The sequence below is a fragment of the Sphaerodactylus townsendi genome, linkage group LG04 (genome assembly GCF_021028975.2).
Source record: "Sphaerodactylus townsendi isolate TG3544 linkage group LG04, MPM_Stown_v2.3, whole genome shotgun sequence".
In the NCBI taxonomy this organism is placed as follows: Eukaryota; Metazoa; Chordata; class Lepidosauria; order Squamata; family Sphaerodactylidae; genus Sphaerodactylus; species Sphaerodactylus townsendi.
Genome location: NC_059428.1, coordinates 120,701,474 through 120,808,895, shown reverse-complemented (window position 1 = coordinate 120,808,895; position 107,422 = coordinate 120,701,474). Strand labels below are relative to the sequence as shown.

The following is a 107,422-nucleotide window of genomic DNA, read 5'->3' as shown; positions in this document are numbered from 1 at the left end:
GGGATAAAGTAATGTGTAAGCAACTTGCTGGCCACATATAATGTCCACATTTCCACTCGCATGTTATTAGTTACATATCGTCCTCTACATTAATAGTTAGGCTTGCCAGCAGGGTTAGAGAAAACCATGTTCTGTCCCTTTAACAGAGGCTCAATATGTGGAAAAGAACGGTTTAAGTTTTTCATGGCATGGAGGTAAATAATGTCACTTAGTAGATAACATTGATGATGATGATGATGATGGTGATGATGGTGGTGATGATGAAGAAGAAGAAGAAATAACATCCCACTAAGCCTGTATTAAAGGGACAGGACATTTTTTCTCTCTCTCCACACAGCTGACAGTTGTATTTATAATCCATGAAGCACTGCTATTTTAAAAGCATCTTCCAAGTTTTACTTCTGATCAGCTGTATTCCCCATCCCAAGAAAAGAGACTTGATGAAAAATGGTCAGTGGGGAAATGGTCAAATATCCCATATCTCGTTTCTCCTCTCACGGTATTCCCTTCTCAAAGCTATTTTTTTTCTTTCTGAAAGGAAGGAGGGGTCCAGTTGTCTGTTTGCAAGGATATTAGGAATACGTTTTAGAAGTTAAGCATCCATGAAGGATGATAAGGAGGGTCCTAGTGGGGAATAAATCCCCCACACACACACCCACACACACAATTCAATGGCATCAGACTACTGAACTTCACTGTTAGGTTTTTCAAGCTTATCATTAATAAGTCTGTACACTTGCGGTAGCTACAGTAGTCAAAGGCAAAACCACAAAAGTTATGATTTATGTTCATAAAAAATGAGAGGGGGAAAACCTCCTACATACCGAGGATAGATTCGAGCCGATAACCTGGACGTGAGGTTCTCCATGTTTCTGGAATGCACAGAGGACCGTAGCAACACATGCAAAGTCTTAACTGTTCAAACCATTGTTTGTAGAATGCCACGACAGTACATGGAACCCGACATCGGGTGTGGAACTTGACATCAGGGTGGGCTGCGGAGATCCCGGAGCAGCTGAGATGTGAGGACACAATCCATCTGGAAAATGGGCACAAGAAGAATTTGCCCAGCTAGCATGGGATACAGGCAAAATGGACTGCAGGTACTTGCTTCCAATAAAATACCCTGAGGACAACCATTATCATCTTTGAGTTAAAATCACACTAAGTCCAGAGAACAGAACATAGCCTATAAAACGGTGAACTCGTCTCCCTCAAATTTAGTGCACAGGAGTTGCCAATTTAGCGGACATGTGAAAATGCATTTCATGCCGGTTTTCACATCCTGTGACTCAGATGGCAGTCACAAATTCAAGACCGGGGGGGGGGGGGGGGGGGGGGGGGCAGAAAAAAATGTCAGTGCTTTGGGGAAAAGAATTGAAAGCCCCAACAAAATCCATAAGGTTTGGCATTCATGTTAAAAAGTGGTCTTAATTTTTTTTCTGCAAAATCTCTGCCAAAGAAAGTTGGACAAAAATGCAATTCCAGTGGTTCCTATCACCCTCTACATTGGCACACTTTTATTATGAGGTTGAAGGAGAAGGTTGAATATGTGGAGCTGCTAATGCAAATTTTATGCATTTATGGTGGGAATGCAGCAGAGTAGTAGAATACCAGAATGTGATTGCTACAGTTATCTCTCCAGGTATAGGGAAAGAGCTACCATTATCCCCTAAGATTTTCTTGTTGAATTGTATGGATTTCCTTCCAAAAGAAGTCCATGAATTTGTGTTTAATGCAGAAACAGCAGCAAGGTTAATGCTTGCTAAAAATTGGAAGAAAAATATAATCCTAAAGATGGAGGAGTGATTGGAGAAGCTGACGAGAGATGCATATGACTGTGTAAGCTAACCTGTTTGAAAAATGGGGTATTTTTCTGTCTGAAATGAGCAGTTAGTTTGAGCTTGTATATTTTGGTGTCTGCGTATTTCATCATTTGAGTTTTCAACCCTTGTTTCTATTTGATGTTTTTAAATAAAATCTAACAACAAATTCACAACCAAACCAAACCAAAATCTAACAAACAAATTCACGACCAAACCAAAACACAACAACAAAACAAATTCACGACAAAACAAGTTCTTTATTTTCACTCTGAAACTCAGAATCTTGATAATTGATAAAAATGTGTGGCCCTGCTAGAACTCCTGTTATTGAACTAGAAGTCTTGGTAGCAACATTCATGTTTAGGCATAAAAGAACGTTTTCAAATACGGATTACATGTCTGAGTTTTTAACTTCTTTTGAAGTGTTCAGCTTTGCGTTTTGACAAAATTTCTTCTTGCCTCAGATCTTTCTTATTTGACCCGTAACTGTCAATATGAGCCTTTATGCTGTGTGAACTTACTGGTCTTTACTATTCCCATTACATTTATCTTAATATGCCACTTCTTGCTACCATAGTCTCTCTTTGTGGCATAATGTGGGCTGACCAGCAATTTGTGTAACCAGAGGGTCACTATGAGATGGTGGATGGCAGGTCAAGAACCTTCCTTCAAGGCATAGTTTCATTAGTGCTCTCAGTGCAGCCCCACAAGTGGGGACTACACCTGAACAGGCCTGCTGAAATGGCAGATTTTTATCGCCCATAGCAACAATAGGGGGTTCTTGCCTCCCTGTCATCCTCACTGATGATTCCTTCCCGCTCAAACCATCATGTAACTCCATCCCTCCAGTTCTTTTCTTGCCATCAAAGTGTGCAGTTCGTGAAAGCCCTTGTCATTGGAACTGGTTTTGCCTTGTGCTGAGATAGCTTTGCTTCCTAGCCTTCACAGCACCTCTGCTCCAGACTGTGAGTTTATTCCTTTCCTGATTTGAGTATGGCTTTTGCTACTTAACCACACTTTATCCAGTCCCCAGGAGGCCTAAGCAGCCACATCACCCTGGTTGTTGTTGTGGGGTTGTTCCCTTGCCTGCTAGCCATATAAGATGGCTGCTAAAGCCCCATTCATAGAAGTTTGTTTCATGTGGCACAAAGATGTTATAGCGCAGACATAGAAGTGGATGTTGAGGGTGGTGATGGCGAAGGAAGAGAAGGCTCCTGATCAAGATCAGAGAGCAAAAGCACCGATTCCTCAGCTACAAGAAATTGAGTCTTTGGGCAGTCAGAGGAGGTGTCAGTTGCACCTGTCCAATCCAGTGATGAAGCACGATGCTTTGTGGTTTTTTGCCTTCGTAGATGAGCACCAAGCATGGCTAATCTGTTTGGGAGAGACCCGTAATGTACAAAAGTGTGACTTCTGCCAGAAATTCACCCCGGAGGCTTGGTCTGAATGGGCATTCCAGTTCACCGCTGCCCTCTGGCAAAAGACGCTTTCGGCAACCCTAGAAGTGCCTGTGGTCAACCCAACCCAGAGAGTGACAATGGCGGCAGTCTCCACTTGCCATTGGGCATCCTTCATCCTATTGCCTTTGGATCCGTTTGGTTCTGACTCTATTCTGTTACTTCCATCTCATCAGTTCCATCTACCAATACAAGGATAGTCCAACCTGAGAAGCCCCTCTCCGAGGCGCAGGCTACGAAGGCAAAAAACCACAAAGCATCGTGCTTCATCATTGGATTGGACAGGTACAACTGACATCTCCTCTGACTGCCCAAAGACTCAATTTCTTGTATCTGAGGAATCGGTGCTTTTGCTCTCAGATCTTGATCAGGAGCCTTCTCTTCCTCCACCATCACCACCCTCATCACTACTTAGAATCCCCAGTGGTGGAGCTGCACTGAGACTGTTGATGAAAACCTGGCTGTTTACTATAACTGGTGTTCACTGAGATCTTCAGTGTAGGCACACATCTGTCCTCCCTACTCCATTGGATGCCTCTTTGGTGGTTTACTGAATTTCTTTCTGTCCTCTTAAGCACTTAGTGGCAAGTAGGAACTGGAGAGATGGAGGGGACACCCCACCCTAGTCACATGATGATTTGAGCAGAAAGGAACTGTCAGTGATGACGTAGGGAAGCAGACACCCCCTGTTCTTGCTATGAACTACGAAAATCTGCCATTTCAGCAGGCCTGCACAGGCGCAGTTCCCACTTCTATGTCTGCGCTGAAGACCTTGATTCCACACCAGTCAGGGTAAGCAGCCAGGTTTTTTGGCCAACCCCATATCCAGAAAACTTTACCTCCAACCCCCACCCACCCCCCACTACCACCATCACAAACATACCTTCCGGCTGGATAGCTCCTGAAGATACTGGATTTGGTGTTGGAGCCCTCCCTTGTTTTATCTCTACTGTAGGGAGGGCAGGGGAGGGACGGAAATCAGGCATAAAATGTCTCTGCAATTAGGCCAAAGCTATTTATATATACATGTATGTATGTATATGCATAGATAGTTTGACAGACAGACAGACACACAGAGGTGCTTACACAGACACATATATACTTGCCATGTATGTTTGGCAGCCAATATGCCAATGGCAATATAACGTATGTATGTATGTATGTATCTTATGCTTAATAATGGCAATGTATGTGTATACACACACACACACACACAGTGAATTTATTGCTACTTTCTGTAGTTTCTTTAAACAGATCCCTTAGTGAATTGCAATCTCAAGATCATGTTTGTTGAAGGAACAGCCTTCTCAGTCAGGGATGCGTTTTCACTATAACGATTTTGATCTTATTCACTGTGAACAAAATAAATAGTACAGTGGATATTAACCGAGGCACCATACAATTTGATTTTTTGTAAATGATGTGCTCATTGCTTCAGGCCATCTGTGTGATCATTTCTCTTTCAGAGAAGTATTGAGTCTCCTTTCTTAGTTGGTCTTATGCAATCCCACCAGAGGGAGCTCAAACATTGTTTGTTGTTCTAAGCTTCCATATTCTTATTGGTTGTTGCCCTCCATGCTTATTTTAAAGAATGAAATGTCTTTTCCTATAGTAATGGGGGAGAGGACTTCAGAACTGAACTGAATAGTAATGCTGGAACCTTTCAGGCTTGGGGGGGCGGATCTCAATTTTCTTACATGAAGAAGCATGTGTGGATAGTGATTTGAGAAACTTAAGAGAGCATTTGAAACAAAAACACGACACATGATTATGAATAGCAACTTCTTTCCAGAAGAATGCGTTGTATTCATCTTAAATCATACCGGGGGGGGGGGGGTGCGTCTGAACCTGTCTAGCATGTGTATATTGAACATGAGCTGGCCAGCTACTTTTCTGAGATAAACCATAGAGTTTTGGGAGAGTCCTAGAATGCCACCCTACTGTAATGATGTCACTTCCAGTTTTTGCTGCAAGTGAGGCATGCTGCCAGAACCCCCTTTTTTCTTCTACCTGCCTTGGAATCACTGGGGGAAAACAAGGGAAAGAAGTGGAGAAAATGTATAGCAGTTAGAGTACTGAACTAGGGTCCAGGAGATGGGTGGCTCTCCTTTGGAGAGAAGGTGGGGTATACATAGGTTAGAAAAATGGATTGAAGAAGCTCTGCGTAGGATTGTTGTTGCTTAGAAAAAATGCTGAAGCATCTAAGCTGGACAAACAAAAGCGTTTGAATGATAATACAGATTCAGTTTACATTGAACAGTGCACCTTTCTTTTGCCATTCATCACTTCAAGGACCAACCGTCACTGGAAACTCTGTTGCCCTGTAAATCTGAAATCAGAACCACTTGGTTAGGGTGGCCTAAATATGCAGTCCAGATAAAAATAGAATTTCGCGCCTGACTGGGGGGTTTCTCCGAGGAGATGATACAGTCTATAAATATACAAAGATACACGCAGATTAAGCGAATCTTGCAAAAGAGGTGCACAGCCAAAAGAACAATACTGTGGCTACAAAAACAGCATGATTGATTTTAAAATATCCCAGTTGAATTGCAACTTTCATATGAAATTGATTCAGTATGATGCATTATCCAAACCAGTAACTACCTCTCTAGGAGCCTGACAGATAAATCCAAAATAATTGCAAGTTTACAAAAATGCTTTGTTACACCATCTGTGTTGCTTTACTGAATTTTGGAACACCATTACTGTTTAAACAGAAGGAGGGAAATCCTGCTACCTTCCAGCACACAACAGATTCCTTGGCTGGTTTACTAACAGCCCCATCCAAAAGGCAGGGCTCCTCGATGTGCTGCAGCCACACTGACCTGCTGACCCCAAGGTGGCTTCCGGGCGGGCTTGGGGAGTCTAAAAACACAAGAAAGTCTCCCTGCTGCTGGAAAGCTCCCAATGGGCTTAATGGACTTATGTCACCAAAAGGTAGCATAAATCCTAAGCCCCAGCCACCAGAGCAACAGGGGCAACAGCCAGGAGGAAGTATTGGCTCCTCCCCCGGACACGCCCCCAGGCCATCCCTACTATGCTGGTGGGGGTACAGGGATGCTGGCATGGCATTCAGCACTGTGTTCAGTCCTACCTCCATGGAGGGTCACTACAGCTGCATAAGAACATAAGAGGGTCACGACAGCTGCATAAGAACATAAGAAACTGCCTGCTGGATCAGACCAGAGTCCATCTAGTCCAGCACTCTGCTACTTGCAGTGGCCCACCAAATGTCTTTGGGAGCTCACATGCAGGATGTGGAAGCAGTGGCCTCCTCCTGCTGCTGCTGCTCCCGAGCACCTGGTCTGCTAAGGCATTTGCAATTTCAGATCAAGGAGGATCAAGATTGGTAGCCATGGATCAACTTCTCTTCCATATCCCTTTTAAAGCTATCCAGGTTAGTGGCCATCACCACCTCCTGTGGCAGCATACTCCAAACACCAATCACACGTTGCGTGATGAAATGTGTCCTTTTATTAGCCCTTATTCTTCCTTCCAGCATTTTTAGTGCATGTCCCCTGGTTCTAGTATTGTGAGAAAGAGAGAAAAATTTCTCTCTGTCGACATTTTCTACCCCATGCATAATTTTATAGATTTCAATCATATCCCCCCTCAGACGTCTCCTCTCCAAACTAGAGTCCCAAATACTGTAGCCTCTTGTCATAAGGAAGGTGCTCCAATCCCTCAATCATCCTCGTTGCCCTTCTCTGCACTTTTTCTATCTCTTCGATATCCTTTTTGAGATGTGGTGACCAGAACTGAACACAGTACTCCAAGTGCGGTCGCACCACTGCTTTATATAAGGGCATGACAATCTTTGCAGTTTTATTATCAATTCTTTCCCTAATTATCTGCATGCCCGCAGATCTGCCCTTCCACCAGGGCAAGTGCCCTGGGAAGGGCAAATCCACTGACACAGCTCCCTTTGTACGGAGCTGCAAGGGGAGCAGTTGTTACTGCACTGTTGCCTTCAGCAAGCATGTGTACACTTATTAATTCAAATATGTTTCTCTGCTTTTCTTCCTGATGGAGACCCAAAGTGGTTTACGATATCACTCTCCCCTGCTCCATTAGGGAATCAAGACAAATTTGGTTTCACGGGCATGTGTGAATGGGTGTGTAAACATACATGCACATGCATCACACATTCTCACACATTCTGTGTGCTGTTGCAGGAAACTCTCATTTGAATGCATGAACACGTGGAGTTGCTTTATACTGAATCGGACCCTTGGTCCACCAAGGTCAGTACTGGCTACTCAGACTGCAGCTCTTCAGAGTCTGAGGTCTCTTCCGCACATGCAGAATAATGCATTTTCGATCAACTTTCACAAGTGTTTGCAAGTGGATTTTGCTATTCCGCACAGCTGCAAAGTGCGTTGAAAGTGGATTGAAAATGGATTATTCTGCATGTGTGGAAGGGGCCACAAGCACTGTTCCTTCACAACACTGCCTAATGATCCTTTGAAGCAGAGACACCACAAATTGAACCCGATATCTTCCGCACACCAAGCAGATTCTCTACCAATTAAGCCACAACCTCACATCATCAACACAACTTCTAAACACCATTTAACAACGGTGTTTCTGTCTGGCACAGGGGTCGGCAGCCTTTACCACCTGAAGAGCCATTTGGACCCATTTTCCATGGCCCCGAAAATCTACCGAGCTGGAGCCTCCGGTTCGGCCCCTCCACTCACCTTTCCTTCCAGCACTGCTCTGGAGGGCTGGAGGGACATGCCCACGCTACCCTCCGACCTCCAGGGTACGTGGAGCCACAGTATAAGGCTGAAAGAGCCGCATGCGGCTCTGGAGCCGCAGGTTGCGGACCCCTGGTCTAGCAGTTCTAACATGCAGATTTGCCGAACCTGCCTAGTTTAATGCCACTGTGACTGATTAACACACTTGCTTTTTGTATCTGTGCACTGATTAAATTACATTTGTGTGTCACATTGTATGATGTTACAACACCCTACATCTTTCTACTAACTACAGGCGTCACAGATTTGATTCCGCTCTCAGAAGTGTGCACTTTTTGACAAACCTCATCTTTCCACACACTATATTTTGCTTTTAAGGGATATAGCCCCCTGAGGCAGACAGATGCCTTCATTGGGGGAGGTTTTCTTTTGAAGCCCTCCCCTCCCCCCCTTGCATTTCTAACTCACAGCAAGGTGCAAAGTTGTATGTGAACACTTGAGAAAGGACTGATTACCATTATTCATTTCCTGCTTTTGTCCAAAGACACGTACAAAGTGTCTCCAAATTTGTTGTCAAATGTTAGAAGAAAATCATTAAAGGATCAAAAGACGAAGCCAGACTGAAAGTCTAATTCATTATCGGAGCTATGTGTTTCTTTTGCTAATGAAGCATATGGAAAAGGGTGCTGCAGATAAAATGAGGTCAGCATACAGTCTCCTATTTTATGCAGGCTGACTGGCAGCTGGCTTATAAAGGTTGACCAGTAAGTAGTCCTACTGGCAGATTGACCCATGATGTGAGGGATCCCTGATTGGGTACCTAAACTCATAATTTAGCCAAAATCGGTAAGGGGGAGTCTGATTGGAATCAGGCCCATAGCCCATAGAAGAGGCAAGTATGGTAAAATATCCTCCCTTCCTTTTTAGCACCTTTATCAAAAGTACCCCACCCTCTGCTATATTTTGTTCCACTGAACAACAAAAACAACAACAAAAATGATCCAAATTATGTCTTATCTTTTCCCCTACATGACTAAAAGAAGCTAGGGAAATGTGCAGTGTTATGTAGTGGTTAAAAGCAGATGGACTCTGATCTGAGAACTGGGATTGATTCCCTATTCCTACATATGAGCTGCAGACTCTTATCTGGTGAACTAGATTTCTTTCCTCATTCCTACATTCCTGCTAGGTAGAAGCGTACCGGGGTGGGGATGGCGCCTGGGGACAATGCCTGCTCCAGGCGCCCCCACCCCCCGCTGCACTCAGGGGTGGGACTCAGGGGTGGGGTTTGTGGGCAGAGGTGGCTCGGATAGGCACCATAAGGGTGCCACAGCACCTCCCTGAGCTGCCCCCCAGCTTCCCCTCTGTGGCCTGCCTGCAGGCCACCTCCTGAGGGCAGAAGCCGGCCTGCAGAGCTGCAGAGAGGCGGGAGGCAAGGAGCCACGGTAGGCGGCCCAGAAGACGGCTTGCCGCCGTGTTGTCCATCCAAGCTACCCCCGAGCCCCACCCCTGAGGGCCTGGGGAGGGAATGAGGTGGCTCAGATGGACTCCACATCAGCAGGCCGGCTCCTGGCAGCAGGCCAGCTCTGTCTTTAGGAGCCTCCCCTGCACTGACCCAGTTTTTCCGAGCCAGGTCAGTTTGGGGGAAGAAGGGGTGGGGGGTAATTTTGCACCTCCCGCCATTGCACCAGGGGTCATTTGACACACATACACCCCCGTCCCTCTGGGCGGTATGCCTCTGCTGCTGGGTGACCTTGGGCTAGTCACAGTTCTCTCCAAACTCTCTCAATCCCACCTACCTCACAAGGTGTCTGTTGTGGGGAGAGGAAGGGAAAGGAGTTTGTAAGCCACCTTGAATCTCCTCACAGGAGAGAAAGCAGGATATAAATCAAAAGTTGTCATCATCTTCTTATATGGGGGAAGAATTACCATGTCCATTTTTAGCACTTTCTTCCTTGGTCTGTGGCTAAATTATACATTGGGAGATCTACATGTAGTTTGGCCATAAGGAACTCCTCAAACCAGAAGTTTGTATAGGATAGATTAGAAAAGAAATATCCTCTCCTCCCCCATATGAATCCTCTAAACCTATAGCCAGAGATTTTATGATGTGACTAGTACTGTTTCTCTCTGTTGGCTTACAGAACATCTAGGGCACAACTTCCAGTTCTTTCTTCCTGGTTAGAGTTGAGGGTTGCCAGTCTCCAGGTGAAGCCTGGAGACCTTCTGGAGATACTGCTGATCTCCAGATACAGAGATGATTTCCCCTGGAGAACATGGCTACTTTAGAGGGTGAACTCGTATACCCAGTGAGGTCCTTTCCCTCACCAAATCCCACCATTCCCTGGCTCCACCACCAAATCTCCAGGAGTTTCTCAACCCTAGCATTCACCCCTGCCAGCGTACTTTCACCCTTGATCCTACCGATTTTCTAGCCCACGGCAGTATTGTTTTCAAGCCACTTCCCCCTTCCTCAACCAATACAGTGCGTTTGTATGAAGGACACTTCCCTGGCAGTGTGCGCAATTCTTTCGAAACAAACCAAGCCTGCTCCTAGAAGTATGAGAGACCGAAGTGTGTGCACTGCAAACAGATGTGACACACAAAGAATAGGAAACATTTGGCGAGGTCCCAGGATGAAACAATGTGTTTCTAAAAAAATGCTACTAAGGTTTGCATCCGAAGAGTATGCAAGCAGCCATGAATTTTTGCAGACAGCAGTAGCTAGCTAGAAACCTGCTTTTTCTGTTTACTTGAAGACTGTCCGTGTAGACATCAAGGACAGATCTGACTGGTAATCAGATGCCCGCCCAGCTGTCCACTGTCAACAAAAGCACTCTGCTAGATTGGTGGGTATTCGATTTGCCCTTTCAAGTAATCCTAGTGCCTGGATCCTTAGAAGCAGATATTCTCCCCATAAGCAATATCCTGGCTCAAGAGTGATATCAGGCTGTTGGGATGTCGCTCAAGGTTTTAAAATTTCTGTCCCTTGAACAAACAAAAAATCCAGTTTACAGAAGCATTATAAGAAAATAGCAGGGGCAATAACTGCACTGTGGGCATGTCCATTTAATTCTTAGAAGCAAAGCATGTATTGGTACACAATGTAATAAAACCTGTGGTAGACATGCTATTAGCAAGAAAATGTCCGTTTCTTAGTAGTAATTTGAGAAATATGTCTCACAGCATTCAGTGGGATGTCCTGCACATACATGTATAGGGTTGTTAGACAATTGACATTGTAATCACCATGTTATTTAATCCATTAATCTAATCTGATGTTAATATAGAAGATTAATTAATTAGTTAGGGCAGAGTTGTGCTGCACCTGTAGACCAGGCCGAGTAGCGTACATGCCAGCTAAGGATAAGTACATATATTACAAACAATAAGGGGCAGGGAGTTAATGAAAAACACTGTCCAGTAGATTGGCACCTTTTCAAAGTATACAATACAAGAGCCTTTAATGGTATAGTTGCAATACATCCTCCCCAAAGAAAACGGTAACAAAAAGAATCTCTTAACAACAGAGTGACACTGCAAAATTAGAAAGAACAGAGCTATCCTTTAAAATGTATGATTTCTAGTAAAAACTAGGCCACCAATTCACAAACTACAAGACCAGAATTATTTAGCAATAACAAGTATAAGATCTTTTGGGTATCTGATATCCTATCACAGTTCAAAAGAAGAGCATTTGCATATTTCCCCCTAATTCCCTCGTATTCAGTGCAATAGAAGAAGGAATGGGCTAAATACCTTTTCAAAGTGTTTTTATTGCTACTCTAAGCAATTGATTTACTAATAATTGTAGTGCCACTAATTTCACTTGAGCTTCTAGTACCTAATTAGCTACTGTGGGGCTTTGGATCAACCTCTGCAAAAAATTGCAAACAGCTCCATTATGTTGAGGTGGGGGAAGGAGCGACATTAGAATGAGGAACTCCGAAGCTTCCCTGCTTACACCTGAGGAACACCACATGGCCGTCTGGATTCAGAATGTAATATCTCATGTTGCTCATGTATTATATTTGTAGTGAGCTATCAGGTTGGAGGCCCCAGCCTATTAGATTACAGGCCGCCTCCTCATATCCTTGCAACGCGTTCCTGTAACGTCTTTTTGAATACAGTTTTGCTAACCAGGTGTTTCTAAACTTGCCTGTCAAGGAAATTAACCATTTCTGGAACGCACTGATGTGTATTTGCCGACATAAAAACATTCTGAACCATGTTTTTGCCCGAAAGTAGTAGGAGAAGAATTTTAACCAAACCAAGAAGCACTTTTTGAAGTGAGCTCCATTCACCCAAACGTTGGGCAAAAACATTGTTGTCCCTGACACATCATCTCATCTGCTTTTCTAACCTAGGAAATCAGTGACGTTTAGCTGGGGAAAGAAAATGCACCTTGCAATGTGGTCTTGACATAGCACAGTGTGCCTAAACATTATAGACAAGAGAGGGGGAGGACACCCTGTTCATTGGTCCTTTGGAAAAAGCAAGTCGGCCAGTATTTTTAATTTATTTATGGTCAACAGCCAGAGCAATGTTCAAACAAGAAAAAAAATAAAACAGCCACTCTTATAAATCACAAATATTCCGAATCATGTTGCCCGCTGTTAGTTCCACACATTAGTTCCCCAGTATTAGATAGTGCCTTAAAAAGAACTATATAAAAAAGAACCTCTTAAGGTCTAGCTGTCTCCCAGTTTTTCCTGAGTTTTCTTAGTAGAGTACAAAATTGAGCTACAGTGCTGGTAATTTGGTGGTCTCTGCCCAATAACAAATAGTCTAATTTACTTTTGTTGTCCCTTCCAAACAAGCTGGCCAGCCCTGGGGCTATCATTTCATTACGTATCTTATCGTAGATAGGACATTTAAAGAACATGTGCACAAGTAAGTCAACTTCCTTCAGGAAGCAGGAGTGTAGCTTCATGTCACATGGGATTTTCTTATACCTACCCTCCAAAACATGAGAGGACAGGGAATTGCATCTGGCCAGTGTGAACATTTTCCACAAGTCGCCGACTTCAAGTAAATATAGGTAGGCTGCCAGGATCACCTTACATCTTGAGTTTTCCAGAGATAAAAAGCCCATAGGTGAAACAGGATGCAGACACATGGGGCAAAGATTAGAATAAGAACTTGGAATCCAAAATGCAGTTCCTGCTGGGGCAGGTGTGGTGAAGTGATTAAGAGCAGAAGTGAAATGCCCACTCCCCTTATCCTTTGTAAATAAATATAATCAGTGCAAAATAATGTTCATTTAGTCCTTTTTTCCTCTGTCTATATTTTGCTGCCACTGGGAATACAATCCCAATCCCCCAGGAGTGGTGTAGTGGTTAAGAGCAGGTGTACTCTAATCTGGAGGAACCGGGTTTGATTCCCCGCTTGAGCTGTGGAGGATTATCTGGGGAATTCAGAGTAGCCTGTACACTCCAACACACACCAGCTGGATAACCTTGGGCTAGTCACAGTTCTTCTGAGCTCTCTCAGCCCCACCTTCCTCACTGGGTGTTTGTTGTGAGGGGGGAAGGAGTTTGTAAGCCCCTTTGAGTCTCCTTACAGGAGAGAAAGAGGGATATAAATCCAACTCTTCTTCTTCTTTATACTTTCTCCTGAAGAAGTGTGTCGGAGCTCTGAAGCAGTAATTCCTGAGGGAATTACTAGTGCGGGCTTTTAACAAATTAAATTTATGTGCGTTTTTAAAAAATTGATAAATAAAACAAACTGAGACAACAACTTCTGCTGAGGTGACTTTCACTTTGCATCATCTCTCCTTTAAATTTCTGAGACCCTGTTAGGATTTGACTCCATTTCTAGCCTTTCAGTGTTTCTATACAATATTTATTTTTTCCACGCTATGCAGACAACAAAAAAGCCAATATGGTTATTTTCAAAATGTTTGCACAATGACTTAAATGTGTTGTGTGGGAAAAGCCAGAGTTTAGCAGGTGTTGTGATTTCACAGTTGTCATGGTTGGACTTGTGCTTTTCAAGTGGACAGATGAAGCACTGTTGTGTTTTTGAAAAGGTGTGATCCTCAGATCCTAATTGAACATTTTCAGAGTGCATTGACAGTGCAATGGACTGCTTTCCATCCAGTGAAATCACTCAAGCATCAGTAAAACCACAAATATTATTTCATGTATTGGATTTATAACCCTCTCTCCATACCATAGCAGGCTCACAGTGGCTGACAACATAAGCACATAAATACAAAGCAGCTTAAAACATGATAAATGCAGTAAAACAGTAGTAAATGCAGTAAAGCAGTCCACAGTAAAATCCACATTAAAACCAGCCTGGTGCATAAACAACAACCATGGTGGAACTATTGAAATAATAGGAGGGAAAGGAAAAGGGAACAGAAAAGTAGAGTGTTATATACCTTGTATATAACCTTGTGTATCTTGTATATAACATTTGTATATATTCCTTTTATCTAACACTGCTGGAAAGATCCTATATAGTTTTTAAATGAGTTGTTATCTACTGGTATATCATGATCATATCCTGGAGTGGTTGTGGAGTTAGGTCGATTCTGCACAGCATAATAATAGCGGGTTACATTTGGTATTTTTGAATCCGGGTCTATTTTATCCCAGTTTTTCCCTTCACGTGGGTGCCCGTTTCCATTAAGGAATCAAGTTAAGACCAGGAGGAAATATTCTGACTTCTTTTGCACAGGCCTGGTGGTTTTTTTTACTCTGCAAGCATAGCCATGCATGCTCGAACATCTCCATGTCCTGTGTTCTGATTGGCTGAGTCTTTCTGCGTTATTTGGAAACTATGGTATGGGTCGTTTCGCCACTCACCATTTGTTGCACGCTACTCGCGGCAAGTAATCCGGGGGCCTGCTGCATTCCCCACTACCTCAGTGGCAACAACTCAGCGACCCTGATTCTGCTGCTCTCCTCCCCCCTCAGCGTGCGTCATTTCTGCTACTGGATGGTCAAGCACCTTTTTGAAAACCCTGTGCCGAGCGCAGGGGAGTGGGGAAGCCCGGGGGTGACTCTGGGTTTTAGTTCCCCGCCGTTACTGGTCACGTAGAGCCACGGTTCCAATTAGGCAACAGCGGGGTGTGCGCGATGCGCATGCAGCCTGTTTTTGTATTTTTTTTTGTTTTAATGCTAGAAATTCACATCTGCACGTCGTTTTGAGCGCACATGGACATAGACACATATTGTGTGTGCTCAAATAGACGTGGATTCCTCAGCAAAGCGTGGAGATGTTGTTTAGTCCTTTTCAAAATTAAAAAAAATTCCCACCCCAGCACAACGCAGCAGCCAATCAGGTCACCACTTGAGAGGATCGTGGGGAGTCCTGCCTGACTGCTGCGTGGCTGCCACATTCATGGACCAAGGGGCAGAGCTGCAGTGGGGACCATGAGCCTGCGCTCAAAAGGTCCCACAGCAAACCAAACTGGTAGGTATCAACCTGCATTTCTGAAGTGGGGAAACAACCATGGTTGAGTGAATGACAAATGAAAGACTAATGCTGAGTATACCAAATCATAATGCTGGTTGGGAGATCTAGAAGACTGTGAGAGTGTTGTGCAACCCAGGAAGGATCAGACATACTACCTGCAGATTTTTTTAATACCTAACACTTCTGTGGGGCACATATCAGCATCTATTGACTTCAGTACTTCTTCTCGTCTTCATCTGATACACTAGCCGTTCTTTTTTTAGAAACAGAGTTCAGGCCATGCTTACCCAAAAATACAGGACTGTCACAACAAAACTGCTCCAGTGAGTAATTTCCCTTCTCTGAACCTCTAATAATGAAAACGTATCCTCACATTGGGCAATTCTGTACCTTTCTGGCTACAATGGTCAATGACGAGGAACGACTGTGGTCATTGATGAGGAACAAAAGGAGGAAAACACATAATGTGGTTACGTTCATACCCACATGTAACTGGAGGGAGAGAGAAGGAATCTGGAACAAGCCTGAGTTTTTTGGCAGAAACCAGAAAAAAAAATCCCCTTTTCATTCACGCTTTTGTAGTCTCTGTGATTGACCGTGTGCAAAAAGAATGACCTCGCCTCTCGGTTTTGTTATTGAAGTAAATAAGGACCTATTAAAAACCATGGTAAAGTGGAACAATAGCCACCTACATATTAATACACCCACAGAAGAGAACAGAAGCCAGCAAGAAAATTGGGTAGAACAGGGGCAAAATATATCTAGTCATTGTCTTTTCTGGATTCCAACACCACAGCAAGGGAATGAGGTGAACTTCTCTTACAGCCATGGTTCTCCACGTTTTGTATTTTACATCCTAGTACATCAAAGAACCTAGGGCCCACCATGATAGAAATAAAAAGCCCACTTTCCCCCAAGAAGGACATTTGTGGAACATTCTGTTATTATCAGTACTGGTCACAGATTGATAATCCATAGCAGGTAGAATCACCAAGAGATTGCACATCACCCTTGCAGATACACCTGGGGACTGAAGAAGAGTGAATTTGTAGTAACTGTTATAACCCTGCATCCTGTCCAAACTACTTCTGTGTGCCCTCAGTTGAAAACCATTGCCTTAGACTTAGAGAGAATCTCCACCATTTAGCCAGTCAGTGTAATTCTGACAATATGGAGACAAATGTTCAAAGATCTTAATGTATAAATAGGTTCATATTGGAATAAGTAGCCTTGTAGATATTCTGGACCCAGATTGTTATTTAAACCAATTCTTGCATTTATTGGTTCTTCTGTTTATTGAAAAATTCATGAATGTGCACATTCTTGTGGTGGCTCACAACAAATGGAGAGAGGAAAACAGTATTAACAATAAAACTGACTAGCGCTGGAATCCTAAGCAGAGTTTAGGCCTTCTAAGGGCACTGGAGTCACAGGAATTAGAAGGGCATACCCTTGTTTCGGATTGCACTGTTAATAGCGACACAACCCTCAAAAACAGCAGCTGCATCAAATAATAACAGCTGATAATTTTGTATGCTAACCAAATTTGGGAAAATGAAGTTGTGACCTAGTGCTTCAAGGTCAACAGAGTAGGTTGCCATCCAAATGGCATCTGGAAGGAAGTTACATGGATGAGGTACCAGAACAGAGAATTCCCAGTCTCTGGTCGCATCCGCCTCATCTCCAAAAATGGCAGCACACATGGCAGGGTTTCTGAAAAGAATTTCAACAACTCAGCTGGCTTGACAATGAGTAGGCACTCTTTCAGACTCCCCTAGTCCCAGATAATTTAGGGCAGTGATTCCCAAATGTTTTTCACTCACATATCCCTGGGCGAACCCAGGGATAAAATCATTCTCTAAAACCGTACAGCTGGATAAATGAACATTTGAAACTTACCATGTCTTAATTTGTTGACATCACAGATAGCATTACAAATGATTACAACTAAGTGTACATTGCACACATTACACATTTCCAAGTGACCAGCATGCAGGTTAAAAATTCCAGCACAAGTACAATAAGAGATTTCGTTTTCTGTTCAGGGAGAATTGGAGGTTCCACCCTATAGAATATATTGTGTGTATTTTTAGTTCTTTAAAAACATTTCACCATACATTTTCCTTAGCCTAATGAAAAGGAATGACTCTGTTTTCCTACCCCCACCTCCATAAAAAAACCCCTTCCTTCCAGACTGCATCAGTAATTTGCAGAAAACTGACTGTTCATATCTCCAATGTTATGACTCAGTGTAGCTCAGGCCAGCCGTTGATCATGATGGTAAACAATTCAAGGAAACAGCAGTGCCCACATTATAAATAAGAATTAAATGAATGTGCCTGATGGCCTTGAACAAAGCAAATGTGTGGGATGGTACAGTAGGCAGTGAGAGAACTTTTGTGCTCAAAGGTGACCTAACTTCATTTTCCACTGCCTCCTACCTTATGTAGTCATTTGCATAGAATGGCAACGGGCCTATAAGATACGTGTATGAGAAACGGGCCTATAAGATGCGTGTATGAGAAATGACCTCTGTTGATATGGTATTTTAGGCAGTTGTGAACAACAAACCCTGAAGTGTGATGCAAACGAGAACTAAGTCCAGAAAGCCCTTAAAAGTAGTGGTGTAGTATGGTGTAGTGGTGAAGAGCAGGTGGATTCTAATCTGGAGAACCAGGTTTGATTCCCCATTCCTCCATAGTAGTGACAGACTCTAATCTGTGAACTGGATTTGTTTTCCCACTCCTCCACATGAGGCCTGTTGGATGACCTTGGACTAGCCACAGTTCTCTCAGAACTCTCTCATCTCCACCTGCCTCACAAGGGATCTGTTGTGAGGAGAGGAAGGGAAGGAATTTGTAAGCCTTTTTGAGATTCCTTACTGGAGAGAAAGGTGGGGGTATAAATCCAAACTCTTCTTTTAAACAACCCCCCTTCCCCCCAAAAAAAATCCCACTAACTTTCTGCCAGATCCCTAAAATCAAGGCTTCTAAGAAGGGGTAGAGCAGAGACTAGGGATACAACTATCTGAGGGTTTGAGTTATTATGGGGGGACAGACATAGTTCTGGTGTGGGATAGTGGCATTACATCTGCTGTAATCAAGGGGTTTTGAATGCAAGGTGGTACTAGAGTTGCCAACCTCCAGGAATGAGCTGGTGATCGCCTGAGATTGCAATTCATCTCCAGACAACAGAAATCCATTTGGTCTGGAGAAAATGGCTGCTTTGGAGGGTGGACCCTGTGGCATTACACCCTGCTGAGATCCCTCCCTTCTCTAAATCCTGTCTTCCCCAGGCTTCACTCCCAAAATCTCCAGAAATTTCCCAAACAGGAGTTGCCAATCCTAAGGGGTCCCCAAAGACACTCTGAAAAAGGACATTCTGTTGAACAGTTTGGATCCTACCAGCTTTTATTTATTTGTTTGCTTGTGGCGTTCAATTTGTAGGCCGCCCTTCCCGTTACAGCTCGTATATAGCTTCAATTGACAATAAAATCAATACTATCTGTACATTCCAATCTGTACAATACTATCTGTACATTCCAATATTTTGGCACCGGTCACTCCACTAAGGGACAGAGGGTTCCACCAGGCTGGGACCACAACTGAAAAACATCTGGGCCTGTCTGAGGACAGCTGGATAGTTTTCGGGCCAGGAACCACCAGTAAGATGTTATTTGCTGAGAATATATTGAAAGAGGAAGGAAGTTCCCTTTTCTGTACAAGTGCCAGTTCTGGATTGGGAAATTCCTGGAGGTTTGGGGTGCAGCCTGGGAGGTGTGGGGTTTATTCTTCAGAAGGTTATAAGGCCATTCAGGAACACACAATCAAAGCACTCATCCAGCCTCTGTTTAAAAACCTCCAAAGAGGGAGACTCCACCACTCTCCGAGGCAGTGAATTCCACTGTCAAACAGCCCTGACAGCCAGAAAGTTCTTCCGAATGTTTAGGTGGAATCTCTTTTCCTGCGCATTAATTTAACAGTGTTAAAGGAGTGTTGCTTCTGTTCCCCAGGATCACTAGAGGCAGCTTGCTTTCATCCCCAGTGTTCGCCCTCAAGAGTTCGCCATCTTTATTATAAATTCAAATGTGGAGGAGATATTGTCAATTACACCTATTGAAGGATTGGGGTCTGCAACCTGCGGCTCTCCAGATGTTCATGAACTACAATTCCCCTCAGCCCCTGCCAGCATGGCCAATTGGCCATGCTGGCAGGGGCTGATGGGATTTGTAGTTTATGAACATCTGGAGAGCCGCAGGTTGCAGACCCCTGATTTATGGAAATGAAATAGAGAATCTTTTGAGTGAGTTTCTTGGGAAATGTATTATTTTGTAAGAAAGATTCTTTGTTATAGTTTTGTTACTTTAGGACAGGGGTAGGGAACCTGCGGCTCTCCAGATGTTCAGGAACTACAATTCCCATCAGCCTCTGTAAGCATGGCAATTGGCCATGCTGGTAGGGGCTGATGGGAATTGTAGTTCCTGAACATCTGGAGAGCCGCAGGTTCCCTACCCCTGCTTTAGGAAGACTTGTGCTTTTCCGCAAGGTTTATTAGCCATATGGTACAGAGTGGTCTAACCCAGGTAGTCTTGTGTACCAACCCCCATTTTCATTATGGTGGGCCCATCAAATGCTATTCTGTTAGATAATGGGGCCCAATTTATGTCAGTGGAATGTCACACATTCCTTGACAGTGACTGGACTGCAGACCAAAGAATGCTGTTGGTAACTTTGCCACAAGAGTCCAAATGTCCCTGTGTGTTGGGCTGTCTTGGGTAATTTAGCACTGGCTGTCTGCTTCACAGTAAGCGTGCATGCCCTTCAGGTTGGATTCTCTGAAATGCACATGTTTTCCTCTCTTCTGAACTCACTGTGCCTCAGATCAGAGAATGTCCACAGTTTCCAAAACCTATGAAGGTGTGACTTTTCCTCTTGTTTCACAGGGAAGGTGAGAGGAGAGAGCATGCCTTTGGTTTGCACTGAAGTTTTTTGCTTCTCCCTGCCTCCTGCCACCCAGCCAATAGCAGTTTCTTTAACTGGGGCAGCAGTTGCTAGAATAGTAGACAAGTGAAATCTATATGAAATTTACATGGTCCAGCAAAACAACACTAGACCCAAGATGGCACGCAAGCATGTGAACAAACACACACACGGCAGCAGAGAGCAACCTCCTCTGGTGGGAGCTGCATGGAGAGAACAACTGGGTAAAATGGCAGCTTAGCTTGGCTTCATAGCTGGAAAACCTCATTAAAAAAAGTGGGGGAAATCCACTCTGAAGCTGAGGGCTGCGGGAGTGACCTTGTCAATGTCAGAAAGTATGGATCTGGCTCAGCATGAATTCCTTGACTTAACCTCCAGGGCCACTGTTGCATCAGACTGAGAGACAGATGGCCATTTGCTAGAACAGGTGGGCCAGATAAGGGGACATGTGCTTCCTCTGCACTTGCCAGAGATGGGCTTCTGGGCCACTGCTGTCCAGAAATCCAGTCAAGAGCAGGTTGTCATAATGAGTGGCACAGCCCGAATGAGCCTGTGTTTAATGAGGCATCTGGTATCCCTCTATCAACTCCAGTGCCATGGGGAAAATCAGGAGAGAAATGCTTTAAGTAAAAATACAACAATAAAGGGTTGATTGGGTCAGGCACCTTGCACTAGAGCTCATTTCTGATATCTTCCTCACCAGGAGAGTAAGTCTAGGTATGTCTCCTTGGAAGTAAGTCCCATTTTATTCAATAGGGCTTACTCATAGGAAAGCATTCTTAGGATGGCAGATTTTGCAAGTTGAAGAGAAGACTGTAGGGTATCGGTCCTTTTATCTTACTACACTGGGAAATGCTGTGCAGCCTCTTGCCAAGAGTAGTTTAGCTGTTCTGTTCAGTTTGGTTTTTGCTGGCAGCTCCTTCTGTTCAATATCTCCTCTTGACATTCCTTCATGATCAAAATAAAGTTCTGTTGTTTATTTACTGTCTATGTGGCCTCCTTTTCATGATACGTGTGGCGGAACAGACTGGCTATGCCCAGCAGGCCCTATTCCAACCCAAGCCTCCACCAGGGGTTGCCACTTTTTCCTGGAAAGGCCTTGCTTTCTCTCTCTCTTGGTAAACCGCTGCCACCACCTGACCATTTGAACAACTGCCTGCTGGGGAGGGTCAGGGCTCCCCAGGCTCCTTTTCCAGCCGGTTTCCCCTCTCCTGGGTTCCACAGGGCAGACTGGAGGCCCTGGAGGAACAGCCACTTGCCAACTGCCAGCCTTTCCTCCTAGTTCCCTCCTATTCCGATAGCGCATCCACAACGGCGGAGGCCTAGGTGCTACAGAGAACTGTTCCCCACATCTAAGGGTCAAAGTATTTATTTAAAATAGAATAGTTTTATCAATTCCCAGGCCCCACCCCCCTCTCAGGGGCAGTCTGGGTTATCTTTTCCTCCTAGGTCAGGTAGCTCTTCCTGATGTCTCTGTGGCATTTTTAAGTCCTCCTAATCTATGATACCTGCTTGGAGAAAGGAAGAAGGGGGCGGGGAGGAGCCATTTCTTCACAATCTGTAACATGGACAATTATCTATTCAGCAAAATAAAATATTAAATGTTATGCTTCTAATGTCTTCTCTTTTTAAAAAACATCAACAGCAGCTGAGATGCTGCTGCAAACCATTTATTTGATCATATCAGCCTTGTCACAGGAGGAGAGAATTACTTCTTTTTCATGACTGCAGTTTTTAACTCATAGAAGGAAGTTATGTTACATAAGTCTTCTATACATGATTACCTCAGAAAAGCAGATCTTTGAACTTGCTTTCACCCTTGGTGTGCGTCCTTCCACAATTGGTGATGCAAAGCTGGAGGTGAACAAAAAGGGGGTAGCATTCCTCATTTATGTCTGGCTCTCCGGCCATATTCCTGTTTTCTGCTTGGAAATAAGAAAGTTGCTAGCGATATCAGCCGACCTCCTCCTTGTAAGCTGCAATTGCATTACTAGTCCAGCCTTATAACAGGCCGATCTACCTGAGCTCGCAGATTTTGGATATTGGCTGCACATGGGCTGTTATTTGATTAAAATTTCATTGATGGGATGATGCCTGGTTCTTTGTATTATTCTTTTTAAAGGATGATTTGTGAAAACACTTCAAAAGGAAAGGTGGAGACTAGGAAATTCCCTCTCTCATTCTATTCGTCATCTTAAGACATTCCTAGCTGGAAGGTCTAATAGGATCCAGTGGTGGGATTCAACAGGTTCGCACCACTTTGGCAGAACCATTTGTTAAAATGGTGCTTGTAAACAACCAGTTGTTAAATTATTTGAATTCTACCACTATCTAATCCCCTAAAGTGCATGGGAGTCAGCTGCCAGGAAGAAAACAGGTGTTTATTGTTGAAAAAAACAATTAGGAGGGTAGGTGTTTAGTAGTGCACATAGTTAGGTGTGCTTTCTTTGTGGATATATTCCAAACCGGAAGACAGCATGTTCCAGGACTGAGGCTGCCATTCAAAGAATGTTTTCCTACGAGTAAGCCTCAATCTCTGAATAGACCAACTTAGGTTTGTTTCCAAAAAATGCAACAATGTGTGTGTATTGTGAAGTACAAGAAGTGTGTTGATAATTTCACTGTTTGTGCATATGTGTGTGTGGTGGATAACGCTTTTGTTACACTTTGGGCTTTTTGCTTTGCAGTGGGTTTTTATTGCAGTTTACTGTTTGCAGGGAAGTGTCCTGCTGGGAAGTATCCCCCCCCCCATGCAGGCCAACCCTTTTGCCCCCCCCCTTCTTTGTTCAATCCCTGCCAGAGGAACTGCTGGTGGGTGGAGAAAGCTGATTGAAAAAACTGGGAGAAAGCAAAACACATACTGATTCTTTTCATATTTCCTGTGAAGTGTGTGTGTGTGTGGGGGGGAGAGGTGTAGCTATAAGGGGACAGGTGGGGTGCACGGTGCACTGGTTGGAGTGGAAAATCGCCCCCGCCCCCTTCCCCCCTCACTGCCTCGCCTCGCTAGACCTGGTCCTGCCCCACCTGTCTGGCCCGTTTTTAGCCCAAAGAAAGCTGTTTTCAGCCTGTAGAAAAAGATGGGTGGGGGGACGTGGGTGGGGCAGGGTGGCAGCCGGGTGCCATTTTCTCCCCATATGCCCTGGGGTGTGTATGTGGGGTGGGGGAATCACATTTTACAGGTTTTTAAAACCTGACAAGAGTCTGATCTGAGGCCTGGTGAGTTCTGAAGAGGCTAAAATGTGCGTGATAGAGAGAATAACTTGCAAAGCGAGTGAATGCTCCCTGCGAAGCAGACCTCAAGTGCATAAAAGACCCCTGAATCATGAAAGAGCATGCTATGTGAAACAAATCTTTAAAGGCCAGATATCTCTTTGTCCCTTTTGCTGTTGAAGAATACAATTCAAGAATCTATTACTCGGATTCATTTAAAATAAAACAAGCATGAGATAGTTTGCTTCACAAAGGAAATGCATTCTGCATTGATTCCTGAGGTTCTTTTTTAAAAGCAGAAATTGAAGGCACTCCCAAGGGAAACGCACTCAGCAGATATCCCAAGGTTCTTTTCATGAAATCCCTCTCCACTCTCTTAAATGGGAAGGCAGTCTCCGAACATAACTTCCTTGTACTGGGTCAAATCATTAGTCCGTCTAGCTCAGTGATGTCTGCTCTGATTGGCAGTAGCTGTTTTTTTTCTCATTTCCTGAGCCCTGCCTGGCCCACAGAACAGAATGACCTGGTAGAAAACCAGCGTACAGGAACGAGCTGGGCTTTTGGAGAAGGAATAAATCTTTTTTCAAAGATCTTCAATATTAAAAATTCTCTAAAACTGGAAAATTAGCATAGCATACAAAGGTCTAGGCTAGATTTGTTCCTCCTAATGTTCGAATGTTTTAATTCACAGGGAGGTGAGGCAAGCAATAAAAATGTGAGCCCCCCCTCGCCTGCAGTACATCTAACCAGAAAACCCACAACAACCATTCAAGGATTCGTTTTTAGCTACATTTAAAGGTGAATTGCAAACACACACACACACACACCCCAAACAAACAAAAAGCAGTTAAGGAACATGTATCATTGTTTACTTTATGCTGTGTAACTCCAGAATGGTTATCAGGTTTTTAAAGCATACAAGGGTGCATATAGGCCCACGTGGTTGCCTGTCATGTCCAAAGCTCCAGTCATGTAGGCAAATTAATGGGTGCACCTATATGATAGATCATTCCTGGCTAGCATGGAAGCCCAGAACTGCACCAGTGACTGCCTGAGCCATCCCTTTCAACCATGTGCATGCGTTGGAGATCAAGTGAGGTGCTACCCATACTGCTGAAAGAAGTGTGACTTGGATGCATATGGCCTAGGTGAAATTTCCGGAGCAGCTACCAAGAATGTTCTGATCTCTATTCCAGACAGGGAGCTGTGCTTATCAGCTGCAGCAAAAATTTAAATAGGAGCCTTGAGGTCCCTGACCCAGGCCACTTTGTCAGATATAATAGCTTGTTAATGTCACTTCTTCCACTTCCCCCCCTCCTTTCCCCCTTACTTGGACTCTAAAATATAAATTTAGCTGTTTTGGATACATGCTCTGTGCATCTGACTAAATGAACTTTGACTCACAAAAGTGTGCTGGAATAAACGTTGGCAGGCTTTAAGGTGCTACTGGACTGCTGTCCAAGAGACACTGGAAGTCTCTCACTAGGCAGAACTTGGCCATTTATGAATGCACTACTTAGGGAGCCTGAAAAGGATTTAGTAGTGGGTTCAAAGGGTCCCAAAATACAGGATGTACTGGGTGAAATATGATTACATAAAATTAAAATCCATTTACTGGTTATGCAAAGTGGTTAAATACCACCTCACAAAAGGGGTTGTTTTTACTCCCAGCAACCAAGGTGAGGGCTATTTCATTCCATATTCTACAATTTTCACATCTTACGGTATATAAAAGTCTTGTCCATTCACACATCAGACTATCAATCCCTGGTGACTAGTACTATATCATAAAATTTGTAATCTTGAATAATTACTATGTGCTTACCCTACAAGTGTTCCTAATAAATCCAAGATTCAAACTCTAATAGCCAACGGCATTTAAATGCAACCAATATATAACTTAAAAGTATACACACACACACGTATACGTATACATATACATCTTTTCTGCCTGCCTAGATGAAACCTAATTTCAGGGTATAGGACAGAACAATGGTGAGGAAATATTCCAAAAGAACCATGTCACATTTTTGCAAAGCACACCCACTGAGCAGTGAGAAATCCCAAATGTCTTTTTGCAAGCCCTGGCAAGGAGGTCGTGAGGAAAGCTAAAATAACAAATAAAACTAAGAAAAATAAAATAATGAATAAACTTGTGATTGTTTTGAACCTTTCCTGTCTCCATAGAAGACACTTGCTGTGAAAGGACAGAAAAGGGGTATATTTCAAATGAACCCTTATGATGAACAAGCAGTGGGAAATCCAGATTTCTTTTTTACAAGACCTGGTGGTATAATCTGTGAATAATCTGTGATTATTTTCAACCTTTCCTGCCTGCATAGATGAAACCTAATTTCAGCGCATAGGACAGAACAATGATGAGGAAATATTCCAAAAGAACCCTTACAATGGACGGGGGGAGGGGGGAATCTCACATTTTTGCAAAGCAGTGAGAAACCCCATTTCTTTTTGCAAGCCTTAGTGGGGAGGTCGTGAGGAAAACCGATAAGCTGAAATAATAAATCAATCTGCTTGCTTTAAACCTTTCCTGCCTGCATAGATGAAATAAAACTAAAGCAATGACTCAATCTGTGCTTGTTTTCTGTCTGCATAGAAACCTCCTTTGAACAGAGGACAGAAAAAACCCGTATATTTCGGTATATCCCCACTGGCACCCCCACTTCAGGGGCGGCTCTGAGGCGAAAGGGGGTCCCCAGACTCGCTGACCCCTTCGAAGCCGGCCCGCCCGGCGAGCTCCTTGCGCGGCCTGCGGGGCTGAGGCGAAGGCGGAGGCGAGCGGGGCGGGCCTGGAAGGAGAGGAGGAGCCGCCGCGGCCGCCCAGAGAAGAGGAGGAGGAGGCAGCCGAAGGAGCGAAGGGCGGTTGCGGGAAGGGCGCCGCGAAACCACCGCGCTGAGGGAGGCCGCACAGGGCCCCGGGCCGGAGTCGGCCGCCAAAATGGAGCCCGCCAGTCGGTACCAAGTGGTGAGTGGACGGCCAGGCCTGGGAGACGACCGGGGTCGGGGGAGAAGCAGTCCGGGTCTCGCCCGGAAGGGAGACGCGCCGGTGTTGGGTCGGGGTCGTGTGGATGAGGGGTCATCCGGGTGCTGAAGGGGACCGGGAGGCGCCTCAGAGGAGCAGCGGGGCTCCGGGGTGGGCGACCCCGTTTGTGTGCTGGACTTAGTGGGGGGGCTCGCCGACGCCTCACTTGGCTGGTGGCCTGGAGCCTCGTCGCTGTCACTCGCCATTTGCCCCTTTAGAAATGAATAGGGCAGGGCTTCGGCGGGACGTTGACTGGGGAGGAAACCCGGAGGGATGAACACGGCGGAAACAGCGGGGACCACTGTAGGTAGATATGTGTGTGTATAGGTTGATAGATACAAACACACACACATCTATATGTATCTGTATGTAACCCCCCTCCCCTGTGTATATGTGTGTGTAAAGGAGCCCCTCTCTGAGTTCAGAAGGCTTACCCAAAAGTGTATGTGTGTAGGATTGTTGAATAATTGACTTGGTTGATTTTTAAGTAATGGATTAGTCATGCAAGATTTGTGTGTGTGTGTGTATGTATACACACACAGTACACACACTCTCTCTCTCTCTCTCTCTCTCTCTCTCTTCTCAGAAAGGAGCCTCTCTTTGAATTCAGGCAGGCCTAAGTGTATGCTGAATAATTGCTGAATAATTGTCTTGGTTGATTTTTAAGTAATGAATTAGACCTGCGAAGTGTGTGTGGATGTGTGTGTACACACACTCCATCTGTCCATCTGTCCATCTATCTTCCTTCCTTCCTTCCTTCCTTCCTTTCCTCCCTCCCTCCCTCCCTTCTCTATTTTCAGAAGGGAACCTCTCTCTGAATTCAGGTAGGCTTACTTCAACGTGTATGTGTGTAGGATTGCTGAATAATTGACTTGGTTAATTTCTAAGTAAAGGATCAACTATGCAAGACTTGTTTTAAATTGCATTAATACCCTGCCCTCCCCCAAGTTACTGAAGGAAGATAAAAAGAACTTAAAGGAGATTTTATTCCAGCATGGTTATGGGGGCTTGCTGGGGGTGAACTTTGGATGATTGGGGAAAGCAATACCAAACCAACCATGTAAACATAGGCAGCCTAGTAAATGTCCTGATGTGACTGTCATTGCATGTGTTCAGTAATGACCAGGTGCTTGTTTAGGGGACTATCTTGACCTTTTTACATGGGTCAGTCAGTGAGTCCTCACCAGGCAAAATTTTTAGGCAGGAAGCATTTATAAAACAACAACAAAGCTATAAACAGAAGGGGTGAAATTCAAGAAGTATAGCGTGAAATGTAATAATGTAAAATTCAAATCAGGCAAAATACAGAGGCCATTAATTTGTTTTGCTAAAGTAGTTAACACATACAACAGGTGGCAAGTCCCAGGTTTTGTTAAGATATAAAAGCTGTTTTGAATAAGAAATCTTGTTCAGTCTTTATTTTGCAAGGGGGAGTTTTATGCTGCAATGGGCTAGCACAACTGCCTTTCTAGAGGAAGACAGCATGGTTTAATAAATAAAAAGTTGGCTCACCTTTGGAACAGGTTGTATCTAATATTTTCATGATCATTTACTGCTATAGTAACATGCCAGAATCAAAATAGAATAATTCAGACTGTCCTCAGCTCAGAAACCTACAGATTAAAATATACTGTCCCCAAAATAAAACTTGTACCCACCAATTAGTTAACTAAAGCTTATTGATTATGATGATAAAAGTCTATAATCCTGCAGATAGCCCTCAGTTTATAGGAGCATCTCTCTCTCTTTTTTAATGGCTTGTCCTCTATGAGCATCAAAGGCCCATATTGTGTTCGCTGTATAAAAACAAAATCGGCAAGGCTATATTCTTTTCCACCAAAAGATAAAAGTATAATGGTATATTAATCCGCCATATTCTGGACGTTCTTTGTAGTAAAATGCTTTGAGGGGACCTACCTAGTTCTGCAGTCTCTCTCCCTCCCTCCCCCCTCCCTCCCCCCCACCCCTGGTTCTGTAGTTCAAAACAGATTCTCATGCCAATCTGGGATGAAGACCTAACAGAAACTGCATCTCTCATCCCAACCCTAGCTGGGTTGTTAACCAACCAAGCAGGTACTAACAGGCCCTCCCCTCCCAAGTTTCAGCAAGCATCCTTGACTGCCCAGGGAAACATTTATTCTTTCCTGGCTGAGAATTTGGCCCTCAGATCCAGAAGGTGGCCATAACAACATGGAGGTGACTTCCACGAACTAAGGTGGAGAAGGAGAAACCACAGAGCAACATTCCTCTATACTCTTCCCACCAGCACATAGCAACCCACAGGCTTCCTCAGCCAGAGCACTGGCTATGCCTTGGTCTGGCAAGTGGAGCAGGGAGCCTTGGGGAGGGGGGAGGAGCATCCTCTGGAGAGCCGAGGGCTTGCACAGAACCTTCCTGCAGGGAAGCCCGGTCTTGCACTAGAGACCTGTGCATAGGCAGAGCCTTCCCCTAGAGAACTACGCGCCTAGTGGGCCCAGTGACAACTGCCCTGGTGGTTTCTTGCTATTCTGAAAGCGAGCACCAGCGTGTCATCTCTTTGGCCAGATGCAGTGTGCTTCCTTCCACTTTGAGGGATGGAAGAGGCTCCAAAACACCCCATAGTGAGCGTTTTTGCATCTGCGCACTGAAAACTGCAGAAACTGTACACCATGTACTTTATTATTGCCCCCTTCATAACTAGGCCAGAACAAAGTTCCTCTCAACCTTATTGAAGGGCTTAGAGTGCTGGACAGACCAGCAGAAGACAGTTTATCTATTAAACAGTGAATCCAGCTCTGCTCTAGAGTCTAGAGCAAATGATCAGGTTTTTATGCATGGTCATAAACAAACAATGTTAATTTTGCTTTGTACGTTGCCTTTTAATTTTTTGTATGTTGTTTTGGGTCTTTGTACTGTGCCATTAAAGATTATCGGTTTGTTTTTTTAATTCTGAAAGCAACCTCTCCATCGGCCTGTTTTTATTCGGTAATGCTTATGTGCTACATTTCCTAGAGTAGCACTCCATTTGCGAGCAGGAGTCTATCTTCCCTGCTCTGTATTTTCCCTTACCTTGCTTTCTTGGTGCTTCCTTGCTATGGAATCGCTCATTTCTGCCCAAAGCCTTCTACTTTGTCCCCATGTTTTTGTTTGAATGCTTCCGAGCCGTTTTCTCCTCAGCGTGGGACAACCGGCTACTGCTTGCAAAATGACATCAGAAGAGGACTTGGCTGAAATGGTCATAGTGCCTCTTCATTTCCCGCTTCCTTGAAACGGGTTGCCACAAATTGGCAGGCAAGTGGGTCCCTACAAAAACCCTGCTGTTGGGAAGATGGAGACTCCTTTCCACCCCTCCCTTCCCTTACACACTGTTTGAAAAAAGCAAATTTTGCCTATAGTTGTTTGAGGCCCTATAAATGCTCTTTTATCAGCATGTTTAATAATCCACAAAATGATGGTTTTGATGAAGATTGCGCTTAAAATGAACTTTAATGTTCATAGACATTCAGGAATAGCTTTAAAGGGGGCTTGGACAGATTTATGGAGAAGTCGATCTTTGGCTACCAATCTTGATCCTCATTGATCTGAGATTGCAAATGCCTTAGCAGACCAGGTGCTTGGGAGCAGCAGCAGCAGAAGGCCATTACTTTCACATCCTGAATGTGAGCTCCCAAGGGCAGATCTGGTGGGCCACTGCGAGTAGCAGAGTGCTGGATTAGATGGACTCTGGTCTGATCCAGCAGGCTCTTTCTTATTTTCTTATGAATATTTTCTACTGCGGAAGCATGCCACTTTCTCTTCTGCCGCAGCACTACTGACTGCTTGTTTTATCTTTTGGTGGAAAAGACTGTAATAGTGGGGATTTTTAAAATTGCGTTTGAAAACACATTTTTGCATTGGAGATTAATGGTTAGAAATCAGTGACTGCTATTTCTTTCTCAAAAGGGCCAAGGCACAATACTTTGCTCCAGCTGTCTGAGAGAACCCCTCATGCCCATGGATGGTAGCAAATACATTCTTATATTACTAATCACAAAATAATAGTGCCCCCTTTTTGTCCTGTCAGAGGGCAGTCTGAGTTAATATAACTTATTACCGTAGCTCTGTCATCTGAACCCCTGAATCAAAAGGGATAAGAGAGCCATTTCTTGCTTCTGAGTTATATTTATATATTCTGCTGTTCTATACCATCCTGTAAAATACTATGAAACAGAAAGATGCTTTTATTCAGAGAAGTATTTAGGCTCTGATATTGAAAATGATCATTTTACTGTGATTGTATTGTGATTGCTCCCCCCCCCCCAATAAACAACATTAAGAGCTTTTGGGGACTAAATCTCAAGGATATAAATTTTTAAATTGTTTTAAAAGCCTTCTGGCAACTCTATGGACATTATTGTTATTTTTTCTCTCTTCTAATATACCTTTGCTCCTTCTAGTGGATTTTTGGAGGGGCTGAGGTGTAATCTGCTTGAAAGGGACTTCTTTAACAATAGATATTAAGCAATCTCTGTACATAAACAGTTTGGAAATAAACTCCTTCCTCTTACCTCTCCCCCATATTCCATATGTAGAAGGAGAAGATATGGTTTTCACTCCTAACAAACCTGTCCTGGGAGTATTGAGCATTTCACCCTATCAAACCTGTCCCGTGAATGCAGAAAACTGTAGGTGGTGATTTCCTGTTGCAAGGAGGGGGAGACTGTAGTTACAGTTCCTTCTGCAAATTGGACGCTTTATGACGCTTGAGAAAATAAGCTTGTAGCACTTAGTTCACTTGCCTGCTTGATGACTGGCATTTTTAGAATGGAGCAATCGGACTCCAAGTGAACCCTTTCACCTGCGTTGTACTTTGTTTTTGTTGCCTGGGAAGAAAAAGATGGCCGTTTATATGTGCTTAAAGAGTTTTGGCAAGACTTTCATTTGACATAATTTTCAACACCCCCTCCCCCACTTTGACTGAAAACGTTGAAAGAACACATAGGCATTTTTCCGTTTATCGGACTTGATATGTTTAGTTTCTGTCGCCAAGTGCTTATCTTCGGAACTTCGTTCAGTGCGTGTAGTGCAAGATAAACATATTGCTGAAGGTTGTGCTGATGTCAGTTTAAAAGAGCATGACTAGTTCATATTGTATTCAAGAAATTGTGTGTTGGGAAGAGAGCTGTCTCAGGGTGCTTGTACAGTTGGAACGGCGAGCCTCTTGAGCATTTATATTTACCCCTCTTAGACCAGTTGTTTACCTTCCTCCAAAAACTCGATCATAACAGTAACTGGTTTTTATCTTCAGCTGAAACCAGCTGTACAGTGTGCCAGCTATGTCTATATCTGCATACACCCATGATTGTCACAAGGACCTGCTAATCATTTTATGCTTTTTAAACAAAGACTGCTAGTTTTTTGTGAGTGTCAAATACATGTTTTCCTGGCTAAAATGTGTCAGTCAGCTTGAAAATGTACATCCGCTTTCCTGCCCAAAGCGCAGTGAAGGAAAACTAGGTGAAAAAAGTCAGGTTGGATTTGAAGCTTGTCTGTATTGCTTGTTCTGTATTGCGAGGAGAAGAACAGTATAGCTGTTGGCATTTTGAATGAATAGTAAACAGGGCTTCACATGATCAGTGAGAGTTGGTAGAAGTACATCTTCTAACACATATCCATTAAAACCAGCTAAAACCGCCCTGTAGCATTATGAATAATCCCTGCAGTGATGCATAGCATGTAAAATTTGCCTTCCTCCTAAGTGATTCTTGGGAAAACTTCTCCAATGCATAATCTTAGTTATTCTGTATAATAAAGCTTAGCATTAGATCTGGAGGCAAGGTCTTAAACATTGCACTTGACCCCACAACAGTTGTGCCCCTAAACTGTATCTTTTATGATTTCCAAGTTTGGCATGTACTAGGAGGGAAAAACAAGTTGCATCTAAAGCCATTGCAAGGAGTGTGGCTTCCTGCCATCTAGTTTGTGTATCAAATTCAGTACATGCAGTGAAAGAGCTTAATGGCATTGATTATAGTGAAGGGGGTAGGTAGGGTTTGTATAAACAAGCTCCATGTTCAGAACTGTTTGAATGTGGGAATCAGGAACCTAAATAGCATTGCTTTTATGAATGTGGTTGACATTATCCATGAGGTGGGTGGGTGTGGCTGAAAGAAGAGGAGGTTTATGTCCCCCTTTCTCTCCTGTAAGAAGACTCAAGGTGACTTACAAACTCCTTTCCTTTCCTCTCCACAACAGACACCTTGTGAGGTTGGTGGGACTGAGAAAGTTCAGGTAGATCTATGACTAGCCCAAGGTCACCCACAGGAATGTAGGAGTGGGGAAAACAAATCCAGTTCTCCACATTAGAAGAAGAAGAAGAGTTGGATTTATATCCCACCTTTCTGTCCTGTGAGGAGACTCAAAGTGGCTTTCAAGCTCCTTTCCCTTCCTCACCCCGCAACAGACACCTTGTGAGGTAGGTGGGGCTGAGAGAGTTCCTGTGACAAGAACTGTGACTAGCACAAGGTCATCCAGCAGGAATGTAGGAGTGCGGAAGCCAATCTGGTGTACCATATAATAAACCTGTGCTACCCAGGTGGAGGAGTAGGAAATCAAACCAGTCCACTTCTCTTAACCAGTACACTGCGCTGACTCTCTGAGCAGTATCTAATTATCTTCTTTAAATTCTCTGCCGGGACATGGGGAAAATCCCATGGTTAATGTGAAGCTTATGAACTCAAGAGTCTGTCTTGGGAAGCACAAGTATATTGTCACCTTAATTCTCCACGTATTTTTCTTGGAAGTAAGCCCCATTATAATTAGTTTATTTATGTTTTAATCTTCAGGACTGAATTGGGACGCAGCTGTGCAAGCAGTGACTGGTTTGCTGTGCCCTGCTTTCCAAGGAACGCCACCCCTTACCTGTCTTGTCAGCTACCTCTTTTTAAACTTCTTTCCAGCTGCTGTGTATGCATCTAAAGGGCTAAACATATATGTCAGCAGTGGCAAACCTTTGGCACTCCAGATGTTATGGACTACAATTCCCATCAGTCCCTGCCAGCATGGCCAATTGGGAATTGTAGTCCCTAACATCTGGAGTGCCAAAGGTTCGCCACCACGATATATGTAATGCCTCAGAAGGAAGCCTTTGATGCTTCTCTTTTCAGAATTGCATGGGAGAGGCCATTGCCCAGTACTGCAGCTGTGGTATGTAGCAGGAATCTTGCGGTGGCTCCTGAGAACTGCTGCTTCTGTCCACAAGCTTGTTAAACCTAACATTAGCCATGTTTATAATTGTATAAAGCCGCAAGTTGAATTCTTAACCCAACTGTTTGTGCACCACCATGGATGAGGCAAGCAAAATGTGTTCTCATCCTACATATGGCCGAGTGCATGACTAAGTCCAAGAGTTGGAAGTCTCTGGCTCAGATCTTAATAGAGCTATGAATTTCCTCAGTGTCCTTAAACCAGAGCTTATCTCTGTACCTCAGCCCTTCAGCTGCCACAAGGTGGTAATAACATCTGCCCGAAGAGGAGTTTGAATTTATACCCTGCTTATCTCAGCTCTAAGGAGTCTTAAAGCAGCTTACGAGCTCCTTCCCTTCCCTGGTCCACAACTGACACCTTGTGAGGCAGGTGGGACTGAGAGTTCTGAGAGAACTGTGACTAGCTCAAGGTCACTCAGCAGGCTTCATATGTAGGAGTGGAGAATCAAACCCAGTTCTCCAGATTATCATGCACCGCTCTTAACGGCTACACCATGCTGGCTGCCGAGGGATCATTAAGCAGCACTGCACATACACTGTTGTACATTGTAATAATCTGATTCTAATCTGGAGAACTAGGTTTGATTCCCCAGTCCTTCACCTGAGTGGCGGAGGCTAATCTGGTAAACCAGATGTGTTTCCGCACTCCTACATTCCTGCTGGGTGATCTTGGCCTAGTCACAATTCTCTTCAAACTCTCTCAGCCCCACCTACCTCACAAGGTGTCTGTTGTGGGTAGAGGATGGGAAAGGAGCTTGTAAGCCACCTTGAGTCTCCTTACAGGAAAGAATGGTGGGGTATAAATCCAAACTCCTCTTCTCCTCCTCATGAGATTGGACGCACAAGTCTTTATATTGTTATGCAAGTCTTTTTTTTCTGTTGTTGAAATGTCTGCTTACTGCTGCCAACTCTAGGGATTACTTCTCCAGGTAACCCAGTAATTTTCCTTTTCTCTGTCACTTAAAAAAATGTTTTGTATATTGAACTAGTTTTCCAGGCATTTATTGAAGAAACGAAGTGGCTGTTACTGTACTAATTTACATTGACCTTGGAAATGAATTAGGTAATCCTTTGTTTATAAAACAAGAAAACAGTGAGGAAGACCATATCCTGTTCTTCCAGCATCAAACACATAACAAAGGAAATGAAACTGACAGGCAAAAGAAATGAAACTGACATTCCAATACTTCCAAACAGAACTTTCCCCCCTATATGTAAGTGTGTAAGTGGGAATGAAGGCAGCATGGTAGATATAGCCCAATCTTGTCAGATCTTTGAAGCTAAATAGAGTCCGTTCTTGGAAGGACTCTGCAGAGGAAGGCAGTGGCAAACCACCTCTGCTGCACCCTTTCTTTGAAAACCCCTTGCTGGTTTCTCCATCAGTCAGCTGCACACACATATGTGTAAATCTGAGAATAACGTTGACCGTATGATCCCACCTACATAGCATGCAACTGCATGGCAAAACATATCACAAGTGGGGGCTGCAGCTATTGCCTGATATATCATATAGCTAAGTCAGGGGCCTGCAACCTGTGACTCTCCAGATGTTCATGGACTACAATTCCCATCAGCCCCTGCCAGCATGGCTAATTGACCATGCTGGCAGGGGCTCATGGGAATTGTAGTCCATGAACATCTGGAGAGCCACAGGTAGCAGACCCCTGAGCTAAGTTAATAATGGCTTTTTCCTAACATGAATCAGTACTGAATAACTACCATGCATTCAGAAACATACTTCCACAGGTTTTCTAATAAACACCAGTTGTCGTGCCATGTTTGACATTTATAATTACAAGGAGAGCAATCCCAAGAAGACCTGCTCAGAAAGAAGCACCCTTTTATTTAATGGGGCTGAGGATCAGAAAAGCAGACCCATTTCCATCCTTTTAGTACCAGTCTTTTTACTGTCTTTTGAGGAATCCTGGGTTCACTGAAGATTTCACAACAAAAAGATGTGTAATAGTGTAAAGGCTTCTCTGTAAGTCTGGTGATTCTGATCTGAAGGAGGAATGCACTTGTGTATTGAAATGTAATCTCAGTTCCAAGACTGATTCAATAGCATGCGTGTGTCCTAAAGCAAGAGAAGCTGGCTGTCAAGGCATGTTTGGTTGTCTGTTTCCCCTTTCTACCAATATTCATATAGTCCTTCCATTTATAGATCAAGTGATTTTTTTTACCCAACTGGTAAGGCATGACTGTTTTGTGTTAATTCACCCTGAGCATACTGTTTGCAGGATCATACCAAAATGTACTTAGCGTAGCATTCTGTAAGAATTCCAGAAATCGACAAGCAGCAGCTGCCTGTTCAGAAATTGTCCTCTGCCGGTAAGAATCTTTTATGACCCATGGAATTCTACCACAGAAAAGTCCACGTGGAAAGGATTCCTTGCAAGTAAACAGCCTGGATACCATTGGCCTTTTGGAAAAGGATGGGATAACATTATCTGCATTCCCTCAAGCATTTCATTCTTCCTCTCACTTGTGAATCCTGGCCAGAGTTTTCACTAAGGCCCTTTCCGCACACATGCGGAGCCGAGCCTCCACCGGCAGAGGGCAGCGTGGGCAGGTCTCTGCAGCCCTCCAGAGGGACGCTGCACAAGATGGTGAGTGGAGCCAACGGGGAAAACAGCGTCTTCCCGGCAGTGCGGTTCGTACTGCGCCGGCGGGAACATGCTGTTTTTCGAAAACCTCAAGCCAGGGCGGCGCTGCTGCAAAGCAGCAATGCATCCTGTGCAAATGGTCTCCCAGGGACGGCGTTTTTGCCATCCCTGGGACGCTGTATATGGCCCATGCGGAAAGAGCCTAAAGTACCTTCTGGCTGGGATACATATAGTTTAAAACCTAGACACAGAACTAAAAAGTCAGGGTGCCGCCATCTTATTTGCTGTACTTTGATACACAAATGATGGGAAAACACATTATAAGGTGAACAAAACAGAAAACAAGTCCCATGTCATAAAGACCTCTGACAGCTTACTTGCAAAATAAGAGGCTTTCTTTATTGAGGCTTTCTTAGTTGAGTTTTTGTCATTAAAACCCTTAAAGAACACTTGTAGTACAGTCGTAGTTCTTTATTTTGTTCACCAGTTTAGTCAGTGTTATTCAAAAACAATTCACAGACAGACTGCTGGTCCTATCCTGTTTCAGTAGCCTTCATCAGGGTACAGTATGTACATTGGACCATATAAGCTTGTTGGCGATCTTTCAATCTACTACAAGAGCTCCCATTCTCTTTGAAACAGTCAAAATGGTGCTGGTTGCTCAACCAATGTTCACTCCAAATAGGAATTGCACCAAGTTGTCCCATGTGGACAAAGAACTATGACGGCACGCAAGTGTTCTTTAAGTGTCTTAATGACAAAAACTCAGGCAAAGAAAGCCTCTTATTTCAGCAATGCTTTTACCAGTCAGCTATCTGTTGCCTTTATGACATGGGACTCCTTGTGTCTTGTTTTGTCTTACTTGCTAGCCACATTACAGTTTATGAAATGTAAATGCAACCTAAGCTCTTTGTCTATCACCTTAGTTTCTTTGCTTTATCTTGCAGAAGTAAAGGAAAATACTTAACTGGTACGGTAGTCCTCGTGCTAAATTATTTCTATCCAAACAAGAAAAAAAAAACACCTGACGGTTGTGGGTTTTCTGGGCTGGGGATTTTTAATGATTTTTTAATTGATTGTTTTTAAAGGATGTTTTTATGGTGGTTTTTAATGTTTTGTGTTTTTAGGATTGTGATGTTTTAACAGGGTTTTTAACCCCATCATGTAAGCCACCCTGGGACTTCGGTGTAGGGTGGGGTAAAAATGAAACAAATAAACAAATAAATAATGTTTTGGCTGCATCTGTGGCTGGCATCTTCCATGAGCCACGAAGAGAAACGCATCTTGCTGTGACATGCCTCTGAGGATGCCAGTCATAGATGCGGGTGAAATATTAGGAGCAAAAGCTACCTGACCATGACTGCCCAGTCCGAAAAACCCACAATAGCCAGTTGATTCCGGCCGTGAAAGCCTTCGACAATCCAAGGGGGGGAAATCCTCCCATTTTATTACAGTATACTTTTCCTCCTAAGTGCAGGGATTTTTTAAAAAAATGTTGTTATCAAACCAGCCAGCTGCTGCCGTTGATTTTTCAGTTGCCTTAAAGGTTCTTCATGATGGTTGCTGGTTACCTAAACATTTAGAGTATATTTTCAATCTTTGTCAGCTCTGGCGTTTAAAATGGGATACCAGTTTGACTGAAAGGGGAGACCTTCTTTTGAAAAAAGTTTCAAAGGCAAATTTCTAACCATTTTAAAGTAGAAAAATGTGAACCCATTTATACAAGATTTTTTTTAATGCAGGAATTTGTCATGGATCAGAAGGTTTTTTTTGTAGAGTGGCAAGTATGTCAGTCTGTGGTAAGGTTTTCATTTGTCCAATAAGAAGGGGGGGGTTGCTCTGTCCTTGATATTCTTTTTTGTTAAAAAAAATCTCAGTATTAAATGCTTTGACAGAATGAAAAATATGTGAGAAGCTGTTATAGACCAGAATTAGCACCAAGCTAAATCCTTGAATCTATACTCATATTCAGCTGTGTCTGTTGGGCTTTGTAGACCAAACCTTGTTGCAGACCTATTGCAGAGTGGTACTTGATGTCCCTCCCTGTTGACAAAATGTAGCTCTGCTGGTGTGATTCTAAAAAGGGCATTGACCTTTTCTCCATCCCGCTCCAAACGTTATACTGTCATTTAGAAATTCACAGTGTTTCCCCATTCCAAGTCTCTTACGTACCACACTCTTTCTTAGTCCGGATGTTGCTGAATTCCAGGACATCTGTATTTCCTGCTTCCTTGGTAGCTATCCCCTCCCCCTTGTCTTTATTTCCAAAACCCAATCCCTGCCATATCATTATTCGCCACGAATTCTTGCTTAGGGATCACTGTTTGTTTTTTCCCCATTGGCAGGGAATATTTTTTTTTTCTAATTACTGTTTGGCTTAATTAACTTCCATAATCACCGAAGCTGAAAGTTGTGATTTGAGGCACACTTTGAGTGAGGCGGAGGCGTTAACCGCATAAATAATTACAAGGACAACATTCTGCACTCAGTTTGCGTGCTTGCCTATGAAACACTGGTTAGACTGGTTTTGGAGGTGTTTCTTGACTAAGAATTGGTGCTGAAAAGAGGAACACGGCTGTCTTTTGGGTGCGTCACTGCAAAGCAGCTACCAAAATCAGCATTACCTAGCTGAGAATCTGTGGACCTATTGTGTTGATGACCTATCCCGGCCTTTGTGGTGGTAGCATTCCCGAAAACCTTGGGCTCTGAACCAGAAACTCATGAGACATAAGAAATATTTAAAGATTTATTAAAATAAAATTGCAAAAATACAAAATTAAAATCCCAGTGACATGCATAACAAGATGCAGACAATATACCAAAGAATAAAACAAAGGCTAGCTTCTACATACCACAATGAACTCTTACAAACAGAAGGTACTTGATGTTTTAAGTACTTGTGCAGAGTCTCTGTGGCGTTGTCTGTACAGTGGAAAGAAAAGGAAAAAATGGGGAAAAAGAAGGGTATCAGGTAACATTGTAAAAACTAATTTATGGCTCTGGCACACTTAACACCAAGCTTTCTAAGATCTCATTAACTGTGAGCAAGTCCCCCCCCCCAAAATACAAAATGAAACTTTCTTCAATAATCTGGTAACTAGTTTCAGCTGGATTCCAGTGAGCAGAGATGACACAGTCAGACGCACAAAGCACTCAGTAACCTTGAATAGATAAGGATTCATATCATGAGCTGACACATGAATTTTATGAACTCTAGTAAACCGCCATGAGAGGAGACACAACATTTTCTGGTAGGGTTTTAGCTTTTAAAATGGATTCTCGCTTGACAAGCTGTCCATAGGGGTTCTCCTGTTAATATATCTGCTGTAGGTGAAAATGAGCAATCTTCAAGTCATCACCCACTGGGCCAGGCTTATGCAGGGTCAGATCTACATTTTTTTGAAGGGGGACAAAAATACAAAATGGTGCCTCCTATATATTACATCAATATATAATCATATATCATGAACAACATCTTTTTTAAATGATAGAGTAAATTATGTTGACTTCTATGAGCTGTCTATAATGTTTGAATATTCCCTCAATCCTTCTGCCCACACAGAAACCTAACCCAAGGAGAAACTTTTCAGCCTAGACTTTTCCTGGACATTAAAAAAAATTAATTTTGACATGGGATGGTCCAAAGATATCTCACGCTCCTTTGAAGTCTGATAAAGTACAGCCTGAACAAGCTTTAATCTGATAATTATGCTGCTGGAAACTAAAATGTCTGAATAGAAGCTACTGTACTTTAATTACTGGAAAAGACTAACTGGGAAAGTCAGTAATGTTAGGAAACCTTGATGACAGTAAAAAAAGACCCACCATAAAATGGATTAAATAAAGGAAGCCATGGCCCTTAGTTTGCAGTAGCTGAGCAAGGCTATTAACAAGAGGACATCTGGGAGTTCATTAATTAATAAGTCAGAAGAGACTTGATGGCACATATCAAATGTGAACAGGCCCTTCATTGTCCCCCCCGCCTTTCCCAAAGTGTAAAATCAGGCTCTTGGGGGAAGTCCAAGCCCATCAGATGTGGCATAGGTCTACTCATGGCCTTTGGCAAAGCCAAGCATAATACAGCTCTTGCTTTTAAAACTGTGGACGGGGTGTAAGAGAAGAATTCTCTCCCCCTCTGCCCAATTTGACTCCATTCTCAACGTGTGGCCCTTGAAGGGTGGGTGGGAAGACAAGGAATTGGGAAGTTCTGCAGGTGGAACAGCAGAGGGTGCCTCAGCTGTGGGAAGGAGGGAGATCAGCAAGGCCAAGGAAGGTTACTTGGAGTCTCTGTCTCCCGCTATACACAACATGAAATCTTTGAACGTCTCCTCGGAAACCTTTAGCTTGCCATAGTTTGGCCCAGTTAACAGCCACAGCATCTGCCTTTCCAAAGGCTGCAATTCCCCTCTGAGGGCACAGATCTCTCTGTCTCTTCTAGCAGCAGCCTAGTTGGGGGAATATGGTGTGCACGCTGCAGAACAAGCCACCTCTGTTGGTCAGTGGAGCCTCCCACACTTTCTAGCAAGTTTCTAATAGGGGGAATGAGGGCACGCTGCAAAATGAACTCTCTCTGCATCACCAGCTGCTGTCCCCTCTCTGCACATCGCCTGGAGCACCTACCCCTCTTGCCCCCGGCTGTATTTTTGTATTCCATTTTTCCTAGTGATAATTTCTCTGTTTTTCTCATCCTCCAATCAATACGTGCCCTACAATATAAAAACAGGTGATGCAACTATATTACTGTCCTTTGGCTGGAACTTTTGGCTGCATCTGATGCCATGAGTTTATTTCACTTAGGCAGTAGAAGTGACAGCTTCTTGTAAGAGACAAGATCTGGGATGTTTATGGTATCTGTGATTTGGAAGCATAGTGCTGAGGTTCATTTCCCTGCCCTACACTCTTCCTCCCCAATGATTGTTGAAGCAATTGTGCTCTTTTACATGTGGATTTAAAAACAAAAAATAAATTTAAAATTCTGGAAGTGCTTTTTTTTGCCGGAAGATGGGGGTAGGAATGTCCAGTATCATTTCCCTCTATGTAGCTGTGAATGGAGGGAGAGGATGAAAGAATGTTTTGATATTTCATGTTGGGTGGAGTCTTGGGATGTTATCCCAGAATTGCAGATAGATTAGGGAATGAAACTGAGACAGCATGACAAATCTGTAATGTCATCCACCATATTTTTTTGGGGGGGGGGGGGGGAAGGAGATTTCAGCATATCTGTATTACACTCTCCACAGTCCAGACAGTAAAATGATTGTATAAGGATGGTATACCGATATTTTCAATAAATACTGTTAGCACATAATCTATGTGTAAATCACTTGGAGATATATACATGATATATAAAACAGTGGATCGGAACAGTGCCTAAGAGGTATATTTGAGTAGGACAAGCATCAGAACTGCAGTTGCTATGGCCAGTAAATTCTCCGGGGAAAACTATTTCTCAGATGCTGTACCCTGCTGGATCTCATCTGCACCTATACTGACAGAGAGAGCAAACTTTCCAGCAAGCAGGTACCACAGAGCTCTGTGGCGTCCATACCTGGAAGCACCCATCACTCTGAAGCTACACTGGTGTAGGAAAGTGTGCTGCACAACAGGGAGCAGGCTGGGGGTATTCCCGGACTGGACCTAGCGTTAGTTGGCTTACACTGAAGTTTCAGCTTGGGAATGCCCTCCTCCCCGGCCGCAGACTTATGCCACTGGAAAATGTGGTGTAAGTCCTTTTATCCAGTGTTTTTTTTCAGCAGCCAGGGTTTTAAATCGGCTTTTTGGACTTCCTGCGCTGCCTAAAACTCCTTTGGAGGCAGTGTGGAAATGGTGCCATCCCTAGTTGCTGAACCCTCTGGATTGGATTGTTAGTTTTGTACCAGCAAAATCACAAATATACTCAGTATTGGGGAGAAAGTTGCAAGCTGATGCACCTAGTCTATCTTGGTGCTATCTGATTAGAGACAACTAAGTTCACAATGAAACTTTCAGTTTTTGTCTGAGGTTTAGATGCAATTTCTGCCCCACCTCCTGATTTTTTTCTCCCCTCCACAAGGAGATAAGCTACTTTTTACCTAGTCTGTGGGCAAATGTGTCACAGTGGTTTGAGGGAGAGATGAAAAGGTTAACCATGTCAAGTCAAAAGGAGAACATAAGGCGTGCAACAGTTGGGAAGCCTTGAAATCCCTGCATGCTCCCCTCATGAAGATTCAGTATCCTTCTGGATCCCAAAATGCACCTTGGGCTCAGGAGCTGTATATATCTCTACCATTCCCATCATGTCTTTAAAAGCATTCCTCTCATTCTATAAGACAAAATATTACATAAGGGTTTTTTCCCCCACTTTTGTGTGGCATCAAGTCACAACTGACTTACAGCAACCCCAGGAGTTTTTGGAGATAGTTTTCCACTGCCTGCCTCTGTAGCATGACCCTGGTATTACTTGAAGGTTGCCTACCCAGGAGAGCCAGCATGGTGTACTGGTTAAGAGTGGGTGCACTCTAATCTGAAGAACCGGGTTTGATTCCCCACTCTGCCACTTGAGCTGTGGAGATTTATCTGAGGAACACATGCCAGTTGGGTGACATTGGGCTAGTCACAATTCTTCAGAGCTCTCTCAGCCCCACCCACCCCACAGGATGTTTGTAGTGGGGGGGGGAAGGGAAAGGAGCTGTAATAGTAGTAAGCCCCTTTGAGTCTCCTTGCGGGAGAGAAAGGGGGGATATAAATCCAAATTCTTCTTCTCTACTTAATAACCAGGGCCAATCCTACTTTGCTTCTGACAAGATCAGGCTAGCCTGGGGCTCTCCATGTCAGGATTTTTTCATTATTCCCCCAAATTGCCAATTTTTCCATAAAAAATGATAAAGGGCTTGGGGTTTTTTCTCCCCTGAATTTTTCAGGGTTTTTTTTGTGGGCCTTTACTTCTCTAGGGTAGACTAAGAGTGGGACAGGCCCAAAACCACCTGATGAAATTGCATGGCAAAGCAATATTTGATCCTGGTTGTCCCAAGTCCTTGTCCAATACTATAACCGCTGTGCCATGCCAGAGTTTAGCATGCTTGAGAGAATTAAATGATCGTGGGTTTAAACCTGTGGGAACCATCTGCTTTCCCTTGGAAGACCATCAGAAGTTCAAGACTGCTTGGGAATAGCCAGTTCTAGATGAGGATCCCAAACATCCTCATCCTCTCTCCTTAGTCTATGTATGAACATTACAAACCACTGTGGGCAAGTCTTCCCTTTTTTATGGCAGTATTTTATGTGCAAATTCAGAATGAAAAAAAAACCCTGTCAAAATGACTGGAAACTGATGATGTCTAGAGGGGGCTCCCATAGAATATTGACAAGAATATGCTTTACATTTCAGATAACAGAAGCACACCTAACATGCTTACAGTTAGTACTTGCAAGTCGTTTTTAAAAATAACCCCGGCATACGTAGCTTCCTGAAGGATGGAAAGGCTGACACCTCTGTTTTCTCCATTCTTAACCGTAACCATTTTTTTCCCCTTGCATCGTGATGTTAGCAAAGATACCATTGTATTACTTGGTCGTCTGACTCTTTATGTGTAATATTTTCCTCTACCATTCTGTTCCTCTTTTTTCATGTGTGCGGATCTGCCAGCTGAGGGTAAAACTTCATGTTATCTGATGAAGTGCTGTCTGGCCCACAAAAGCTTATCCTGCAGTGAATTTACTAGTCTACAAGACTGTGACCGACCCATAACTACCCCTCTGGAATGCCTGTTGCAATACTAATTTAGTGGAAGACATCATGTTACGATATCTGAAAGTGGTCTGGTGTTCAGGCTGGTTGATCATCTGTGCTGTCATGATTAAGGAACAAGTGCTGCAGTTCTAGTGTCAGTGAAACAAATCCTTCGTTCTAACTTAGGAAGTTTGCTTTGCCCAAGGTGGCAGCGGCCAGTGGTAGTGACTTCTTGTAATAACCCGAGGAGATGTGTAACAATGATCCTGTTATTGTACCTGGAATGTTCGGTACTTCCGGTTCTATGCCTAATAAAGGTTTTTGGATTGGAATAACCCGAGGATGTCTTCAAAGGACTACACAAAGAATTTTGGCAAGAGCCAGCTGAGAATAAAGCTGGAAAGTTGGACTTGACCGTCAGAAGTGTTCATCACAGCATCCTAAAGAATGTGGGAGGAAAGTTATCTTCTTGGCATGTGCTAACAGAAAGATGCTCTAATGGGAGTGTTGGGCTTGGAGGTGAAGCACCATTGTCGAGAGATAGACGTCCTTATACGAAACAATCCAAACAGACCCATGGTTATGCTGAGCTTTTGATCAGATCATAAGACTTGAGGAAACATGCTGTTGAATTTGAGGAGAGCCTCAGTCTTATTTCCACAAAAAAGATCTGGTCTGAGGATTAACATCCTGGACCAAATTCCAAGGGGGGGGGGGGGGCTATACAGCCATTCAAAGAAGACCAGTCTTGCATTGTCTTTTTCTGGTATAAGTGTCACAGCTCAGCAAGACACGTTTCAACACAGTCCTTTATGTTCATTCAAGTTTATTAAATGGAACAACTACAAACGTGCAACTTCACACTGACTGATGTAGTTGGTTGCTCTAAACCTTACTTGCCTTATTTTGAATGAATATGTAGGCACATTTGCTGTTCTAATCTAATGTAATCTTATCTAATCTTGTGAAGAAAGCATGAACCCACATCCATGTTCTCCATCAGAACAAGCTCAATACTGGAACTAACAACTGAAAAAAGGCAGGTTCTAAACTGACAGGCTTCTATAACTAGCCAATCTTGTCTAAATACTACTCCCGTGCCTCTAAACTACATTTCCCACAATTCTTCATCTTAAAGACAAAGCCTCTTCTTCTTTACTCATTGTTGCTACCTAGATGCTGGCTCCTTTGTTACTAACTAACTTCCATGGGACAGCACAGGGGCATTTCAGTAAAACAGGCACAGTGAATAAAGAAGACATCTCTTACTGATTCACGTTCACAGACGTGCTCACGCTGAAACCGTAGAACCTCCCATGTTTTTACTTATGCTTATCTTCGTTTATGTATTAGGAGTTAGGTTTTGTTATATTTACTTCGCCAATTTAACAGGATTTTTTACAATATATTTTGAAAGCTATGTGTACTTGAAGCTTTTATTTTATACTGAAATAAAGTCTAAAGCTTTTACAGGTGTGGTTTTGCTGTTTGCAAAGGTCCAGTCAGTGGCGTAGCAAGAGAGAGCTAGAGCCCCAGGCACAACTTTCTGGGAGATGCATTTCAGGGCCTCCCCTTGCAACTGCTTCTCACCCCTGAACTCCACTTGGAGTTTGGTGCAGAGGCACACTTGAATGCCAGCCAGTGGCGCTCACTCCACTCCCAACCTTCAAGTGGAGTTTGGGAGCAGTATTTGATGGTGGTCTCAGCTCAACCGGGTCCAGTTTTAAACTATAGGCTTTGAGTCCCCACTTTAAAGCTTGACCCAAGCCTCACTGAGGCCAGGATCAGACTGAGCAGCTGTTCTAGCTTTGTACTGTTGGCTCCACTCTCTAAGCGCCACTGATTGGCCCAGCTGCTCAGCTTGATCCTGGCCTTTGTGAGGCTTGGGTTGAGCTTTAAGCTGCAGGCTCAAAGCCTGTAGTTTAAAACTGGAGCTGTATGAGCTGAGCCAGCATCAAACGGCTTTTGCTGTTCCCAAACTCCACTTGGGGTTTGAGGGCAGGGCAAGCTCCGCTAGTTGACATTTAACTGTGCCCCTGCCCCGAACTCCACAGGGAGTTTGGGGATGTGGCCCAGCTGTGGGATGGGGGGACATGCGGCAACCAGGGTGAGTTCCGGGTACCATTTTACAAAGCTACTCCCCTGGGTCCAACCATGGCTACTTTAAATGGAGACTGAATTCCAAGGCCCAGATATGGGACAGGGGAATTAAAATCACGCAGGTTGGTGAGACACAGTGAGGTTCTGACAACCATAAGCAGAGTCACACTAAAGGGGGGGGGGGCGAGAGGAACTTCCCTACCACCACCGCTCACAGATGCCACTTGTGCCCTCGTACAGTTGTGCTGTTGAAGGTCAGTTGACCCTAAGGAATAGTGTGGGGATCAAACTGCGAGTCTGCAGCAGGAATAGGGAGGAATGAGGAGGACCTTGTTAGCAGGAAGTCTGCCACAGTGGAGTTCCATCTGAGCTAAGTTTATCACCCAGTCCTTCAGATAACTAAAAAGCTGAGGCGTGCCCAGAGTCATGAGCATGAGTAAGAGCTGTTGATCCTTTAATTCATGGCTTGTTGCTGGTGCCCATGATTCTACTACCTTGTGTAATCTTTGCAAACCCATGTTGGTGTCTTTGTCTGTTGGGCTTATTTATGATGTATTTTATTCATAAACTGCTTGGGGGGGGGATCCCTTTGGGGAGAAAAACAAGATACCAACAATCAAAATAAAGAAATTGGGAGTCTGCTGTACCAAAGAAACAACACCTTCAGATCCATGCCTTGATTTTCCCCCTTTCACAATCAGATCTTTTTGCCTTACCAAGTCACAGCTGACTTGCAGTAAACCCACAGTGTTTTCAAGGCAAGAGGCATCAGAGATGGTTTCCATTACCTGCCTCTTTGTAGCAACTGTCGACTTCCTGGGGAGTGTCCCATCCCAGTTTTGTCTGGGGGCTGACATGCTTAGCTTTCGAGATCTGCTGAGATTGGGCTATCTAGGTCAGGGCAATCAGATCCCTACAGCTCTCTTTTCCTCCCTCATTTACTTAATATAGGAGGCCTATAAACAGCTGCAGTAAAAGACAGTCTGTTCCTGTTGCCACTGTAAGATCTGGCATTATTTATTGAAAATATTTGCATGTTGCCTCATGGCAGAGTCCTCAAGGTGATTTGTAGCAAAAATAATTCCAACAAATGCTGTAAAACACAATACCAAACTATGATAGTGAAGTACAAGATGAAGTGGCAGCAGCAATTTAATTTGAAACCAAATCAGTAGAGCAGGAAATAATAAGACTAATGCTACATATCCCTGTCTCCTGGGTCCAGAGAGTGTGCTGAAACTTGAGTGTTCACAGTTCTGACAAGCTTTTCTAGGCTGGTTTCCACACACTTATAATGTATTTGTAGTTCAAACCCCAGATATGTTGACAGGCAGAAACAGCTGATCGATCTGTTTCTCTCATTTCCTTTCAAAGAAGTGGCCCCACACATATCAAAGAAATACCTTAGACTTTTTTTTTTGCTCTGAGTCTTTCGGGGAGGGCCTGGTTGGGGGGCTGCAGATTCAGCCTACGTCATAGTCCAGCTACTGGCTCCCACTGCCTCCTCAAGGCATGGGTAATAGTAGCACCAATGCTCGGCAGGGGTGGAAGGCCAAGTGAAGATTGTCCACATGTAGAGACATGTGGATCTGACTGCATTCTAGAATGTTCTGGAGAAGCCCAATTAATAGTTCTATTGAGATAGAAGATTGGAATGAGAAGCTCCTGCAAGCTATTGATGTGGTTGCCCTCTGTTCACATTTCCCATCCTTGACATCGTGTCTGAGGCCTTGGTTTTGTTATGGAGCTGGGTAACCTATAGAAGAGTGGGATGTGTCTAGAACCATGTTTGTGGAAGACTCAAATTGGACAGAGAGAATTATAGAGCTCCTTGGGGGGGTCTGTGAAGTGGCAGTGAGAGCAGGAAAGAAATCTTGCTTCTACTACAGTGGGTCTCAGTCATCCAGGCTGGTCAGGGCATGTCCCCTTTGCTACAGGCAGGGCCATGCAAATTTTTTTGTGAGCTCTCCTGGCCTCTAGGGGCCGGCCCTTCCAGTTTGGATAGCCCTGCTGCTGCAGACGGTGCTTTTCAGTTTACTTCACTGAAAGCTCCAGTGAAAGTTAACAATAAGCAACAATGGCGAGCAAGCAAACTTTGATATAGGAGGCCTATAATAATAATGATCCCCAGCTTGCTTGGACAAGGCAAGAAGAAGAAGAAATGCAAGCCCCCATCATGGCATTGCACTCAGGTGTTAAACTATCCAAGGGCAGAAATAATGCCCTGAAAGGCCATTTTGACACAACAAAATGAGAAAGCGCTTCAGCGGGCTCACGAAGCCACTTACTTGCTGTCCGAGCCTCAGCAGTCTTGTCAGATTTTACCAGGGCAATAGTCATTTGGGCAGACAACATGCTAAATGACACAGAAGTGAAAGCACTGTCTCATAAGAGATCGTTATCAAAAATCAAATGAGGGGCACAATTTGCAGCTAATGCTTCTCAGGATGCCATTCAGTTCAATGCCAGATCATAAGCATCAAACATTTTAGTGCGCAGAGACCTCTGGCTAAAGAATTGGAAAGTGAACCCACTCACGAAATCAAATCTTTCCAGAGAGAAAGTCACAGGGAGATTGTTCTTTGGTGATGCCAGCCTTGAAGAAGTTCTGATTGAAACCAAGAACAGGACGAAGGCAATGCCATGTCCACATCAAAAGATAAGGAATACAAAAACAAGTGGTGTTCTCCCTTTTGACCTCACAGACCTCATAGAGGTAGAGATCACAAGGACTTCAGATACATCAGAAAGTCCAACTGCACAGCAAGAGAATCAGGGAAGCTGTTCTATCAGAGCAAAGGGGACAGGAATCAGTCTTCCAAAGGAGCCTCCACCTGACTGCTTAATAGGAAGAAGACTTAAGGCCTTCACTCAGAGATGGTTGCTCTCCATCTCAGACCAGTGGGTATTGCAAATAGTTCAGCAAGGCTACCAAATAGAATTCCAAAGCAACCCACCCTACCTCTTCCAAAACGCAACAATCCCAAAATCAGAACAACAAGCAAAAATTCTTTGTGAAGAGATGAATCACCTCCTTGACATTGGAACCCTGAAACAGATCCCAGAGGAAGAAAAATTCAAAGTGCCATGTTCCCCCCTATTTGTGGTGCCCAAAAGGTCTAAGGGGTTGGAGAGTAATTCTAAATTTAAGAAAACTGAACAGATGGGCAAAAAAGAGAAAGTTCCAGACGGAATTGTTAAAAGCCACCCTTCAGACAGTCCAAAGGCACGAGTGGATAGCTTCCTTGGATTTGAAGAAAGCTTACCTTCATGTTCCCATATACCACTCTTCAAGGAAATAGCTCCTCTTCTGTTTGGGATAGCACCATTTACAATACAAAGGTCTTCCATTTGGCCTCTCTTCTTCAACCAGAGCTTTTGCTAAAATCTTGGTCACTCTGATAGTGCTTCCATATCAGAAAGGGATTGACCTGTTCCTTTACCTGGATGACATACTTTTCTTGGAGGCGAAAGGCATCTTGTTGTGTGCTTTCCACCCCGGCTCAGGGAGGCAGGAAATAGAATTATGTCACTTCCTGTCGTGGTTTGGAACCCGCCCCTTCCCAGTATTCTTTCCTGCCTTCGCCAGGGAGTGCATGAAATTCTGGCTCTCTGCACAGAATTCCTTTTGACTGCTTTTATCCAGCCTATCTGTCCTCCTGTCTGATCCCTTGTCTCGTGTCTTTGTTTTTTCTTCAGGGGTAAGTGATTGAGGGCCCCGGGTGGGCTATTAGAGAGAGCACTCTACAGACTCCCCCCTCCCCCCTCACCTTCCCGCCAAAAGTAGCGCCAATATGGCCGACCACCGTTTTTCCCCTCCTAGGGGATACTTTCACAAATCAGCAGCTGAGGCCACCAGGGTTCCTGCTGGCGTAAGTTTCTTAACTCCTCCCAGGTCCCTAGAGACGATTATTGATGCAATCCCTCAGGGAATCCATTTGGAGCCGGGCTTCCAGCCGCTCGGAAAAAGGACGCACTCCGATTAACTAGCCGGCCAAGAAGAAGAGCTCCGGCTCCACCCCCTCTTCTTCGGCGCCAACTAAACAGCCAGGGCAACTGCATTCCGAGCGCCCCTTGAGTGTCTCACCGCCACGGCCCGTCCAGTCAGTTCTCCACGCCCGCTTACATTGGAGCTCTTAGCTCAGTCAATTTCGCCCCTCCCTCCGGCAGGCTGCCGTTTCCTTGCAGGCCTCAGCTGGCATGGAGAACCGCAGATCAAGGGACGCAATTTGGATTCCCCTCCAGGCACCAGTAGACTGGAGCGCACCAGGGAGGAAGAAGCACCCTGCAACTTGGAGGAGGGGGAATGTTATGGTGGGATGCCGAGGTCCCCTTTCTAAAGTGGCAAAGTCCCTCACCCCTTCAGATTCTTTGCCAGTTTCCCTCCAATAAGGCAAGTAATTGAGGACAAACTGCAGCATGTAATTTCTACAGGGCTGTGGGAGCGTGCCTCTTCCCAATCCCTGGGCTGGGTCCATTCCAGGGGCCCATCAACCTCAGGCTTATGGGTCTAGGGGCTACCCTAGCTCCCCATCGCCGGTGCCAGAAGACTCTTCAACCAGACCTACTTCAAGTAGAACCAGATCTGCCAGGGGGAACCCCCCTCCTCATGAATACTCTAGATCTCACTCCAGATCTCCATCCCCCACATTGGACCCTCTCCATTTCCCTGGAGATGAGGGACACAGTGCAGAAGAGGATGAAACCTCCAGAGAACGTTTCTCTGATTCAGAGGAGCTCCCAGTTGTTCCAGACAACTCCCCCACCTATAAGTGGCTTCAAAGATGAGGGAAATTAGCTCTCTCCTCATAGCCAAAACTATCTCTGCACTGGGATCTTTGCCAGTGGAGTGCAGCAGACATGCCCAGGTCTCTCCAGGAAACAGGCATTGCTTCGGGCCTCCCACCTGTTAAGGGTTGCCCTAAAGGAAGCACACACTTCTTCCCTCAGGATGAAGACCCACAACTGGTTTTTCCCATCCCTGAATATTTCATCAAAAAGATCATGAAGGAGTGCAGGAAGCACCAGCTGACCAATAAACGTATGCTCTTTAGCTCTCAGTCAAGAAACGTTCACTTGGGTTCCGGAGTAATGGACTCCATTCTCCAAGTCCCTGCAGCCAAGACCCGGCAGATTTCCCCACATTGCTTAGCCACCCAATCCAGCAGGCTCTCCACTGGTTAAAGAGGGTGAAGTGGAACATTAGAGATCCCCTGGACAATAAGCGTTCCTGGACGCCTTCTGCTGAAAGAGATCCTGGGCATGAATCCATCATCTCTACCTCCCATCAAGGCTCTTGGCCCCCAGCATGCGCACCGTCCTTGACACGAGCTCTCCTAGTTTTGGGCTAACTCGTGCAATTTTCCTAGAACTCCCTGCCACCTGAATTGATCGCTGTCAGAGAGGGACTTAGGAGCTGCATTAAAACAGGTGCGGCCTTCATCAGCCGATGCTACCTTAGGATGCTGTGGATCCTCTCCCATGCCCGCACCATGTCCCGCCCTCCTCTCTTGGTGGCACGCCGCAACGCATGGGGTCAGATCTTTGGCAGGTCGCACACACACTTCCAAGACCTTTAACTTACCAGCTACTCATTCCAAGGCAAATCCTTGTTTGGTGAGGGATACTCTGCAACATATCCTTCGGTTATGCGACACTCAAAGGGACAAGAAAAAAGGTCCTTCCAAAGGATTTCTTCGCTCCCGGACAGCAACAAACCCTGGATGACCAGACCTTTCTACCTTCCGTTCCTCATAGGACACACTCCCCAGGGACTCCCAGAGATGGTGCAGGTGCTGACCTCCTGGACCCCCTATAGATACGCTTGCTTAGAGAATAATTCCCTGGACCTAACAGAGGGATCTAGTCTCTTTTTTTCGTGGCAGAGGCAACTTCCAGATCAAAGTTTGGACAAAACCAATAGGACTGAAGCCCAGGTGCCTCCAAGGTCCCTGACTCCTCCCCAGTGGGAGGTGCGTCTCCTTCTTTTCCAGCAGGCATGTGAATCAAGAGATCCACTTTGGAGCGCCTGGACGAAGGAGACCATCTCACAAGGCTACGCAATAGAATTCATTTCGTTTCCTCCCACCAAGTTTCTACCTTCCCCCCTCAGCAAGCAAAAAGACAAAGCCGCACGAACACTACGAGCGGTGGAACATCTCCTATCTATCAGAGCGGCCATAGAGATGGTCTCCCCAAAGAAGAGGCATTTTCCTCGGACATTATTCTCAACTTCTTCACCGTCCCCAAAAAAAGAGAATCGGGGACCGTGGGAGAGCAAATCCTCAACCTCAGGACCCTTAGGAACAGAATTTCTGCCAAATGCGCCCAGGTTCAAGATGGAGATCCCTCCGGACCATCCTAGCCCCAGGGAGGCACTCCAGATTCGCAGAGAGACTTTATGACTTCCCTGGACCTGGCAGGAAGCTTCTATCTGCACATCTCCTACTCATCAGGCCTTCTTCTCGCAAGTGACAGGAAGTTCCTAAGATTCTCCATAGAAGACCAACACTATCAATTCAGGGCTCTCCCCTTCGTGCTTGCCTCAGCCCCCCACATTTTCTCCAAGGTCCTTCTGGCTCCGGTCACACTCCTACGACAATGGGGTATTCATATACACCCGTACCTGGACGACCTGCTAATCCGGTCCAAGACCAAGGAGCAAGCCATCCAGGACCTCGAGATTGTGATGCAAACCCTTCAGTCCCATCGTGGTTCTCCTAATCAACAGGAGAGAAAAGGCATTCTGTACTTCCAACTCAACGAATCTTGCATCTGGGAGCCTCCTAATTAGACTCCAGGAACAATGCCTCACTTTTTTCTTCCCAGAAGCAGAAGATGTCCAAAATCCGGAAGCTGGACCAGCCCTCAATAATGCTTCCCTGTAGAACATCTTCCCTTACTATTCCTAGTCAAGCTCCCTCAGCATCGCTTGATTGCAGCCATGGATCTCTTGGTCCAGTGGGAGTCCCGATTCCCACCTCCACGCCCCCTACAACGTGATGAGCTCCTTTTCTACCCTTTTCAACAGGACATCATCCTAAAAAGCGGGACCATCCCATCATTGTACCTCAATCCATCCAAACAACAACTCCGATGCGGTGGTGCTTCACAAGCTGCTAGAACTCCTGACTCCAGGAGCAAACTCCTTCACTCTGTACCCCAATCCAGCTACAGATCTTCACAGACACCCTCAGCCTCTCCAGGGGTTGGGGCAAGCCTCAACCAACATTATGCTCTCAAAGGCAAGTGGGAGCAGCACCTATCCAAACTGCCAATCAATGTGCTGGGAGGTGAAGGCTTTATCCTCTTCTAGCCTTTCTTTCAGGCCTTCCAACACCCGCCATAGCGGGACATCACATCCTGATTCGGACGGACAACACCACAGCCAAGTCTTATATCAACAACCAGGGAGGCTGGCCAAGGAGGCTTCCCTAATATTGGCCTGGGCAGAACTCAACGTTCAGAGCATCAAGGCAGAACATATCAAAGGATCTCTGAACCTAAACGCAGACTGGCTGAGCTGACAAACCGTTGCCCCAGCGGAGTGGACCCTGAACAGGAGGGTCTTTCAGGATAATCGAACGTCGATTCGGCAGACCAGAAGTGGATCTGTTTGCCACGGCACAGAACGCTCAAGTTCCAAAATTCATGTCCCGATTCTACCATCACCAGGCCCTAGCAATAGATGCCTTATCCAGCCCGTGGCCCAAGGAGCTGTTGTATGCCTTCCCGCCCATCCCAGTGATTCCCAAAATTCTCCGGAAAATCACGGCAGAGAGGGCGCGGGTGATCCTAGTGGCACCGCTCTGGCCACGAAGGCCCTGGTTCTCGGCAATTCAGGAACTGGCCATAGGTCCCAGGTACCAGATTCCAATCTCTTTGGATCTCCTCCATCGAGGTCCAATACTGCATCCCAACCCAGACTGGCTCAAGCTGACCGTCTGGTTGTTGAGTGGAGAAAACTAACTAACAAAGGCTACTCCAAGGAAGTGACCTCCACCCTGATGGCGTCTAGACGTCCGTCCACCATCAGAATCTACAATTACACCTGGAAGAAATTAGGCCAGGCTTGGGCCAACGAAACAAACTCTGATTGGACCCAGAAGATTCCACCTTATCTTCAGTCTTAGACTTCCTTCAGGAAGGTTTCGAAATGGGACTCCGAAGCAACACCCTTAAGAGACAGGTCGCTGCCCTATCCACCTATACATGGGCATCCCTTCCACGGCCTCCCGGCAACTCAACACCCAGATGTCATCCGGTTCTTAAAAGGGGTCCAACAATCACAACCTCCCACCTGTCATCGCTTCCCATCCTGGAAACTACACACAGTTCTTTCGGCACTTACTAAGTCACCCTTTGAACCCATTCAAACCATCAACCTGAGATGGCTCAGAATGAAAACCTTATTTCTGACAGCCATCACCTCAGCTAGAAGGGTCTTGGAACTCAGCTCCCTCTCCATTGACCCCAACCTGTGTATCTTCCACGATGACAGAGTGGTTCTTAGAATGGACCCTACCTTCAAACCCAAAGCGGCCTCCGCTTTCCATCTGCAACAGGACATTGTACTGCCTTCCTTTTGTCCACGTCCGTCTCACCCCAGAGAACGCTCTTGGCACACACTAGACGTTAGGAGGGCAATTAAAGCGTTCATAATCCGAACAGAGTCCATTAGGAAATCACAGACCCTGTTTATCAACACTTCCAATCCCAAGATTGGTCTTCCCATGTCCAAAGCCTCCATTAGTTCCAACCTTAGATTATGTATCGTGGAGGCTTACAGGGCTTCAGACATTCCTGTGCCAGAGGGAATCAGTGCACATTCCACCAGATCAGCTTCTACCAATGCTGCTTTTAGACATAATGCTTCTGTAGAACAGATCTGTAAAGCAGCGATCTGGTCCAACCCCTCGACTTTTGTTAAACACTATAGACTACAGTCTTGGGGTGCAGCCGACACTGTGTTCGGACAAAGGGTTCTGGAACATATCATAGAAGCGTAACGACAGCCCTCCCTACTGGGGACACTGCTTTGGGAGGTCCCAACAAGATGCCTTTCGCCTCCAAGAGAACGGTCCATTGGTTCACTTACCGTGAAGAGGCCTTCTCTTGGACGGCGAAAAGGCATCTTGACCCTCCCTTATGTCGTTTTTTTCGCTGTGTCTTTAGTTCCAGTCCTCATTCAGCCAGACTCCAGGGAGTCATGTATATAGTTTGGGAACATTCCTTTTATGGGTTACGGGCTAATTGTTTAGGCCTATCATTGTTCAGGATAGAGAGATTCTGTTATACATGTTCTTGTCTCTCTCTCCTCGTTGTTTATTTCTAATTTTTTTCTACTCCACCTGCTCAGTCAGTCGAATTCTGGCAAGGGGCGGGTTCCAAACCGCGACAGGAAGTGACATAATTCTATTTCCTGCCTCCCTGAGCCGGGGTGGAAAGCACCCAACAAGATGCCTTTTCGCCGTCCAAGAGAAGGCCTCTTCATGGTAAGTGAACCAATGGACCGTTCTCAGATCACCTGCAAAACAATAGTTAAATCAGGATGTACCGACCACCATTCATGTACTTACCTCGCACAGTTTCCTCATTAACCATCAGAAAAGCCAACTGAACCCACCAAGATCTTGATCCACCTGGAAATGACCATCGACACCGCCCACGGAAAGGGCTTTTTCCCCCATGGAAAAAACAATAATAAAACAGACATTTGCAAAGTTTTGCAAGGCACAGCCAGCAGATATTAAGGATCCATCACATATCACGTTGATATCATACTGATATCCACTATAGAGACAGTCCCCTGGGGCAGATTCCACAGAAGAGGTCAATGGACATTGATCCCCTATCAGAAAACGATAGGCCTGAGGAAACACAAAAACAATCCAGGCAGGCAATTATATAAGTGAATAGGATTATATACCCTGTTTAGGTTAAAGATCACAGGAACTCTGAGAATTCATCTGCCATTTCCTGGACCGTCTTTGTTCTAGAATCCTCCTCTTGGGTCCTAGTGCCTTGGGGACAGAACTAGTTCGGCACTTGGGCCCAAGTAGAGCATTCTAGAACAAAGACGGTCCAGGAGATGGCAGATGAATTCACAAACCTTCTATGATCTTTAACCTGGACAAGGTATAGTCTGTTGCAACATTTATTGTATATATCATCTTGCTTTAACTGTGCTGAGTTGTACCTTGGTAATCAACTCTCCTCATTGTTTGTGGTACCTTGAACAGGTTTGTGTTTGCATTTCTCCCTGTTGTGCCCTAACCTGGATAGCCCAGTTTGATCTCAGAAGCTGAGGAGGTAACCCTGGGACAACTAAGACAGGGACAACTGGATGGGGGACAACTAAGAAATACTGGGGTCATACACAGAGGCAGGCAGTGGCACAGGGGAGGGGTTTTGCTCAGTGGAAGAGCATTCAGTTGACTTGAGACCTTGGAGAACCTCTGCTAGTCTGTTGCCTTGAAGACCTTATGGAGTCGCCATAAATCAACTGGGACTTCATCTCTCTCTCGCTCGCACGCACGCACGCACACACGCAGTCCAGTTGCATTTTCCCTGGATGTTTTGTGATGTTGAATTGGATTGTTTTCTGTAATTTGTAGTTTGCCTTGAATCTCAGTGACAAAGGCATGCTATAAATGGAGGGGGGGGGGGTAACCAGTAGCAAGTAACTTTTGTTCATTTTGTTTTAAATAGCTAAAGAGGAATTCGCAGTTTGTAATTCTTACGCCTTAATCTTTCAGGCCGTAGAACTACGAAACAAGCTTAATTTTAAATATTGCATTTGGGTTGTTTTGAAAAGCATGACACGCTTTCAGAACTTCTTGACCTTTTTGTTCATTTTTAACCACTGTGACAATTTGCCTAATTGTACGGCTTAGGAAAATGTTAAAATGCCATTTTTCCCCATTTAATGAAGGAATTCTTGTGACCACTGGTAATTATCTATAAATATTTGCCATTTGCTGATATTCTCTGTGTGCTTGTGTTGCTGTTTTGATATCTATATTTGTTAAATCAAGTTTGAAAGTTATTTAAAAAAATAAGTTTGGAGTGGTTTTCCTTTCTCCATATAGACCCATTTTTAACTTTTAAATGTTTTTTACTCAGAACACTGGCACCCCAGTGACATGCTTGATTACTCAGAAGTAATTCTGATTGTATCCAGTGGGTGTTACTGCTAAGAAAATTTACACAGATAGCCTAGCTGAACTATTTTAAATGATAGCAATTTGTCTATTTGTTTACTCATTAATTTTGTCTGAGACTTTCAGCTTAGTGAAAAAGTTACTGTTACAAAAGTAGCACGCCGTTTGATAGATGGTCAGAATATAATTTAAAAAAGTTTTCAACTCACTGCCTTTTTTAATGTTTACACGTAGAAAAATACCTTTGGAAGTCTGTCGTCATCATTAAATAAACAACCATTGCTTCTGACTCTGTGCACGTCCTAATGTTCATGTTTTCTTTTGTTTGCCCTGATCTACATTTTGCTGAATATTATGATTCTCTACCAAAGTTGCAGAATTAGATGTTTTGAGTTCAGAACTGAGTTTAATTTGTATGCAGTTCATTTTTTCATACTGCCTAATTTCGTCTTCATTATTGCGTCTTCAGTGCAATCCCGCATGTTACAGTTATTTACTTGAAGCTGCTGTTTTTCAAGTGACCTCTATGCAGGCACACGTTCCTCCCTCTTTCCCTACTGTGGGCTGCCATTTGCCTTCATGGTGCTCTTCCATGGTGGCAAAGGGAAAACTGAGGGCGGCGTTCTCTCCCTGTCTCTTTTTCATGACTGTTTAGGCCAGGGGTCTGCAACCTGCGGCTCTTCAGATTTTCATGGACTACTATTCCCATCAGCTCCTGCCAGCATGGCCAATTGGCCAATTGGCCATGCTGGCAGGGGCTGATGGGAATGGTAGTCCATGAACATCTGGAGATCCGCAGGTTGCAGACTTTTGGTTTAGGCAGAAAACTAGCCTACCCTTCTGTCTAGAAGGGATTAGGGAGAGAATGGCTGTTGGATCGGGATTAAAAAAAAAAGACGCACACCCACAGCTGCTGGTCAAGTGGATAACCATAGGACTGAAAATGAGATGAAATTTGTTAAGCTGCATTAGTGTAATGTAGTAATTATTAGCTCTATTGCATTTGTGTTGAGGGGCTTTTGGAAAGGCTAGAGGCATTAGATAATTTCTTATGGTTCATTCACTGCAGAATAAATGCTTTGTGGTCACTGGTACATAACCTTTGTAACTAGTTACAGAGGCTGCCGGTGGAATTTTTCATCTGTTGAAGCAAAAGTTTAATCATAAACTGTCATTCTGTGTCTGGACATTGGTTGTTGTTGCAAGTTCACACTTGGCTCATAGGGCTGCCTAGTATAAAAAATACTTGCTGTTAATAAACAGGCTTTAATAAATAAATTCAGTAATATATGGGGAGGATTTCCAGCAGGGTGAAACCATCTTTTCTGACCACTGTTCTTTCTGATGTTACCTGTTCCCAGTTAATTTTTCTCCTTTTTGGACATATTGCTGGTTTTGAAGCTCAGCTAGGTGAAAAGCATCTGGGAAAGGGGGGGGGGGCTATTGGCAGAGGAAGAGGCTCATCACTTTTCATTCTTTTCTGCTTGAAAATGGACCCTCATTTCCCCTGCTAGGCAGCTGCTTGGGATGTTTGGCAGGCCTCTAAGCTCTGGTTTTGAAAACAGGGCTATGTAAACTAAGTAAAATTATTAAGAGAGTTTTAAATAGCTTGTTCATTTCATGCTGTCTCTTTCACATACCTGACCAGCAGATTAATGACATACAGTGGAACCTCGGTTTTCGCCGGTAATCCGGCCAGCGACGCTCGGCGAAAACTGAAACCAGTGAAAACCGAAGCTACGCTATTTGCGCATATGCTACGCAAATGGCATAGCAAATTTACACAAAAAGTGTAAATTTATGCAAACTGCGTAGACGAAAACCGAGGTGCTGGCGAAAACCGAAGGCAAAAAGCGACTGGGGGTGACCGGTGAAAACTGAAAACGACGATATCTGAAGGCAATGATAACCGAGGTTCCACAGTATTAAAATGTGCATTTGCCTGAACTGAATGCTGTAATAAATGTTAGGAACAAAACCAGACCATGGCCACACAGCCCTAAAAAACCAGAACAGCTAGTTGATTCTGGCTGTGAAAGCCTTCAACTATTCCAGTCAGAAGGTTTTGTAACACCATTTGTCACAAGAAATTGCAGCATAATTTTCTTGTCACAGAAAGAGTTTCAAATTGTCCTGTGCATTTTAAATAACCGTGAAACAGTAGCAAGCCAGTATTTTTAAGTGGGTTGAGCTGGTGGGAAGGGAGATGCTAGTTGCTGCAAGCAGCTTTGCTTTAGCTAGGCACATGAGTCTGATCGCATGGGAGGAGAAGGGATCTATTTATACTTCCAGGTTTGTGTGTGCATGTTAAGTACCATCAAGTCATTTCCGACTCACGGCAACCCTATGAATCAATGCCCTCCAAAACGTTTTACCATTAACAGCCTTCTCAGATCTTGCCAACTGAGGGCTGTGGCTTCCGTGAGGTTTACGTACATGCAAGTGTTAAGAGAATCTGTCTATAGATCAGAATGTATTTTTGATACATATAGAATGTTTCAAGTATTTAATGAAGGTGTAATATAAATGTGGAATAAGGATTTTGGTGCTGCTGGCAAGTGTCAGCTGGGGCGTGGTCAGGCAGTCCCAGGGTCAAAGCTGGTGGCAGACAAAGGTGTGGCCGGGCAGTCCAGAGTTGAGCAAGTCCAGGAGTTCAAGCAGGTATGCTAGGCACAAAGGTACAAGGTGTGGCATAGGGAATCTGGTGCGTGGAGCTTTCCAGTGAAACACACTGGCTGCACCTAGGCAGAGCCAAGCTCAAGGTAGCATCTATATATGATTCCTTTGCTAATAAAGCCAGGATCCTGCAAAGGCTTAGTCCTCCCCTGATGTTGCTGTTTCTAGCTCTCAGAGCCTTTTGCCATATCAAGCTGCAGTATGGGCACTTTTCCTTATACCGCTGAGCTGCTTCCTCTTCCTTGGTCTTCTTCGTACATCTGGTCCATCACTTATCTCATCTGAGGCTGCTTCAGACTCTGCCAGTTGCACCACATCTGACTCAGCCTCAGCTGGCAGGGAAGGGCTTGGAGTTGACTCTGTTGCTTGCATCTCCTCACCAGGAACCTGTTCTGGCCTCCCGGTGTCTTCAGGCCCTACATCAGAGTCCTCATCGCTTGGGGACGGGCTCATGGCAGTTTCCATTGTCCCTGATTATAATTTTGTTCATCATAACCGCAATTAATGTATTGTGTTAAGAGTGCAGGAGGGTTCTCTGACTGCATTTCTTTCTTCTCTCTTAAAAGCTTCATAATGAAGATGATCCCTCGGAATCATCCGTGGTTGAACAACCCTCCACCTCTACAGAAACGGCACCAGCTTCGCAAGCAGAGGCACCATTACCTGAAGCCGATGCTTCACCTCCACCTTACTGTAGTATTGCTGTTGAAGCGGCTTCAGCGCCAGGTATTTCCTGTTGGTGACATAATCCCCTTGGGTATTTTTAGCATTTATAACCTTGGTAGGTATTTTTAGCATTGAAGGAGGAGCAGATGTGACTTGAATCATCTTCTCAGCCACAAAAAATGTGGTGTTGCCATCTCTTTATGCATGCTTTGTCCTATTTTTAAAGACAGCCTGCAAAAATCTTTTGTGCAGGAGTTCAAATGGCTTCTAAAATAGGACTTGATATGCTTAATGGCTTGACTGAAATAGTATTCATGATTTTTCTTTGTACAGATGAAATTAGCATGTCTCACCCAACAATTGCTAATGAAACCTGAACCAGTGTCTTGTCACCTGATCTTAGTTGACTGATGGCACAAATTCCGCATTTACGTCGGATTCCACGGCATTGTTCTAAAAAAAAAGGAGAAGCGTGCTTTCTTAGGCTCTTAGGTTGCGTGCGTATGTCATAACAGGAACCATTTTACCAGAGGCATCCCCTTTTGTACAGCTAAGAAGGGGAAATGCTTCCTCAGAGATGGAAGCAAAATGCACAGCAGGCATAATCAGTGGGTAAAATAGGCTTTGTTGCTAAATTGGGGTCTGAACTCCCAATTTGTTTTGAACCTCTGTGCTGTTTCCCATGAGAGCTGACAGTCATGTGTGATACAGAGAGACAGTACTGCATAGTGATTAGAGTATTGGACTAGAATCTGGCAGACTTGCTGATCCCTGCTCTGCCATGGAAACTCACTGGGTGACTTTAGGCCAGTCACGCACTCTTAACCTACCCGCTTCACGTTGTTGTTGTGAGGATTAAATGGAGATAAGAGCAATGTGAGCTCCTTTGGGTCTCCATTGGGGAGAAATGTAGGGCATGACTGAAATAAATAAATGTGCAGTTCTTGGAAGGAATTCTCAGATCACAGATAGAGATCAAAATACAGAATATATTTATATCTCTACAAAAGTAGTAACAACTGACCCCCTCAATGCCCCCCCTGGAAGCTGCCTGTCTGGAGTTGGGAAGGGTATGTGGGTGGGTGATATTTTGCACGTTTGTTATATGGTGTTTTTATTATTGTTTTGTATGCTGTTTTAATTGTTGGTTTTAATGTTGTAAGCTGCCCTGAGACCTCCATATAGGGCGGAGTATAAGTTCCAAAAATAAACAAACAATAAATAAAACAAAGTTGCAAACAACAGACAAGCAAGCTCTGCAGAAATCTATAGTCATCATCAATTCGACCACGTTTTACACCTGGAAATTTGGGTGGTGGTTTTACATTCTCATGCTTTCCTCTGTTTTGTGTCAATCAGCAGATTCCTCAGAGCTCTTATGAACTGAGGTTCAAAGCAGACTAATGGAAATGTAAACTGGGGTAAAACCATTCCTCAAAATCCCCCACCACAGTACACAGTAGCATTTGTGAGGGATATTTTTTTCCAAAGCATTATGAACTGTGATTCTGCTATTTGGTCTGCCAATTGTGACCTCTGTGTCTTCTCTTGTAGAAATGGAATCGCCTAATGATTTTTACCCAGTGCCACCTCCGTACAGCGTAGCTACCTCTCTTCCCACTTACGATGAAGCAGAGAAGGCCAAAGCGGCAGCAATGGCAGCTGTCGCAGCGGAAGCGGCGGCCCAAAGAGTGAGTGACCAGTTTGTGCGAGCTATAAATACGTAACTTTATCGCGTGCAGCTAAGGCTGGCTTTGGGATTTCAACGTTGGCCACATTAAGATGTCATGAAGAATCTCCCTATGACCAGCATGGAAGGCTTGTTTGCCCCAGCCTCTTCTCCTAGTGCACATAGAGCGTGGTTGAAAGCTTCTCTGGACAGCTTTCAGTCCCTGTTTAAAATCTCATCTTGTAAAGGAAACCCGACTCCTCTTTGCCCAACTGCCTGCATTCAGACATCCTGGCAACTTGGAGATAGTTCAGAGGCTTCCTGAAACAGGAAGTGTTAGTTGTGGCTCTGCATGCAAGGGGCCAAAGTGTACTGGAACTCCATGGAGGGTGAATATCCGACAGTCCTCTGGGAGCTGCACTGGCTGAAGGTGGAGTACTGGATCAGATTCAAGGTTCTGGGGTTGACCTTTAAAGTCCTAAAGGGTCTGGAACGATCATACCTAAGAGACCACCTCTCCTGATATACTCCCCCAAAGGATTACACTCCTCAGGTTATAACTTACTGGTGTTCCCTGGCCCTTAAATAATACAGCTGTCTTCAACCAGAGCTCTTTCGGCTCCAGTCCCACCCTGGTGGAACGCTCTATCTACTGAGACTAGGGCACTGCAAAATCTTCTACAATTTTGCAAGGCCTGTAAGACTGAGTTGTACCACTAGGCCACTGATGAAGGGTCATGATGAGTTCTATCTATCTGCCCACCCACCCCTTCTTCCTTTTTCTCAAGTATTATAAATCTACTGTTATTTCCTTTTATAATGAGTTTAACTGCTTTTCCTTCTGCTCCCCCTTTTATATTCTCGTCATTGGTCCTGAATATGTTTTGGCACTATGTGGAGCTTTTAATATTGGAAATTTTGATAATTTTAATTGAAATTAAGCTGTCTTGAGCCCAGCTTTTTGGGAAAGAGCAGGCTAACAATGACAACAATAATAATACTACACCAGATATCACAGTGATCGAAGGCAAAAAAAATTGACCATTATTCATGTGGAAATACCTGGGGACAGCAGGGTCAGTGAAAAAGAACAGGAGAAGGTCACTAAATACCACGATTTGAAAATCGAGCTTCAGCAACTATGGCACAAACCAGCTGAGGTTGTGGTAATCGGCACCCTGGGCACCATCCTGAAAACACTAGGGCAGCACTTGAAACAGTTGATAAAATTAACATCTGTCAGATTCAGAAGGCAGCTCTCCTGGAATCTGCATGAAAACTACGCTGATTCATTACAGTGTTTTAGGCCTCTGGGAGACGCTCGAATTGTAATGAAAGGCCAACAATGGGCAGCTGTGATGTTAAACAAATTTAATAATAATAATAATAAAAGCAACAATAATATGAGCTGTATTTGTGCTCCTTGTGAACAAGGAAAGGATTTTTGATGCCTGAGTTTGGCCACTATCCTTGTTAAGATGTAGATTGGTTATCCAAATGATAAAGGCTGAGTTTGTTTTTAATACCCTGTATAGAAAACACCTTGAAAATGAAGTGTGACCATCCAGCACTTTCTAGTCATTGAAATTGGCCAGCTGCACAACTTTGAGTTTCTCTTCATGGTGTATATATTTGTTAGCCATAGCCTATTCACCAGACCACAACCTGCCCATCACATTTTAGGATAATGAGAAGGGCCAGAGAACCTCTCTGATGTTGCTGTTCTTAGCTGACAGCAAAAGCAGCTTTTAGGCTCCTTCTGCACATGCAGAATAATTCATTTACAATCCACTTTAATTCACTTTAAAGCTGGATTTTACTGTTCGGAATAGCAAAATCCTCTTTCAGACAATTGTGAAAGTGGATTGAATGTGCATTATTCTGCATGTGTGGAAGGGGCCGTAGTCCCTACTGGGCCATCCTGTGAAGTATGTAATTTGTGTTTTGGAAATTGCCTGATCACCCGGGCCCTTAATCACTTGTACTAGAACCTAAATTGTTAAAATGTATGTTCTAGTCCTATACACAGCCAGGAACTAAAATCTGATAATGGCAGCTAAAAATAGCAGTGCTGGTGCTTAAGCATTGGAGAAGGGTTTTTTTTACTTTGGTGATGGCCATTGTGTGGACTAAAAAGTTTTGTATTAAGATTTTTTTTTCAATTCGGGGGATTCCCATTCAGTTAAAACAAAATACAGTGTTTTCAAGTATAAGGTTCTTAATTGGGCTAATACTTGAATAGTGAAAAAGACCATAAGTATCCAATTATATAAATCTGATTTTATGTATAAATGAATAAATGTTGGCAGCTTTGCAATCCTAGTAATACCATGATACTTAAATGGCTGTTTTCTTCCATTAAAAAAGATTTAATGTAGATCGTCTACTTTTTAGTAACAGTTGAACTATAAGCTTACTTTGACTAGTTCACTGTCTTTCAGCTTCCATTTCCCAACTGTAAAAGAGCTGTTGCATATTGCATAGCATTATTAATGAGGTATTGCAGCCAGTCCACATTTTTAAAAATGTATTTTTTAAATTTATTTTTGGTTGTATATCCCGCCCAATCCCCAAAGGGCTCTGGGCAGGTTACAACAAGCTTAGAACATTAAAATACGGCTCTCAGCTCAAACTGGCTGAACACATCATTAACAACCAGCGACCCATGCTGGAAAATGATACATTGTGGGATTATTGTTTAGAATTACGTGGGATAGTGTTAGAAAACTCTCTAAGTCTGTTATAGAAATATAGTGCCAAGTAAACAGCAAATATTTAGGTATACATACTTTGAAACACGACGACAGTTTATTTTAAGTTTCCCTTATGTAGTAAGCACAAACAGATTACTGTCACACTTACTTTTCGGTGTTTGGATATTTCAGTTTCGTGGTTTCTCTTCTAATACACACTGAAACTATAATGTTAGTTGAGTAGAAATGTTTGAATGTTTGTCTTGTACTGAATGGCTTAACACTTCTTTAGTTCTTCTGTCTTATTTTCTTTACATGCTTAGCACGGCCAATTTAGGGAGTCTAGGAGTCTGTTTGATGAAATATTCCTGAGCCCACCAGAGGTATGATACAGTTCTACCGAGTTTAGATTTTGCCGTGAATTTCTTGGCTCGAAAAATCCAATGGGATTCCTGATCACTTTCTGCTGTCAATGAACCACCCCTGTTCACATCCTAAAATAATATACCAAAGTCCTTATTTCTTCCCTAAAAACCCACTGTCTTAGAAACTTCATACTATAGTCTTTAAACTTCATACTATATGTGAAAACACAAGGGCATTTTACCTTAAAGGCATGGAACTTCCTTCCCAATAAGAGATGCCGCCATATGAAATACAGACTGAGACCTCCCAATTCAGCCAGTTTCCAGAGTAGTTCTCTTTATGGCAACAAACTTTAGGATTTGACAACTGATATAATCTTCTAGTGTTCATGGAAGACAAAAACCCCATTTCTGTTGGAACAGAAACTTATGGCAGAAATGATGGAAGGACATTTTATATTGGATGCCCAATTTATTTTCAGTTAGTTCACTTTCTGGTTACAGACGATCCTTGTGATATCCCCCTTTTTCCATATCTTGCACACGTCCCTTTTAAATGTTAGTTCCGTTGAAAGGTCTTTAGACATCCATGCTGGTTTCCTTAGACTTCTCCTGTTTTTCCTGCTCATTGGAACTGTTTGAAATTGTGACTTCAAAAGCTGACTTTTAAGAAACTCCCATCCCTCATGCACTCCCTTTTAGTATTCTTAACCATGTGATCACACCCAGTAGTTTCCTAAGTTTGCTGAATTAGCTTTCTTAAAGTCTGCAATGCATGTCTGACTATGCTTGGCATCCCTGTTCCACTGTATAACAAACTCCAGGAGAACATGATCACTCCCACCTAAGGACCCTACCACTTCCACCCCATTAATCAGGTCATCATGGTTGGTTAGAAGAAGATCTAAAAACTGGTCCCCTTGTTGCCTCTTCTACCAAGAAATTCTCTACAAGGCAAGTGAGGAATGCTTTGAAAGCATGTAGGAAGTGCCTACTAGGGGTGTGCAGCATATTTCTCAGTATTTTTAAAGTTTAGGTTTATAAGATTCAGAAATTTTCGAAAAAGAAAAAGCCAACCCCCATATTGGTATGGGGTTTTTCCCCCATCTTTTTATTTTATTTTTTTCAGTTCTTTTAGAACACGATCCTGAAAATTCTGAGCTGCAGAGCTGCATGCTGAGCCCAGCATTCAGCTCAACACCTCCCTCTCCTCCAAAGTCCACATGGTCTTCACAGGTGGTGGCCTCGAGCTGAATGCTGAGCCTGGCTGGACAGAGCTCACGATTCAGTTCTGTGCTGCCTGCCATCTCCGAGCCCATGTGAACATTAGAGGCAGCTTTCAGCAGGTGAGTGTAAGGGAGAAGGAAAGGGTTCCTCACATTTTTTAAAAAAGGTGATCAGGCCAAAGCTGTCCAAAAATGCTGGAAAAATTCAGCATTTTTGGGGATCTGCTTTTAGACTCCCTTAAATTACCACCATTTTTTCAGCTAAAAATTACGCCGCCCCCCCCCCCCCAAAAAGCCCAAACAGCTTTTTGTTGTTGTTGTTCATTTCTGGTTTGACTTTATCCAAATACAAAGCTACTGACATCTCAGAAGATGGAGAAGCAAAAGTAGAAGATATTTGGTAGCTGGAGGCTAGGGGCTTGAGTGTCCTTCCATGATTACCCAAGCCAGAATAAATTACACAAAATTCTTTTTAAAAGTGGAAATCATTCATTTGGTGCAATTCGTAGGGGTCGCAAAAGTTGTCTTTTTTTGAACTGCAATTTGGATTGCATGGATCCAGAATTCTTTACACTCCTTAATATTCACGCCACTCAGATCAATCTAGAACAGGGGTAGGGAACCTTTAACACTCAAAGAGCCATTTGGACCCGTTTTCCACGGGAAAAGAAAACACTTGGAGCCGCAAATAATTTTTTACATTTGAAATAAAGATAACACTATATATATATAGGGGTTTTTTAACCTTTTACTCCGCTCTTTCTGAGAAGCGCATGGATGCGCCCGTCCTGCTGCCTGCAGGGCAGGCAAGGATGGGGCCGGCGGCTCGGCTCATAGAGCCACAGTGCAAGGGCAGAAGAGCCGCATGCGGCTCTCGAGCCGCAGGTTCCCTACCCCTGATCTAGAATGATGCCAGAATGAATAGTGCATTCATTGCAGGATAACAACCAGGGAGATGGTCTTTCGCTGCAAAACAGGCAGTGGGACTTTTCAGTAGCAACGCAAAAGACTGAAGAGGAAATACATGTTAATGAAAACCTTTTGCTCAAAAAATGCATGCGAAAGATGAGTGAAGCTGTCATGAATTAAAGGACTGCAAGATTTACATCAGAGCTTGAAAATGGCTGAGAATCTGAATCACCCAGTGTCCGCATGCTATATAAGATAGCTTAGTTTCATGAATCAGTGTTAGCTTTCTGTTTGGAAACAGGATGGATCTGACACGAGTGCACGTACATCCAACTGCCTTATGCACCTGGGTGCAAGTGATTGTTGATAAATTGAAGGTTAAGAACCAACTGCATCAAAAAACATGCACACAAGTCTGTGTCATCAGATTAAGATCAATATAAAATCAAGCAGGAGCAGCAGCATCTGTCCTGTAGGGAAATCCCATGTCTTTGGACTGGCTTGCATTGATTTGCTGAGCATGTGTTTTCTCTGGGTCCTGTGTTCAGGTGCATCCCTGTCTTTTAGATGCAGTGTAATCATCGCTGGGATATGCTGTTGTGGAACAGCAATCACCGTAGAGGTGTGTTGTTGAATTTACCCCTCTGAAACTATTTTCCTATGAACACAGCATTTGTAATGCTGTATGCAACTTCCCCCAACCCCCCATTAAACCTTCAGTTTGGATAACAGGGTATGCTTGAGCTTTTTTTTTTTTTAGTGTCTGAGCACCCTCTGGTGTTCAAATAGTAAGAACACATTTGGCTTCCTTTGGAGTCCTGTCGTGGAACAGCTCAATCCTTGGCCTCAGTACAGTTTCTCATCACACTAGGTTGTGCTAAATATTTCTAGAGCGTTAAATAAAATAAAATCACCTTCTAGAATGTTTAAGAGAGAAATATGTTTATAATCCTTCTGCTATTACATTTAAATACTACTCAGATATTGTCCCAGTGTGTACCACCAGATAACAAAGTAGCCCTTTCTAAAATTTATTGTAACAATTCTCTTACCCAGATGAAGCTGCTGCATAAAGATAAATATTAGGATCTCCTCAAGAGCCAGTGTGGATCATTAAAGCATCTGATTAGAACTAGAGAGATGCTGTTTCAGATTCCTTTTTAGGCAAATTCCGTTAACAAAATCTGGCAACTTGGTTATCACCTAAATATTTATTTGTGGCATTTCTCCCAGAAGAGACCCAGTGTGACTCACAGTCCCATTCCCAAACAGACTACATTAATACAATAAAACAACACAAGCTGACTCACAAAATGGCTGATTCTGATAGGCCCAGGGTAATGAGCCAAGCCAATAGGGCTGGGGGGGGAAATGCACCCGAGCCTTCAGCTTTCATTGTTTTCTGTTGAAACATGCAAGTGTCTGCAGTTGTTAGGACGGTTTTCAGACATGTTTCCCATTTGTATCCACTTTGTACGTTGTGGAAGACAAACATTTATGTGTGTATTTTAACGAAGTTCATGTGCCTCTCTGACCCCCTGGCAATTGGTGTTTGCTATGTGTTTACATGTCTCTTGAGATATGTAGCTGTTTGCTTCATGAAGTGTTTTATGTATCTGATGCCACAAATTCACCCCAGAAGTCATCTGGCTTTGCAGAGGTGGGGCATATTTCACATAGTGGTGTTGCCAGAAATGGTAAGGGGCAATAGTGCAGGAGTTGCAAATATTTCTAGAGAGCCAGCATAGTGTAGTAGTTAAAAGCAGTGGACTCTAATCTGGAGAACTAGGTTTGATTCCCTGCTCCTCCCTGTGAGTGGCGGATTCTAATATGGTCAACTGGGTTTCTTTCCCTGCTCCTCCACATGCAGCCTGCTGACTGGCCTTGGGCCAGTCACAGTCCTCTCAGAGCTCTCTCAGCCCCACCTGCCTCACAAGGTGCCTGTTGAGTGATAGGGAAGGGGAAGGCAATTGTAAGCCACTTTGAGACTCCTTTCAGACTGAGGAAAGAGGATATTGAAAACCAACCCTTCTCCAATGGCAGGAGCGAGAGCTACAGGCCATCCATATGAGCTTGATCAGTAGCTTTCTTCTCTCCTCCGGGTAGTGACTGGCATACCAACGAAAGAGGGAATTCGACTGCCACAGCCTCTTGCTATAGTTTAAGCATCCTAAAGAAGGAAAACCTGAGCAAACACGGAAGGCTTGCTACACTGTCACCTGTTGAGGACTATATAAAATTGGCAGACACTGGGTATCATCCAGCCAATGGACTTCAGTGGAATGACAAGGGTGCAATGACACTTAGGCCCCTTCCACACATGCAGAATAATGCACTTTCAATGCACTTTGAAGCTGGATTTTACTGTGCAGAATAGCAAAATCCACTTTCAAACAATTGTGAAAGAGGATTGAATGTGCCTTATTCTGTATGTGCGGAAAGGGCCACAGGGTATTTTCAGAGGGTAGCAGAGTTGGTCTGCAGTAGAACATCTAGATTTGAGTCCAGTAGCACTACAGAGACAAAGAAGGGGTTTTTTGGGGGGGAGGGGGATGAGCTTTCTAGAGTCAAAGCTGTCTTAGACTCTCAACAGCTTTTTACCCCCAAAATCTTGTGGGTCTCATAAGGTGCTACTGGACTTGAATCCAGCTATGCTTAGGATAGTGTTGTAAGTGGGGTACAAGGCTAAAGTTTTACACTCCTGGTAATTATCAGTCTATGCTTGGCACCCATTCTGAATGAAATTAGAACTATTTGCAGGGCCCAAGGCATAGTCTGGAAACCAGCAGAAACCTTTGCTGGTTTAGGTCTGGTCGGGGTCTGAATGAAAAGGCTGCTTGGAGAGCATTTTGTATCCCATGAGCTCCTCAGAGGAAAGGACAAGATGCAAACTGATCATGTGCCCAGTCTTTCCAGCTGTGAGCTACCACATGAAGCAGGCTCAAGAGTAGTCGTTGAGAGTCAGCACATGAGGTTAACAGCAGTGGATTCTTATCTGGTGAACTGGATTTGATTCCCCACTCCTGCACATGAAGCCTTCTGGGTAACCTTGGGCTAGTCACAGTTCTCTCGGAGCTCTCACCCCCACCTGCTTCATAAGGTGTCTGCTGTGGGGAGAGGAAGGGAAGGGGACTGTAAGCTGCTTTGAGACACTTTGCAGGAGAGAAGGAGAGTTTTACCAGTTCCCACTCAGACACTTACTGTTGACTTCCAGTTTTCTCCACATAGTGTTTCCTTTAGGCCCACTAAGCTTCAGGAGCTACAATTTCTATGGACGGAGGGCCACAGCATATGAGAAGGGTTGCCTTATGCTGTTAGGGATCCGAGCCATTGAAGCTCAGAGAGGGACAACAGTATTGCTAGTTTTTCTTTATTTCCTGCCCTCTCTCCCGATCAAAACTTTGCTAGTCGTTCTGTCCACTTACAGTATTTTAAACCTAGCTTTGCATAAACGTTGGCAGGACTAGGTTTGCTAGTAAATACTGAACTGCTACAATTTGAGTGGCGGACATGTGTGTGCTGTAGCTGTGCTGTAGCCGTGTTGTTCTTATGTGTCGCTTAACCTGAGATCCTGATAATTTTAGTTTTTTGCATGGTACGTTAAGTAAAATTGTCATCGCCTTAAAGGAAGAAGAATATCCCCCAAGAGATGACTTCAGCGACGCAGACCAGCTCCGTGTGGGCAACGACGGCATCTTCATGTTGGCCTTTTTTAGTAAGTCGCCCTTGGGGCTGTCTCTCTAAACTACATTGGTTTCACATATTTGTGGTTGGGTGCTTCACGGGACTGGGAGAAAGGATGTTGGGGGGAGGGCGACAGACAGCCCAGAGCCCCCCAATCCCTGCCCCTCCACCATTGAACTGTGCCCCTGCCCTGAATCCCACATGGTGTTGGGGGTTTAGGGGCACAGCTCAACACTTGTCCTGGACACCATCTTTAACAAATACTCCCCTGTAGGAGAAGGCTTTTTACAACAGAGAAAGCCGTCTTTGTAATGGAATACACTTGGGGGATCCAGTCCAAAATTGTTGTTCTCACGACTGGAAAACAAGAGGTGTTTACCAGAATAAAAAGCAGTGTGTTTAAGTTCTGCATTCTTGCAAGAGCTTCATGTGTGACAGTGAACCATAATTCAGTGGATCTTTGCAGAGCATCAGTCCTACAATGTTTGCTCCTACAATGCTGGTGATTTCAAGCTCTTGTTCATCACGTTCTCGCTTTGTAATTTAAAGACTAAGAAGTCACTCACTCTCTGCTTAACCAACCTCACAAGATTGTTGAGAGGCTTAAATACAGGAGAAAGGAAATAGGCATGCTATTTTGGGGCCCCATTGGGGAGAAAGGGTGGGTCAGAATGCAGTAAATAATAGTTTGCTTTGCCCTTTCACCTAATGCAGATGTCAGCATGCTGTATTGGTTAAGAATATGGAGAACTGGATTTAATTCCCCGCTCTGTTGCAGGGAGAGGAAGGGAAGGAGTTTGTAAGCTTCTTTGAGACTCCTTACAGGAGAGAAAGGCGGGGTATAAATCCAAACTCTTCTTCAGTAGTAGACACTGCATAGATACGTCATAGGAGAGAGCCTTCAGATTTACAGGGAGTTTTTTTTAAAAAATAAAGCGCATGCATCATTAGGACGGGGTCCTTGGGGCTCTCTTGCATGCCATCATAACAGATGGTTTCTTGGAGAATAGTGATGGATGTCCAGAATGAGGCATCCTTCTTCTCCCCCAATGAGCAACTGGTATGAGGACACAATCTGTGTACAGCAGGCATTTATTCCTTGTTTCCCAGTGGTTGAATTTGTGTTTGAACTAGGACTGCGGAGCTGATACGGAGATGGTTGCAATCTGTTTGTAATCCATGGCTGCCACCTCGTGACAGATCTCCGTATTGCAACAGCTGGTGTTTAATGTTCAAGTCACAGGGTGGTGGAGATGGCATTTTGCAAGCATCCGTGCTAGTGCTAGTTAATTTCCTGCCATTAATTTCGAAATTTGATATACAGCCATTGTGATTTTTTAAAAGAACACTGAATATTACAGATACAATTGAAGTGTGTGTATATGTGGCTGTTGTAGTTTTCCCAGGCTGTGTGGCTGTGGTCTGGTCGTTTTGGCTCCTAATATTTTGCCCGCATCTATGGCTGGCATCTTCAGAGGCATGTCACGCTGAGATATGTCTCTCCCAGTGGCATAGACCATGGCATCACAGCTTGGAAAACCCACAATAGCCAATTTGATTCCGACAAAGAAAGCACTTGACAGTACATTGTTCATATGTGTGTTTCAATAAGACAAAACCCACTCTGGAAGCTACAGAAGCTTAGCAGGACAGTAGCTTCCTCTAGCCAGGAGAATTGCCTGTGACTCATCAGCCAAGCAGAGCCAACTATCTGTATGTTAATATTGCCAAGTGATTCACAATTTCTTCTTGCTGGGCCAGGCAACAGAAAGGTGAGGTTTATTGAGTCCTTAATGGAACATCTGGCATGACTGTTGTCATACTTAGGCAATCCAGGATAAATGTAAAATATTATTAGAAAAGTAAAACGCAGATACATTTTTAAAGGAAATTTTGGTTAAATTGGTACAAGCTAGCACTTACTACTGATGAATTCTATCACAGTCGAAATTTAGAATGGAGAAAATTGCCTCTTCTAGACAACAATCATTCATCTTAGTGCAGTGTAGAAAACCGGATTCTCTTTGCAATAGTTAAGAAATTTTTTTCTCTCAGTGTTTTGAGGAAAGCTTGGCTAGGTAGAATTGCAGGGAAAATACCTCAGGGCAGCTGGGATCCGGGTGAATTGCCTTCTGTTGTTAATCATGGCCAGATTGATCCACGGTGTTATTTGGGAGGTGTGGTCATATCTCTGTTGCTTTCAGAATAGCAATTGGCAGTGCTGAGTTATTAAAAATGTGGAATGTTCAAGCAACGCAAAATGCAGAAGGTGATAGATTTCTGTACTTTTTTCCTTTCAAGAACTCAAAATACCTAGTAGCTGCATTCACGTTAATCTTTATTACGACCCAAGTTCATCAAACAATCACATGGATGATACATAGTCTGCAATGATCATATTAAACTATACTCAATATCGGGAATATACATTGTTTAAAATATAAAATAAAATACTGGGTTGTTAAAACCAAACCACAATTTTTTGCTTTATTAACCATGCCATAGCATAGAATCTTGCTGCTTTGAAAGTAATATCATTGGAGTTATGAGCAAGGAGATATAAAAGTGAGTTGTTCTGCCTGGGTATTTAGACAAAATTGTAGTGATGTGTCGAGTCTGAATTTCTTGATAAAAATGACAGTATAAAAGCACGTGATTGGTGGTTTCTGTCATTCCCGACTGGCACGGTCAGTGATGAAGGATTGCTGACATATCTTCCTTCCTGTAAAGCCAACGGAAGGACATTATACCAGGTGATGCTTTAGTAACTAAAGTTGAAACAGCAAACTTTTGTGGGCATTACTGAAATCCAGAGCATTGCTATTAATAAGCCTGTTTTTTCTAAGAGGCTATTAAAGGAGAGAGAAAGAGACCAAAATAGTATGGAAGCTTGTGAATCCTTTGCAATCTGGGGCAAATAATTTTGAAATTGTATCAATCTCTGTTCCTTGATGCCTGACCAGGCTAAGTCTGACAAAATGGAAAAATAGGAAAAATCATGAGGTGTAAGAATTGAATGTACAATTTAGCTTTACTTTTGGTCCTTTGACTTGCTGCTTACTTTTAGTTCCTTACCATGAAACATGTTGTTCTTTTAAACACATGTTATTGGAGGGTTCATCAAGTCCCAGGTGTCTTGGCACCTAGAAATTTCATTGGGGTCTGCATTATTTTCAGCAGTCATTGACTATATATGCCCCTTGGTGATTCTCAGTAGAAGCAGATGTACAAAGTTTATTTAGGGACAGGACAGAGATTAGCTTTTTCTTGCGATGACAGTCCCAGATGTGTTTATATGCTGTAACACTTGGCTGTAGCTTTTAAACAAATAGCAAGAAACTGTGAAGGATTTAGGATTCGGTTTTGTGGGAGAAATAATTAGAAAGTGTGTTCATTAAAACACAAATGCCTAAAGGCTAAAAAAGTCTCACTCCTAAATTTTTGGGGTGGCTTGTACAGCCTAAGAAAATTCACCAAGGTTTGTATTATGATACTATTTTAAAATTGTACATAGTTTTCCATTGTTTATGGAAAAGCAATGCAATAAAAAAAAGAACATTGGGGGTCACCCAAAAAATCTAAAGTTCCCAGTTGTCTCCCTTATGAATATCCCCAAATTTAAACTAGGTGTAAAAAAAATGCATCAGAGGTCTCAGAGCTGCAATGAAATCCCTTGTGACACAGAAGGGTTTTATTGGAAATGGCACCCCTACCATAGAACACTTTCCGGAAATCTCACACAATCAATTTTCCTCAGACTGGTTAAGTTATACTGGGTCAGCAAAAGTGCTGCACTTTGCAGCCTCACTGAGTTAAATGGGAGAGGAAGGCATCAGTGGTAAGACGGTTATTTTACTTGTGTTGATTAGGGGTTGATTATCTGTCTTTTCTTTTTCTTCCTTTTTCCTAGTAACTCATTTGCCTTGGACTTCCTTTTCAGTCAGCAGGGTTTTTCTGCTGTGTGCCGTACCAAATGTGATTTGTATGGGTTGGTTCAGTGCAGTGGGCACTCACTAGCTAAAATGAAGTGCTTTTAAATGCCGTACTGTTAAAACCATGTGCTTAGATCTCACCATACTATTATCAGTGAGGCTCAGAAGTGCATTGGCTGGGTCCCATCCCAAGTGATTTGATAAGTATGCTTCTGTTGACAGGACACTTCATTCAAGGGGTGATAAAACTGTTTCATACGGTGAGGGCCGGATGTGATATTTCTAGTTAGCAAGCGATATGCCTTGCTGTGTGAATTATTCCATAGTGGCTGTTGAAAGTTAGAAATGGAATCCTGTCCCTTTGGGTATTAAAACACAGCTTACCTTCATGCCCTCTTTCATATTGGACTCTTGTTACATGAGATGTGTCAAAGTAACTGTGCTCTTAACAACAAGATCTTTATGTCCAGGTTTCTCACTCTCTTCCCCCCACCCGGCCTCCATCTCCCATATTTAGAATTAAATATTGGCTACATCAGAGCCTTTCCCACTGTCTGCTGGGCTTTGGATATTTCCATATTTTACCACAGTTTAGCCTTTCCAAGAGTCATTTTTTGTGGGAAAACCTGAAATTTGAAAGACTGTTTCTCACATGCTAATTGGAGGGTGTTTAAAATAAAATAAAGGTGGTGCAACGTAACGTCAGCTTAACTGGAACACAACTGAATCTTAACAAAGGATGTTTCTTTCATTTCAGTGGCATTCATTTTCAACTGGATTGGGTTTTGCTTGTCGTTCTGCATAACTAACACCATAGCTGGAAGATATGGTGCTATCTGTGGATTTGGGTTGTCCCTCATCAAATGGATTCTTATTGTTCGAGTGAGTAGTTTGGGGATTGCTTTTTTTGTGGAACCTTCAGGTTTGTTTAGAATGAGATTCTTTGAAGTGTGTTATCTATATATGTAATATGGCCCCCATCTGCGGATACCTAAATCCGCAGATTGAAGCCCCACCTATGCTAAGCAGATTTTTCCTGTAAATTCAGGGGACTCCCCAGGTTTGCAGAACAATCTGCAATTAAAAAAATACATTGGGGGGTTAAATTCCCTCCAATTTTTTTAACAAGCATTGCCCATGCATGTATAATTAGAACTGGTGTTGGTTGCCACAGGGAGCCACTCCAGGCCCAGCCATGGTGGCGGAAGATGCTAGAAGCCACTCGGGGCTCCAAGCAGCTCCTAGGGGCCACTGCTGGGCTCAAAAGTTGAGAGACCTGGAGCCATGCTAAACTTCGAGGTGTGGGTGGGGAGAGATGTGATTTCTCACCCATGAGTATCACAGGCCTTCCATGTGTAAACTCTTTTTGAATGTAGGGGTGTACTGGCCCTCTCATTTGTCAGGAAAGTTCCTGATGGACCACTGGTGGTCAGGAGCAAGCCAAGTCAAGCATCTCTGTTGTGCTGACTTCATTATGGGGCGCACTTGGATTAGACGTGGGATGTGGCAGTGGTAATTGGGCCTGTACCCAATGCCATAGAGTAGGCCTGAGCCTGAAACAAGTGAACCCTGTGGAGCTACTTGGCTTGGCTAGGCATGACCAAGCTAGTAACATTCCAGTCCTCTCCTGCCTGAAGCCTTATTGCTTCTCTGGCAAAGAATTGACATGCAGGAGGGGGAAGTTCAGTGTAGCTTAATGCAATAAAATTGGTATTTCATGTTTTGTTTTGTTTTTAAATAGCAATAAACCTGTTCTGTACCACTAATATATTTCCTTCATGCCTTGATTATTTATGACTAACCTAACTGCGGAGATGACCCGACTCTTCTACAGATGACTTAGTTTCCTTGCAGAAGAGTAGTTACCCCTTGAGGCTTTGTCTAATTGTCAGGCAACCTTGTATGCCCAGACAACAAACCCTCTTTTTCTCCTAACGTGTTCAGTCAGCAGAGGGTTTGTAACAGACCTGATATCTTATGTCATCCAAACCTTATTTCTTTGGGGCAGGGGGTGAGAGACCAAAGGCTCTGTCTAAACTAACAGAGGCTGTTTGCCAAGTTTCATCATCGGGCTTGGTTGCTATGTAGCAGAGAGCAGAAATGTGGAAGTGGCCAGCTGAGCACACCTGACAGAAAGCTGGAGGGAAGCTGATTGGAGGCAAAAGCATCCCAGGAAGCTTAAAATGGAGATTCTTACTGCACAGACGGTGGACGAAGCTGCCTTTGGAACTTTTGCAGGAGCCAGGGAATGCTTAAAAACGTTTGCTAAAATGATTCCAAATGGGGTGTGTGTGATCATGCGTGCGTGTGATGCTGGTATGCCTGGTTTTTGTACATTTACTCAGTTGGCCTGAGGGTAAGGGTCAAATCCCCATGTTAAGACCTGCTGCAGGGTTCAAACCACTGTCCTTTTCGTGCGCTGAGGTTGCAAAAACAGAAGCCAAGTTTCTCAGGGAAGACAGGTGGGGGCTACACAAAGATTAGAGACAGTTGCAGTAAGTTGAAACAAGAGATGGATTTTTTTGTAGCGCAACCAATCTCTGATTAATGTGCGGCAATATTTATTTTATTTTATTATTTATTATTAATTTTTTATACCGCCCCTCCCCCGAAGGGCTCTGGGCGGTGCACAGCATAAAATACAGCCGCAAACAAATGGAGCACATACACAGAATACAAATTACAATAAATAATATAGGCTCCATTAATGATAACACTCTAATATTGAAGAATCTTTACTTGTGTCTGTTGAATACTTTTACTTTTTTTGTGTAGATGTCACGAACTACCAAACTTTTTCTAAAAAAAAAATGCCCCAAGAAATCCTGTAAATTACTGATGTGCAAACTTATTTTTCTGCTACCTGATCCTCTATCACCTGTGGGCCCTGTGTTGTGTTTTAGTGTTAATGTAACTTAATACGGTACTTTCCCCAGGCATACCAGCTATTTGTTGGTATAAAATAACCCAGAATTGACTGATGTGTTGAGCCAACCATAGTGGCGATGGAGAAGAAAACGATGAAGCAGTTTGACTGAATTGTTTAGACCTCTTTTGAAAAGCTGCAGCATGGCTCTTGAGGTTTCGGAAGCACATCTGTGCCGAGTTCTTGGAGGCATTTTATTAGCCCTTTTTTTTTATCAGTGAAGCATGCAGTCTGGCATTTGCTCAAGGCGAGGTACCTGTCTCCGAAATCCTCCCTGCTCTCCAGCTGCCTGTTCAAATTCCCACATCATGGAGAGGACAAAACTGTCTGCTGCGGTCACTAACAAGGAACGACTGAATTGGCCCTTCAAGGTTCATTTAGCCGCGTTCAGCTCTCTGCTGGGAACTGAATGCAGGAGCATCTAGTTTGAAAATGAAAAGAGTTTAATGAATCGGGAGTCTTTATGGGACCAGTATTCTTGGCAGCTATTATCAGTAGGGGGTATACAGAAGGTCAAAAGCTCTCCTTTTGTGGGGTCAGCCCAACATCCCCATCTGATAAGATTAAACTAATGTGACTTTTGGTGTTAATATCGAAAGCAGCAGGCTGCTGTAATGTGTTTGGGATGGTAGACTCAGAGGTGGGTGGGTGGGTGGGGGAGCACCCCCAACTGGGAATTCTTTATAATAGTGAATGTCGGACTATTCTAATGAGTAAATGCTTAATACACTTTTTTTACCGGTTTGCTGGGACTTTATTTAGGAAGCACAAAAACCCGCAGATGCACAGAATAAACAAAAAAAAATGCTTTTGCATTCTTATGCTTCCCAGAGTCTGTTTTCCAAAATGCGTTCACTGTGCTTCCTTCTGTGTCATCCTGTATTTTTGTATTGGTTTAAACGTGTGCTTGCTCTCTAATGTAATGCAAAGTATCTCACATGTTTGGATGCATTTTTTCCCCTCCCTCTCACCCAGTTCTCAGATTATTTTACTGGCTATTTCAATGGGCAATACTGGCTTTGGTGGATATTTCTTGTACTTGGTAAGTCCTAATCCAAAATATTTCAATATGATATTAAATTAACTTTGTGACTGAGCAGGAAAAAAAATCTAATCTTGGATATTAAAAAAAAAGACTGAAGGTAAATTTTCCCCTCAACAATAAGTCCGCTGATCAGATCGGAACAAAACGAGGATAGTGCATCATTTTGAGTAGATTTGAAAAGAGGCATTTGGTGTAGTCAGTGGTGTACCTGATATCAGTTCTCAATAAAGAAAAGTGTAAGCAGCAAAATATTTAACATTATAAAAAGCACCGACGGTAATTCAGTTCTAATATTCTCTCATTTTTTTTTTCTTGAAAAGTCTTAGAAAAATCTTATTTTGTTATTTTTTTCCCCCATCTGACTTTGATATTCTGTATCTTACTCTTTGATTTCAGGGTCATAAAAACAAAGTTCTCTGTAGACTTTGGAACATTTTTTACTACATCCTTGCTATTTTGGACTTGATCTCACTGGGTATAAAACGCATAAGCGCAGCCACATTTAGTTGGTGTCAGAATAAAGGGCCTGAAGCGAAAGCGTGTAAGCCTGTATTTATGATTAGAAATCATTGGCAGCAACACTTTTAGACCAGCCTTGAATGATTCTGAATGCTAGCGGGTTTGTCACTTTGTATTCATTCCCCTTAGAAACGCACCGTGCATTAATCATCCTTCACTCTGGCGAGGGGAAGGGCTTTATGCCTCCTGAACACAGTGCTTCTGTTTCTTCATTTCTCTTTTGAAAAGCCTGTCTTTTGAGCCCGCGGACTTGGGGAATAGGTTTCTAAATGTATTCGAAAGAATCACCGAATGGTGGTATAGTATACAGAGAGAGAAAAATGTAAACCACCAACTGTACCAATTATTTCTTGTAAATAAATCAATAAAGCTGTGTATAAAGAAATACTAACTACGTATAAGAATCTGATATTGCATTGTCAACATAAAAATATGGACTTTGATATGGACTTTGTATTTATCCCTATTAGATATCGGTATGTTGACAATGCAATATCAGATTCTTGCAATATGTAGTAAGTGAACAGAAGCGTGTTTCTTTATACATAGCTTAATTTTTTTCTTTACAAGACGTAATTGATGGTTTATTCCCCCCCCCCCCCAAATGAATTTGAGCATCTGTATAATCACAGCTTGGCTTACTTGCTTGGTCAGTTGGGGGATTCTGCCTTGTGGGTGGGAATATTATCCAGTCATAGGATTCTGGTGTTATCGCTAGGTGTCAAACACTGATAATATCTCAATTATTGTTGTATTTATTTTTTTAAAAAAATTCTCTAGACTGCCTTTTTTAGGGTGAGGGGGAACTTGGTAAGTTCAGAAACTAATTAAAACCATTCAACGTGGAAGCAAAAGTAAATAGCTATTTGTTTATACTGTCAAATAGCAGCACTTTGTTTTTAAGAGCTGAAAAAGCAAATGCTCCTAACTTGGGTAGCAAAAAACTAGACTAAAACTCCAAATCAAAGTCCAGTGCAATGCTAAAGAAATCTTTAGATGATTAATCATCCATTTTTTAAAATGATCATTCAGTTAAGTTGCATGAAACCAATGCAGATGCCCCTTCAGTGTTCTGAGGAAGAGTGGGAACTTACCCCTGAATGAACCAAAACTGCCCTTTAGCATTAGAAGGAAAGGCCATCATCAGTAATTCCTTCCCTGTTGCATTAATGCCCTGGCCAATTAATCAAACTAAAGCTCTGGTTGTTGGCCTGTCAGTCAAAAGGATTAAAGCACTCACCTCTACTGAAGAAGAAGGAGCTAAAGGTGGAAAGATCAAAGGCTGTAAATTTAGTAGCAAGGTGTGAAGTACAAATACAGTTTTTTTGAGGGCACCTAATTGCTAGTTGCTGTTGGCAGAAGGCTGTCTAGATGTGTGTTCATAAGGAATATTTTCCCATCCAGGTGGGTACACAGTGAAAAACACTATAGCAGGGTCTTGAGGTGTTTTGCTCTCTCAGCACACTCAGACAAGCTGTGTTCGTCATTGGCCCATGAAAATGTTCCTCCTCTTTTTCAGATGAGAAATGTTGTAGGGCTAGAAAGTGCCATCAAGTCACAGCAGGAGGTCGGACTGGATGGCTCATGTGGTCTTTTCCAACTTTATGATTCCGTGAAATATGCCTCCCCTGATTTGGATGACCCAGGCAAGCCTGATCTCGTTAGATCTCAGAAGCTAAGCAAGGAAGCGCCTAGTTGGTGCTTAGATGGGAGACCACCAAGGAATTCCATGGTCTGTATGCAGAGGAAGGCAATGGCAAACCAATCCTGGTAGCCTTTTGCCTTGAAAACCATACTGGGTTGCCATAGGTTGGTTGCAACTTGACGACATTTTATAGACATACAAATAGAATCGTAGGGGCCATACAGGCCATCTAGTCCAACCCCCTCCTCAGTGCAGGATCAGCCTAGAGCATTTCTTACAAGTGTTTGTCCAGCTACTGCTTAAAGGCTGCCAGTAAGGTGGAGCTCACTACCACCCTAGGTAGTTGATTCCACTGTTGCTGTAATTCCTGTAAATGTTCCTGTAATTCCGCCCCCCTAATATCTAGTCAGAACCTTTCTGCCCGTAATTTAAACCCATTATTGTGAGTCCTATCCTCTGTTGCCAGCAGGAACAGCTCCCTGCCCTCCTCTAAGTGACAGCCCTTCATATACTTAGGGAGCAAGTGTGTCTCCCTCAATCTTCTCTCCTCCAGACTAAACATTCCCAAGTCCCTCAGCCTTTCGTCTTAGGGCTTGGTTTCCAGACCCCTGAGCATCCTCGTCACTCTTTACACCTGCCCCATTCTGTCCGCATCCTTTAAGTGAGGCCGCCGGAACTGTGCGCAATACTCCAGGTGCGGCCTGACCGATGCCTCGTCCATTACAAATTTTGTTTGTAAGCCTTCTCTCTCCTTGGCATTGAGGTTGCTTGAAAAGGTGCAAAAACGGGTGAGCATGAGGTAGTGTGATTAACGGAGGCATAATGGTCTGGTCCCTATATCTGCAGGAGTTTGTTGCCCACCATTATCTGCTAACCTTCTTCCCATGGAAATCATTTTGGGCACAGTGTTGAGCACAGGTGTGCTGAGCAGGTGGCTGTTTACAAGTCTGAAGACCCAGGTTGCCTACTTAAGAAGCATGTGCCTGCCTGAATGAATCCACATGTCAGCAAATGGCAACTTGGCATCGCCCGCCTTTAAACGTTCAGTGCATTGGTCACCTGTCCTGCCCATGATGTGTTATGCAGCTCTGGATTTCTTAACCAGAAGTGTGGTGGAATTCTTATTACCTGGCAAGGTGATTTGTGAAGTAGTTGCCTTCACCCTGTGATGATTGGTCACTTGGCAAAGTAGCCATCACAACCTACCCGCAGTATGGAGTGAGCTACATAATGCAAGTTTTTCGGATAGAGGACTCATCCAAAACAGATTCCCACTCTTCCCTTGTAAAAGGGGGCCCTTCTTTTGATGTCTTCTGCAAGTACAGGAATAAGCAAAACCGTTCTCCTATTAAAGCCCCAAGTTGACTTTTAAAGCCATGGGGGCTTTAAAAGGAGACAGTCTGCAATACGATGCCCACCACAACCCTTCTGCCTCCCAGAAAGTGTTAGGCCAACAAAGGCAGATGGTTGCAACTTGTGCAATTGCACAACAAAAGGTATTCAATCTCCCTCCTTCCTCAGGAGCACTGAGCTTCCAGAGAATTTCACACATTCCCAAATGGCACATAGTTACGCTGGGAAAACAACATTAACAACAACCAACCCTGTGAACATTTGGTCCAGCCTCACTTTTGGATTTGTCAGAAATCATGTTCCTATACTCTATCTCAGAAGAAAATGTTTGAGTAGATTGCATATTGCTCTGCCACAGAACTCAACATGCTGGACCTCAGCTGTCGTAGAATTCTCTGTCTAGGTCCTAGTGCCCCCCTAGCCCTGCTTCCCTCCCTCCCAAATGCATTTAAAAATTAAAACACACAAACTATATCAGTGCTCTTGTATCAAAGTGCCATGTTCAGTAATGCACAAAATAATGTTTTTGACAAAGGCAGTGCGTAAAAATGAATGATAATTCTTATATTTGTTTCGAACTATATTCTAAGACAGAAGCATACAATTTTCTCGACCGCTGCACCACAACTGACTGTACTAACATCTTTATCTGAGACAGAGTATAGCAGCTTCAAGGGTAACTGAGGGTAGATGACATGGCACAAAAAAACCCTTAAGTCATATCCAAATTGTCACACTTTTTTTTTAGTTTTTCCATGTTCTTTCTCACTTCTCTCATAGAAAGAATACTTCCCCTATGTTTTCAAGGTGGGTTGCCGTGACTGACAAAATTGTAGCTCTTCATATGTGCTTGTGGAATACCAAATTGTTAAAGACAAACAACCTTATAATTAATTCCAGCTATGTTATCAGGCCAGTCTGTTGCGGGAGAAACCGCAAACAATCGGATGGCAGACTCGAGTTGATATATTCCATTTTGTATCTCTGCTTTTAGGCCTCCTCCTATTTTTCCGAGGTTTTGTCAATTACCTGAAAGTCCGAAATATGTCTGAAAGCATGGCAGCTGCTCACAGAACGAGATTTTTCTTCTTGTACTAGAGGTAAGCCACCTTCTTCCCTTGTATGATGTTATTCTGAGCAAAACGCTAGACATTAACCAGCCTCAGAACAAGTTTTCAGCAGAAAAAGGAGGATGTATGAATATTGTGTTCTGTCAGCCATGACATTTCCAATTACTCATTTTGGGTTTAAGATAAACAAAATTGCTTCTGAAAAGAGCCATGAGATCCACAATATGGGAGCTGGAGGGTTGATGATGATGATGATGATGATGATGATGATGATGATGATGATGATGTTGTTGTTGTTACATTTATAACCCGCCCTCCCCCTAAGGGCTCAGGGCGGTGAACAACAGAAGGAAACAAAATTATAAGCATAATGACAGTATAAACAAATAAAACAATTTGAGCATATATACAATAGAACCAGGAACCATAAAACAACTGATGGCATTAGATATCCCTCCCCCCTGCACCCACAGGAGGCCAGATGACTTGGGTGTGATGGACTCAGCTAGGCTGGCCAAATGCCTGGCGGAACAGGTCCGTCTTTCAGGCCCTGCGGAAACTTTGCAAGTCCCTCAGGGCCCTGGTCTCTCTCAGGAATCTGTTCCATCAGGAAGAGGCCAGCCTAATCACTTTCAGGCCAGGGATCACCAATAGGTCCTCCTCCGAGGAGCGGAGGAGCCTAGCGGGGCAGTAAGGGGAGAATTACAGATATAAAAATTATGTCTGTAATTCTCAGATGTCATGGGCAGTATTTACATGTAATTTCAATTGATAACAACTTCCATCCAGAGACCAGCATATACATATACATAGCACACTGTTTGGTGTTAAAATACAAATATTTTTAAAATCAGTACAAAAAAAAAAATAGTTCCCTATTTACCTAAACTTCTCAAATTGCAAGTTACAAGTAAAAATCAATAATGTTAAAATATGAATTAAATAAAATCTATAAAAGTGTAGGCCTTTTAATAAATTTATTTTTTTCCCTTTTTTCCCCTTTTCCGTTAACCAAAATTGAGAGGAAAGTTTTCCTTTCTCTTCCAGGATATTTCATCAATATTGGGTTAATAAAATTATGCCTTTCAGTATCTAACAATTTGCAATAAAAAATAAGGTGTTCAATAGTTTCTAACGAACCCACATTGTATAAGCATTTACAATCCTCACTAAAGATATTTTTAAAGATATTTACCTGTTAAAACTAGTGTTGGTAAAGCTTTATGTCTTATCAGCATAAAGCTTTTCCTATACTGAGAGTTGTTAGTATTTACATGTATCGATGGAAGGCTGTTCTTGTTGACTCTGGCAGGATAATAAGCTAATATTAAGTTTCCCTTTTTCGCCCCATCAGACATCATGGACTGTCCTTCACAGGTAGACGCATGCCTCGAGAAGCTTAGGAAACCCTCTCTACTGAATGATTTCCACTAATTTTTGTAGTAACAAAGACGCTTTCCCCCTTTTTGAACGCATGTAAAAGGGGGACCCAGCTTTTCCACTAGAGACCACTTGATGTAGGTTGCAAAATGTCTCTGACCATTTTACAGTGGGGTTAAATGAGACTTTTCTTTTCATAGTTGGCAGGCTTAACCAGCTTGTGCCCAGTGTGCATAGAGACACCTCCTGAGATTCAAACCGGGAACTTCTCAGCTCACAACTGGTGATAAGCCAGTTCTTGTATTTATATTAGAACACAGTGTAGTGGATAGGAGTGGTAGACTCCAATCTGGAGAACCGGGTTTGATTCCCCACTCGTCCTCATGAACAGCAGACTCTAATCTGGTGAACCAGGTTTGTTTCTCTTCTACACATGAAGCCTGCTGAGTGCCCTTGGGCTAGTCACAGTTGTCCCAGAACTCTCTCAGCCCCACCTATCTCACAAGGTGTCTAATATGGGGAGAGGAAAGGAAAGAGTTTGTAAGCCACTTTGAGACTCCTTATGGTTGAGAAAAGTGCAATATAAATCCAAACTTTTCTTCTCATTTTCTAAACATACATGGGAAAAAACCCTCTTGCCTCTCCTGACAATATATGTAACCAAGTGAAAACAAAATGTTTAAAATGTTACTATCTCTTGTATCAACTACATTTAATTCAGGGAATGTTTATAAGAAGCTGAGAGGTAGTGTGGTGTGCTGATTAGAGTGTCAGACTAGAACCTGGGAAACCCAGGTTTGAATCTCCGCTGCGCCATGGAAATTTAGTAGGTGACCTTGGATCCATTACACCCTCAGCCTAACACTATCTCTCAGGGTTGTTGTGCGGATAAAATGGAAGAGAAAAAGCATGAGGTAAGCCCTTTTGGGTCCCCACTGGAAAGACAGGCGAAGTATCAGTGAAGTCAACAATATTTTCATTTTGTTTGCTACTGCTTGGTATCAATTATGGGACCTGAACTAAAACACTACTCTTTATTTCTAGACTGCATCGAGCCGGCATTCCTTTCTCATACCAATGTGAACTTCCAGCCCGATCTGTAACCTTCCAAATGAATAAAAGACAACTACTAAAAACAGAAGACAAGTAACAGAGCAGGATCTTTTATGACGCTTAATGAATGGCAGGGTGGTTTTATGCTTAAGTGCCATTTCTGTTCATTCTAGTAAATATTTATATAAAGCATTGCCTTTCGTCTTGCACATATGCCTATGTGCTAATTAACAAGAACTTTAAAAAGAATAAAAATCCATGCATATAGTCTGCTAAGCAGCTGAATACAGCCGGACTTGACTAATCTGTGTTTGTATCTGACGGATTTTTAAGTGGTAGCTCCCTCCCTATCCCCCCGCCATCGTTGTGTACTTACTGCCAACTTTCTGTTTTGAGGTTTTGTTAAGTACAGATGATATATACTGGATGGTTGAAAACAAAACTGCTCAGACTCTGCGAGCAAGTATGCAAGTTAAACTTATCTGATTATGCACAGCCAACTCCCCCCTGCATAATTAATAATTTCATTGAATGCCTATTGGGAAGCATCTTCTGAGGATTCATCCGGGTGTTCGTCCAGTGCGTTCCTCTTGTGCTGGTTTCACAGACATGCATTTTCTCACATAAAGAAGCAGGCAGTATCAGCAGCAACTTCTTCTCAGTAGAAGTTGCACATACTGCAACTTAATAGCCATCATCTCAGGTCAATTTCATGTGTTAGGAGATGTTAGTACCTCTGTCCCATTCTTTGGCAATGCAGGCAAGTAGAAACCACATGGAAAAAAACTTGCACTGCCATTGAAGGTGAGATCTGGGCTGGAATTGCTATTATTATGCATAGGCAGTTTCTTAACAGAGACCCATGAGAACGAATCACAAGACATAACACTGGAATCAGACCCTTGAATTCACAAAGAACATCTGTGCAAGTTACCAATTTCTACAAATCATGGCAAAACAGTAGTAGTTTCAGATATATTCTTCTCAGCTAAATGATTTCTAAAAGCTCTGCAGTAATCGTTAGACCTAAAGCTGTAGCCATCCATAGGTAATAAAAACACTCATCCAAACGATAATATTGTCTAACTGCATGAGTCTGAAGAACTGATTTGAGACCCACTCCTGTGGAACAGCCTCGATCCCGATTCTTCTCATGTTCATTTCTTCTCATGTTCATCATCTCATTGGAAGGTCTAGCATGAAAATGTTGCTAGCCTGACCGTTCAGTTTTCTGGGTAGGCATATCTCTACCCATTATCCCCCCAATCCTACGATGATTAGGTGTAACTGTGGTTCCGAAGTGTACATTATGCAAGCAGTCTAGCTCCATAGGCTCCAGGTTCTTTTAGCCAGACGGTAAGGGAAACGCTCTTGGTTCCTTCTGAATTGAATGAATTGGACTGACAGTGGTAGTTCAGTGCATCAATTCCCATCCCTAAGATGTTGCCCGGAGCCATTTTGTGTAATCATTTTATCAATTGAGAAGTATCTCAAATGGTTTTTAACTGAGTGCTTCACCGTGCTTCTTTGCGGGAATGAAACAGATCAGATACGTTCTAATAAGTGTGGTTTTGTGTGTATGTCCCCCTCAAGGCTCTGATAGTAACATATAAGCAATGTACTATTAATGATATTCTCACAATAGTAATGATGTTCCTTTAGAGTAAACAAATGCATCTCGGACTTTGTGGGGATTCCAGTGTTCTCTTTGCCTCAAGCACATGCTTTCCTTCCCCAAACATCTCTGGCACTGTGCATTCTGACGTGAAGGGAAATGCCTCTCTCAGACATCTGCAACTGCTTTCATCTCATTGGCTGCCCATCACAAATGCACTCGGCATCGGGGAAGGGGCTCGGGGCGGGGGGCGGGAGGAATGCACAGTGACTTCTCTTTTAAAAAAATTGAGCTCATGTGTTTTTAATACTAACACATAGAGGAATTATATGTTCTTTCATTTAGTGCTGTATCCAATTTTGTATCTATTGTATGCATAAGGTCGACGGTTTGTATCCTTTAATATTTCGGGAGTACTAAAAGATATCTTAACACTTTGAGAACAAAATGCCCATTCCTGCTTTTCATGAAAACAGAATTCTCTGTTACGAATTCCTGTGTTGTTTTTCTTCTGAATTCATCAGTATTTTTTCTATGTTTTCTTCTCTTCCCTCCCTCCTTTTTTGCATTGTTTGTTCTCATGAGAAAGAGAGAGACAAAAGTAAATAAAATCTTGTTTTTGATTAAAGGCTCCTGGTTTTCACATGATATGTTGGAGAAAAGTGTGCTATACTTTGAGGCCTTTGCTCCATTTCTGCCAACTAGGTTATGCTGTTTTAAAACATGTGGCTTTGAGGGATCCTTTGCAAACGTGTGTGTGTGGCTCTGAATGATAACTACATTGAAGGGTAGCTTTTCATTCTTGACACAGCTTTTCCCCACGTCATACTGCTCTATAATGATGGTGATTCCTGTTCTTCAAAAGGCAGACTAGTTTTTTCCTATTCTGTTTCAGGTTCTAGTTAAGTTAGGGCAGTTCCCTTGAAGTCAAAAAGCACTAGAATGTAAATCTCACATCAGAACAAGCTGGACTGTTCCCCGGAGGAGAAGACTAATAAAATTAATGATCATTCCTGAACAGTATTAAAACTAGTTTAAATGGCCCTTGCTCAGCTCAGAAGAGAAACAAATGGAGGCCAAAAGGCCGGCACTGTCTGTAGTTTGCGAAGTACTTTATCTCTTGGACTTTTAGGCCGTGCTCCCTTGTCATGACAGGTGGTGAGCCCCTCTGGGTTTGTATAAAGCTATCTCAATTGCTGCCTTAAAACTGTATAAACAGAAGAAAAAATTCTCCACCTCCAGATCTAACTGCAAACCATCCATGGAAGTCTAGCCGACAAGATTTAGGGCACTTCCGCACATGCAGAATAATCTGCTTTCAATGCACTTCATCAATTGTTTGCAAGTGGATTTTGCTATTTCGCACAGTAAAATCCAGCTACAAAGGGCATTGAAAGTGCATTATTTTGCATGTGCGAAAGTGCCCTTAGTTGTGTGTATAAACTCTGTAGCCCTATGATTGTATGTTCTTCTTAAAAAGAAAAAAAAAGGGTCTTTGGTAAAGCTACCGTAGTGGTTTGTCTCAAAACCTTGAAGTCAAGCTGAATATTGCAGTTTATCCCTAATCATAGGGTGGATTCATTTGAAACAAAAGCATATTCACCTTTAATGAAAAAAAACACTGCATTATTTATCTATAGTTTTCCTTACATTTCCTGTACAAGTACATGCAATAATTGTTGCTTCAGTCTTGTTGCTTCGGTGAAAGAAGTATACAGTTGTGCATCTAAACCAGTGATGGCGAACCTTTTCGAGACCGAGTGCCCAAATTGCAACCCAAAACCCACTTATTTATTGCAAAGTGCCAACACGGCAATTTAACCTGTATACTGAGGTTTTAGTTTAGAAAAAATGGTTGGCTCCAAGGTGCGCGTTACTCGAGAGTAAGCTTGGTGGTAGTCATTAGCTCTGTTTTGAAGCAACCATGCAGTGCTTCAAATGGGTGAATCACGACCCTAGGAGGGTTTACTCAGAAGCAAGCCTCATTGCCAGCAACTGAGCTTACTCCCAGGTAAAGGATCATGCTTTAGTTCTTCACATGAAAATCAGTGGTGTTTAACAGAGTTACCCACACTTCTTCCCCGCCCTGTCGCCTGAGCTGTGGAGGCTTATCTGGAGAATTCAGATTAGCCTGTACACTCCCACACATGCCAGCTGGGTGACCTTGGGCTAGTCACAGCTTCTCGGAGCTCTCTCAGCCCCACCTACCTCACAGGGTGTTTGTTGTGAGGGGGGAAGGGCAATGAGCCCTTTGTAAGCCCCTTTGAGTCTCCTGCAGGAGAGAAAGGGGGGATATAAATCCAAACTCTTCTTCTTCTTCTTCTTCTTCCCCAAAACTAGGACTTAGGTTTAATGCTAATAATCAATCCCAGCAGCCCAGGCCAGCCTAGATGTATGTGGGGGCACTCTGTTTGCACGTGCCCACAGAGAGGGCTCTGAGTGCCACCTCTGATCTAAACAGAGTCTTTATTTTAACTGTAAGACTAATCCAAAATCTCTGGTCATGCAGCACATTTGGCATTGCTCAACAAAGATGTCTTAAAGGTAACTTTGGATGGGGAGGCGATTGAGAAACGATGGATTTCAGTTTGGTTCTTTTGAGACACATGGAAAAGCAAGGCTTGGACTGAAAGAGTACAGAAGTTTCCTGAAGAACCAGGCTGTTGATTATTGGCTAGTACTTTGTCTTGTTATAAGGTAGAAAATAAAGATCTATACCAGGGGTGTCCAAATCTGGCGCTTCAGATGTTCTTGGACTACAGTTCCCATCAGCTGATGGACACCTTGATCTATACCAGTGGTGGCGAACCTATGGCACTCCAGATGTTCATGGACTACAATTTCCATCAGCTCCTGCCAGCATGGCCAATTGGCCTGGAGCCATAAATACTGGTGGTTCATCTTGATAAAATACTGTCATTTATTATGTAAAATAAATACATGCCTTCAGGGGGTGTAACAACAGTGGGACAAGGAAGGGCCCTTGCCCCGGGTGCCAGTTGCCTGGGGCACCCTGGCCATCCCCCGTGACTGCCATGCAAAAAAACCCAAACAAAACCCCAACCCTCCGGTTGCTTTAAAATTTAGCTTAAATTTACTTCTAGGTGAACAGTGCTGTGGCGGGGAGGAAACAGGGTGGGAACAGACCAGGGAAAGAGTGTCCTCCCTGACCTGTCCCCCCCCCCCCAGTTTCTTCCCAACCACAGTGCTGCTCGCCTAGAGGAGAATTAAAAGTAATTTTGAATTAACTAGGGACTTCATTTTTGCAGCAGCGGAGGTGGGGGGGAACATGGGTGATGTTTCCCACCTCCTGTCTTTGCCACAATCACCAAAATTACCTCTTCCCACCCTTTCCACCTTTCCCTTTCTCTCTGCCTTTCTCTCACCACCCTTTCTCTCTGGATGGAGGATACACTATTGAGTAGTAGTAAGTGAGAACAGGATCTTGGGTTGCAGGTAGACAGTAAGTTTGATTCAACAAAGAAAGGCCAATGCAATCTTGGGCTTTATCAATAGGGGTATAACATCCAGATCACAAGGGGTTGGGGGAGGTGCAGTTTGAGAACATGCCCCAAGCATCATTTTCTGTAGATCTGCCCAGTAGTGGGATTCAGCAGGTTCGCACCCCTTCGGCAGAACTGGTTGTTAAAATAGTGTGTGTAAACAACCAGTTGTTAAATTATCCGAATCCCACCACTGGATATGCCCCTTCATGTTTCCAAACGGTTCACGATACAAAAGTTAGGAGTTGACTAGCTTCCACAACAGCTCTTCTACTAAGAGAAGTGGGCCAACTCCATGTTTAATTGTAGCCACAAATGCCATTTTTAAAGATTGTAAGTATAAATTTGGAATGCACTACTTTTACATTAGACTCCAACTTAAACCAGAATCTTTTTTAAAAGGTATTTAACTGCAACTTAAAAAACAAACTTTGGTTTAGTTACCACAAACCAATGTTTGCGGTCCTTTCCCATGATGTGAGCACTGCCACTGTTAGCAGAATGGGGTTACAGGATCCAACCCATTTTTTAAATCCATCCTCGCTTAATTGTCTATAGACCCTATCCATGACACTGGCTTTAGGTACAGGACCCAGTTCCTAGCTTTGACATCCTTTTCAACTCTTCCGTATCATGAATCAGAATAGCATTAGCCTGAATCAGCTCATTGTAACATTCAAGAGGGAAGATTTATGATAATGGCCACCTATGACTTCCAGTATTTATCTCCTGAGTTCATTTTGTGCTCTGCAGACAAAGCCAAGAGATTAGCAGGCATTGTTCTTGCAAGAGTTATATGAAGAAAATAAAATAAATAGGCCTAAGATGATATCTTGTGAACTTTTAATGGATTTTGGCTGGAGTTACTTGTTCTAGCAATGTTGGATAAAGTCCTGCTGTTGTAAAGGGGTTGCTGTGTTAGTCTGTTGCAGCAAAAACCAGGCCTGAGTTTAAAAGCGTTTGTATGTTGTTGATATAGTGACAAACGTTTAGAGTATAATTTTGCCTTCATGGGGTCATTGGGTGTCGGGTTGCAGCTCTAATCACAGACCAGAGATTGAAATGGACAGATGTATATGGAAGTGATGGCATCTTTCACTGTCTCTTCCAATGTTTTGTTGAATCTTTACAATGAATGATTCTTAAAATGTGGAACATCCACCTATATTTAGAGCTCTTGGTTTTTCTTGCTGGGCAATGTTTTTGCTTATGAGTACTATCGGTTTTATGAAGCTTGCAAAATAACTATGTGATAGGTTCCTCAGGGTCAGTAATAATTGTCTTCAAGCATCTAAGCAGCAAGTGGATGTAAGTTGGCTCTTTTCCCCTTCAGCCTATCGTTGTATCTCAAATGTCTAACAGAGGTACGCATCTGACAACTTTTCTGACCTCGTTTGCAATGCTGTAGGACATGCCTTCACACAATTGTGCAATGGAAGATTCCATCTGCTAGCAGTTTGTTAGCATTTTTATGTCATTTGGTTATGTGCCACCTTTCCAATCTGGTGGGTTGTCCAGGCGGCTAATGAATCAAAATTTGAAATATACGATGAGTTGGGATTAAGGAAATTGCAACAAAGTAAAACTCTGTGGAACTGTAACGGTGTCACGAAACTTTGAAGATAAAGCCTGAAGTTTGTTCAATACTAATTCTGGACTAAGAAAATCTTAGCTCTGGAGGAACAGCATGAAACTCACCTCCTGGGAGCGGAAATTCCACAACTGGGGGTAGGTGCAGGGCCGGAGCGAGGGGGAACAACATCTAGGGCAAGCGCCCCTGACATACCCCCACCCATGCGCCTGCCCCCCCGCCATGGAATGCCCCTGGGATGCGCCCTTGGCGCTACGCCACTGGGTAGGAGGTAAGTTGAAAAACCCATCCAGCAGATCCTCTGCTACTTTGGTCTTGGATAAGAGAGATTCCTGCAGAAAGATAAATTTGGTTGACCACAAAAAGTCAATACTTAGCCCTTTTTGACATGGGCCGCTGTTACTCTGTTACTAGGTATGATCTGAGCCTCTATTACTAATGGTGACCTTGCAGAGGTGATAATTCCGCACTCCTTTTTGCTGTATGATAATTCCGCACTCCTTTCTGCTGTATAGTAGGGAAGATGAAGGTATCTTCCCCCTTAAATCAGGAATCCTGGAAACAGATACCCTGACCTGGATTTCCCAAGCTTGCTGCATCTTATCAGATCTTGGAAGCTAAGCACTGTTGGCCTTGATTAGTACTGGAACCAAAGGATTCCAGGGCTGATACCTAGAGGCAGACAATGGATAAACCACCTCTGAATGTATCGTACCTTGCCAGCCCTACAGGAATACCACAAATTGAGATTTGACAGCACTTTCTGCCACCACAAGAAACTTTTAGAACCATGATTTTGCTCCGATTTTAATAAATTTCACTGTAGCGCCTAGTTTGGGAGTTTGTGCCCCCCCCCATTAAATGCTGACTGGCTTAGTGCCATGTGTTAAACTGGGGGTCACATAGGTGAATAAAGAGGGGAACTAAACATTTGGGTGAATGGGTGCACAGAACAGTATCTGGGATGTCAAAGCAGATAAAGTGGATTATCTGACTGCTGGTGCAAAGAAAAGGAAGGGCCAGGAAGGTTAAAAGATGACCTTCCCATGTTACCGGAGCAGTGAAGCCATCTTGCGTTAATTTAAGCTGCCCTTCAGAGAGTTGTGGTTTTCTGTCGAGTAGCCTTGCTTTAGTCTGAAACTGGGTTTTTTTCTTGCTGTGTGGGAGACCACTGAACCCCAACTTGGTTTGAGTACTTTCTAGAGGGGAAAAATGGCTTTGATGAAATGGTGGAAACTTCCCCAATTGCTCTTCAATTACTCCAGACAGTAGCTGTTGCTATCTCAGTACTTCAAATGCTTCAGAACATAACCAGTTGGTTTTCTGCCCCAAGCCCAGTCGGGATAGAATTTAACCTTTGCTCTGCCTGGCTGCCTAAGTTTTCAAAAATCACCTTGCTTCTCAGCCACGTCACTTCCTATGGGCCATGTGGTTATCCTTGTGATTGGCTCCACCCACCGAGTAGTCCTTCTATACACTGGTGTAATGCCCATTGAGCAAGGTGGGCAGCTGCCCAAGGCATCACCTTGTGGGGGGCATCAAAATGCTGGGTTCATTTTTGGGTATTTTTAGTGGTTTTCCATTTTTGGCCTGCAGGGGGCGAAGTTTTTAGGCTAGCGGCACCAAACTTTCCATGTATCATCAGGAGACTGTCTTTATGCTCCCCCCCAGATTTGGTGAAATTTGGTTCAGGGAGTCCAAAGTTATGGACTCCCAAAGGGGGTGCCCCTATCCCCCATTGTTTCCAATGGGAGCTAATAGGAGATGAGGGCTACAGTTTGAGGGTCCATAACTTTGGCCCCCCCAAACCAAACTGCACCAAACTTGGGGGGTATCATCAGGGCAGTCTCCTGATGAGACCCTGAAATTTTTGAGACTGTGCATTCAGAAATGTGCCCCTCCCCCAGCCTGCAACCCCCATTGACAGCAATGCAGAAAACTCAACGCAGAACAAAGATTCTTGGGCAAATTTCAGGATGTTCTTGCAGGGAGGGCATTCTTGGATGTATAATCACCAAAATTTCAGGGTATCATCCGGAGACTGTCATGATGGCACCCCCAAGGTTTGGTGCAGTTTGGTTCAGGGGGTCCAAAGTTATGGACCCTCAAAAGGGTATCCCCCTTCTCCTTAGCAAAGAATGTGGGATGGGGTACCCCCTTTGAGGGTCCATAACTTTGGACCCCCTAACATCCCAGGAACCCCGCCAAACTTCCCAGGCATCCCGCCCAACCTCCCAGGTCACCGGCCAATCCTCCCAGGCATCCTGCCCAACCACCCAGGCACCCCACACAACATCCCAGGAACCCCCCCCCAAACCCCCCAGGTGTCCGGCCAATCCTCCCAGGCATACTGCCCAACCTCCCAGGCACCACGCACAACATCCCATGCACCCCGCCCAACCTCCCAGGTGTCCGGCCAATCCTCCCAGGCATCCCGCCCAACCTCCCAGGCACCCCACTCAACATCCCAGGCATCCCGCCCAACCTCCCAGGTGTCCGGCCAATCCTCCCAGGAATCCTGCCCTACTTCCCAGGGACCGCGCACTGCATCCCAGGCACCCCGCACAACATCCCATGCATCCCGCCCAACCTCCCTGGTGTCCGGCCAATCCTCCCAGGCATCCTGCCCAACCTCCCAAGCACCCCGCACAAACTTCCCAGGAACCCTGCCCAACCTCCCAGGCATCCGGCCAATTTTCCCAGGCATCCTGCCCAACCTCCCAGGCACCCCGCACAACCTCCCAGGCACCCAGGGACCGCGCACTGCATCCCAGGCACCCCACACAACATCCCATGCATCCCGCCCAACCTCCCAGGTGTCCAGCCAATCTCCCAGGCATCCTGCCCAACCTCCCAGGCACCTCGCACAACATCCCAGGAACCCTGCACAACATCCCAGGTGCCCACCCAACCTCCCAGGTGTCCGGCCAATCCTCCCAGGCATGCTGCCCAACCTCCAAGGCACCCTGACAACATCCCAGGCATCCCGCACAACATCCCAGGTGTCCGGCCAATCCTCCCAGGCATCCCGCCCAACCTCCCAGGCACCCCACCCAACATCCCAGGCACCCCGCCCAACATCCCAGGTTTCCGGCCAATCCTCCCAGGAATCCTGCCCAAACTCCCAGGAATCCCGCACAACATCCCAGGTGTCCAGCCAATCCTCCCAGGCGCCCTGCACAACCTCCCAGGTGTCCAGCCAATCCTTTCAGGTACCCAACCCAACTTCCCAGGCACCCTGCACAACATTCCAGGCATCCCGCCCAACCTATACCTGGTAATTCTAAAGTCTCTTTGCAAGGAGGGTGGTTCCAGCCGTGTAAAAGTCTGCCGTCCCCTGCTTTTTTAGAATTGTTTAGCATCCATCCATACCTGTAACACTAGATTTTGGCAACATGTGTTCAAAAGGCCTCATCTTGTAAACGTTTCCTCATCCTAGCAGTTTATGAGCTCTGTGTAACCCTGCTGCATTTGCAGAACGGGGAGTGCTAATTTGATTCCTGTTATTTTCTTTCCTCTCGCACTGATATATTACTTAATAGTTTTTTTTTAAAAAAAACTGGGTCAGGATGACCTGTACGCTTGGCAAGCCGCTGTTTCTTATTTGGGTTAGAGTACAGATGAACACTTCAATGAGCCCACGTACCTACTCAGGCTAAACAATAACCAGTTACTTATGAAGTGTCCAGATGAGTACCGGAAGGGCAATGAGTTTATTACGCTGCGGTTGCCGCAGGACCTTTGGGCCCACCCAGAAGGCTTAATACACCCTTTTCTTCTGTTTGTTCCGAGGAGAAGCGGCCTTCCTGCATTTAGTGGTAGAAGTGTTTAATGAGTGACCAATTTGTCCAGAGGCTTTCCAAGTTGGCAAATCGGGGAGAGGCAGGGAGAGATTCAGACTGCCTAAAGCCTTTGTAACATCCCTTTATACCCGTGGTGGCGAACCTTTGGCACTCCAAATGTTATGGACTACAATTCCCATCAGCTCCTGCCAGCATGGCCAATTGGTCATGCTGGCAGGGGCTGATGGGAATTGTAGTCCATAACATCTGGAGTGCCAAAGGTTCGCCACCACTGCTTTATACATCCTCGTCCTCTGTGTCCCATCTGGAGAGAACACTGCTACCAAGACAAAAAATGGAATAAATTTTTGTTCCACAACAATGAGAGGCCATCCTGTCGACAGCTGACCTTGGCTTTTCCCTCCTGCCAAGTGAGAATGATCAGGCAAATATGAATATATTGATTGGGTATTGGATGTTCTTGGATGCCATCTGTTCCAAAATATGTCAGAATTCAACACCTTCATATACAAGTGGGAACCTGGGTTTGCAGGTGTTTTCCAGGTTACACTCCACCTTATTTTGCAGCTTTGGCACACTTCTAGTTTACCTCTGTGCCAAAGAAACACTTCCAGTTTATCTCTGCCAAAGAAAACTCAAGGAGATAGATATGGCTCGTCAGGGTTGGGAAATATTTGGAGATTTCGTAGGTGGCGCCTGAGGAGGGTGGAGTTTGGGGAAAGGTACAATGTGATATAGGTCGAATCCCCACTACTGTCTTAGCCAGGTTTCAGAACACAAAACTAACCAGGTTTGAGGGACGACCTCCCCGGTCGAATCCCCACTACCGTCTTAGCCAGGTTTCAGAACACAAACGACCTCAAACCTGGTTAGTTTGTGTTCTGAAACCTGGCTAAGACGGTAGTGGAGATTTGACCGGGGAGGTCGTCCCTCAAACCTGGTTAGTTTGTGTTCTGAAACCTGGCTAAGACGGTAGTGGGGATTCGACCATAGTGCGCTTTCTAACGTGGCCATTTTCTCCAAGGGAACTGATCTCTGTCACGGGGAGATCGGTCATAATCTGAGGAGATCTCCAGCCACCACCTGGAGGTTGGCAATCTTACTCCCTCAGAGAACAAATTTTTGACTCTCAATTATCTTGTGAGACGAGCTTGTCAAGGATTGGCCAAAGGTTATCCAATGAGTTTCATGGCTGAATGGGAACTTGACCCAAGTCTTACACTGCTCCACAGAATAAGCAACGCTGCTACTAAAGAAAGTGTAGCTAGGGTAAATAAATTACATTTCCCCAGCACTGGGGAATGCACTTTTTCTCCTATCCATTCAACTATTGCTTCAACTGTTTCAAATAGTACCACACAACAAGATGTTGATTGCATATCCAATGGCAGTAGGGTGGAACATCATTAATAGCCAACTCATGGCCTTCCATTGCCAGGTTTCTGTCAGAATGAGTGGGTTTCTCCCCATTTTAGTTGACTGACAAATGAGGAGTTTTTCTGATAATGGAGGGAACAGGAGAGAGGCAGTTTTTAAATTATCAATTTCCTTCAGGACTGATTTAAAAAGAACCATTCCAGAAAGTGCCCCCAGCCTCACTCCAAGCCAGTGGTTCTCAACCTGTGGGTTGCGACCCCTTTGGGGGTCGAACGACCCTTTCACAGGGGTCGCCTAAGACTCTCTGCATCAGTGTTCTCCATCTGTAAAATGGATAAATGTTAGGGTTGGGGGTCACCACAACATGAGGAACTGTATTAAAGGGTCACGGCATTAGGAAGATTGAGAACCACTGCTCCAAGCAATCTGACTTGGAAACAGCAAAACAGTGTCAACAAAGTCAGCACTGGGTTACCCTGGAAACTAAGCAGGGGTCCACAATTGGTGGAGGGGCTAAGAAATGGGTGGAGGACACTAAATAACCTGTCTGTTTTACTTCCCCCAACCCAAGTTTTTTTGAAAATCAAGTGGGTTGGAACCACTCCCAAGTGAGAAGTGTCTCCGTGAGAAGGTGTGACTGCAACCCAGATTGTTTCCGTGGCCTCTAGTTGCTGCCTGCACGCAATGCATGTAAATGGAAAAACAGGAAAATGGGTTCCTTTATCATGACTGCAACCTGTTTATACATTTGCTGTGCGGAAGGGGTCAAACATCCTCCATTAAAACATCCATCTGGAAATAGTTCCTGAAAGGCTTGAAGATGCCAACTATAGATTTGTCAAAGACTTGAAGATGCCAACTATATATTTAGGCAAAACACTAGGAGCAAATCCTACCAGACCATGACCACACAGCCTGAAAAACCCACAATAGCCAGTTCCCTGAAGGCTTAAAGGTGTCTTGGAGCTCAGCATTTCCCTAATCTAACATCAAATTAGGGGGGTTGTTACTCAGCTACTCATGCAAAATGTGAACACCAAAGGGTGCCACCAAAAGGTGCCCACCCATGCCTTGACATTTTGTGAATGCTCTGTGCTGTTACTTATGTTTTGTAAGCTATGCCCTCTTCCTCTTCTGCCCTTTTTGCCCCTTGCAAAAGGACAATCATGCCATTTTTAACATCCTGTCTTTCCACAGCAGGGAAGTAAAATGGACTAAGATCTTACATGAATGATAACCCCCTTCTTGTCCTGTTGGGACTAGATCGAGTATGGCAGGGGGCTTGTGAAAGGATCACCCAGCAGAGAAAGGTGCAATTACAGCATATTTGCCGGATGTCTTCTTGATAAGAGCCGTTGAGAAACCAAAGAGTTGCACAATATCATGTGGAAAACAAGAGGCAAACAGCCAAAGCTGCTGTAATATTTTTCCCCTTTCAACTTCTTCAGGGAAAGCCAGGTTTCCTTTTTTTTCCCTGGTTTCACCTCTTGTTTCTGCCCCTAGAGAGAGAAAGTGGGGGGGGGGGGGTCAAATGAATCTTCCAAATCACTTTTTAAAATGTTCTATTTTTATCCCAGGCAACAGCTCTCTCTCTCTCTCTCTCTCTCTCTCTCTCTCTCTCTCTCTCTCTCTCTCTCTATCTATCTATCTATCTATCTATCTATCTATCTATCTATCTATCATCATCTCTGCCTTATAGCCCATAGTCTCAGAACGGCTAACAAATGGGGATGAAAACCCATTGAAACATACAAAGTTTACATCAGAATAAAAACATAGTTAAAACAATACATAAAATCCATTAAAACACCATTAAAAATATCCACCATGCCCTCCTGTGACTGGCGTCCATGAGAGGGTCCTGGGCAAAGCAGCGCGTGAAATACGTACACATGAATGGATGTGTGGTTACAGAGGTGGTTGTGATGCTAAATCACAGGTGAATGCCGGTGTCCACTTGTTATTATAAAAATTATTAATATTGTTAATTATCTTTATTAAAATACATGCTAAATGTGCCTTTTCCAATAACAAATATTTGTAATTTAGTACAGTATAATCTTTATTTGTTTATTGACAACAAGATTATGCCAATAAAGGTTGTTGAAGTTGAAGAAGAACAAATCACAACATACATAGATTAGTATGGGGCCCCTATGCTTGTGGAGGCCCTGGGCAACTCCCCAGCCCCCAGTGCTAGCCAACCTATTGGGCTGGATCCTGCAAATCCATTCTCCTAGCAGAGGTGCTTTCCTCTGGTGGAAGGATCCTTCATCAATGCAAGATTCTCACTTATGTCAGGCAAGGGCTTCTTCCATTGGTGGAAAGCACCTCCAATTGCAAAACAAATCTGTGGGATTCAACCTGTTGATTGGTTAATCCAACCATTTGTTTATATTACACTATCAGTAAAACCCGTTTTAAAATGAAATAAAATGGGCTTTAGACAGGGAGGGGGGTGGGTGGGCAGAAGAGGGCTGTTTCCCCCCCCCCTCCTGTTTTCCAAGCCCTGTGCAATGTGGGAAACAGGCAAGGGGCCCCAATCCTAGCTAAGGATTGGACTGCCATGTGGTTTGAGAAAGAGGGATGGGGGTTGGGGAGTAATCCTTTGTGTTTCTCCCCCCACCTCGCTTCTCCCCCCACCTTGAGAAGGAAGGGGTGGGGTGGGGGCTTTGGAATGCGAGGGACGCACTTCCAACCAAATGTGAGTCTTGCAGACCCATTGGCTAAAGGTTCATCGTTGGACATTCCAAACCCTTAGTGAATTATATATAGGGACTGTGCAAATTCTTTACTGAATATGTAATAGCAGTATATTGTTCTGTTAACTTTAGTCTCCATTTCCTTCCCTTCCTCAGTTATCCCCTTCTGCTTTTAAAAACAGCTCTCTTCTTTTCAAATGCTAGTATAGTAATGTGACAGGGAGCCCTATTTCAGTCGATGAAACTCAGTAGCACCATTCTTCCTTCCCCATGTAGTCCAGATGCAAATTGAGGCCTTTTTTTTTAGCATTTAATGTACATTTTATAAATGGATAGAAATGTGTAATCTTTGGGGTTGCCAACCTCCAGGTGGGAATCAGCCATCAAAAAATGGGATAGGTGAACCTGAAAGGTTAAATAAAGGCCACACTGCCCCAAAACGCATAAAGGTGTAGTAACACCTGGAAGTCTTTAACTCATACAGTCGCTTACATAACTCTTACTCTTTCTCTGTTCCTCCATTTCTCTACTCTACAGGCTTCTACTGCGTATGATAATAGTTGTGTTAATGAGACAAAATCAGAGAACATCTTGTTTATTGAGAAATATCAATGCTGTCCTCTTAGCTGGATTATCTTGAGTTATCTGTCAACATAGATTAAAAAGAAAGAGTTATTTAAGTAACTATATGAGTTAAAGACATACAGGTGCACCTTTATGTGCTATAGTGCAGCACGACATTTATTTAACCTCCAGGTGGGAGCTGGGAGATCTCCTGGTGTTATAATTGATCTCCAGATGATAGAGATCAATTCACCTGGAGTAAATGGCTACTTTGGAGGGTGACCTCTATGGTATTACACCCCATTGAAAACCCTCCCCAAACCTTTCCCTCATCAGGTTCCATGCCCCAAATCTCCAGATATTTCCAAAATCAGATCTGACAACCCAGGTAATCTTTCTCATATTTGTTCTTGCCCTTATACAGTACGGTGTTCACTTCAGTCTTTGCAAAGAGCCTTGTGAAGTCATAAGCTGTATTGAGAATAACAACATTTCTTATTAGTTGCATTTAATCCTGTCATTCTGGCAAGCATCTCAGGTCTATGTACACAATTCAAAATCAGAATCCATCTTTTATTATGGTCATAGACCAGCATAAGGCAAATAAGACATGATTTAAAGGTTAAAATATGTTAAAACTATAAATACGTATCTAAAAGAATCTACCGGTAGAAAAATGATGAGAACACAAAAAGACATGGGCAGGGACGTGGGGGGGGGGGGGGATGGTGCCCAGGGCAAAATGGCACCCGCGTGCTGCCTCCTCGCCCCAGCAGCCCTGCCCTCACTCCGCACGGCCTCCACCCACACCCCTTCCACTGATCTTTTTCTGCTGGCAAAGCCTGCTTTGTGGGCTTAAAAAGCATCCTAGCTAGGGGGAGGGTTGGGGTTGGGGCGCTCTCCCACACCCATGGCCCTGTCCTCACTCCCTGCGCCCCCCCCCCCCAATACCCTTATAGCTATTTGTCTGGGTATGGGAGCATAAAGTGGATGGGATAAAAGCCTTTGTTTTGGCAGAGGGCATATCTGGAAGCACAGTGGTACACACCCATGCTGCCCACAGGTACTGTGTTGGGATATGCTGAAATATACCATATAGATTGTTGTTAACTGGGGGCTGCTGTTTGCACAACGAACTGTGGAGGCTGCTGCTCTGGACAAATGGCTGTAGTCACGTTCTACTAAGGACTAACTAGTGTGGGATTTGCACACCACTGGCTATTTCACAACTACAGGGTGTAAGGCAGCCCAATCAAAAATGGGGGGAGGGTAGATAGCGATTGGGCACAACTCCCCTGCACTGCCTCCAAAGAGGTGTTTGACAGCACAGCCACTGAGAGAAGAAAGGGAAAACTTGTTGGCCAGCAAAAACTTGTTGAGGGCTACAGCTTAGACCACCCTGTTGAGTGGTGTAAGTGTGCACCCAGAAAAGGGGTTGTTCCCAGGCTTAAAGGGCACTGGAAGCTGACTAAAGTAACCTTTGCCCCCAGGAATGCCCCTGGAAACCCCCAGCCATGCCTGTTCTCTGGCAGAGGGGTGCTGGTGTGCATGGCAGCTTCCGTGTTTGTACAGTGCCCCACCACTGGCATAACAGTTCCTCTTCTGGTGTATTCACCCCTTACGTTGGCAGAGCAGGCACCCATGTTGGCAAAACTGTGAGCTGTTTCCAAGGCTCCATTTGCATACCCTCCTTTGGATTGCACCCTGAAAGCCCTTGGACACTAGATTATCTCATGTGGACAAGGCAGTCTATTTGCCCACAATTGCTGCAGCGCAACATGAAAGTGACACCTGGCTGAAGCCTCGATGTTTCAGAGACATCCGAGATAAAATTGTTTAGCATCTATCAGGTCTTTGGAAGACTGGGTGATCAGGCCTCCCTTGCTAGCAGCTGGAAGGAGATTGCGGGTTGGAGGCAACCTGCTTTTGTGCTGGTGAAAAAGGGAGGAAAGATCCCCTTTGATCACTCACTCACCAAGGTTATCTGGCCTGCCTGGGGATCATGGGGCCTGCAAGGGCAAATAGCCAATTGGAATGGAGTGCTGTAGTAAAGAGGGAGAGTGGGTCAGACTGAACAAAAAAACAGTGACCGGATCCATCTTCTTCCAGTGCAAAGGTCCTTTTTGAACAGCCTGCCTGTTGTAAATTATTAACTTCTAATACGATATTCCTCCAGACGATGGACATTCCTTCGATTTCAGTGGAGAATCCAATGGTACTTGGAGAAACGAACGGAGAACCATCAGTGGTGATGAGCATTTTGCCTGTAAGAATAGGGCATGTCGAATGTTTTCCATGCTATGAGAACTTTTGGAGAACGCAGCAGCTTGAAATGCTATGCCAGAGGAATCCTGAATATCAGACCGCAACGTTTTCCTCTGATCTTTCTTTTTGTAGACCTTAAAATAATGAAAGGGTGAGCAGAAGAGATCATTTTCTGCCGGTGCAAGTCACGTCCATCAGTGGAAGAGGGGGTCAAGATATTTGCTGATTCCCTTCTTCCACTGAGAGCCTGCATGGTGTAGTGATTAAGAGTAGGAGGACTCTAATATGGAGAACCAGGTGTGATTTCCCCACTTCGCCACATGGCTGGCGAGCGTTTCTTTTGTGAACTGGATTTCTTTCCCCGCTCCTACACTCCTGCTGGGTGACCTTGGGCTAGTCACAGTTCTCTCAGAACTCTCTGAACCCCACCTACCTTACAAGATATCTGCTGTGAAGAGAGGAAGCTGCTTTGAGACTCCTTTCAGCTGAGAAAAGTGGGTTGTAAATCCAAACTCCTCCTCCTCCTCTTTTCCTTCTTCTTCCTCTTCTACTATTGCTACTACTACTACACTGGGGCTCTTGAAGAGTAGGGTAATTTCTGTAACAACATGGAATTCAGTGGGGAGAGAAATGGGGGTGAGTGAGAGAAACGGGGCCATTCTCTGCTGCTGAGGAAACAAACTTTGGATTCGACCCAGCATCTTTTCATAACCTTCTTACAGCCATGTGTGTTTTTCTTATATCTGTGGCAGGTGTGATTTACAAACCCTGAACTGAAAAACAATCTGGGAGCGTTCTTGCCTCGAATGCCAACATGCGTTGGCCTCGCCAAAGTTTTTATCGCCTGAAGCGTTTACTTCAGACTGGTTGGGGCAGATGTCCTAAAAGAGTTTGATCATTTATTTGTGCGTATCTTAAAACCGCGACAGGACTTGGCAGGGAGGGAGGAATGGCAAAGGGTTTACAGGTTGCAAATGGGGTCAGTTGGCAGAACGTGGAAGGCAGTTTTGAAAGTCCCTGCTTCTAATGTGTAACCTGTGACATTTGCAGCACTATCCTAAACAAAACTGCCCCCTTCTAAACCCACTGATTCAGTGAATTTAAGAAGGGAGTAGCTCTGCATAGAACGGCTTTGTAAATGTACCCAAGTACTAAAAAAAAAACCAACACCTTGGAGAGCTAGATTTTTTCCTCTCACTTTCCTCCCAACGGCAAATCCAATTGATCTGCTCTCAAAGGGGAGAAAAGAAGGTGGACTCTTTTCCTGACCATCACAGCAGGTTTTCAGCTTCTAAAGCGAGAGGTCATTTAAGCTGTTTCCAAAACCTCCGTGAAAACATTTGTAGTTGATCCTATTGAACGTGGCCACATTGTGAGAAAGTTTTGTCTGCTAATTTTTGCATGTCAGGCTGCTGTTAATGGTAGAAAAAACGAATCAGGTCACAATCTTCCACCCCCACTTCCCCTTGTCATTTGGCATCCAATGTAGGCTTGTCAATTGTCCACTTGCATTCAGTAAATGCCTAACTTTGTCCCCAATCCCCCTCGGTCAAGAAAAATGACTGGGAAACAGCTTCTACAGGCTAGGACATTTCCCCAAATCTCTATGGTCTTTGTCACAAAGATGAAGGAAAATTCCTAGATTGTCACTCAGAAGTGATGTTGCATTCTCCCACCCTCCACACTCTTCAGGCATCACCCTTGATATCTCCCAGCATTTGCCAAAGCAAATGTGTCTCTTGAGTCAAAATGATCACACCTTTCCTTTGGCCTGGCTTTCAGATGGCTGATTTATATGTATGAGTCCTCTTTTGTGGCACCCCCATAGGGTTAGATCCAAAAGGTTCTACTCTGCTAATTCTGGATCTTTTCTCCTCTGCGTATGGGAAGGGCAATGAATGCTTTCACTTGTGCTGCCCCATTGACCTGGTGCCCCTAGTAGTCACATGGCATCAGCCTGGACCTGTGTGATAGCAACTAAGAGAATGTCCTGTGATCTCCAAAGTCCTGAGTTCCAATTTCACATGTGCCATGAACTCAGTAGGTGGATGCACTACACCAGCATGGTGTAATGGTAAAGAGCAGGTGGATTCAAATCTGGAGAACTGTGTCTTGATTCCCTACTCCTCCACCTGAGTAGCAGAGGCTTATCTGGTGAACCAGATGTGTTTCTGCACTCCTACATTCCTGCAGGGTGACCCTGGGCAAGTCACAATTCTTCGGAGCTCTCTCAGCCCCACCTGCTTCACAAGGTGCTGTCATCTTGTTCTTGTTCTTGTTCTTCTTCCTCTTCTTCTTCTTGCACCCTTCGCCACAGGCTCACATTGGTAATATGGGGATGAAGATAATGTTGGCCTCCCATGCAGGATTTTTATAACGATTGCCACCAGATAATGCGTGTGAAGTTCTTTAAACATGGAAAGTGCTATATAAATACTAAATATCATTATTCAAATAATTCTAATTAATTGTTCTAATTTTTAAATTGTTGTTCCATAGGACACCTATTAAGATGTCACACGCCTTTTCAGTATGATAGCTGCAAACTTTTAAAATGTGCTGAGTTTTGGGAGGGAGGGGAAAGATGCTGAGATTCTCTGAGAATCTTGAACTTGAACCCACATCTTTTTCTGTGCATGTATAGAACTGTCCATATGGTTTCTTTCTCTGTTCTCTGTTCACAACAGTATTTTAATGGATTCAGAACTAACAAAAATGCATAGAGAGACAATGGAACACAACTCTTAAAACATTTAAAGGCAGGAAATGATTACCCACAGCAATGATTGTCTTCTCTTACACACAGCTAAATGTACTCACTAGTAAACCTATGATTACTACAGAGAATCTAAGATTCTATGAAGCACAGTTTCTACAAATACCCCCCCTTAAAAAAAACCCCTTACTGTGACCATGAAACGTTTCGAGGGGATGAGTGGGAACAAACATTGTGGCAAAGGGGGAAATCAAAAACAAAAACAATAAGGGCTGTTTGGCAATGGAACGCACTGCCTTGGAGGGGGTGGAGTCTCCTTCTTTGGAAAGTTTTTAACCAGAGTCTGGATGGCCACCTGTCAAGGGCACTTTGATTGTGTATTCCTGCATGGTAGGGGGTTGGACTTAATGGCTTTTGTGGTCTCTTCCAACTCTATGCTTCTTCATCCTGCAAAAAATTTAGGTGGCTTGTGTGGAAAGGGCCAGTATCCAAAAACATGGGCAGCATAAAACTGAAGTGTGATTTTTTTTTTTTGTCAGTGGCTGGGTACAGTGCAGCTTGCACCTCCAAAGAGATTTGTGGCACTGTGCACAACAACAAAAACGTGCATTCTCCCCTGATGGCAGTGAAGAAGACCTATACAGTTCAACGGGTTGTGCCACCCTTTTTTTCTGGAGTAAGTCATGCATTGGCACCCTGCTGTCATGTTGCAATGTGGCTCCCTGGCACTGGAGTACATGCCACTTACGCAGCCTTGAGTGGCATTTACACCAGCACTGGGGACACACTGCATCCAGAGCCCTTTTGGCCTCCCACCACCACTCAAGATTGTACTGTAAGTGACTTAAAGGCCTGCAGAAATTCACCTGAAAACGCAATTGTTACCCAAGACAGTCCTCCCCTTGAGAAGGTGGAACACTTTTCTTTCTGCCTCTTATACAATGAATGTCTAGTTCTTGTTTGCCTGTACAACCGCAAAACAGTGATAGCCAGTCTTGAATCACCGCTGTTATCAAGTTCTCAGAGAGCCTGGTTT

General features: G+C 43.9%; 1 protein-coding gene across 2 annotated transcripts; it reads left to right on the top strand.

Moving 5' to 3' along the window:
* The first annotated feature begins 26,394 nt into the window (after positions 1 to 26,394).
* On the top strand, positions 26,395 to 88,488 carry NDFIP2 (Nedd4 family interacting protein 2). Of its 2 annotated transcripts, XM_048493535.1 has the most exons (9): positions 26,395 to 26,586; positions 60,682 to 60,841; positions 62,336 to 62,472; positions 65,467 to 65,526; positions 71,271 to 71,358; positions 76,017 to 76,141; positions 79,161 to 79,227; positions 83,742 to 83,847; positions 86,242 to 88,488. In XM_048493535.1, the coding sequence occupies exons 1-8, from the start codon at positions 26,560 to 26,562 to the stop codon at positions 83,843 to 83,845; spliced, it is 768 nt and encodes a 255-aa protein (XP_048349492.1). In that variant the 5' UTR covers positions 26,395 to 26,559; the 3' UTR covers positions 83,846 to 83,847; positions 86,242 to 88,488. The 2 variants fall into 2 exon arrangements, with proteins under 2 accessions (XP_048349492.1, XP_048349491.1); XM_048493534.1 differs by lacking the exon at positions 65,467 to 65,526 and having other exon boundaries at positions 26,418 to 26,586.
* The last annotated feature ends 18,934 nt before the right edge of the window (positions 88,489 to 107,422 follow it).

Coding starts and splice junctions, on each gene's coding strand:
- NDFIP2 (XM_048493535.1), top strand. CDS start 26,560: ATGGAGCCCGCCAGTCGGTACCAAGTG. Junction 62,473..65,466: donor CGGAAGCGGCGGCCCAAAGA/GTGAGTGACCAG, acceptor TTACATGCTTAG/CACGGCCAATTTAGGGAGTC. Junction 79,228..83,741: donor GTGGATATTTCTTGTACTTG/GTAAGTCCTAAT, acceptor CTCTGCTTTTAG/GCCTCCTCCTATTTTTCCGA.